This window comes from Triturus cristatus, chromosome 6 (assembly GCF_964204655.1).
Source record: "Triturus cristatus chromosome 6, aTriCri1.1, whole genome shotgun sequence".
In the NCBI taxonomy this organism is placed as follows: Eukaryota; Metazoa; Chordata; class Amphibia; order Caudata; family Salamandridae; genus Triturus; species Triturus cristatus.
The window spans coordinates 1,658,569,707-1,658,713,885 of record NC_140589.1 but is presented as its reverse complement, the minus strand read 5'-3'; positions in this window follow the sequence as shown (position 1 = coordinate 1,658,713,885).

The window sequence follows — 144,179 nt, the reverse complement described above, 5'->3', positions numbered from 1 at the left end:
ACCCACCCATGGACCAATAAAAAGGGCCCACACACACAAACCATGAGCCTTTGCAACAGACTCACTGCTGCCAGACACCACAGAACCAGACTACAAGCTACACCACACCTTACACTTGCACACCTTCACACGACCACCCTCACAAACACCCTCTCATCACATTCACACACACACACAGCCATCCACACCCCCCCCAACATCCACACACCCCCCACACCCACACCATCCCCACCCACACCCCTCACCATGCCCACTACCAAGAATCCAAAGTTCAGTCACCGAGAGTTGGAGGTCCTTGTTGATCAAATCCTCAGAGTCGAGCCACAGATCTTTGGAACATTGGTCAGAAGCACCAGCCAGGCAGCCAAAACAGCCATGTGGCAGACCATCGTCGATGCTGTGAATGCTGTTGCGGACACCAGGAGGACCAAGCAGGATTGCCAGAACAGGTGGTACGATCTGCGGAGGAGGGTCAGAGCCAAGAGGCAGGAGGAACACGACCAGGCCAACGCCACCGGAGGAGGGCCCTCCCGCAGAGCCGTACAGTACCATCCCTGGGAGGAGAGGGTGATGGCCATACTGCCGGTGGAGGCAGTTGAAGGAGTAGAAGGACTCCGAGACCCGGGTGAGTACACAAACAACGCACCTCAAATGGGGGGAACTGCTACCACAACCAAAATTACTAACAGGCACGCAACCACCACAAGCCATCGCATGACTCAACCACACTCCATGAGCAGGCACATGCCACTGCTGCCACCATGCCCCATGCACCCAGCTGGACAATGTCAAGTCACAGGCCACAGAAGACAACAACACATGACACGGTAACCCGGATGGCGGGAGGCTGGGCACCAAAAATCACATAGTGCGACTCCAAAGCAGACAACAATGCCCTCTGCCCATATGGCCTAGGTCACAGCCAGACAAACACTGTGTCCCAACACAGGAATGACTTGCCAGCAAATGGCAGACGCCTTGCATCAACACATGGGGGTGAAGGCACTGTTTTGCACATGACAGCAGCTAATGAACAGCCAACATTGTGAAAGAGTGGCAGCACACACCACCACAGCAGCAGCGCACAGACACACAGCAGACAAAATGGGTGCCTGGAGATCAGAAACAAACTCACATCAACAGGCCAAGGGCCACTCAAAGATCTGCTAACAGTGTGTGCCCAGGAAGCTGGGCCAAGGTGACAGAGGGTGACACATGGAGGGAGGGAGAGGGGGACACAGAGGGAGGGAGAGGGGGACTGAGAGGGAGGGAGACGGACAGAGGGAGGAGGCTGACACACGGAGGGAGGGAGGAGGCTGACACACAGAGGGAGGGAGAGGGGGACAGAGAGGGAGGGAGAGGGGGACAGAGAGGGAGGGAGAGGGGGACAGAGAAGGAGGGAGACACAGGGATAGCAAATCAGTCCTTTGGTGTGTGGGAATGTCTGCTCGTCAGCAGGTGGACTGCGTGCATGTAGACAAGGGTGGCCAGTGCCAGAACCCCCCCTCTTCATCATGGCAAAACGCAGGGCCATGTCACAACCTATACACGAGCACAAGGACAGCCACCTGCATCATATAAGTGTGTGGATCCACTCCATGTGCACATGTACAGTGCTACAAGGAAGGCGCAAATGCATGGCTCGCCACACCTGCACACTCCACTGCTGACTGCAGTCACACTTGACGCAGCAAGTAAGACTGTGCCACACATAGTTAAAGGGGCCAAATTGGTGCCCAAGGGACACACCCATGCACAAGTGCACTGTGAGTGGAATGCAAGACAGATCCTAATTCCAAGAGGAAATGTGCCAACTTTGAAACGGATGAAACATGGATGTTGCATGGACCAAAATTAACATTTTCTCTCTCACACACAGGTCAACGTCGTGCTGCACCCCCCAACACTGGGGGGGAACACTCACAGGACCCGGATCTGCAGGAGACCGATCCCACCGGCAGCGACCACTCTCACCACTCTGCGGACGACCCCGACCGACCTGGCCCCTCTGTTGTCCAACCACCTGCAGCACCTGCGTCAGGTACAACCGTGCCAACCACCACCCCCACTCCTGCCACATCCCAGGAGACACCCAGGATCCCTGCCCCAACACCACAATGCAGCCAGGCTCGCCAGGAGGGACACGGTGTCCCGGGCACCCAGGAGGAGGCAGGCGACAACGCCAATGCCACCCCTCAGGGGTCCCGGAGACCCGATGTGCCCACAAGTGCAGGCCAGACGCAAGTGGGCAGGGGTGGTGGGAGTGGAGGACGGCGGAGGCGCGAGCCTGACCAGTTGGCTGGGGATCCGGTATTTTCCCATGTCCGTAACATCCTGGACTCATACCGGCAGGACACCACGGGCATGGCCCAGGTTGTGTCCGTCCTCGAGGGGATCAAGGTCCAGCAGGCCCAGCAACATGCGGAGCTAATAGCCTGTCTACAGGTACACCAACGGAGGATGGAGGACAGACAGGCTGAGCAAGTGACGGCGTGCCAGGGGATTCACGCTACACTCCGTCGGATGGCCGACACCATGGCCGACCCTCCCTGTGCCAGAAGGCGGAGAACATCACCACCCACAGGGAGGGATCAGGAGGAGGAGGAGGAAACATCCGACGGAGCATCCCAGACGTCGTCATGGCCTGCTGCTGAGGTTCCCCGCAGGAAGCCGGGTCGTCCACGGAAAGGACCGTGAGGGTGGCTGCTACATCACCATCTCCCAGGACACCTGGCCTGGCACCTGGCCCACTGGAGCAACAGCATCACAGCATCAAGAGACATTCTCTGCCACATGTCCCTGCTGGTCACTGGCTGACCAATGTTGACAAAGACTGTCGCATGGACTCTGAGGATTTCCAATGGCAAGGACACCAACTCCCCTTCTGAACTTTGGATTCCCTAATCCCGGAAAGCCCCTCACTTTGTCCCCCCCCCCCCCAATAATAAATCACACTATTAAGAGTAGATGCCTGCTGGTAGCATTATTACCTAACATGTGTCTTGTACAGTCTAAACATGCCTGAGTCATCTGTTCACTTCAACCATCCACACCCTGGGGCCTGAGTCTGGCACAGGACACATGGGTCACAGTTTATTAGGCAAGACAGACATGGAGCACCATACACACCCGTGATGGGCAGAACCAGCTGAGGGGGTGGCCGAACAACCGTGCTGACAGACACATTGAGTACAGCAACAGTCATGCGCAGAGGTCAGGGATCCTGGCCAGTGTCCTGGGGGGCACCCAGGTATGTGTAGACAGGTGGCAGAACCATGTCCTGCAAGCTTGAGTCCGGTGGATGCAGAGAATGGGGTCATGGACAACGTTGGATGCATGGGGATGGCACATGTCACAATACCCACACAGTCATGGACATCATGCCCAATACACAGTCTCAGCACACACACACAGCTTGCATCTTGCCACTCGACACATTGACACATAGCCACAATCAGGGAATACCATGCCAGACATGCAGGATGCACCGTGCCAACACACCAGCATTGACTGAGAAGAGGCACCTTGGAGGCATAGGGACACCTTTATTAGTCATGTTTTTGGGATTGCAGAGGCAACTTGAAGTACACATGAACACATCATGTGGAGTAACATGTGGGTCCAACACTGGCACCCCCCTTCTGCAGCACAAATGCGTGATAGCCATGGAACTGGCACACAAGTGTCGGCTAACAGCTAAAACCCACAGCTGCACACGGAGAACCTGACATACACCATAGATCCGCTGATGTGGAAGTCCCACGCCATGTCAAGACAATGTCAACCGTATGTGTCCGAGGGCAGTGTCACACACATTGATGCCATCATCACAATCCACTATCCCATCACTGATGACTGACAACCAGGCAGCCCATCTATTCAGGTGTACCCAGCTGCATGTCGTGTCCCATGGGGATGCCACATGACTGCAGAGGAACCAAACCCCGACCGGGGCAGTGTGCACACATCGTGAACAACTGCCACACCCAATACACCCCAGATGCATCCCTTACCCCATGGAGACTTCCAAACGTGTCCGTGCCTGTAACGCTGAGTCAGCCCACGATGTCATGTCCATGAGGAATAGCAGTGCCACAACAATGCAACCAGCAAACGGCATGCGCAGGTACCTGGGGAAGAGAGACACACAAGAAGTCAGCCACAAAAAGCACAGCCACTTGCATGTGCATTTACTCGACACATGTATGGATGACAACATGCTAGGTCACAATTATGACTGGGGAAATACTACCATCACTGCCACCATCACTCCAGTGACACACCCACACACACCTCTGACGGATGTATGACGTTACAACGCACACTTTTACAACGCATGCACTTACAACGCATTTTTTACAACGCATAATCCATTACAACGCATGACATTACAACGCATACTACCTTTACAACGCATACCATTACAACGCATAATATTAAATTACATTTAAGGTAAGTATTTGATAGTATAGGGGTAAAAATTACTATTCTAACTCCAGGGGGTGCAACAGTAGGGTAAGTGTTGGATAGTACAGGGGTAAAAATTACTATTCTAACTCCAGGGGGTGCAACAGTAGGGTAAGTGTTGGATAGTATAGGGGTAAAAATTACTATTCTAACTCCAGGGGGTGCATCAGTAGGGTAAGTGTTGGATAGTATAGGGGTAAAAATTACTATTCTAACTCCAGGGGGTGCATCAGTAGGGTAAGTGTTGGATAGTATAGGGGTAAAAATTACTATTCTAACTCCAGGGGGTGCATCAGTAGGGTAAGTGTTGGATAGTATAGGGGTAAAAATTACTATTCTAACTCCAGGGGGTGCATCAGTAGGGTAAGTGTTGGATAGTATAGGGGTAAAAATTACTATTCTAACTCCAGGGGGTGCATCAGTAGGGTAAGTGTTGGATAGTATAGGGGTAAAAATTACTATTCTAACTCCAGGGGGTGCATCAGTAGGGTAAGTGTTGGATAGTATAGGGGTAAAAATTACTATTCTAACTCCAGGGGGTGCATCAGTAGGGTAAGTGTTGGATAGTATAGGGGTAAAAATTACTATTCTAACTCCAGGGGGTGCATCAGTAGGGTAAGTGTTGGATAGTATAGGGGTAAAAATTACTATTCTAACTCCAGGGGGTGCATCAGTAGGGTAAGTGTTGGATAGTATAGGGGTAAAAATTACTATTCTAACTCCAGGGGGTGCATCAGTAGGGTAAGTGTTGGATAGTATAGGGGTAAAAATTACTATTCTAACTCCAGGGGGTGCAACAGTAGGGTAAGTGTTGGATAGTGTAGTGTAATATTATGCGTTGTAATGGTATGCGTTGTAATGGTAGTATGCGTTGTAATGGAATGCGTTGTAAAGGTAGTTTTTAAAAATGCGTTGTAATGGTATGCGTTGTAATGTCATGCGTTGTAATTAATTATGCGTTGTAAAAAATGCGTTGTAAAGGTAGTGCGTTGTAAAAGTTGCGTTGTAAAGGTTGTTCCCCACCTCTGACCCACGTGCCATACATGCAGGTGGAGACACACATCACAACGCATGCCACACGGGGACCAATGCGTGCACACTCAGACCCTGGTACTCACCACTAAGCAAAGAAGTCGCGCATGAGCCGAGTCCGGATGTCCTCTTGCGGCTCCACATCCTCCACATCACTAGCCCCATTGCCAAGCCCTTCGTCCTCCACGGGTGGATGGTCCTCGTCATGTTGATTCAGGATGAGTGGCACAGCTCTTTCAACTGCCATGTTGTGCAGCATGCAGCAGACCATGAAGATCTTGCAGACCTTCGCCGGGGCATAAGGGAGTGCACCGCCGGTCTTGTGGAGGCACCGGAATCGGCTCTTCAGCATGCCAAACGTCCTCTCTATCACTCGCCTTGTCCGGCCATGGGCGGTGTTATAGCGGAGCTGGGCCGGCGTGATGGGGTTGCGGAGAGGTGTCAGCAGCCAAGGCATGTTGGGATAGCCAGCGTCCCCTACATGGGAAGCACATGGACATCGTTAGAACTGGTGAAGCGGTCGTGCTGGTCGGCTATACAGAATACAGGACAGACAGACTGTACCCACCAACAACACATGCCCGTTCGTTGCGCAGCTGCATCATCATATCAGGCATCCCGCTACGCCTCATGATGTAGGCATCGTGTGCTGACCCTGGGAAACGAGCACAGACATGTGAAATCACCATATTGGACAGACACACCACAAGGGCATTGATGGAGTGGTAGTGCTTCCGATTGCGGTACGCCACCTCCCGTGCGTGTGGTGGTACCAAACCTACATGTGTCCCATCTATGGACCCAATGACATGGGGCATCCCTCCCAGGGCATAGAATCCACGCTTGACCTCAGTCATCTGTTCAGGGGTTGGGAACTTGATGAAGTCATCCAGGTGAATCAACATGGCCTCCAAGAAATCATGCAGCACACCGCTGAACATGCTCTGGGACATGCCACCAACATGAGCTATGGTATTTTGGAAGGTACCCGTGGCAAGAAAATGTAGGGCAGCCATTACCTTCAGCTGGGGTGTCAGTGCCGTAGGATACCTGTGCTTCGGTTGCAGGTGTGGTGCCAGTCTCGCCGTCAGCTCAAGAATCAACGGTTGGGTGAAGCGGTAGAGCCGGATCCTGTCATTCTCCTGCATGGTAGCCAAGTCTGGAATTCTTCGGGCAAGAGGCGGCGCTCTGCAGTAATTTGGAAGTGACAACGAAGAGTGAGTGCACTACGAGAACAACTCATGTCTACTGAGCACATGTAAATCTGGCAATACACACATGCTACATAGGGAGTCAGGTATGTGCTACATGCCCAGGACACGTATGGATGCAAGGTGACACTCCTTCCAAGACCCAGCTACACACGGTGATTGAGAACCTCCCCATGCCACGCCATGGAAATAGCTGTGTCCCAGTGCAAGTGCACAGCCCGACGCAAGACAGGAGTGACATACACCCACACATCAGCAGAAGTGGGATGCCGATTGCAGAGACTGGTAGCGGAACACTGGAGCCACAGGTCACATGACATTACACTAGTCCAGCCCACACACCTTGCCATGAAGGTGCACATGTCATGACTCACCACACATTCCTTGTGAGGATGCTGACATGGCCTTGTCACGCTACTCCGTGTCCCATGCATACATGTGCACCTCACATCCGATAACACATGTGGCATGGTGTGCGGAACAGTGTGCAATGACAATCTACACACAGCCACATGTTGGTTGCTGCAACGGCTGCAGCTTTTGAGGGTGCTACAACATCGACCTGATGTAAATCCCGGACACATATATGACATAGTCACATTGTGCACTGTGGGTAGTGACAAGTCATGTGTCATGACCCCTGTACCGGGCATCATGGGACACTTCCGTGTGTTGGTGTCCGTGCCATGCCAGTGACGCTCACCCCAAGTGCGCAGTCCCACATGCACACATGTCAAAGGAGTCAAGGGCATGCCTGGCACACATTGCACCCTCACACAGTACACCTGTACACATCTCATCATACATCTGGTGCCTTCTCCACTCAGGAGGCATGTTCCACATCACAGCCTGTGACACCTGTGCCCCACACATGTAGTAATGCACAGACGATGCCTTGATGTCCATTCCTGGACAAGTATGTCCATTCCTGGACAAGTATGTCCATCCATGGACAAGTATGTCCATCCATGGACAAGTATGTCCGCCCTATTCCTACCTGTGTGTCGCCTATCACCACAGTGATGTGTAAAAACCGCCGTACTGCTGCTGAGAGGGCCTGTGCATGTTCCCAAATCACTGTGGGAGTGCTGCCGTATGTGTACCCATCGTGATGGCGAGCGTACAGGCATTTGTACGGTCCGTAGCACTACGAGTACGCATACGCGTGCAGACCCATAGTGATAGGGCCGTACACACGCATGTACGCTCACTATCACTATGGGTCTGCACGCGTATGCGTACCCGTAGTGGTACTGACCGTACACTCGCATGTACGCTCACTATCACTATGGGTCGGCACGCGTATGCGTACTCGTAGTGATAGTGAGCGTAGATGCGAGTGTACGGTCCGTACCACTACGGGTACGCATACGCGTGCAGACCCATAGTGATAGGGCCGTACACACGCATGTACGCTCACTATCACTATGGGTCTGCACGCGTATGCGTACCCGTAGTGGTACGGACCGTACACACGCATCTATGCTCACTATCACTATGGGTCGGCACGCGTATGCGTACTCGTAGTGATAGTGAGCGTAGATGCGAGTGTACGGTCCGTACCACTACGGGTACGCATACGCGTGCAGACCCATAGTGATAGTGAGCGTAGATGCGTGTGTACGGTCCGTACCACTACGAGTATGCATACGCGTGCAGACCCATAGTGATAGTGAGCGTACATGCGTGTGTACGGTCCGTACCACTACGGGTACGCATACGCGTGCAGACCCATAGTGATAGTGAGCGTACATGCGTGTGTACGGTCCGTACCACTACGAGTACGCATACGCGTGCATACCCATTGTGATAGTGAGCGTACATGCGTGTGTACGGTCCGTACCACTACGAGTACGCATACGCGTGCAGACCCATAGTGATAGTGAACGTAGGCATGCATGTACGGGCCGTTGCCATGCATTTGGGGTGCCCTAGGGCCCCGAAACGCACCGTACCTGTGTGTGATGCTCCAAATTACATAGGGGACAAGTATTAAGGCCTACATGCATGCTGGTTGTCATGGAGACCAAGTTCAAATTTCGAAATTGTTCTGGAAGGTGCACAGCAGAAGTCAGTTGGAATTCTTCTACTTTGTTGCAATGTGTTTGTGGGGCTGACATCATGCAGGAGAATGAAACCGATAGAGAACCCACAGACTGCTAGGTTTGAAGGGATTGGTGGAAACATAGGATGCAAATGTGAGTGACCAATCACTCTGTACTCCTGTGCATGAGACTGGGCAGAAGGGCACATATAAGGCAGCCAGGTCCCATGAGGGAGCACTTGCCTGCACATCTTTGCATTCGTCGACCCAGCTGCTGCTACTGATTCCCTGGAACCATGTCAAGGGCTGTGGAGAGGACACAGCCATTCACCCTGGAGGAGAACACGGCTCTGCTGGATGTGATCCTCCCACAGTACTCCATGCTGTATGGGCGACCAGGGTATCAGGCGAGTGCATAGGCCACTGCCACAGACTGTCCCTATGTTGTGACTGTGACTTCTGCCATTGCGTCCAGGTGTAACACACATGCCATGTACTGTCGGGGGGGTCCCGGGGGGGGTGCCTGATGTCTCCCAGCAGTGCCCTGAGACAGGAGGGGTGGGTGCAGAGTCCTCCCAGCAGTGCCCTGAGACAGGAGGGGTGGGGGCCTATCACTCACAGCAGTGCCCTGAGACAGGAGGGGTGGGGGCCTATCACTCACAGCAGTGCCCTGAGACAGGAGGGGTGGGGGCCTATCACTCACAGCAGTGCCCTGAGACAGGAGGGGTGGGGGCCTATCACTCACAGCAGTGCCCTGAGACAGGAGGGGTGTGTGCAGAGTCCTCCCAGCAGTGCCCTGAGACAGGAGGGGTGGGGGCCTATCACTCACAGCAGTGCCCTGAGACAGGAGGGGTGGGTGTGATGCACAGTGTGAGCCTTGATCATTGATTGTGACATTGCCATCATTCCACCTGTGTACCCACTGTGGCACGTACTGCTTTTGCCCTCACCAGGGGATGATGTCCCTATGACAAAGGTGCAATGCGTTGGCTGCATGACATGCCTTGTTGTAACCAGCTAATTTGTACCCATATGTCTCTCTGTGACATGTGGCTGGTGTATTGATGTGGTGTCACTTGTTCCTCCTCACAGGTAGGCGCCACTGCCAAGGAGCAGATCTGGCTGACCGCCGTCAGTGCCGTGAGGGGTGTGGATGGTCGAAGGCGGAGCCTGCCCCAGGTGAGGAAACGCTGGCAGGATATCCGGTGCTGGACGCGGAGGATTGCACGGCTCCTGCTGGGGGACTCACCTGAGAGCCACAAGAACCGCGGCCGCCGCCGTCTGAGCCACCTCCACAGGCGTGTGCTGCCGGTGGTCTTTCCAGACCTGGAGAGGCGCTTACAGGCGATGCAGCAGCCGGAAGGGGGTAGGTACATGTGCGTTTGTTGTGTGTCACCGGCATTTATAAGGGCACAGTAGCATGAATTCACTGGCAGGGTTTAAAGGTGCTGTGCAGATCCTGTTTGCCCCAGTATAGCGCTGTGCCCCTGCCACCCTTCCCCTCCTTGCAATGTGTTCCCTGGTCTGTGTGTAGTCACTCCTTCACAAGGTAATGTAGGCTGGCGCTTTGTCCACGAGAACAATGACTGTAGCATCATGTGTGGGGGTGGTGTGTAACAGGTTGTGGGACCTTGCCTGTGCACTGTCAAGTTCACTGCATGTGGGTTCCATGTCAGTTGCCACTGATGCTGACTCCAGACATGGGAGTTGGTCTCTCATGTGTCATGCCTTACAGCGCGCATGTCCTATGTAGTGGCCTGTGACATGATGTGCATGAGTGTGTGATACACATAGTGCAGGGATGGTGACGTGTGTTGCAGTCATTACCATTCAGTAGCATGTAGTTGCGTGCCCACTACTGTCCCCTGGGGCACCTTTTCCTCAGTGGTGTATGTGTCATCATAAACGTGGCCAATCTCAGTGTCTACAGCGTAGGTTGTGCTCTGTGCCATTGTCCCCTGTCACCATGTATATAGACGTGCTATTTTGTACAGGTGTCCACTGTGCAGCCTGACCTGATTGTCCTTCTTCATACTCACAGTTGCCAGTGCCTGTGTGTCTTTTTCTACTCATCTGAGGATGGACACTGGTACCTCATTATTTGTACAGGCGCACCTTGGCTGTTTGGCGTCCAATCTTGCTTTTTGCCTGCCCCTGTGTGTATCACCCAGACTATGAGATGTTGGTGCCACCTGTGTCTCAACAATTTGCCTCGTGTAGGGTCTTGTTGGGGCGGGCAATGCCTATGTGTTAACTCCTGATTTCCACTTGCTGGGTCTGGGCAGTGTGTGATGTGTCTGGACACACACGCAAGGTGCAGTGACCGAGTCATGTTGTGCATGTTTTCAGCATTACCTATGCAGCATGTGTCTCAAGTTCATGGATATGCTCCCTGGTCATCGGTATTTTCGCCAACGCTGTGTGGTGCAGATGCAGTGCTGGATTGTCCCCAGGGCCTGGGTGCTATGTCAGACTCCGTTTCCTGTGTTTAGCTATTGTCTCATGCTCTCCATGGTATTTCAGTGGCATGGTGGCTCAACCAACTGTGTGTTTCATGCCCTACATCGGTACCCTGTTCAGTAGATGTTAGGGATCTTCCTTTTCAGGCCATGCAATGTTACCTATGTAGATTGGACTCATGTGACAGATGTGTACAGGTGTCTGATTAATTTCTGTCTCTCCACTCTTCCCACAGCATCGTCGGGGGACACAGAGGGAGACATGGACACAGACCAGGCGGAGGGACCGAGCACCAGTGCCAGCCGTGACATCGGGTCTGGCACATCGAGTGGGACAGAGGCGGAGGAGAGTGTGGCCGAGGACCTGTCGACTGGCACATCAGACTACGAAGCTGACAGGTCCGAGGAGGATGTCTCCGAGTGGGCGGAGGCTGCACCAGCAGCTGACAGCGGAACAACACCTTGCACCGCCCCCTCAGTTTCCACCAGCCGCCTCCCACTTGCTCGTGTCCCTTCCCAGCGTGCCCGGTCACAGCATGTCTCCTTCCTGCCAGGCACCGCACCCCCTGCCCCTGTCTCCACTGCTGCCGCCAATGCAGAGTCTGTGGACATCCAGCGGCAACTGCAGGTTGGTCAGGCTGCGATCCTTAATGTCCTCCATGCCCACGGCAAAACCCTCACCAACATCGAGGCTTTCTTGGAGGGCATTCATTCATCGCAGGCTGACCAACGCAACTTGCTGAGGTCCATAGACTCCACACTGACTGCAGCAGTGGGTCTCCTGCAGCGCGACCTCCCCCCACCTACCCCTGCCCCATCCACACTTCCCACTCCCAAGCCTGTCCCACGTACACCCAGACGTCGGCATGCACCCACATCAACGGACACGGGCACCACACCAGCAGGGAAGGTCCACCGCACTCCTCCTGACACGCACACACAGGGTGAGGTAGGCACACCCACTGGGTCGGGGGGCAAACGTGTGACACGCAGCCATAGTGGGAGTCCGCATTCCACCCAGTCCACTCCCTCCAAATCCCCTCCCCTCAGCTCTCCTGGCCACATCTCCCCCAAGGACTCCTTCATGGCCGCTCTGTCCCTGAGCCCCACAGTTACACCACCACGCAAGCGGTCAAGGAGGTCCCCGGTCAGGGTGGTTGAGTCTCCCCCCCTGTCTCCACCCTCCCCCGGTGGCGCTGCGACCCATCCCTCTGACCCCCCCCCTCCTTGGGGCCTGAGGTCCCTTCGGGTGCAGGGGACTCCCTGGAGGACCTTGCAAAGGTGTGTAGTGCCATCCTGGCCTCCGCCTTTGGCACTGACCCACCCCCTGTGGTGGAGTCCTCCATCCCTGCACCCACAACGCCGCCCCTTTGCCCTGATGTCCCTGCGGTGCCTGTTGCTTCCCCCCCCCCCCTGATGCCCTCACCAGTGTGGAAGCCGATGCCATTTGACTGTGCAGGCAAGGTAGGGGACACGCATCCCACTGTGTCCCCCATCCAGCTGAGAATCATTGACTGCCCTATGGGCTTTGTGAAGATTGTACTGCCTGCGATCCACGGACATTGTGCTCATGCTGAATAAAGCTTAATTTTGTTTTCATTATCACACTACTGCTATGCTGGTATTGGTGTTGGTGGGGCTGCTACATGGTTTTGGGTGGTGTGTAAGGGTTTGGGTGTGTGGGATATGTAGTAGTGTACTGCTCATTGGTGGGACCCTGTGATCTGTGTGCCATCACAAGGTGTTGGCTAACTTTCTTTGTTCATGTAAGCAGTTACTGCATGGTGCACTTGTCCCAGGGTGTATTCCTTCCTCTGTGTACCCAGCTTTCTTCCCTGCAGGGTGTTCCCAATGTTTAGCGCAGAGCTGTGTCTACATGAGCTGTGTGTGTGACGGAGCCCTTCTACTTTGGCCATGCATGCAGGGCCATGTCTCCACCTGCAACAATCGTGGCATCCTTGGTGATCACTGTACTTGTGTGTGGAGTCTGTTGACATGAGTTCATGGGGACATGTTCCCTTGTAGCCAGTATGCATGTGGATAATTCTGGCCTCACACACATGTGTTACACCCCTCCTGTCTCAGGGCACTGCTGGGAGGACTCTGCACACACCCCTCCTGTCTCAGGGCACTGCTGGGAGTGATAGGCACCCACCCCTCCTGTCTCAGGGCACTGCTGGGAGGACTCTGCACCCACCCCTCCTGTCTCAGGGCACTGCTGGGAGGACTCCACACCCACCCCTCCTGTCTCAGGGCACTGCTGTGAGTGATAGGCCCCCACCCCTCCTGTCTCAGGGCACTGCTGGCAGGACTCTGCACCCACCCCTCCTGTCTCAGGGCACTGCTGGGAGGACTCTGCACACACCCCTCCTGTCTCAGGGCACTGCTGGGAGTGATAGGCACCCACCCCTCCTGTCTCAGGGCACTGCTGGGAGGACTCCACACCCACCCCTCCTGTCTCAGGGCACTGCTGTGAGTGATAGGCCCCCACCCCTCCTGTCTCAGGGCACTGCTGGGAGGACTCTGCACCCACCCCTCCTGTCTCAGGGCACTGCTGGGAGGACTCTGCACCCACCCCTCCTGTCTCAGGGCACTGCTGGGAGGACTCTGCACACACCCCTCCTGTCTCAGGGCACTGCTGGGAGTGATAGGCACCCACCCCTCCTGTCTCAGGGCACTGCTGGGAGTGATAGGCCCCCACCCCTCCTGTCTCAGGGCACTGCTGGGAGGACTCCACACCCACCCCTCCTGTCTCAGGGCACTGCTGTGAGTGATAGGCCCCCACCCCTCCTGTCTCAGGGCACTGCTGGGAGGACTCTGCACCCACCCCTCCTGTCTCAGGGCACTGCTGGGAGGACTCTGCACCCACCCCTCCTGTCTCAGGGCACTGCTGGGAGGACTCTGCACACACCCCTCCTGTCTCAGGGCACTGCTGGGAGTGATAGGCACCCACCCCTCCTGTCTCAGGGCACTGCTGGGAGGACTCTGCACACACCCCTCCTGTCTCAGGGCAATGCTGGGAGTAATAGGCACCCACCCCTCCTGTCTCAGGGCACTGCTGGGTGGACTCTGCACACACACCTCCGATTTCAGGATATGTACGCTTGGAACATACACGGTGGGGGTACGCTCAATGCATTCGAGGTGAGGGTACGAGTCTACTTACACTGGTGTGGTGGGGGTACGCTCCATGCATACGCGGGTGAGGGTACGGGTCGAACTTACACTGTTGGGCCGGGGGGTACGCTCCTTGCATACGCGGGTGGGGGTACGGGTCGTACTTACACTGTTGGGCTGGGGGGTACGCTCCTTGCATACGCGGGTGGGGATACGGGTCGTACTTACACTGTTGGGCTGGGGGGTACGCTCCATGCATACGCGGGTGGGGGTATGGGTCGTACTTACACTGTTGGGCTGGGGGGTACGCTCCTTGCATACGCGGGTGGGGGTACGGGTCGTACTTACACTGTTGGGGTGGGGGGTACGCTCCATGCATACGCGGGTGGGGGTACGGGTCGTACTTACACTGTTGGGCTGGGGGGTACGCTCCTTGCATACGCGGGTGGGGGTACGGGTCGTACTTACACTGTTGGGGTGGGGGGTACGCTCCATGCATACGCGGGTGGGGGTACGGGTCGTACTTACACTGTTGGGCTGGGGGGTACGCTCCTTGCATACGCGGGTGAGGGTTCGAGTCGTACTTACACTGTTGGGGTGGGGGGTACGCTCCATGCATACGCGGGTGGGGGTACGGCTCGTACTTACACTGTTGGCATGGGGGGTGCGCTCCATGCATACGCGGGTGGGGGTACGGGTCGTACTTTCACTGTTGGGGTGGGGGGTACGCTCCTTGCATACGCGGGTGAGGGTTCGAGTCGTACTTACACTGTTGGCATGCGGGGTGCGCTCCATGCATACGCGGGTGGGGGTACGGGTCGTACTTTCACTGTTGGGGTGGGGGGTACGCTCCTTGCATACGGGGTGGGGGTAGGGTCCGTACATATCCGTCCCCACGCTATGTGATGTTTGTGCGACCCGTACCCAGGCCTTTGCCACGTGGGTGCGATCCGTCCCGCCATTGTTGGGGTGACGTGTGTGGGCGTGGTCCGACTCGTACCCACGCTCTTCAGGCGTGGGTACGGGACGTACCTGTCTGGTTGTGTTGGCGGTTCGCGTGGTGACGGACTTCCGTTGTGGCGGTCGCTGGCTTATCAGGACACGCCCCCACCCCCTCGTGGTGACCAGGGCATGGGAGTCAGGTATGTCCAGGCCATGTGTGGTGTGTGACTTATGTGGTTGTTTTGTGGCCTGCCCTGGTCCTGCCACCCCCACCCCACCCCACTTTCCCCCCTCCCTTAGTTATTCTGACCTTCTGCGGCGTCTGCGTCGTAACCTGTAGAGGAGGTGGACTGCTATGAGGGCAGGGATGACTCGTAGGTTCGGGTCCATGTCTGTCCGTCGCGTACTGGTACTCCTTGCTCGCGTCGTCCTGTCGCGTACGGGTCCTCCTTGATCGCGTCGTCCTGTCGCGTACGGGTCCTCCTTGGTGGCGTCGTCCTGTGTGTCCGTCACGTACTGGTCCTCCTTGTTCGCGTCGTCGTCTGTCCGTCGCGTACTGGTGGTCCTTGTTCGCGTCGTCCTGATTTCCCGGCAGTTTTTGGCTGCCGCAAAATATTCACCGTGCGGGGTGACGTCGGTGCGAATCGTGATTCCTGGGTCGTGAATGGCTGGCTGCGAGCGTCCCGACGTCAGGTCGGCGCTTTCCCGGATCGCATTGGTAGGTGTTTTTTTGTTCGGTCGGGCTTTTTTACGATTCGTACGGTAATGGTGTACCCGTGCGAATCGTGATTCCTTGTTTGTAAAAATTGACGACCGGGTACGCGTCGGACGGAGATTATGCTCCGTCCGACGGTTCGTACCCGGTGTTTACCGGATCGTGATCGGCACCTTAGTGAAGATTTTTGTAAATGTCTCCATATACATTGGTTTAGATGGAAGTAACATCCTTGGATAGCTGTATGGGGGTACAGTTTTAGAATGCAATTTATCATGGCTTGCTCAAAGTCTATGATAATTCTTTGAGGGTAAAAATCATTTGATTCTTGTTTTAGTTTTCCTAGCATTTCATTATATGTTGTGTTTTGTTTGTTAGGTAACAGTGCATAAATTAAAGGTATGGAAGTGTTGTGATATTGACCGTGTATTGTGTAAAGCTGGTAGAATGGTTTTGGGCATATTGTAAAGGTGCCATCCATCATCCATGTTTGGCATTATTGGAGTTTAGTTATATTGTTTGCAGTAGCAAACATTATGATTCTTTTTTCTGTGCATTTGTTATAAAAAAAAATAAAAGGTTCATTATTGTGGGTGATAGTTAATTCTAGTGGAATGATGATATCTTGAAAAGTTTTAGGGGATGGTATAGTTGTCGTGGTTGCTTTTTTGGTCCTAGCAATAGTTCTTTTTATAGAAGCAATTGATGGTAATTGGCCTCTTGCTTCTTTGGGCACTCTAGGTAATAGTTCTTTTAGAATTACACTTGTAGCAGTTTGTGAACCAGTGCTTAATTCTTTGATATTTTCGAGGGTTGATCTGACTTCTATTTCAGAGAGATTGGGTGGATGGTTATGCTCTCTTGTATATAGTACAGTTGTTTCTCTTGTTGTTGCTCGTCCGTAGCATTTGTTCGAATAATATTTAGAACACTTCCAGTTCACTTTTCGGTCCGTCTGCTTTTCTTGTATGTATGTGTAACCCATGTAACACAATAGGAATTTTCCTTTCTGCGAAGTTATAAATTGGGCTTCTTCTGTCATCGTGATGTGTTAGAAATCTGGAAAAAATGTATATGAAAATATATGCAATAGTACTTTATATATTTCTATAAAAATAGGAAACAAACTACTTTTTTATATATACTTACCAAGTGTTTTTGGATGTATTTGAATGAAGATGTTGTTTGTAGACAAAATGCTGTTTAGTTGATGTAGTCTCTGATGTAGTCTCTGAAAGTTAAAGAACATATATTGTTTTGGTTGGTTTAGTTTTTGTGGGGTGGTATTGCTGTTTGGTATAGACTATATTTTTTTTGTTGAAACGTATTTTATTGTTTTACAAATCAACAACGTAACAAACATTCCCCCGCCTTCACCTGTCCCGGAAGTACCACACATTTATCATCAAGACCAATTATTCAGGAGAAGGAACAACCTTCCCACCCAGTTCTCTACCCCCCCCCCCTCCCCCACCACATGTCAATGTACCCCTGTCCCCTACCCCTCTTACTATGTGCCCCTCCTCCCTAATAAATAAGATGCAGTAGCCCAACCTCTCCCTAAGCAAACAGAGCCTTCCCTCATGCCCAGTGGTATAGACTATAGGTGTTAATTTATACAGGTTTTTTAAAACTTAAAAAAGAGAACATGGATTTGTTTAGGGGTTTAGGATGTTTTGGGGTTTGAGTAGGATTTCATTTATATTTTATAAAGTATTTTGATAGTATACTTACTTTTTAGTGAGTCTTTTCTGGCAATCTTCAATATTTTCTTTAGCTGTTTGGAGTAATATCTGTAGTGGAAACATAAAGAGATGGAATATATAAGTTAGTTATTTATTTGAGTAAAGATAAATTAGTGTTTTAGTTTAATTTGGCAGTTTAGTTAGAAAAGAATATTTACTTACGTTTTTAGAATAGTAGTAGGATGTAGGTTTCTTCTGTTTAGCAGAGTTTCTTCTTCGTTCAATGCTTTGGTTTAAGGCACAGTAGAAGACTTGTTTTAATTGGTTTATATAGTGGTTTTAAATTGTTTCTTGAATGTTATTGGTTGTTTTCTGTATGTGGCCTTTCTATTGGATGGTTTGAATTTTTTTTAGTTAATTGGTTTCCTTTTATGGAAAATGCTAAGTAAGAGTATATTTAGTTTTAAAGGAGGAGAGTTTTAAATAATTATATATAAAAAGATTGTTTATAATGTGTTGTAATTTTTTTTAAATGTGTTCGAAATGCCAATGTGATAATTATTTCAGTTTTTTTTTATTATCTTGTTAAATATTGAGATCGTTATAAATGTTATGTTTATGTTTAAGTAGAATCTCATTTGAAAATGTATGTTTTCCGAAAATATTGTCTTTATGTTGTTTAAAGTATTGGTTTTATTAGTATTAGAATTGTCGATATATTTAAAAAAAACAATATTATTGATGTCTATATTTTGGTTATCGATATTTGTGACATGTGTCATATTTATTTACTCATGTCGATATTTAGTATTGCGATATTTATGTGTGCGATTTTTGTGTGATCGATATAATTGTATTACGATATTGTAGTGTCGATATTAGTGTAGTTTTTTAAATAAGTATACAATGTCGATATTTTTGATGTCGATATATTTGATGCGATATTTGTGTAGTTCGATAATGTGTCTGTCGATAATATGTCAGAGATCCCCCTAAGCCATTACTCAATGTCATTAATCAGGTCCAATTGATAAAGCAATGAAGGACATGCCAGGGAGACTTACAGTAATTTCTCACAATGTGAATTTCCATGCTATTGATGTGGGAGTATTCCATTATGTGAATTGCACATGTGGATTTGTCAAGCTTCATTCACTGACTGGTCACATGCATCAGGGAGTGACGTGAAGAAATGCAGGGATCATATGTAAGCATCTACACTCAGTAATACAATGGAATTTGTGTTTGTGAGACAAAAAGGTACTGTGATGTGCCTTGAATGAATGAATGAAAGAAAATTTGTAATCGCGCAACTAAGCCCGAAGGCATCAAGGCGCCTAACCAAAGAAAATTCATAAAAAAAGACTGATCAAAACTAAGGGTAGGCCATGGCAAATAGCCAAGTCTTAAGGGCCTTCCTGAAGGCTTGCATGGAGGGAAGAGATTTAATTTCCACTGGCAGAGTGTTCCACAGCTTAGGGGCCAAAGTTGAGAAAGCTCTGCCACCCCACTTAGCTTTACGAACTCGGGGGACTGATAACAAAGATTTGTTGGCCGAACGAAGGGTTCTGGAGGGTGTATAGGGGGCCAACAAATCCCTTAGGCCTCCGGACCTATTAGTGGCCAGAGCCCCGTAGATCAGACTCAAAGACTTAAAGAAATCCTGGCCTCAATTGGGAGCCAGTGCAACAACCTTCTGGCAGCCTGAGCAGAGGCCCGTTTGGGCAAGTCCAGTACAAACTTAGCCGCAGCATTCTGCACCATTTGTAATTGTGTTAACAGGCCCTTGTTAATGCCTAAATAGAGGGCATTACAGTAATCCAGTCTGGAGCCTATCAGTGCCAAGACGATTTGTTTTCTGGCTTGAAGAGACAAATAATGTCTAATCCTCCGGAAGATGTTTATTAGGCCCCAACAGGTGGAAATAGTCCTCTTTACCTGTTGGTCCATCCCCAGGGTAGGGTCAATCATAACTCCTAAATTTCTAGCCAGGGTCGTAGGAGTCGGACACGCACCCAACGAAGTAGGCCACCAGTCCACCGACCAAAAATCCTCCTTTCCTCCAAACACAAGAATCTCTGTCTTTTCGCCATTAAGCTTTAATGAATTGCAGATCATCCATTGAGCAACTGCTTCCATACAATTTCTTTTTAAGTTTAAAGATGATTTTATTGAAGAATGAAAAAAAAAAAATAAAGTTGCAGTAGAATAATAATATACATATATGATAAAAAATACATTATAAATCAGATCAGAGCAATGGAAGAGGTAGAGATAGAAAGGGAAAGAAGAAAAGAGGGAAAGAAAAGGGGATATCATCAAAGACATATTACAGCAATATATTAAATAAGTGGTAGTATAAGGAACAAATATGATTTCATAATACAGGCAATATTATGTAACAAGAAATAGAGCAAATTGGTAAAGTTACCTATAGTAGTACTATCAGAATTATTAACAAGAACAAAAGCATCAAGGAGGTTTAGATACTTCTTCTCTGCAGGGGTTGTGTAAGGGAATGGATTGGGCAGACACACTTAGAAAAGAGGTAACGGGTAGCCATAATAGGTCTCTTTTAATCGCAAGGGAGATGGGATAGACATATGCTCTATCTAGCCTATGGTTATAACAAACCCCATACCACCATGCTTGATAGGAAATAAGGGAAGTATCTTTCCAAGCTTTCGTGATTTGTTGAAATGCCACAGCAAGAAGGAGGTCAACAATGGAGGTATCAGTGTTGGAGGGGGACCATATTTGTGAGAGACTCCCAAGAAAAATATGAGAAAAAGAAAGGGGGAAATTGGTAGAGAGAATGGAATTAATTTGTCGCCAAACTTTGCCCCAAAAAAGGTGAACAGCAGGGCAAGTAAACAACATGTGGTTAAGATCAGCCACTAAAGCCGAACAAGACCAACAGCTGGACGGGATAGAGGGATCAATGTGGTGTAGTTTGGATGGGGTAATTAAAAGTCGATTGTATATAAAAAATAGCGTTTGGGTTGTGTTCGCCGCTCTAGATGATTTCCTTATTTTGATCCAAATGTTATCCCAAGTAGTAAGAGGAAAAGAATCCCCTAAATCTGATTCCCAGGCACATTCCACAGAAGACTTCAATCGATTAGCAGACGTATCTCGTAATTTTTTATAGATTTGAGAAGCCGACGGAGAAGAGTGCAAAGATGATAAGGAAATGAGAGAGGAATTGTGTTGAATGGAAGTGTCCGTAAGGGCATCCAAAGTAGCCTGAGCCGCTGATTTCAATAGAATATATTTAGGGTGAGAAGAAAGAGGGAGAGAGAAACGATCCTGAAGAACAGAAAAGGGGACAAAAGAACCAACATGAAAGAGTTGATGAGTCCATTTGAGACCTAAGGAGAGCCAATCGCTCCAAAAGATAGATCTATTTTTAATCTTGATAAGCGAGTTATACCAAATAGGGGACTGTAAAAAACGAGCACGGTCGTCTAGGTTATGTAAAATAATGGGTTGAAAGGTCTTACAAACATGTTGGAGAATAGGAAGAGAAAATTTCTTTGGAGCTTGTGACAATGAAACAAATTCTTCAAACGTAAAAGGTTGAAAAAAGGAAGACTCAACCTCTACCCATAGAGGACAAGAAGAGGGGTCGGAAGTATGATCAGAAATGAAAAAGGCAGAATGAGCAAGGAAAAAGGAAGTATGATACGACGAAAAATCAGGAAAGTTAACACCACCTAAGTGTTTAGGAGATTTGAGTCTAGAGAAGGACATTCTGGCCGTTTTGTTTTGCCATAAAAATTTAGATAAAATGGAGTAGATATTCTTGTAGTAGAACTTAGGAATGTGAACCGGAAGATTTGACAAAAGAAATAGAACTAAAGGAACCAACATCATCTTAATAGAATCTAGTCTACCCCACCAAGATAAGAACAAAGGATGCCATTGACTCGTAGAGGTAGAGAGAGCAGTAAGTAAATTTTTAAAGTTCAAAGCCACTGTGTCCTTAATAGAAGGTGTAAACCAAAGACCAAGATATTTGATTTTGTTCGGGCTCCAGTTAAAAGAAGATGTTAAAAAATCGGCATGAAAACAAAACTTATTGAGAGGAAGAATTTCGCACTTGTCTACATTAAGCTTATATCCAGACACTGATGCATAATTCGAGACTTCTGATAAAAATGCTGGAAGAGATGTATGGGGATTCGAGAGAAATAATAAAATATCATCTGCGTATGCGGAAATCTTTAACTGTGTAGAGCCATAAGGGAAACCAGAAATATCAGCGTTCATACGAATTTTAGTTAAGAAGGGTTCTAATGCTAATATAAATAAGAGTGGGGACAGCGGGCATCCCTGTCGAACTCCACGGAGAAGCGGAAAGGAAGAGGAAACAAGGCCATTAGCTAGAATGAAGGATGTAGGAGAAGAATAAAGCATTGAGACATAAGAAAGAAATTTAGGACCGAAACCAAACCAGGAAAGGGAGGAAAAAATAAATTGCCAATTGACTCTATCAAAAGCTTTCTCAGCGTCCAATGCAATAGCTGCCAAGGACGACTTATGAGAGTGCGATTTACTTAAAACATTAAAGAAGAGACGGGTATTATCAGATAAGTGACGTCCTTTGATAAATCCACATTGTTCTTTGGCAATTAATTTTGGGAGAATTTTTTCTAAACGAAGGGCAAGGATCTTGGCAAAAATTTTGTAATCTAAATTAATTAAGGAAATGGGCCTATAGTTCTTACAAAAGGAGTGATCTTTACCATCCTTGGGGAGAAGACAAATAAGGGCCTCCTGAAAGGTACCTTCTGATCTTTGGGAGGTTATAAAGGATGAGAAAAGTTGGTGAATCCTAGGAAGAAGTAAGGAGGAGAAATGGGAATAGAATTCTATAGTGAACCCATCAGGGCCAGGGGCTTTACCCCTCTTCAAAGTTTGGATAGCCTCCAAAATGTCAATACGAGTAATGTCAGCCTCTAAAGGGGAAAAATCAACTTCTGAGGAGGAAGGTGGGGCAATGGACGATAAATAACGAGTAATTTCGGATGCAGTTGGAGAGGCTTCCGGAGTATATAAACGCTGATAGAAATCCGTAAATTCGGCCAAAATATCTTCATCCTTATGGACCTTAACATTAGCGGAGGTAACAATAGATTCAATTTTAGTGCGTTCCTTCCTGACTTTGAGGTATCTAGCAAGAAGATTACCGGCTTTATTTTGGGCAGTATAATACTTAGCACTAGACTTAAGTACAAATAGATTGGCAGAATCAGTGGAAATTTTGTTAAAGGAGAGCTTAGCCTTAATAAGGTTATCTAAGTCGGATTGCTTCTTAGAAAGGTAAAAGGAGTGTTCTAATTGTTTAATTTGTGCGTTAAGTGATTGGGCTGATTGAGAGGCTTTACGACGCTTGCGGGCAACAAATGTAATAATGAAGTCTCTAGAGGCGGCTTTAAAAGTGTCCCAAATAAGGGAGGGAGTTAACTGAGGTGAGTCATTTTCTACAAAAAATGAAGAGGCAAAATCCATAAAAGCTGGTGGAAATTGTGGGTCCAATAAAAGAGAATTATTAAACCTCCATCTCCTAGTGCCTTTCACGGGGGGGAGTAAGTCCAGGCTTAAGGAGACTGGAGCATGATCAGAAATTAGGATAGAACCTATGTCTGAATGAGTAATTAGCTGAGTGAGGGCTTTGGAAATGAAAATATAATCTAACCGGGACTGGGAAGAGTGAGGGGGTGAGTAAAAGGTATACTCTCTAAGAGTAGGATGGCAGAGCCTCCACGAATCAACAAGGGCTCTTTGGAAAATAGTGGATGTAAACAGAGAATGCATGTGGGAAGGGGAGAATCTAGAATCAGATCTTCTATCCAAAAAGGGATCTACAACCATATTACAGTCCCCACCCAAAATTAGATAATCATCGGTGACTTGCATAAGTAAGGAGAGAATATGGGGCCAAAAGGTTTTGTCAGGAACAGTGGGAGCATAAATATTAATAATAGTCAAAGGAATTTTATTAATCAGCAAAGAAACTGCTACCCACCTACCATCTGTATCGTTATCTTGATTAACAAGCTGAACATCTAACTTCTTATGGCATAGAATGGCAACACCATTGCGCTTCCCAGAACCAGGAGAGGCAAACACATGACCAACCCAATTGCGACGTAGTTTAGGAATTTCAGTATCTTTAACATGAATTTCTTGTAGTAAAACAATATCCCCTTTTAAATTTGCTACATGAGATAAAACTCTTTGGCGTTTAATAGGAGACCCAAGACCTTTAACATTCCAGGATAAAATATTCAAAGTCATTCACCTAGAAGGAGAAAAATGTAAATAAAAGGATAACGGAAAAGTATAAATAGGGAAAAATTAGATAGTAACCTTACATTAGTAAAGGAAGGAAAAACAAAGCATTGCAGAGAGAAGAGATAGTATCAAACACAAGAGAGAAAGGTAGATACATAATATAATGAATACGACCAAGGAACTACCATAAAACACATTATATTGAAAAGGGAAGAAAATCAAAGAATATAGAGATAAAATGAGAATGAAAGAGGTATGAACAAATAAGGAGAAAAGATAAAAGATAGATTGAAGAAATTGGACCCCGAGAAAGAGGGAAGAAGAAAGAGAAAAGCAATAGGTAAGAGTAAAAGAAAGAAGAATGAAACAATGATACGGAGAAAAGAAAGAAGAAGTAAGAGAGGAAAATAGAAAAAGGAGAAGAAAGCGAGAAAGCATACAAAACCAGTTCCATAAACATAAGAACACAATGACAAAAGACATACCACAGGAGAACAAGAAAGGATGAGGGTGTTGGAACCACATCAGGGAAATGAAACGCCGAACGGGAAACCACAGGGCAACGACGGCAGGGAGGGCGGCATCCAGGAAAATTGAAGAGGATAACAGACAGGGGCCCACGTATCCAAAACTAAGGGGAAAAAAGACCAAATACAAATGTTAACGAAGTGGAACAATAAACCATATACAGTAAAACAACTAACATTCTACACGAGAGAAGAAAATTAATCATAGTCTGGAGACATCCATAGACTCATGACGACAGTTATTCAAAAATTGTTGGAGAACAGCCGGATCTTCATAAGAGACAGTCTTGTTATTATATGTCACTTTAAAAAGGCATGGATGGAAAAGGCCATATCTCGCATTCAGACTTCGAAGAGCAGGTCTCATTTCCAGGAATTTTTTCCGACGATCCGCAGTCACTTTGGCATAATCTTGAGTGAAAAATAGATTGGAGCCTTGCCAAGAGATCTTTCCTTTTTGTTTGGCAGCTTGAAGAACTTTGAGGAGGTCCGTATATTCCAAAAAATATAGAATAGTACCTCGAGGTCTCGCTGAGGAGGAGGAAGAAGCAGACAACCGGCCCAAACGATGAGCGCGTTGAATGTTCAAAGGAGGAGACTCAGGAAGACCAAGAAGAGACGGTAAAAATGACTGAAAAAATGAAATTGGATTGGAACCTTCAAGGCCTTCAGCTAAACCATAAATACGTAAGTTGTTGCGCCTGTTGCGGTTTTCCAATTGTTCGACTTGTTGTTTGAGTCGATCAACTTCTGTATGTAAGAGGGGTACTTGCTGTAGGGTATCTTCGGACGCGTCAACTCTTTGTTCAAGGACCACAACTCTCTGGACGGTGTGAGACCAGTTGTCTTCAAGGCTTTGTAGGCGCGAATTAGTTTCTTCCATATACGGCTTCAAAGCACGAATTTCCTCAAGGAGAAGATCCATAGAGACTAAGGAGGATGGATTAGTAGGAGAAGGAGGGTTAATTTTAGCCCGTTTGCCAGAGGGCGGAGCTGTGGGTAATTTGGAGAGTTGTTTGGGGCGAGTATCCGCCAAAGAGGAGGATTTATGATCGGAGGACTCTGGAGAAGCTTCATCCATAGTGTCCCGTAGGACATTAAAAGGATTGTTGTCAGCCAGTGGCGAGGAGATAACTTGGTGAGCCCCAGCGCGGGCGCCACTGCGAGCACCGCGCGGCATTGCCATGTAGAAACAGAAGACAAAGTCTCTTTTGATGACGGAAGAGACGGTCCCAAGTAGAGATTATTCGGACAACAATATCTGTCAAAAATTGGAAAGAGACCGCCACAGAGCGTTGATGAAAGGAGAACAAAAAACTGAAGAAAAAAGATTTTGCGGGAAGTACTCCAATAATTGTCACAAAGAAAACCCGAAAGCTACACCATACACGAAGAAAAAACCTTTGTGCATATATTATAATGTCAGTCTCGTAGTGAATGGTACTGATAAAAGGGTGACGAACGCATCAGTAAACTATCGTCACAAAAAACAAAATGGCGGCCGTTGTTCTGACTGACTGCATTTCTGGAAATAAAATCACCTTAACGGCATGGAAACTCTCCGTTATTCCTCACACCGATAGCTGAGGTATTCCGACGAAGGACATGTCGATTTTGAGACCCAGAACAGAAGAAAAGAAGCCTGGAAGCCCTCTACTGTCTACGTCGCCGCGGAGCTCCCGAAATCAGCGGCCATCACCAACGGCTCCAAAGCCACGCCCCTGCTTCCATACAATTTCTGAAGTTGGAAGCAGCAGAGATGGCAGGTTGGGCGAAAGACAGCAGTATCAGCAGTATCTGTGTGTCGTCGGCATAGGAGATTACCTCCATCCCATAAGATCTAATAAGCCTGGCAAGTGGGGTCACATAGATGTTAAAAAGGGTCGGACTTAATGCCGACCCCTGAGGGACCCCACAAAGCACAGGAAGGGATGGAGACAAAAACTCCCCCAGCTTTACTCTCTGTTCCCTCTGGTTAAGGAAGGAGGCCAGCAAACTAAGTGCGGGCCCCTCCACCCCTATCTCTCTCAGCCTGGATGTTAAAACTGAGGGAGACAGGGTATCAAATGCAGCCGAAAGATCCAACAGGATAAGGAGAGTGGTCTGACCCTTATCTACTCTGGTGCGAATGTTGTCAAGCACAATAGTAAGGGCGGACTCCATACTGTGTTCTCTCCTAAATCCATGCTGCGAGTGATCTAACCGGCCAGAGGTTTCCAGAAAGACTGCAAGATGATGGTTAAGATGAGTTTCCAACATCTTTGCAGGGGCTGGGAGCAACGAAATAGGACGGAAGTTTTTAAGAACCCCAGGGTCTAATGTAGCTTTCTTTAACAGAGGTTTTACCACCGCTTTCTTCCATTGAGAGGGGAAAATCCCATCCCTCATTGCCCTATTCATAATATCCAATAAGGGAGGCAGAAAGCACTCCTTACATTGTTTGAGAAGTTTCAGAGGGCATGGGTCTAATGGAGACCCCGACCTAATCTTAGTCAGGAGAACTTTGAGTTCCTGTAAGGAGAGAGGAGGAAAACTAGACAGACCCCCTACAAGCCCCTCCTCAGGTAATGTTAACAGAGTGACAGGAGTGCATAGGGAGGTAGATAAGGTTAGCTTTTGAAGCGTTAATGCTGAATGTATATCCATGATCTTAGAGTTAAAAAATTGTGCAACATCGTTGCAGAACTGCTGGGAACTGACCACAGGATCAGGCGTCTTCAATGGAATAAGCGTGTCAACAATCTTGAAAAGATCTTTCGGTGAGGAGAGAGAGGTAGTAAGAGAAGTGAAATACTCTTGTTTAGTTCTTATTACCTCCGTCTTATATTTCTTTAGGAGGATTTTATGACCATCCCTCTCACGCAAGTCCCAACTGGTTCTCCAGAGACGTTCCTGTCTCCGTAGTCCCTGCCTGAGAAGTCTTAGTGATTCAGAGAACCACGGGGCCGAGGGACGTTTTCTAGCAGAGTAACGCGAGGTGGCCGGTGCCAATTCCTCAAGAGCTGCTTTAATAACATTCTCCATCCTCTCAACTGCAGAACTTACATCCTCCTCTGGAGAAATCGTTAAACTCGACAGTCTAGGAGCGAGCACATTGTTAGTTAGATTTTTTAGGTTACGTCTCGATTCCATCTTGCTAGGCCCATTTCCCTTACTGCTGATCAGAACAGATGTTAAGACCAAAGGGATCGCATAATGGTCAGACCAGGAGAGAGGGAGGGGAGTCTCCGTAACCGACCGAATGTCATTGGAGAATACCCCATCAAGCGTATGTCCGGCCTGATGGGTAGGGCCTTTAACTAGCTGTTTCAGCCCACAACCGGAAAAAATATCCAATAAAGATGAAGTTTCGGTTGACTCCAAGTTCTCCAAATGGAAATGTACATCCCCAAGAACCGTAAGGTGCTCGCATCCGAAGTGTGACTCTAGAATATTGAGCACTTGATCACCAAAATTAGTTTTGGTCCCCGGGGGTCTGTAGATGAGAAAGCCCATAAACGGCACTACATAAGGTCCATTAATGGAGAACTGAAGGGCCTCAAATGAGTCTTGAAAGTCCTCCAGGGGAGTGATATGGCAGGAGAGGTGGTCCCTATAAAGGATACCAAGCCCTCCTCCCTTACGACCCACTCTGTCCATCCTTACTAAGGTGTAACCATCTGGTACTGCCTCAACCAGGTCAGGGCCCGAGGAATCCTTTGCCCAGGTTTCAGTTATGAAAACCCAGGCGGGTTCTCTGGCCAATACAAAATCCTTGAAAGCAAGATTATTCCTAATTAATAACGCATTTACGAGGAACCCCTTATCGCTCCTCAGGCTAGTTCCTGGCTTGGGACTCAAAGCTGTGGATGAAGTTACAGCAACAGGAGTCAACTCCGAGGTAGAAGACTGGAGACAATGGCAGCTAGGAAAGGTCAAAAACCCTTCCGGAGCATACCCATGGTGACAGGGGAGCATAGGCGGCTTCAGAGTAATAAAATCCTGCCTCGTGTAACCGGTCCCAGTGGTCGCATGCTCACTATATATTGTCTCCCCGCCATCCAGCCCGTCCTTAGCGCGGACGGGCGCAGACGGGCTGGACTCTGGCGTGACTCCGGCGTTACTACGGCACACACGCCGCGCGCACACGCTGCGCGCCTGCATGTGAGAACTAAATAGGGCTCTAGCCAATCCACCTGACCCCTGACAGCTGAAGCGCTACGTCGCCTGGCGTCCTAACAGCGTCCACCACCCAAGATGGCACCGAGAAATCACGAAAAGGGCGCAAAACGCGCTATGGAGGGATCCGCTAAAAGCAGCGGTGAGGGCACGATTTACAATGCGGGTAAGGGTGACCTATAAAAACAGGGGAGAATATCTAAAATAATTTTAACACAAATACAGAAAAAGGGTAATATTTAAAATGAGTACCGCACCTAAATGACACAGCGCAGCGCTTAGAAATGAGCAGCCTTAACCATTAGAACATAGGTTAAAACACCTCTTCATGCAATGGAGATTCCCTGAGTCTCAACAACCTTCAATGGTCTATTGACTTTTAGGGGTGCAATGTAAGAATGGTGTTCTCACCAGTACCAATCTGGACTGGGAATGTCTCTAGGCCAGATTGTCTCCAGTCTACTTTTCTGTGCTACATGTGATACATAGTGAAGCTACAGCTCTCATGAGACTATTCTGACTGGACATTTGAGAAAGTTTTTTTTAGGAAGTATCAACAATGTGAAATGAGCATTTCCATGTCACCTTCTTCCTGCTGCTGTACATATTGCGGCAATATAGCTGTATTAGTTGACCATCATTTCATCATGCTGTAGCAATAGGTATATGGCCATTTGTTGACATCAGTGCCTTGTGTGGAATCTGTAGGAATTAATTTGTCATTGTGTGTGGTTGAAAAATCAACGCATTGCCTCGGTGCTGCGGAAAAGTTTGATGCAGCGCCTGCTCGCGGCCCGAACAAGCACCGCAGCCCAATTCCTGAGACCCCCACTCTGGTTCTGATGCAGGCCCTGCTGTTCAGCTGAAAGAGTCAAAGCATCACTTGTCCATGGCTGAAAGAATCAAACCAGAGCCTGTTTTGCAGCTGCCGCACTGACCTCCAGCGCGTCTGGATTTCTGCGCATCACACCTGTGCGCCAGAAATGAGTCATCTCTGAAAATCGACGTATTGCTTCTCCACGCAGTGTGGAATCCATGCAACACTTCTCCTGCATGCAGCAGAACTGACACACCCATTCCCCAAGGACTCAAGAATCGAAGCATTGCTGTGTTTTCTGACTCACCCTCCTTTGCAGCTGTTTTTCGTCTTTGATTTGGTCGCATCACAGGTACTTTGTGCTAAAATCAACGCATCCATAGAGTTCTATGGACAGAATTGTTTAAACCTTTTAAAGGTATATTTTGAGTTATGTATGTTGGATGTTTGTTGTTGTTGTCTTGTTGGTTTGGCTAATGATTGGTTTATTTTCTAAACTGGTGTGGTGTCCATTTGTAGTGATTTCAGTGTGTTACTGTGAGTTTACGTACCAATGCTTTGCTCGTTGTCTCTGAGATAGACCTAACTGCTCATGCCAAGGTACCAAGGGGGTGAGCAGGGGTGATCTTGGTGTGTAACACCCTTACCCTGACTAGGAGGAAGGGTCCTGACTTGGACAGGAGGCATACCACTGCCAACTAGAGACCCCCATTTCCAATAGTGTGTTTCAATTTTATGACACTTCCATACAGATGTATCTTTGATATCACAACAGGACCTAGCATGTGAGCAATGTGAAGTGGTCAAGATATCAATAGGTGTGATATTGATGAGGAGGTGCTGTTATGTGACACAATTTAATGCATACATCACTATCCCTGATTATGACATGTGAACACGTCGACTTTTGTAGAGTGTGCCCCTGCAGTGTCAGTGACCTGGCCAAAGAGGGCCTCATAGAGCTGAAATTAGATCATACATTGAGAACAATTCCTAATATGGGCCCGCAAAGTATGTTTGACCCAGGGATCCCAAACCCTTTGCCGGGTCCATGGCAGGGCAACTTTCTGCTGAGGAGTTGATGGAAATAATTAAGAGTATAGCTTACTGTTAGTTGCATCCACAACGGTGTCAGTTTTGGACGTCATCAAACAGGAACAGCACTGGTAGGATGTGTATGATCAGCTTCTTGGCAGCACAGGATGTTTGATGCTGAGTACAGGCGAGTTTCAGCCTTTTATCCCTCCCTTTCCACAAGCTCAGATGTGGTGGTTGGACCACTACAGTCATGTGGCGGGAAGGCACATCGTAATTGGGCTGGCGATAACACTGGTGGTCTGCCCTCCAACAGACTCATTGGCCTTTACCGGCGCTGTTGAGATTTCCTGGCTGAGGCAGGGGGTCCGCAGCGGACATCGTATTTGGCCGAACGGACTGCCAACAGTGTGGCAGTGCTTACGACGCAGTTTCAATTGCGGTACCATGACTGCCAAACTTGTAATCAGGCCCTTAAACATACCAACTACTATTGCTCATGACAATCATGAAATATTAGTTTTGTGGTGGGAGTATTACTGCGATATTGGCTGTCCCATAGCCATAAAATGAGCATATCTTGCCTCTGTATGCCTAGTGTAAATCCTGGAACAAGTTCCTGGAGACAAAACATTCATTTGAAAGCTGTTTTATACACAAAACAGCTTCCTCTAAACACACATCCTCTATTTCTATAAATGGTTCGAAGTGGAATGCTATGATGTAAATAGACATTATTTTATTCAGGTGAAATGAAAGAAACATTAAGGACCTAATCATGAGTCTGGCTGTCTGAGGACCACCAGACTCATGATTCCATTTATTGAAATTATACAACTCCCCCACTTTTCGAAGTTGATCACAGAGTGGAGCCATGAGTCACTCCATTGTCTTCAATGGAGCTTACAATGTTCTAATAAATGTTCCTGTTTCTAATAATAATAATGAAATGATACATCACATATAAAATCGTGACTTTCTATCAAAGATTGACATATTTCATGCTGTGTACATATTTCTATTATTTTTAAATGCTTAAATAAGTAAAATGCATGTGCGATATTCTAGAAAGAGTCAAAAACAAGAAGTATAAACGCATGCATTCATTTTTTATAGTGTTTTGAAAGCACCTATAACAGAAACATGTTTAGTGCAGACTGGATGGGGTATACTTTTACTACTTGTGGATTTCTTGTTCAGCGCTCTGATGCCCCGGATGGTCTTGTCTATACTACATACGACTGTAAAATTAATAAATACATGAATGCATGAATGCATGTGCTTGTGTACATTGTCAGGTTTTTGCTTCACCACACATCACCAAGTCTCTCCAGGTCCAGCAACTTCCATTTATTGAAGTTATACAACTCCCCCACTTTTCGAAGTTGATCACAGAGTGGGGTCATCCTCGTTAATTTCTTCTCCCAACCCAGACAATATTACCACTGTTTGTGTGTGAATCAAGAGCCCCTGGTACAATCCCTTGTCGTATATGAGGGAGAGGTATCCCCCGCTCCCATAGCCTCTCTATCGACACTCCATGGTGGATCTGCTTGATCCCCTAATGCCCAATCGTTTACCCCAACTAACTGGGAGGCCCAGTAATAAGTTCTAATTCAGGAATTGCTAGACCCCCTTCATAAACCACTATCTGTAACTTACGTAGAGCTATACGCGGGGCTCTTCAGCTCCACAACAAGAAACGTAATTAGGCTTCCACTATCGGCAAAAAAGGGGGGCAGGATCTCATAAGGTGGATTTTGCAGCACATACAGCAGACGCGGAAGCGTCAACATCTTAAATAGGGCTGCTCAACCCAGTAGTGTAAGTGGCAGTGTCTGCCAGTACTATAAATCCCCTATGAATCTATCTAGTTGTGTCCCTAGGTTTTGCTGGTAAAACTCCTGGGGGTCCCTTGTCACGTATATGCCTAGGTATTTGAAACCATGCATCTCAACCCAAACCCTGCATCTATATGTCAAACCAGGAACTCCTCCTACCAGCAGGGACAGCTGAGACTTATCCCAATTAATCCGATATCCTAAATAATCCCCAGAAATATGGAAAATCTGCAATATCCTATTGATGGACTGTCTTGCTCGTCTGACGTACAGTAGAATGTCATCCGCATATAGGGAGATGCGTTCCTCCCATTCCCTTCAAACTGGTTTAATACCATGTCAAGGGGTCCTGTCGTGTCCAGGCTACCAGTGGCTCCAGTGCCAGGGCAAACAGTCTAGGGGACAAAGGACATCCCTGCCTCATCACTTTCGGGAGGGAAAATACCCTAGACATTGTGTCGTTCACTCATAACCTTGCCAGTGGCTGTTGATGAAGAAGTTCACGCAACTGATAACATTTGGTTAGAAGCCAACTGACCCAACATGGCGAAGAGATAATTCAACTCCACACTGTTGAAAGCCATCCTGGCACTAAAGACAAAACAGCTGTCGGGTCAGGCAGATTCACGTTTGTCATTTGGAGGACCCGACCAGTCGTAACAAGTTCAGTCTGGTGCCTATATGGGGCATAAATCCGGATTGATCCAGATGTATGAGAGAGGTAATTACTTTGCATATCCATATGAATAGAGACTTAGCTAACACTTTGACTTCATAATTCGGTAGGTAAATTGGTTTGTAGGACCTAAAATCTAAAGGGACTTACCTTCCTTGGGGATTACCACAGTTACAGCCGTCCTTTCCTGGGGCAGGCACCCATCGCTTTAGCTTCAGTGTACATACTCAGGAGGTGTTCTGCCGTTTTATCCAGCAAACACTTAAATAGCTCTAGTGGTAAGCCATTTGGTCCTACCGCTTTTCCTGATTGAAGGAAATGTGTTGCGATTTTAATTTCCACCACTGTCAAGTCACGCTCTAGCATTTCCCTATCCTCAGTGGACAATTGTGGTAGGTGTATGTCCAGTAGAAAGTCTCTACAGTCCACTTCCATCTACCTGCATGAGGAGGGGTACAGTGATTCGTAGTATGTGGCAAGCACCTCTGCTATCTCTTTCCCAATTTGATAGCTTCACCCTACACTTTCTACTATCTCTGGAACCCATTTGCCACTCACACTCTTCTTATCTGGCCTTACCCCCCACTTCATATCATCTGTGCTGGGTGGCCAATGCCTGCGCTTTGGCACTGTCCTCCAGCAACTCTCTTAACTCCAGTTGTTGCAATTTTAGCTGACGCTTCTCTTCCGATGACCTCGTACCTCCCTCTACAACCCGGGTCTCTAAGTTGGATATCTTGGACTCCAGGGTTAGACACTGTAGCCTCTTCTCTTTCTTCGATGTCCCCACTAGGGCCTGGGCATGGCCCCTGATCACTGTTTTGAATGCCTTTTGAGTCCCCAGAACCTACATTGTCCAAAGTGCTCAGCTCCCTTTCTAATATCGAATTAACATGTATTATCCTTAAGTTACCATGGGTCTATCCTTGGGCAAGGTGTAATCCCACTGGGGGCCCTCCAGGGTAACCTCCACAGGAGAGTGATCAGACACTCCTGCGCTATGTGTGAGGCCTTTTTAAAACCCCTCAGGCCCATGGCCTGAGTAATGAGGTAGTCTAGCCTAGAGAGAGTCCCTTGATCAAATGAAATATGAGTGTACTGTGTAGTGGTGGGATATTGATGCCTCCATATGTCGCATAGACCCAAGGCTAAGAGAAAGTCGACAAGAGGGCCCACCCTGCTCCCCAATGCTACTCCCCCCAAAACATCCATCTCAACGGAGATCATTCATATCTCCCCACACAATCAGTTGACCCTCTGGGAATTCAAGGAGCCCGTAACCCAGCATGTCCAACATAGACATCTGTAACCCTGGTGGGTCGTACAAAGAACATAGATTACGCTTTTGTCCCTCCCATTGGTGACTCACTGCAATGAACCTCCCCAAGGGGTCAGTCCACATCTTCCTCAGAATAAATGGAAGTGCAGTCCTACACAGTAGTCCCACCCCCCTGGGCCCAGTTGTATAGCCTGAGTGTGCCAACAATGTATAGCCGAATCTATCCAGTGGCCTACAGCTGTTACCTCAGTGATGGGTTTCCTGTAGCAAAATAACACCTGGACCCTGTCTCTTAATAAATTGCAGTACCACTGTTCATTTAATCCTAACATTATGGACATTAAGGTTCCAAGACCATGTTTTTATCATGTTTACTTGGGCATCAGGTGTCGCCATGAAAAAAGCCCCCCCCTTTGACACCATCTGAGCCTGTGGTAGCATCTCCTCTGCTGAACTTTCTGTGTATTGTGTGATAACTATTCCCACAAGCCTTCCCCTGAGCATTCAACTTTGTACGTGTAATATCACAATAGCAACTCAAACTACCCCAACAGGGTTCCCTCTCCCCCATTATTGTACTACGGCTACAGGAGAAGATTCCTTCACCTGAGCCATAAGGGTAGAGAGGTATTCCTAGAGGAGATACATCCTCCCAATTCAAATATTAACCCACAATGGTATCCCACCTAGTATAGAAACGGTCGGGTACTATTCTCAACTCACAGGGCACCAACCGCTCGTGCGCGGGGAAGGAAGCAATTCCTTTTTGTTAAATAACCCTCACACACTCTAGTAGTGACATGCTTCATCATCGGGTTCACCCTGACTCCTAAAGGTCAGGGTGGGCTCAACCATATTTCAGGGAGCACCTAAGAGAAATAGGCCAGTGGGTTTAAAGATTAAAACCCCTCCTCCGACCCCAGGTATCCCTTTATTAGCGGAGTCGTAGTGGGGATTAAAAATAGAAAGAGGGGGTCCTAAGGAGCTAATGGTCTTTTGACCCTAATGCCAACATGCTTCAGCCCAATTAAGTGGCCGAAACAGGTCCTGTACTTTTTTCAGGGCAAATGGATTACCCTCCTCCTTTTTTAACTAGGCACTTTCCTATACTTCAGTATAGAGTGCAGCAAGCTGCACTCATAAGGACCGGTAAGTAGAATACTTATCTGTCATTTGGTACAGTATGGTTTCATGTCTGCCTGTAAAAGAAACAATGATTGTATAAACATATGTATCCAACTCGCGCCGAGCCTATATCACCCAAAAATTCAATCAGGATGGGTGCTGTAGTGTGCATTCACCCATCATGCTTTGTGGGGTTGTGATCAAACATGAGATTTCTGGGATGCTGTCCCAGGAAATTACAAATATCGAGTGGTAATGCCATTGACATCTCACCACCCATATCTTGGAGCAAGGTAAAAAGGTATAGTTTTTAAACCTCATATCACATTCATCCGGCACCTTTACACTCTTATTCATACTTCCGGGTTAGGTATTGTCCGTGATTTATCACTTTCCACTCGATAATATTCACTGCATTTAAATAACTTACCCTTTTGCAGAGGTTCTAGAATGTCTCAAGGGACTGCGGGTAGAGGAGGTAGCCTTGTAGTCAGACTCTGTACATGTAAATAAATTGTGTGGTGATGGATGAATGATGAAGGTCCAAGTAGTTGCTTGAAGAAGTAGTTTTTTTAAGTAGAAAGGTACATTTAAGTATAGGTAATAGTACAAGAATTGGGAAGTAGAGCAGATATTAAGCTCAGTATAGAGGCGTGGCTAGGTTATAGTCTGCGCAGGACCAATATCAAAGTAGAACTTAAAAATTATGGTTTTGCTCTAGGGAACAAAGGGAAACAGCCACCCTGTACCAATAATCCCAAGAGACTGAAAAGTACACATTGGATAAACACTAAACACAATATTGTTCCCGAGCAAATAGACAAGTTAAATGTGCCAAGTCATATCACATCAGATTGTTAGTCCAAAGACATTTTCTGGATTCCAGTATTTCTTAAGTTATTTTCTTCTTTATTTCCTTGTAATCACATCTGTTGATATATAGATCACCACTTCTTGATGATGAAAAATAAACGGCATCACCAAATGTAGCCAATAGCTATTGGGAACAATATTGGGGCCGATTCCGATCCGGGTTGGAAGGACACCGAATGCGATCCGGCCGGAAAAAACTATGAGCCGTACGCGTGTTTTCTGCCTGACTCGTACAGCTGTACGAGCGAGCTACGTGAAATTCACCGACCGAGTCGTTTCTGGGTCCAAACCGCTCCATACGTCTCGGCCGTAAGCTAACCGTGGCATGCAATGGATGCGATTTACGACCGAGCCAGTACGATGCACGCATCGGACAGCCGGTGCGAGCCAGAGTGTCCGGCTCGCAAAACATCCGGGAAGTTGCCTTTGGGGGGTCCGCGTTGAACCCTCTGTCACCCGCAGCCCTACGACTCGCACACAGCACACAGGGAGAGACCCAAGGGTCCCCCTAACACAGGCATGTATGGTGCGGATTGCACTGACACGTACCCACTGTAGGGGGAGCCCTTGTGCGAGACGTACCCATTCAGTCAATGGGAGCCCATGTACGCGTCGTACGACCGGCTCCCATTGACTTCTATGGGAGTCCGACCGAACCGAGTCTGGCAGCATACGGCCGCATCGTACTCGCTCGGTCGGACTACAGGACTCAGGCTCGGTCAGAAAACGCTCCGGATCCGGCTCGGTTGGAGAGCTTTCTGACCCGGATCGGAATCGGCCCATAGTGTTTTGGTTAGTTGGTTACTTCTTCACTCTGGTCCGGCCAACTGGAATGCCTCGACGTATCTGTGAACTTTTCACTTACCTTCCTCCTTTTCTTATTCTCTCATCTGAATTATTTCCTTCTCTGCATTCTTTGTATTCGTTGTGCTCTTCTCAATTTCTTTTCGGCATTTAAGGAGAAGATGTCTTGTAGTCTTTTTATTTATTGATCCTCTTTTGCTTCCTAGCATTGTTCTTGCTTATTTTCTAGTTCTGTCGTGTGTTACTTACTTGCTTCATCCTATGCTTATTCTAGCCTTCCTATTCTTATTCTTACTGTTGGTATTTGTATTTTTATTTTCATTATAAAAGGAGAAGTAGTGTAGTGTCTTTGCTTCTCTCTTTTCTTAACCTAACTTCTTCCTTAGCTCATTGGAATTCTACCATGCTTATGATGTAAGAGAGTGCTCCCTCACTGAGAGAGTCAGTTGAGACTTGGGGCTGAGCTGAAGTGATCCTGCTCCTGGTGGGGTTCATTACTGACTAACTTACTGAACACAATGGTGCCGATTCCGATCCTGTAAAGCCCGGGTACGAATGGTCATATGGAGCGTTTTTTCCGTCCGACTCGTACCTGGGAAAAACAGCTTACAAACTCGCAAGTACGATTCGCACAGAAATACCATTTCCGTACAAGTCGTAAAAAACACCGACTGGTAAACAAATACATAGAAATCTGAATCTGGACGGTGCATACGCGACGTCCGGACGGAGTCAGGCAGCGTTCTACGGACCAGCAAGTACGATTCGTGCCGACGTCACTCCGCACGCAGCATTTTTTACGTGAGCCAAAAACTGCCGGGAAATTGAGGACGACGCGAAGAAGGAGCACCGGTACGTGACGGACAGCGATGGACCCCAACCTACGCGTCATCCCGGCCCTCATAGCCTACCACCTCGTGTTCAGAAACCGACGCAGACGCCGCAGAAGGACAGAACAACCCCCAGGGGCAAAAGGGGGGGGTGTGCAAGGGGCAGGAAACATAACCCACACCCCACAAATTACTAATATATCCTGCACATTAATTACCTCCATGGTCTGGTCACTTCGGGGGCGTGTCCACCAATCCAACGTCCCGCCACAATGGAAGTGGACGTGGACGCGTACCCGTCACCACCACAATGGTGGTACGGGACGTACCCACGCCCCCCAGAGCGTGGGTACGGCCCGTACCACCATTGTAGTGGTGATCTAGGGGTACGCATGTATGGACCGTACCCACGCTCCCAGAGCGTGGGTACGGGCTGTACCACGCGTACCCCTACGTCACCGCCACAATGGTGGTACGGGCCGTACCCACGCCCCCAGAGCGTGGGTACGGGCCGTACCACGCGTGCCCCTACATCACCACTACAATGGTGGTACGGGCCGTACCCATGCTTCCCAGAGCGTGGGTACAGGCCGTACTACGCGTACCCCTACGTCACCGCCACAATGGTGACACGGCCCGTACCCACGCCCCCAGAGCATGGGTACGGGCCGTACCACCATTGCAGTGGTGATGTAGGGGTACACATGTACGGACCGTACCCACGCCCTCAGAGCGTGGGTATGGGCCGTACACGCGTACCCCTACATCACCACTACAATGGTGGTATGGCCCGTACCCATGCTCCCCAGAGTGTGGGTACGGCCGTACCATGTGTACCCCTATGTCACCGCTACAATGGTGGTACGGCCCGTTCCCACGCCCCCAGAGCATGGGTACGGGTTGTACCACCATTGCAGTGGTGATGTAGGGGTACGCGTGTACGGACCGTACCCACGCCCCCAGAGCGTGGGTACGGGCTGTACACGCGTACCCCTACATCACCACTACAATGGTGTTACGGCCCGTGCCCACGCTCCCCAAAGCGTGGGTACGGGCCGTACTACGCGTACCCCTACGTCACCGCCACATTGGTGGTACGGCCCGTACCCACGCCCCCAGAGCATGGGTACGGCCCGTACCACCATTGCAGTGGTGATGTAGGGGTATGCATGTATGGACCGTACCCACGCTCCCAAAGCGTGGGTACGGGCCGTACCACGCGTGCCCCTACATCATCACTACAATGGTGGTACGGGCCGTACCCACGCTCCCCAGAGCGTGGGTACAGGCCGTACCACGCGTACCCCTACGTCACCGCCACAATGGTGACACGGCCCGTACCCATGCCCCCAGAGCATGGGTACGGGCTGTACCACCATTGCAGTGGTGATGTAGGGGTACACATGTATGGACCGTACCCACACCCTCAGAGCGTGGGTATGGGCCGTACACGCGTACCCCTACATCACCACTACAATGGTGGTATGGCCCGTACCCATGCTCCCCAGAGTGTGGGTACGGCCGTACCATGCGTACCCCTATGTCACCGCTACAATGGTGGTACGGCCCGTACCCACGCCCCCAGAGCATGGGTACGGGTTGTACCACCATTGCAGTGGTGATGAAGGGGTACGCGTGTACGGACCGTACCCACGCCCCCAGAGCGTGGGTACGGGCTGTACACGCGTACCCCTACATCACCACTACAATGGTGTTACGGCCCGTGCCCACGCTCCCCAAAGCATGGGTACGGGCCGTACTACGCGTACCCCTACGTCACCGCCACATTGGTGGTACGGCCCGTACCCACGCCCCCAGAGCATGGGTACGGCCCGTACCACCATTGCAGTGGTGATGTAGGGGTACGCGTGTACGGACCATACCCACGCCCCCAGAGCGGGGGTACGGGCCGTACACGCGTACCCCTACAGCCCCAATACATGATGGATACAAGGCGTACACACGCCACGGATGTAGGTGTACAGCTTGGTGCAGCACATCAGCTGTAAATTGGGGGTGGTGTATGGCCAGGACAGCAGTATACCACAGCAAGGGCGCAGGTGGGTGGGTGGGTGCAGAGGACCCCCAGCAGTGCCCAGACATATGAGGGGTGGGTGCCTATCACTCCCAGCAGTGCCCAGACATATGAGGGGTGGGCGCAGAGGACCCCCAGCAGTGCCCAGACATATGAGGGGTGGGTGCAGAGGACCCCCAGCAGTGCCCAGACATATGAGGGGTGGGTGCAGAGGACCCCCAGCAGTGCCCAGACATATGAGGGGTGGGTGCCTATCATTCCCAGCAGTGCCCAGACATATGAGGGGTGTGTGCCTATCACTCCCAGCAGTGTCCAGACATATGAGGGGTGGGTGCAGAGGACTCCCAGCAGTGCCCAGACATATGAGGGGTGGGTGCAGAGGACCCCCAGAAGTGCCCAGACATATGAGGGGTGGGTGCCTATCACTCCCAGCAGTGCCCAGACATATGAGGGGAGGGTGCAGAGGACTCCCAGCAGTGCCCAGACATATGAGGGGTGGGTGCAGAGGACCCCCAGCAGTGCCCAGACATATGAGGGGTGGGTGCAGACGACCCCCAGCAGTGCCGAGACATATGAGGGGTGTGTGCCTATCACTCCCAGCAGTGCCCAGACATATGAGGGGTGGGTGCCTATCACTCCCAGCAGTGCCCAGACATATGAGGGGTGTGTGCCTATCACTCCCAGCAGTGCCCAGACATATGAGGGGTGTGCGCCTATCACTCCCAGCAGTGCCCAGACATATAAGGGGTGGGTGCAGAGGACTCCCAGCAGTGCCCAGACATATGAGGGGTGGGTGCAGAGGACCCCCAGCAGTGCCCAGACATATGAGGGGTGTGTGCCTATCACTCCCAGCAGTGCCCAGACATATGAGGGGTGGGTGCCTATCACTCCCAGCAGTGCCCAGACATATGAGGGGTGGGTGCAGAGGACCCCCAGCAGTGCCCAGACATATGAGGGGTGGGTGCAGAGGACCCCCAGCAGTGCCCATACATATGAGGGGTGTGTGCCTATCACTCCCAGCAGTGCCCAGACATATGAAGGGTGGATGCCTATCACTCCCAGCAGTGCCCAGACATATGAGGGGTGTGTGCCTATCACTCCCAGCAGTGCCCAGACATATGAGGGGTGGGTGCAGAGGACTCCCAGCAGTGCCCAGACATATGAGGGGTGGGTACAGGGGACCCCCAGCAGTGCCCAGACATATGAAGGTTGGGTGCCTATCACTCCCAGCAGTGCCCAGACATATGAGGGGTGAGTGCCTATCACTCCCAGCAGTGCCCAGACATATGAGGGGTGGGTGCAGAGGACCCCCAGCAGTGCCCAGACATATGAGGGGTGGGTGCCTATCACTTCGAGCAGTGCCCAGACATATCAGGGGTGGGTGCAGAGGACTCCCAGCAGTGCCCAGACATATGAGGGGTGGGTGCAGAGGACCCCCAGCAGTGCCCAGACATATGAGGGGTGGGTGCAGAGGACCCCCAGCAGTGCCCAGACATATGAGGGGTGTGTGCCTATCACTCCCAGCAGTGCCCAGACATATGAGGGGAGGGTGCCTATCACTCCCAGCAGTGCCCAGACATATGAGGGGTGTGTGCCTATCACTCCCAGCAGTGCCCAGACATATGAGGGGTGTGTGCCTATCACTCCCAGCAGTGCCCAGACATATGAGGGGTGGGTGCAGAGGACCCCCAGCAGTGCCCAGACATATGAGGGGTGTGTGCCTATCACTCCCAGTAGTGCCCAGACATATGAGGGGTGGGTGCCTATCACTCCCAGCAGTGCCCAGACATATGAGGGGTGGGTGCAGAGGACTCCCAGCAGTGCCCAGACATATGAGGGGTGGGTGCAGAGGACCCCCAGCAGTGCCCAGACATATAAAGGGTGGGTGCCTATCACTCCCAGCAGTGCCCAGACATATGAGGGGTGAGTGCCTATCACTCCCAGCAGTGCCCAGACATATGAGGGGTGGATGCAGAGGACCCCCAGCAGTGCCCAGACATATGAGGGGTGGGTGCCTATCACTCCCTGCAGTGCCCAGACATATGAGGGGTGGGTGCAGAGGACTTCCAGCACTGCCCAGACATGTGAGGGGTGGGTGCAGAGGACCCCCAGCAGTGCCCAGGCATATGAGGGGTGGGTGCCTATCACTCCCAGCAGTGCCCAGACATATGAGTGGTGGGTGCAGAGGACTCCCTGCAGTGGACAGAGACATGGGGGGGGGGGTGTACATCATTATCAGATGACCACAGCTCCATGGGTGAATGTACGTATCCCTAACTTAGGACAATGAGGATAGTGCCATAACAACACATCACTGACAGCATTGTCCCACTCCCAGGAGGAAGGAGGTCTTACCCCCACTGCATGACACACCACATGTGGATGTGAGGACAAATAACACATGCATACCCACCCCTGGCAGATGCAGCACAATACACAAACTGAGATCATGCCACAAGACTGTATAGTCATGTCACTGCCTAACAAACTAAGAGAGCCAAAGAGAGCACACACTGTCACGCACATCCCAGGACTGATAGGAATGTTCAGGTGCTGGTCTAGCCACCAAGATGTTGTCTGTCATGGAAGGAATAGTGTGGAGTTCCCACAGATACAATGCCCACAACTGTGAGTCAGATGTTCAAATACCCAGCAGAACAAGTACCATATGTGTACTAGGCTGAGATTACACACATGCATTGTGTGGAAAAGGGACTATTTATCCATGAAGGCATGGCAAAATACTGTATACACAAGTACAGTGAGTACCAAGGATGGCACAGACGATGCAGCCGGACACATTGCTGAGCAGGCATGCCCAGAGTTGAAGGAATCCATCACCAACAAAGGACATGTAGACACAGGGCAACACAACAATTGTGCTACTCTCTGCAGGGGAGATGTCAGGTGCCACAGAGGAAGGAACACCCCTTGGGACAATGTCTCCAAACACAAAGAGCATACACGACAAAGAATCTTTGAAGAGATCACGTGATGGCACGCAGATACCAGGTTCCACCCCATGAGCAGCAGACCACAACATTTTCCTGAAACATAACACATGCCCACAACCCCAACTCCTGTAGCATCAGCATCAACATCAATACCTGAAATGCCAGACTTTTCCAAAGAAAAAGAAAACGCTTTATTCAGCATGAAAATAATAATGTGTAAACGAGACTATTCACAAAGGCCAATGGCCAGTCCATATCAGCAGTCCTTGGGGGGGACACATGGCCATGCGTCTCCCCTAGCTTCCCTGCACATCACTAGAGTGTTTCGTCGACTGGGGGGAGTGGGGGGGGGGGGCATCATGTGGGGAAGGACCAGGCACTGCAGGGACAGGAGGGGGAAGGGTAGGTGTGGTGGGTGCAGGGACGGACGACTCCACCACAGGGGGTGGGGCAGCGCCAAAGGTGGAGGTGAGCTCGGCGCTGCACACTTCTGCCAGTTCTTCAAGCATCTCCCCTGCACCCGGAGAAACAACAGGCCCCAAGGAGGGGGGGGGTTGGAGGGATGGGTTGCAGCGCTACTGGGGGAGGTGGTGGACGGGCTGAAGGACTTAACTCCCCTACCCGTGGAGTGCCTTGACCGTTTCCGGCCAGGTGAACTAGTGGGGCTGAGGCCAAGCCCAGCAAAGTAGGCCTCCTTCTCCGAATCTGGGGCAGGGTAGTCAAGGGGAGTGACCTCGGAGGGACTGGGGAGTGAGTCATGTGGATGAGGACTGTGGCTGCATGCCTGCGTGCCCCAGACCCAGTGGGTGTGCCTGCTACCCCCTGAGTGTGCGTGTCAGGAGGTGTGCGCTTGCCCTTACGTGGTGGTGTGCTGCTTGTGTCTGGTGGGGTGCGTGTGTGTGGATGTCTGGGTGTGCTTGGGACAGGCATGGGTGTTGGACTTGTGGATGGGCCAGGGTTAGGGGGGGAGGCAGCGCTGCAGGTGACTCGCTACTGCCATCAGTGACGAGTTCAGGGACCTCAGCAACATCCGTTGGTCAGACATCGCTGATGACATGCCCTCCATGTACGACACCATCTGGGTCAGCAGTCTGGTGTGGCCATGGAGGACAGTCAGGATCGATGTCTGCCCAATTTGCAACTGCCGCTGAATGTCCACAGACTCGGCAGTGAGGGCAGCAGGGGGGACAGGGGCAGGGGGTGCGGTGCCTGGCACGAAGGAGACACGGTGTGGCCTAGCATGGACAGAAGGGACCCGAGCAAGTGGGAGGGCGGTGATGGGAATGGAGGGGGCGGCGAGAGATGTACTGCTGCTTTCAGCTCTGGGAGCAGTCTCTGCCCCCTCTGGGAGCTCAGCCTCGAACCCGTCTGCCTCGTAGTCTGTGTTGGTACTTGGCAAGTCCTCCGCCTCACTCCCCTCGCCCTCCGTGCCACTAGATTCCACCGACTCCACAGCAGTGGTGGCACCACTGCTCGATCCCTCCTCCACGTCCGTGCCAGTGTCTCCCTCGGTGTCCTCCGATGATGCTGTGGGCAAGGTGAAGAGACAGGAAAAATCAGTCACCTGTATACATCTGACACACGAGTCCAAACAAAATAGGCAACAGTGCATATCAGGAAAAGCATCAGGAGTAACATCTAGGATACTCCCCACATATGTAAGCCCTGCACCCCCCAGTTGGTTGACGCACCAGGCCACTTGCAAACAATGAAAATTAGGACACAACAGCAAATAACTTGAAATCCAAAGATCCTGAGAAGCTAGTGTCTGGGATCAGTTGAGCACAGCAAGACTATGAAGGCATGCCACCTCTTGTTCACTGGGAAACAAACAGTATTGTCGCACCCAAGGCCAAATACCACATGCCAATGCAGAAGGTGTCCCCACACTCAGAGACCTGTGAGTACTTTTGGCACCCCAAAGAAATACATTGTGACTCCTGGAGAATCACAACCCTTTACAAAATGGACATGTCTAGCATGTGTGAATGTGGCACTCTGTGAACACAACACACATGTGTCTGTATAGCAGAAGTCACACAAGGAGGTGCACACCAAACTACATGTACACAGTCATTGTCTGAGCTGCCAGACTCATTCAAATCAGCCACTGTTAGGCAGAAATGGCGTAGCAGTAAGTACATATACATGTCACCAGGGTGGCTGGATGACTGGACACTCGTAAGTTGGTGTCAGCAACAACCAAGGACTAACCCAAATGCTAGCACACTGTGGGAACATGTATATGTATGAACTCCAAACAAGTGTTGTCCAAACTGTGCATTACTTTAAAATGTGCCAGCGTGTCCCTGGAAAGTGTAAAGGTGGTGTCTTGTGCACTTCCTTGGGAGACATCTGTCATGCAGGCACATCATTGTTCTTCACAACCAAACAACAAGGTCAAGCATATGAAACATTGAGACATGTTGACAGGTGTAGTGAGTGCCAATGGACATTTTCCCAGAGTAGCAACTTGAATAATGTCTTTTGTCACATGGCTATCCGTCACCTGATCACACAGTTGGCTACGCATATGACCTACTGACTGTCATCTGGAGTGGCAGACAAGTCCACACCCAGGACAATGCATAAGCTAATGGGCCTGCAATTGTTTAGCAAAAAAGCCTAGCTGTACTGTGGGTTCCCCCTCATGGCAAGCCAGAATGTACCCACAGATGTCAGCACACAAAGTCACAACTGTGTAGCATCTGAACCACACACAGGTGCCAAAAATGTCCAAGCAGGATACATGATTGCCAAGAACTGACACAGGCAACGAAGCACCAACAGCAAGCACTGGCCAACATCACGGGGGCACTTCACGATGACTTTCTGTACTGCGAATCATCACACACAAGTCAGAACTGGCAATGAAACATCAGGGTTGATTATGTACGCCCCTCCCACGTACACCCACCCATACCTGAGTCAATGTGACTGATACCAATCAAGAAGTGAGAGCTCTTATTCAGGGTTACAATAACTGTGCTTGAAAACTAGCTTCATTAACACGACATCACCTTGTAGGGCTGGCAAAACATATTGGTCACAAACAAACATCAACAGACTGTTGTGAATAGCCACACAGGCACTGCCCAGTGTGAGTATGCACAAGCAAACTGCTGTATCCCTGTCCAGTGGGCAAATGTATCACACATGTGAAAACTACTACCTAGGCCAGGGAACAATGCCACAGAGGCAGAGCCTTTATGAACCCACAGTGAATGTGCACAGTGTTGGATAACACACATGAGTAGGAGGACAGGCTGTGACAGGGGACTGTAGTATGCACACTGCTCCATGGACCTGGAATGAGCTGACTGTTACAGGAGCAACCGTCCCGGCACTATGCATATATCCCACTCATGCACATCATGTCTGAGGCCACAACATTGGTTATGCATGCAGCAAGTCTGTTCATTTGAAACCTCACACTCCTATGTTGGGACTCAGCATCAGTGGCAACACATATGCACCCCCTAATGACTGTACAGGACAGGGCACAGGCAGACCACCCCCACACATGATGCTGAAAGCAGTGTGCACCTTGATAAACTGGCAGCCTAGATGACCATGTGCAATAGTGATCGCACACAGACCAGGTAACACATGTCAAGGAGGGGAAGGGAGGAAGAACAGCACAGGTTGACTGTGGGGAACAGGATATGCACTGCACATATATACCCTGGCAGTGTCTCCAGGCGACTGAGCAGCAACAAAAGCTGGCGACACACAACAAACACACATGTACCTACCCCCTTCCTGCTGCTGTAACTCCTGTATCCGCCTATCCAGGTCAGGGAAGACCACCACCAGGACACGCCGCATCTGGTGGGTCAGGCGCCGGCGCCCGCCATGCTTGCGAGGAGCCTCCTCCTTCAGCATGACCCGGGTGATCCGCCGGGTCCAGCACCGGATATCCTGCCATCTCTTCCTCACTTGTGGCAGGTGCCGACTGCGACCCTCCACCGATTGCACGGCCTTGACGGCATCCTTCCAGATCTTCCCCTTGTGGTAGGGGGATACCTGTGTGGATGACAAAGTGGGACAACATCACTACACCTGCACCATGACACAGAGACACACAGTTGACCATCTTAGATTTGTAGAACAGGGCATAGTATGCTGGCAAGTAATAGCACCTTAGTCATAGGGACTTTTTCCACTGGGGACGCAGCAATGCACTACATGGCATAGTAAGTACACAGGTGGCATGAGGGGTGCGAACCAATCCCTGATCATGGCACACACTGTGCATCCCAAGCAACACAAGGCTGATGGACAGCAACGCAAAACAGTCACATGCGCCAGGCCACTGACCAAACCTCAGCAGAGTATGCAAACCTCACTCTGCACATGTGCCACTTGCCAGGGGGGGGGGGTCACAGGTGTGGGGCTAGCTCAGCAAGTCAGACACACAGCACGGCTTACTTCACACATCAGATTGATTGAGCAGTTGCCTCCTCCATGCAGCTGTGGTGCAACACTCCACATAGACACTCATCCACATGACAAGAAACATTCACACACATCAATGTCCAGGGGGCGTACACATCATTTGGACACTCTCACCACTCTCACCACAGCTCCACTCAACTCTCACACACATCTGTGGGTGCAGTCACCTGTCACACCGGGGTGACCACTGAATCACCGCAGGACTATAGGACAAGAATGCCCAAGAGGATTTGACTGGCGGAATGTGCCATGCACTATGCAGTGAATGTCACAGTAAGCACAATGCAAGTGAGGAGTGCACACATGAACTACATCAAGCCCTGCATGAGAGACATAAGCCATCCCCCCCCCGGGACCCACTCCACCCAACATTGCATGTCTGTCACACCTGGCCACAATGCCAGAAGTGACAGACACAAAAACGGTGCACAGGCAAAGGTACTGGAGTCAGCACTCACCTGCTCCCCTGGTCGACCATACAGCATGGGGTACTGTGGGAGGATCACATCCAGCAGGGCCTCGTTCTCCTCCTGGGTGAAAGGCTGGGCCCTCTCCACAGTCCTTGACATGGTGCCAGAGGGAGACAATACAGCAGCAGTGGTATCGACTGACATGTTGTGCAGGCAAGTGGGTTCTGCCTGCCTTATATTTGCCTTGCTGGCCTATTTCATATACAGGAGTACAGAGTTATTGGTCAGAGTCATTTGCATCCTACGTTTCCACCAATCCCTTTAAACATACACCAGTGACCGCCTTTGCATCTTTCGATTTTGCAGCATCATGTCAAGTCAACAACCACTTTGCAACAATGTTAAATGTGGCCAACTGATTTTTCCAGATCACATGGTGTAAAATTTTGAACTTGAAACTCGGTATCCATGACAACCAGCATGCATTTAGGCCCTAATACTTGTCCCTCATGTGTCCCCATTGTAATTCTTAAATCCCCACACAGGTACGGCGCTTTTCACACGTACCCCTAGGGCACCATCACTACAGTGATACGGGCCGTACTCACGCATGTACGGCCCGTATCACTAGGCCCTACGGTACCCCCAACGATAGTGATAGGCACGTACTCACGTGTGTACGGGCCGTACACGCGTGAGTACGTGCCTATCACTATCGTTGGGGGTACCGTAGGGCCTAGTGATACGGCACGTACTCACGCGTGAGTACGGCCCGTATCACTGTAGTGATGGTGCCCTAGGGGTACGTACTCACGCGTGCACGGGCCGTACTCACGCGTGTACGGCCCGTATCACTAGGCCCTACGGTACCCCCAACGATAGTGATAGGCACGTACACACGCGTGTACGGCCCGTACACGCGTGAGTACGTGCCTAACACTATCGTTGGGGGTACCGTAGGGCCTAGTGATACGGCACGTACTCACGCGTGTACGGGCTGTACACGCGTGAGTACGTGCCTATCACTATCGTTGGGGGTACCGTAGGGTCTAGTGATACGGCACGTACTCACGCGTGTACGGCCCGTACACGCGTGAGTACGTGCCTATCACTATCGTTGGGGGTACCGTAGGGCCTAGTGATACGGCACGTACTCACGCGTGTACGGGCCGTATCACGCGTGAGTATGTGCCTATCACTATCGTTGGGGGTACCGTAGGGCCTAGTGATACGGCACGTACTCACGCGTGTACGGGACGTACACGCGTGAGTACGTGCCTATCACTATCGTTGGGGGTACCGTAGGGCCTAGTGATACGGCACGTACTCACGCGTGCACGGCCCGTACACGCGTGAGTACGTGCCTATCACTATCGTTGGGGGTACGGTAGGGCCTAGTGATAGGCACTACTCACGCGTGTACGGGCCGTACACACGTGAGTACGTGCCTATCACTATCGTTGGGGGTACCGTAGGGCCTAGTGATACGGCACGTACTCACGCGTGTACGGCCCGTACACGTGTGAGTACGTGCCTATGACTATCGTTGGGGGTACCATAGGGCCTAGTGATACGGCACGTACTCACGCGTGCACGGCCCGTACATGCGTGAGTACGTGCCTATCACTATCGTTGGGGCTACCGTAGGGCCTAGTGATAGGCACTACTCTCGCGTGTACAGGCTGTACACGCGTGAGTACGTGCCGTATCACTAGGCCCTACGGTACCCCCAACGATGGTGATAGGCACGTACTCACGCGTGAGTACATGCCGTATCACTAGGCCCTATGGTACCCCCAACGATAGTGATAGGCACATACTCACGCGTGTACGGGCCGTACACGCATGAGTATGGGCCCTACACACGCCCTCAGAGCGTGTGTACTGCGTTTCACTGCTTACACTGGTGATAGGAGGCGCAAACGAAAGGAATGGAGGTGTCAGACTCGCACAAAGCTGTACATCAAGTCATTGTCAGTGCAGTTCTTCATGTGCAGGGCCTAGGTGTGTCAGGCAGTGATGTGGCACATGTCTCCTCATGTTGTGGCACAATAGATGTGTGATGAGATGTTTACACATGTCATGTGTGATGGGGCACTACGTGGCACACTTCCCCTTCACACTTTGCACATGTGTGCATGTGCGACACACGTGTCAAGCACTGCTTCACTGGTATGGCACAGTCAGCAACACCCGCAACTGTCCCCTGATGGCAGGTACATGGATAATTACACCTCACATGTGACTCCCAGTGTGCCAAGATGTGACTATGTCATGTGTGTGTCATGTGTTCCCATGAACTTTCCGCTGGTGTTCCGTCAACTCCATCTGCTGTTGCAGCATCCAACATGTGTAAGTTTGCATTTGTGCATGACACACATATACGCACACCATGCCACATGTGGACTCACACGTTACATGTGTCATGATGGTTCGAAGATGACTTCCTGACATGAGGCAATATCTGCGTTGTCTCAATATCTGTGACATCAGTTTTTGACATGGACCCCTTAATGGAAATGTGTGTCATCTGTCCATTTCCAGATAACATGTGACCTGTGCGTCTAGACTCCCGCCAGCTGTCTGTATGAGATGACATCCTTCTAATGCTGATATGTGGATGTCTGTCACTCATGTAATGTGTCTGGCTTGTCACTTAAACTGGCCAACAGCTATTTCATGGCATGTCACGTCAACATTGCCATGCAACTATTGTGGCTGGCTCTTCGTAGGAGTATCACCTGGCTGGCCCACGTGTCCTGGATGTATTGCACAGCACAGACTCTGTATTAAGCAGATGTGTATTAGCTGTTGAACATGTGCTCACCTCAGTAAAAATGGTGTGGTAACGTGCTCACTCTTCGTTATTCCTTCCAAATCTCTGCAGGGCACCGCCTCTCCCCAGACGAATGCCAGACATGGATGCCATGCATGAACATGACTGCATACGCAGATACCGATTCTCGCAAGAGTTGATAGAGGACTTGACCCGCCAGCTTGCACCACACCTCCAACCACAACACAGGTATCCTACAGCTCTGACCCCCAAGGTGAAGGTGATGGCAGCCCTACATTTTTTTGCCACTGGCACGTTTCAATTGACCATAGCTGATGTCGGTGGCATGCCCCAGACTATGTTCAGCCGTGTCCTGCATGATGTTATAGAAGCCATGTTGTTGCACCTGGATGAATTCATCCATTTTCCCACTCGTGAGCAGTTGACAGGTGTCAAGGGTGAGTTCTATGCCCTGGGAGGGATGCCACATGTAATTGGGGCCATTGATGGGACACATGTGGCTTTGGTACCACCACAGGCACAGGAGGTAGCCTTCCGTAACCGTAAACATTACCACTCCATTAATGCCCTTGTGGTGTGTCTTGCTAACATGCTGATTTCCCATGTCTGTGCACGTTTTCCAGGGTCCGCACATGATGCATACATCATGAGGCATAGCAGGGTGCCAGAAATGATGCTGCAGCTGCACGCGGAACGAGCATGTCTTGTTGGTGGGTATACTCTGTTAGTCCTGTGTTCAGCGCTATCTTTGTATCTTACAGCATCTCCTGACCCACTTCTTCACATGATGTTTCCATGTAGGGGACTCTGGCTATCCCAACATGCCATGGCTGATGACGCCTCTCCGCAACCCCAGAAAAGCCGCAGAACACAGGTACAACGACACCCATGGGCAGACGAGGCGCGTGATTGAGAGGACGTTTGGACTCCTGAAGAGCAAATTCCGGTGCCTCCACAAGACCGGCGGCGCACTCCCATATGCCCCGGTGAAGGTCTGCAAAATCTTCGTTGTGTGCTGCATGCTGCAGAACATGGCAGTGGAGAAGGCCGTGCCACTCATCCTTGATCCGGATGAGCAGGATCATCCACCCGTGGAGGATGAAGGGCTCGGGCACGGGGCAAGTGAGGATGAGGATAAGGATGAGGATGAGGACATCTGGAGTCAGCTTATCCGCAACTTCTTCTCATGATGGTGAGTCCCTGTGTCTGAGTGTGCACGCTTTGAGCCATGTGTGGCATGTGTTGCAATGCATACATTCTCCCCCAGTCAAGAGATCTGGGTTAAATCCACCCATAAACTTGGGTGGTGTAGTGGGCAAAAGAACGATGGATTTAACCCAGATCTCTTGACTGGGGGAGAATGTCTGCATTGTCAGCATTCCGTCCATCATTTGTTTGTTGTAACGCTTTTCGCCCTAAGTGGGATGGGTATTCCCAGACGTGGGACCCGTGCTCACTACGCCACTGGAGTCAAGCTATCCTGGCTGATGACGGCTGATAGCCAGAAACCGGTCCTAGGATGCTTGATTCCGGTCCAGGGAAGACATGGCTTGGCAGTTCGGGCTGGACTGTTCCCATGAGGCACAGGGTCAAGACTGATTTGCATATGGCCATGTCTAAACTTGGGTGGTGTAGTGGGCAAAAGAACGATGGATTTAACCCAGATCTCTTGACTGGGGGAGAATGTCTGCATTGTCAGCATTCCGTCCATCATTTGTTTGTTGTAACGCTTTTCGCCCTAAGTGGGATGGGTATTCCCAGACGTGGGACCCGTGCTCACTACGCCACTGGAGTCAAGCTATCCTGGCTGATGACGGCTGATAGCCAGAAACCGGTCCTAGGATGCTTGATTCCGGTCCAGGGAAGACATGGCTTGGCAGTTCGGGCTGGACTGTTCCCATGAGGCACAGGGTCAAGACTGATTTGCATATGGCCATGTCTAAACTTGGGTGGTGTAGTGGGCAAAAGAACGATGGATTTAACCCAGATCTCTTGACTGGGGGAGAATGTCTGCATTGTCAGCATTCCGTCCATCATTTGTTTGTTGTAACGCTTTTCGCCCTAAGTGGGATGGGTATTCCCAGACGTGGGACCCGTGCTCACTACGCCACTGGAGTCAAGCTATCCTGGCTGATGACGGCTGATAGCCAGAAACCGGTCCTAGGATGCTTGATTCCGGTCCAGGGAAGACATGGCTTGGCAGTTCGGGCTGGACTGTTCCCATGAGGCACAGGGTCAAGACTGATTTGCATATGGCCATGTCTAAACTTGGGTGGTGTAGTGGGCAAAAGAACGATGGATTTAACCCAGATCTCTTGACTGGGGGAGAATGTCTGCATTGTCAGCATTCCGTCCATCATTTGTTTGTTGTAACGCTTTTCGCCCTAAGTGGGTATTCCCAGACGTGGGACCCGTGCTCACTACGCCACTGGAGTCAAGCTATCCTGGCTGATGACGGCTGATAGCCAGAAACCGGTCCTAGGATGCTTGATTCCGGTCCAGGGAAGACATGGCTTGGCAGTTCGGGCTGGACTGTTCCCATGAGGCACAGGGTCAAGACTGATTTGCATATGGCCATGTCTAAACTTGGGTGGTGTAGTGGGCAAAAGAACGATGGATTTAACCCAGATCTCTTGACTGGGGGAGAATGTCTGCATTGTCAGCATTCCGTCCATCATTTGTTTGTTGTAACGCTTTTCGCCCTAAGTGGGATGGGTATTCCCAGACGTGGGACCCGTGCTCACTACGCCACTGGAGTCAAGCTATCCTGGCTGATGACGGCTGATAGCCAGAAACCGGTCCTAGGATGCTTGATTCCGGTCCAGGGAAGGCATGGCTTGGCAGTTCGGGCTGGACTGTTCCCATGAGGCACAGGGTCAAGACTGATTTGCATATGGCCATGTCTAAACTTGGGTGGTGTAGTGGGCAAAAGAACGATGGATTTAACCCAGATCTCTTGACTGGGGGAGAATGTCTGCATTGTCAGCATTCCGTCCATCATTTGTTTGTTGTAACGCTTTTCGCCCTAAGTGGGATGGGTATTCCCAGACGTGGGACCCGTGCTCACTACGCCACTGGAGTCAAGCTATCCTGGCTGATGACGGCTGATAGCCAGAAACCGGTCCTAGGATGCTTGATTCCGGTCCAGGGAAGACATGGCTTGGCAGTTCGGGCTGGACTGTTCCCATGAGGCACAGGGTCAAGACTGATTTGCATATGGCCATGTCTAAACTTGGGTGGTGTAGTGGGCAAAAGAACGATGGATTTAACCCAGATCTCTTGACTGGGGGAGAATGTCTGCATTGTCAGCATTCCGTCCATCATTTGTTTGTTGTAACGCTTATCGTCTCGGACATGGCACAGGTATCATCTCTCAGCATGTCAATCTACAGAGTGTCCAGGACCCCCCTCTCCACCATCACATGCGCACAGCACCTCATCATCAGCTCGTATGCCATTGACAGCCAGGTGCTCCTCACCCTCAACAAAGACACAGATATTGGCAGTTCCATCATTCAAGTATGCATGAGATCTATTGATGAATGGCTGCACACGAGCCACCTGAGGCTGGACTTGTACAGGACTGAGGTGAACATCTGAGGATTGTCCCCTTCCAGCTGGGTCAAGTGCCTGTGTCCCACCCGCAGGAGACCTGCACAAGCACCCAGTACCACACACAAGATGGTGTGCATCATGTTTGGCTCGCTCACATATGCCATGCTAATCCACAGCATCTGTACCTCATGCTGCAACGCCCTCTGCATTATGCACATGATCCACAGATAGATCCACTCCAAGAAAAGACAGACCATCCCCCAGGTCCATGACAACATGCGTGTCAAATACTGCCCTGCCCTCTATGGAGCAAGTACATCCAAACTCCCAGGAAACTGGTCCACTTCCAGGGGGCATCTGCGCACCTCAGATTCAATCCTCTGCACCCCAGCCACCTCACCGTCCACCATGGATAGCTACAATGGATCACTGTCTGCTGCAGGGTGACCTCCACACTCCCCACCCACACTCAGGAGGCAGTCCACAACCCCAACCCCAACCGACCTTGTACGTCTGTCATCCTAGATCCCGTTGGGCCATCTCCGTGCATCCAACCTTGCCCTGACCACCGTTCTTCACATCCACCGTACTCCAGCATACAGGACATTGTTCTCCCACCTGGCCACACATACTGGGACTCCCTCCCCAGGAACCTCCACATGAGCCATGACCTCTACACCTTGATGATGATCTCCCAAATAGGTCTCTCAGCACAGTTTAGCAAGCCCCCCCTCAGCAGCCAGAGGCCATCACAGGTGAGTGTTGTGCTCCATGCCTACATTGAATGATACCTTGTGACCCATGTGTGTCCTGTACCAGACTCTGATCGCAGGGTATGGATGGCTGGAGTTGGTTCAACACTCAGCCATAGTTTGACATTTCCACACACATATGTCGTTGAATGATGCAAAATGACAGGAACGTCTCATGTCCAAAGTAAAATATTTATTTACGGTGGGGTAAGTGGTTTGGTAGATGCAATTGGGTGCTTTACCGGGGGAATAGAATCCAAAGTTCACCGGGGGAGATGGTATCCTTGGCATTGGAAGTCAACAGAGTCCAGACCACAGTGTTGGTCATCATTGGTCAGACTGTGACCAGCAAGTCCATGTGGCAGAGAATGTCATTGGATGAGGTGCTGCTGTTGCGCCAGAGGGCCAGGTGCCAGGCCAGGTGACCTGGGAGATGGGGATGGTCCGCTGACTCTCACGGTCTTTTCCGTGGACGACCCACCTTCCTCCGGGGACCCTCAGATGCAGGCCTTGACGATGCTGGGGACGCTCCGTCAGATGAATCCTCCTCCTCCTCCCTCCCTGGTGGCACAGGGAGGGTTTGCCAGGCTTTGGGCGATCTGACGGAGTGATTGGCTCACGTCCCTGTGCACCGCCAGGAGCTCAGCCAGTCTTGCCTCCATCCGTCCTTGGTGTTGTTGATGACTGGCATGATGCTCGACCTGCAGGTTCTTAATGTCATCGAGGGTCCCCTGCATCTCGGAGAGTCTTGACACGACCTGGTTGACGCCTCTGGTGTCAAGCTGGTATGAGTCCAGGATGTTGCGTATGTGTGACATACCGGGGTCCTGAGCTGGCTGGTCAGGTTCGCGCCTCCGCCTGCCTCCACTCCCATCACCCCTGCCCACTTGAGCCTGGCCTGCCCTTGTGGGCACATCGGGTCTACGGGACCACTGAGGGATGGCATTTGCAGGGTTGCCTGCCTCCTCCTGGGTGCCCGGAGAACCTTGTCCCTCCTGGTCAGACTGGCTCTGTTGTTCAGTGTGAGCAGGGCTCCTGGGTGTGTCCTGGGATGTGGCAGGAATGGGGGGGGTGGTTGGCACAGATGTAACTGACGCAGGTGCTGCAGGGGCTTGGGCACCAGAGGGTCCAGGTTGGTCGGGTCATCCACGGAGTGGTGAGAGTCGTCGCTGCCGGTGGGATCGTCTTCACGCGGTGCCTGGGACTGTGATTCTCCCCCCCCCCAGTGTTGGGGGAAGATCGACGACGTTGCCCTGTGTGTGAGAGAGAGACAATGTTAATGGTATTTCATGCGACATCTAAGTTTCATACATATTCAAGTTGACACATTTCCTCCAGGTAGTTGAATGTGCCTAGCATTCCTCTCAATGTCCACTTCGGGATGGGTATGTTGCGGGGGACAGATTGGGATGTTCTCCTGAGTGTTTGACCTGTAGATTGTTTGCTCTTATGGTTATTTGGCTCTGGATCGGTCTTGTTGTGTCACATGTCCATTGTGGGAGTGTGTAAATCCGTTGCCTGCCCCGGGGGTGTGTGCTTGTGTTAGGGGGGGGGGGTTGTGACCGGGCCTGCTGTTGTGTGCAGTGTGAGTTTTCATTGGGTCTCCCAGGTGATGTGTCTGTCCCCTCATGGTTCATGCTGGCATGACAGTGAGTGTGAGTTTCTGTGCTAGATACCTGTGCTTGTGGAGTTGGTGTTTGAGTGTACAGTGGTCCCAGGAGGGCCTTGTGCTGCATACAGCAGGGCCAAGTGTCATCTACCTTGTCAGTACTTTGCCAGTCCCTGTGCATTGTGCATGGTTATGTACCTATGCCATATGGGCTGAGGGCATTGGTGTCTGCGGCTCATTTTCACAATGTGTTGTGTGGGGCCCACACTCCCAGCCTCCCGGACATCCAGTCTTGTGTTTGTGGTTGTTGTAGGTTTGGACATGGCCTTGCCTTGATTTGTGAAGGGTGCATGGTGACGTTAGTGGCATGAGCATGGTTTTTGAGTGTGGTTGTTTGCGGTGAGTGCTTGTGGGAAGTTGCGTGCATTTGGTGTATATGTGGTGTGGACCCCATTGCCCCCATGTTACGTAAGTTGTTTGTGTACTCACCAGGCTCTGCGACTCCTTCGACTCCGCGTACTCCCACCGGCGGTAGCAGGGCCATCACCTTCTCCTCCCAGGGATGGTAGTGTACGGGTCTGCGGGGCTGCCCACCTCCGGTGATGTTAGTCTGGGCATATTCTTCATTCATTTTCCTCTTGACCGCCCTGCGCAGATCGTACCACCTGGCTTGGCATTCATGCCTGGTCCTTCGGATGGGCGCAACAGCATTCACCTTGTCGACAATCCTCTGCCACATGGCAGATTTTTTAGCTATGCTGGTCTGTCTGACCAATGTTCCAAACAGCTGTGGCTCGACTCTGATGACTTCGTTGACAAGGAGGTCCAGCTCCGCCGTTGTGAACTTTGGATTCTTGTCTGTGAGCATGGTGTGGGGTGTGGGTGTGGATGGTTGTGTGTGTGTGGGTGTGAATGTGACGGTGTGTGTGTGAATGTGAAGAGGGGCATGTTTGTGGAGGAGGTTGTGTGAAGGTGTGTGAGTGAAGGTGTAGTGGAGGTATGAGTGATGTGGAGTAGTTTCTATGTGGAGTTGTTTCTCAGTGGGGTCTGGCAGCAGTGGGTCTGTTGCAAAGGCTCATGGGTTGTGTGTGTGGGCCCTTTTTATTGGTCCATTTTTGGGTGTGGCTGTGTTTGAATTTTGGTGGGTGTGTTATAAGTGGTGGTTGTTATTTGGGGCCTCTGTTTGCCTGTTTGGATGTGCCAGGTCAGTCATTGAGATGTATTTTGTCATGTAGACGTGTTTTGTGGTGTTGTGCGAATCAAATTGACCCTCCTTGTGCTGTTTTACAGTGTTCTGGTTCTGTAACAGTCATTTTCGCGTAGGAACGATCCGTACATACGCGTTGCTGGGTGAGGGTGCTGGGGTACGGTGTTGGAGTGCGGTGCATACATGCGGTGAGGGTTCGGTGCGTACACGTGCGGCCCTGGGGTACGGCACGTACATGCGGAGGTACGGCACGTACATGGGGGAAGGCGCGTACATGGGGGGAGGGGGCGTGTACATGGGGGGGAGGGCGCATACATGTGGTGGGGGTGCGCTGCGTACAGGTGTGGCCCTGGGGTATGGCGCGTACATGCGGAGGTTCGGCGCGTACATGGGGGGTAAGGCGCGTACATGCGGTGGGGGTACGGTGCATACACGTGCGGCCCTGGGGTAAGGCGCATACATGCGGAGGTACGGCGTGTACATGGGGGTAAGGCGCGTACATGCGGTGGAGGTACGGTGCGTACACGTGCGGCCCTGGGGTATGGGGCGTACATGCGGAGGTACAACGCGTACATGCGGGGGTGATGCGCCTACAGGGGGGGTGTACGGCGCGTACATGAGGGGGGTATGGCGCGTACAGGTGCGGGGCTGGGGTACAGTGTGGACAGGGGGGTAAGGCACGTACATGGGGGGGTACAGCGCATACATGGGGGTACGGCGCCTACAGTTGCGGGGCTGGGGTGCAGTGCGGACAGGGTGGTGTACGGTGCTGACATATTTGGGGGTGGGGGGGCTGTACGGCTCATACACGGGCATGAGTTTACCCGTGTACATGTGTGCTCCTGCTTCGGCTCTGTACAGGCCTTTTTACGTGCGATTGTGTATTCGGACGGACGGTCGGGATCGTACTTGCGCGCTCGGACTTGTGTTTTCCGATTTACACGTAAAAATGTCCGGCTCACTCTCGTACACTTTTCCCGACGATATTCGTAGTTATTTTTCACGGACGAATCGTACTTGGCCGCTTGTACGGTGCTTCTACGACTCGTACGTAAAAAAATACGGACACGGGTCGTACGCAAATTATTGTTAACGGATCGGAATCGGCACCTAAATGTAATTTAAGAATAAAAATAAGCATTGAAACATACGATTTTCATAAATAGCTTACTGAAAGTAACATAAGAATCACAAGTAAGCATTTGAAACATAACACTTTCATGAACAGCTTAGTAAAAGTAAATTAAGATAAAAATAAGCTTTTAAAACATAACATATTCAACGAGTTGTATAATATATATAGTTAAACATGAATTCATAGTAATTAATTGCACTAAGGTAACTCAAGCAAAACATATAAAAACTTTTGCATAACATTAAATAAATACATTTTTTCGAATCAGACTCCGGTGAACTTATATATAGTTGAGAGGAACCATGCAAGAACATAAATGCCAAATATAATAATGAACATGTCCCATAAAATAATAAAATAAAATAAATAAGGTCATCACCATTGTCATCAATTTAAAAATGTGGAAAGAAATCAGCAAAAGCTGTGCGAATCAGCGGAGACGATTCGCAGCAGGAACACAGCAAAGCAGAAGCGGAGGAATGAAAGTATAATTATTGTTGAAATGTGTTAGAACGTAAAAGTGAAGATAAAGTACTCACACCAGCCGCGGCCCGTGGAGGGAGTTCCGTGGGGCGGTAAGGCGGGGCGGGGGAGGGGCAGGGTGGGAGTTCTAAAAACCGGAATATAGATAATTGCAGGTAAGTAAACAATTAAATACCGCCCCACGGAACTCCCTCCACGGGCCGCGGCTGACTCACACTTTTCATGAAAATGGTAATTTCACCAACCGTTGAAAGCAATCCAATGATGTGCCAATCTGAAGAAAGACTGTATAAATAAAGCACCTTAGGATAAAAAAAAACCTGGTTGGCAACACAAGGAGCTTGCTGTGCGCTGTGCGCAGTACCTGATGAAGGATTTTGGCCCCTGCCAATCAAAAGATGGCGGCACGTTTTTACACGCAGTGCCGGATGGTTCACGGCGGAAGTGTGCTCCAAAGCCCTGAAAGCAGCACAATGCCAAAGATGCCATGAGAAGAGATGGAGGGTTTCCTACGAAGCAGGAGATTAAACGCTGCCAAGTCAGAAGAAGGTAAGCGCGCGCTGAAGGTAGCTCGTGTGGTATTTGAATATAGCAAAGCTGAGCACTCGTGACATATTTGAACAATGCAATGCAGTTTAACTTCCATAAAGGGAAAACCAGCAAAATATAATAAAACGGAGCATTTAAAAATGAAATTAAAGTATCCATTGTTATGAAAGGTACATAAGGCTGGCCCCAGGTTACAGTTATTCTCATCTGTAAACCGCTTTAAACAAATATAAGTACCAAAGTTCAAACACTTGAATGGTGTTACTTGGGTGGTGGTAATTTAACAGAGTGAAGTAGGACCAGTAGTGCTCAAAAAGGTTAAAGTTCTCAAGAGTAATGCTGTAGATAGTAAATGGAGCATCTTGTAAGAAGGAAAGAGACAAAAAAACACTAGGCAGACAGGCATGGTTCATTGCTGTAGAAAACTGTGCTTTGAATAAATGCAAATTGAAGGAATAAGGTGTTCTTCTTAAAAGGAATTTCATTCAGGAAATCTTTCAATTAAGCAGTCAGGAATTGTTATGATGAAGGTAACAGCAGGGACTGGCAGTTGAAAGTAATAAGAAGAGGGCGACCGGTGGATTGGTCACTGGTGGGGCTCGCCAGTATGCTTGAAAGTCAGTTGAAGGAAGAAATCAAAGTTGATTACCTTGTTGAAGCTAGGTTATTTAAGGTCCGTTTCAGAAGGAGGCTGAAGTTCGCTCAAATCATCGCCATAAATTGTGTAGTGAATGAAGGATGATCAAGGTCCGAGTAGTTGCTTGAAGAAGTAATTTATTTGAAGTATAACGGTACGAGGTACATTTAAGTATAGGTAATAGTACAAGAATCGGGAAGTAGAGCAGATATTAAGCTCAGTAAGTTAGTCAGTAATGAACCCCACCAGGAGCAGGATCACCTCAGCTCAGCCCCAAGTCTCAACTGACTCTCTCAGTGAGGGAGCATTCTATTACATCATAAGTATGGTAGAAGTCCATTGAGCTAAGGAAGAAGTTAGGTTAAGAAAAGAGAGAAGCAAAGACACTACTTAAATGAGGGGAGACAAAGCAGAAGAGACATTCGCTTTGTTAATAAACTGCGGCTGGAGGACTTACACATGCATCTCTCGGTTGTTCACAATGCATTCTTACTAATCCTCACCTCTCACTTACTTTATCAAAGGTCCTGCCCCATGCCCTCTCCTACTTATGTCCATGTCTCCCAGTATTTGCAAGTCTCAAAGCTGGGCCCGTGTCTTATAAACAGTTCTTGCCTGAACATTTACAGATCGCCTTGCGCTTTCCGGTGACATCATTCCGCAGGTCCCGGATCGGGCCTACGAAATAGAGTTGCTTCATCACAGGCTACACCCCTCTACGGCAAAAAATCAACGTTCTGTCCGCCCCCGTCAATGATGCTTCCTGAGGTCATTGCTTTCGAGGAAGCAGTCACCAAGGAGGTAGAATCACTTCATCCAAAAAGAATCTTCTACAACAACCTCAGCAGAAAGAAACAGAAAGTACTTAAATCATTAAGCAATAGGAATAACTTTGTGATAAAATCTGCCAACATCCTGTATTGTGATACAGAACATTAGCAACTACAGGAATGCATGTCTCACCCTTCTCTCCGGTGAGATAAATCAAGAGAGAATACCTAAACCCGGAAGCATGAATATGAGTGTAAAGGTGCAGGATGAATATGATGTGAGGTTTAAAAACTGCACCTTTTTAACTGGCTTTACAAAATGGGTGGTGAGATGTGAATGGCATCACCACTCGCTATTTGTAATTTCCTGGGACAGCGTCCTAGAAAGCCTGTGTTTGATCACAACCACACAAAGCATGATGGATGAAAGCACACTATAGCTCCCATCCTGAATGAAATTGTGTGTGATATAGGCACAGCGTGAGTTGGATGCATATGATTATACAATCATTGTTGCTTTTACAGCCGGACATGAAACCATACGTTACCGGATGAGAGATAAGTATTCTACTTACTGGTCCTTATGAGTGCAGCTTTCTGCACTCTGTATTGAAGTATAGGAAATTACCTAGTTAAAAACCAGGGAGCGAAATCCATTTGCCCTGAAGAAAGTCCAGGACCCGTTTGGGCCACTTAATAGGGCTGAAACATGATGGCATTAGGGTCAAAGGACCATTACCTCCTTACGACTCCCTCTTTCTATTTTTAATATCCCCTACAACTCGGCTAATAAAGGGATACCTGGAGTCAGAGGAGGAGTTTTAATCTTTAAACCCCCTGGCCTATTTCACTTTAGTGCTTCCTGAAATACAGTCGAGCCCACCCTGACCTTTAGGAGTCAGGGTTAACCTGATGTTCCCTCTCCCCCACCCTGCAACCCTGCTAAATAGGCTATGCATTCCCAAACTTCCCAACCTGCAGAGTGTCTGTCACCCAAACAAGTACCTATTTCAATTGCAATGAGGGGTGTCTTGCTGCACCGAAAATTAACATAAACAATTGAACAAGTCGTAGCCCTGCCAAATCAATCATAATTTTACTGTCCCCCCGTTCAGGGTGCAAAATCTGCTCACCGTCCCAGTGTCCCTGTTATTGCCGGATCACGCCACTCTGGCTGCCGCCAATATTTTGCTTCAACCCCAGGACTTAAATAGTCTTACCTGCCAGGCCGGCTTGTTAGTCAGTTTTCAGCCCCCCCACCTGTATGCTGATGAGTCTCGGGAGCCTCCTCTGCCTCCAGCTGCTCTGACTGTGCCCCGATCTTCCTGCCTAAATCTAGTTCTCCTCTGACGCATCTTGGTCCCTTATCTCTGTATCGGCTAGCTGTGTGCCATCCCTCCAGCCACTCCCATGCCTTTTCCGGGGAAATGAAGTGCCAGGTCTTACCCTCTGCCATTATTTGGAGCCTCACCAAAAAGAGCACCATGAATTTGATTTCCCGTTCTCTGAGTTCTTCTTTACTGCTTCCAAACTTCTCCGCTGTCATTGCACCTGTAAGGTGAAGCCCGGAATAAAACAGATCTGAGTGTTCTCAAAGTGTTTGTCTCTTCTAGCCCTGGGTGCTTGGAGGATGGCATCACAATCACGATAATTGTAGACCTTCATGATTATTTTTTGAGGGGAAGCCACTGGTTTGGGCGGGGGCATTGGGGCCCTATGTGGCTTCTCAACTGAGAAGAATATGGACAGTCTCTTAGGTTGCAGTGTGTTCCTTAAGAAGATCTCCAGAAAGATGTCTACTCGCAGGCCCTCCACCCCCTCCAGAACCCCCACCACCCTGATATTGTTCCATGTAGCCCTCCCTTCCTGATCTTCAAGCTTGGCTGCCATGGTTTTAGTCTGTTGTGTCAGGGCTTGTACTTGCATTTCTAGGCATTTTATTGTAGACTGGAGCTGGATTATTTGGGTCTCAGCCATCGTGACCTTCTCATTTAGTTTCTGAAGATATGCTCTCATCTTTTTTGACCTCTATGGTCACTGTCATAACTGCTCAGTTTCCGCGGCCACACATAGAGGGGGCGGGGCTCCGCCCACTCAAAAGTCCTGTCATTGCTTGGAAGGTCGCTTCACGTTCTAGCCTTCCAGTCACAGTTCCCTTACTTCTCGGGCGGTTGCGGCACTTCGGGGTCACATTTCTCTGCTCCCTGTTGACCGATCTCAGCTTCCTCCATGGCGAGCTCTTGCCCTGCTTCAGAACTTTGCCAGTCTGTATCGGTGGGGAAGGGACTGCATCTCCTTCTCATTCCTGTTACGCTGCAGTTATCCTTAAGGGCCACGTTTGCTACACCGCTCCGTCCCTGAAATACGGCGGTAACGCTCTTGTGCCAGATTGTAAACTGCTAGCCAGCTATAGCGGCTTGTGTGTTTATTTGAAGGGTATTGTGGCACGCATATGGGCATCTGCATTTCTTCTTGCTGCTGATTACATTATGATTGCTTTATGAGAGTTTGATGGTCACGAGCTCCTGAGGTTAAGGAGACACACAACATCACAGTATTCTTGTTTTGTTCACCCCATAGTTATAAGCCTTGCAAAACTCCTGAAGTAAGAAGTATCCTGGCATTATCCTTTCCGTGGCTGCACTTTGCTATAGATTCACTAATTCCCTCATGAGTGATTAAGCTACCCTGACATGGTAGCCCATTGTTCCTACATATTTTGTTTAACGTTCTGTGACTGCACTGAGTAGTCAGTCCTGATTCTGTTGGGCTACAATTTACTCTGGCAATTAACCTACACTGGTAAGCACCTACATCTACACATTCATAATAGAGATACAGTAGTACTTCCCACTGTTGATTTGTTTATCTGTTCTATATTTATCTAGGTAGATTGAGTGTTGATTCCTGTGACTCATTGTTTTTTATTGGACACAAGTGGAAGAGGGGAGTAAGACAGGTAGATCCTTGCAATTTTCATATGATATGGTATTATCTTGTTTCTCTATTTTTGGAAGAGTAGTGTATTGACAAAGCTTTTGTCTACAGGATCGCAGAAGTCTCCAGTGACGTAAACCTAGCTGCCAGGCCGTGCAGAGGGACTGTCTTCAGTTTTCTCTTCTCCTTCTCTACCCTCTTCCCCCCACTCTCTGATACCGCTTTGACTCTGTTGAGCGGATTGGCGGTGGGAGGAAGTTGGGAACTCTCTTCAGTCTCCTGTCTCTCGTTCCTTCGGAAACCTCAGGTGAGCTCCGATAGTCACTGAGTCTATCGTGGGCTCTAGTGTGCCTTTCAGGTCAACTATGGATGCCATGAGAGCTCCTAGAGAAGGTTCTGCTGCTACATCCCCCTCTACTTCGTGGTGGGGCCTTGGCATAGCATAGTTGTCTGTTTTATTTGTTTGTTAGGCTCCCAGCCCTTTAAGTTTCACCATCTCTTCACCTATATCTTCTCGAATAACTTTTCATACACTTGCCTCGTCGGGCCCGTAGTTGCGGATTTCTGTTTTTATCCCACTGTGGACTATCTCTGCTGGTGGGCCACCCAAACTGTATGGGGGGGACCGATGTCAGTAACCTAGCAGACTGTCTTCACATGCCTCGAAGGCCCCCCACATCTCCTCCTTCTTTATGGTGGCTTTTGACTTGTCCGGACCCTCCTCTGGCATCCAATCCACTTACCCGCCAGGCCCAGCCCCTCTGCTCTCCCTTCTGGGCTTTTCCGGGATCCCTCTGTGACCAAGGGGCCATCAGCACGAGTCTGGGTCTCAATCTCTGTCTGGTCTACCACAGGGGGTTTGGGAGACACCTCCTGCATGAGGCCACCGGGCCTGCCAAATGCTGAGGTTCCCCCTAGTGGTCCAAGGCCCGGTCGAGATCACCTATGGGAAAGGGGGTTGGGGGTAGAAGTCCACTTCCAATGGATCCAAGGGGGTAAGCAGTCCTGTGCGTGGCCCCACTGGCCCGCTTTTCAGTAGGGTCAGTGGCTCTCCTGGCCCACCTTGTTTCTTGTTTCTCCACTCCAGGCTGTGACCCGGCAGTCAGCCACTTGTCCCGGCCCAGAGCCAGTGCTATGGCCGGGCCACATCCACCGCAGCCTTGAGTCAGTAATTTGGAGGGTGGGCTAGCCCTCCTGCACCCGTCTCCGCCATGTTCATTGTGGCCTGCGGGGGCCTCCGCCTCCTCACATCTTTCCATGCTCCCTCATTGCGGCCACTTACACCGTGCCCAATCCACACAGGCTGGCCCAGCCTAGCAATATTTCCCCTCAGCAAATTCTGGATTTTACTGGAGCTGGGACAGGCGCTGGGGCTCCCATGATCTCTCGCCCCCTCATCCCAGCTGAATCACCACCTGGTACTTTGCCGCTGCCTCCAATGGCTGCTGCGGCCCTCGAGTTTCCTGTATGTTGTCTTGGGGCTGATCAGGCGCTCGGGATTGTGTCAGCCGGGCCCCCACCACTCTGTAGCTCATTCTCTTCTCTGGGCGCAGGAGGGTTCTTCTGACTCCGGATGGAAGGACGGACTACGGGGTCTGCTCCGTAAGGATCAGAGTTCTGCTAGTGTGCGGCCATTTCGATCGCGGTCAAGCCACGCCCCTCACATTACCAGGATCTAATTGACAGGTTACAAGACATATATGCCGAAAATCATTAACAAGTGAAACCATCTGCATCGCTAAAGGGATGTGCTATAGGCACAGGCACCATTTGCTTCAAAATGGCTTCCACAAGACAAAAGGCATGTTCTAGGTCAAATGGCCCAAAAATGTGTTATTTTGAAAAGCAGAGTGTATCATTTAAAAAGGCACAAATGTATCCATTAAGGCACACTAAGGGCCACAAACATGTTACGTGGTCATTCAACATCTGAGTACCACACAATGACTTTCACTTGTCTGGCTAACTTTAAATCTAAATGTACAATTAACATGAATATCTTAATAGCAATTTTGCTGCTTTCTAGTATTCCGTTGACAGTTGTAGAAAATGTAATGTATTGATATGCTCAGTTTTTACAAGATGTGCAAGCAGTGTGAAACACACAATGTGTTAAAGTGTGAACCGTGTGCACATACAGTCTGCCCTACCCACACTTTTATTTTATTTATGAATTTAAACTAGACTGGCAGGTAGAGGTGTGCACATTTTTTTATTTGCTTTTGTGAAATTATGTGAAATTTCGAACAATTACCAAAGTTATGCGTAATTGTGTGAAATACAAAAACAGTATTTGAGGACATTTTTAGTGCAAAATGTGCCCATTCATCCATTTGGAATGCGAGGATGCATTAAGTCCTCCAAAAGTAGCACAAAATCTCAAGTGCCATGGACAGCAGCTGCTCACGTTCTAATTGTTTACGTTATTCTTGGGCGTTTGTTCTAACTTTTTACAGTGAAGGGTACATATTCACCCAATAAGGCACAACATTGTAATTTTGGTAACAGGAAAGTACTGAAATTATATGCCTAATGGAAATTTCACCCCAACCTACTTGCTGGTCTGCCCAGGGAACTGTGAGAGAGGTCAACAAAAACCAATTCAAATGAAGTGAACATCCACTATTTAGTACGCCCTAAATTCTCACAAACATTTTTCAAAGCATTCCCCTCACTTTTCTCTAATCTAGGTTGGACCAAAATTGTCTAACTGTGACTAGTCCAGGCAGTCTGGAAACACACACTAAAGGAAACAGACTTGTTCACTGTAAAAATAACAATAAAATAGACAAAGTACATTCGTAACGGAAAGACCACAACTTTTCATACAACCTTATACATAGCTAGTGCTAAAAAACATAATTGGTCATCATTCTTTATGATGACTATACATATTTATACATACATATCCACACATACAATAGGATACACGTTTAGCTTCCCCAATGATTTGATTATAATGTATCTGACTAAGTAAAATATTTGTAAATTGTGGGCATGCGTATGCACAGATTCCACATAATAGACTTTTCTGAGTTTGTTGTATGCTTATAGTACATGAATTCGAAAGAATTCAAAAGTAAATCCTCTATTGGTTTGAAGAAAAGTGACGCCAAACAACTATGCAGAAATGTAAAATTCTCGGCCCTGGTCACAAAGAGTACACTCAGCTGTAAACACGCATTTACAATCAAATTTACCTTTTTTATGTTGGGAATTCATCAAGGGATCCCAGTATTCGTAAACCCATTTACAGAGGTGGTAATCTCTTCAATGACGGTGGAATTCTCTACAGTTGTAAATGCCACTCAATGGATGGGAAGTGAAATTTTAAAGGCCTAATTTCCTTGGAAGGTTGACAATACCTACAATCATGTATATTTGTGGGTCTTCCCAAACCCCAATCCTTGACTCCCTGAAAATGGATCCCTTAAAACCCTGAACATTGTCTAAGATTTACTCTGGCACAGGGCTAAAGGAAATTCCCTTCCAAAAGTGGGAAGTGATCCGACCGCCATGTAATGGCAGAAGGACTAGGACTTTGGGGTGGGGGGGGCCCTAGCAGAGCCCCGGCCTCCCTTGGCCCTCTGCTATGCACCCAGGGGAGCATGTGGTGCATGTGGTGCACCCAAAACATCCATGCACTGTGTGTCAGGCTCCACATTCTGCTGGCACACGGTGCATGGATGTTTGAAAACTGCTCTTTTGCATTGTGGCTTGTGCTGCAGCCCTTTTCCAGGGCCGCAGCACATGCCAAAATGCAAAAGATCAGTTTTCTGACCGCCTGCATGGTGGTTGCATTGTTTTTGGGCAGGTGTAACCACCGACATGTAGTAGGTCGGACACCTGCCTGATACGATGGTGGTCGTCCAGCGCCATCGTAATGAGGGTTACAGCATTTAGATGTCAAAAAAATATATTACCAAAGAATCATCATAAACAAATATAACACAATTAAAGATTATCTACAACCACAATATTGAGTACAATAATATAGACGTTTAAATTACCGGATACAAAAAGTATAATGTACCAGAATATTGCTAAAATATTTGCATAAAAGAATGTCGATATGAAATTAATACAATACAAATGTATTATTTATTATAAATTAATTAACATATACTTCAGACATCCAAAACTACTTTGTACTCAAACAGAAGAAAAATGTATATATTTAATTATTTTAATAATTAGAATACATCATTTTTAAAAACGGAATAAAAAATATATACATCAATTATACATTTAGTAGATGTAAGTATAACAAATTCAATAATCTAACAATGTAAATAAAATTGAATGTCTTTAAAAATCTAGCACATTTTTTATTTAAAAAATAATATAAATAAAATAAATATATTACCATTTCCCAAAAATTTAAATTTAACAAATACATTCTGAGAGAAAAAAATACACATATCTCAAAACACATACTCAAAATTCATTCAACCAAGATAAAAAAGGAAAACAGTCTTTTGTTAAATATCAACTTTTTTTTAAACGTGTAATAAATGACAAACTTGAAAAGTAATTTAAAAAGTCAAGAAAAAAACCTAAAATAAACTATAAACCATTATCTAGTAATAAACTGTTAATTACAGTCATAAAAATATGAATACAAAAAATATATTTTAATGTAGAGGTGATATTTGCTATTTTACCTTCAGTTAAACAAGCTTTGGGAAAAGTCAATGTATTCAACTATGGAGAAAGCAAATATATTTAAGGGGTTCTGATTTACTGTTCGAACTCCAGTTCTGCAACCATTGGGAAAAGCGAACATAATTGGGAGCGGGGTATATAATCTATTCTAGTCGCTATTCTACAAACATTAGGGTGTCAGATTTACTATTCTAATTCCACTCTGACTAACATTGGGAAATGGGCATATAATGGAGTGTGGGCATAATTACTATTCTAAATTTAGTCTGTCCTCCAAACATTGGGGAAAGTGCATATAATTTCGGTGAACGTATTTACTATTGTGACTCCAGTGCTGTGAACATAAAGGAAAGAGCATATATTTGAGGAAGTTAGAATTACTATTCTAACTCCAATCCTACTAACAATGGGGGAAAAGTTTCAATTTCCTAATTTAGCACCAGTCTAACAAACATTGGAATAAGTACATTTATATGAAGTGATATGAATTACTTTTAAAATTACTCTGAAATAAATACTGTAGAAAACATGTATATTTTCAAATGTTTAAGTTATTAAAAATTATCTATTTATTGCAATCAATATTTTTGCCTAACATTCTGGGGGTGTTACAATTATTATGAAAACATTATATTTTTAAAAATGTTTTGAAACATTAATTTTAAATTTTAAATCCAACAATAAATATATAGACAAGTGATAATAACTTTTGAAATAGAACACAGTTTTACATAAAAATATAAACGTGATGACAATACATGTTAAAGATTTTAAATATATTTACATTTAAAATATGCTTTTCATTTCATTCAAATTATTTACTTAAATTATTTTATATTAAAACTAATATTTCAAATTAAATTAAATTAATATTACCTCTAATGCTAGAAATCAGAAGCATAATTCTTTTTTACATTAATATTTACGTTTTCATCACAGCATTAGAAAAATAAATAAAATATTTATTTATAATATATGTTGATTATTAACCATTTAAATTGTTTATTTCAAAATACTACCCAAACTATTCCTCCAATAAAACCCATCAAAATTGTTTTATAAAATACTGCCCGCTCAATACCCCAAAATCCTCAGAACCAGAAAAAGACACTATAAATATTTTTAAAACATATTCATATAAAATATTTGATATTATTCACATTATAAATGTAATTACACATATTACTAAATACTACAAAAAATTAACTACTGCAATTTTTACTTAAACAATATTTAAAGCCTTAACCCCTTCGCTGCCAGGCCTTTGCCCCCTCCTGTGCCACGCCCTTTTTTGGCTATTTGGGGTAGTGCGCGCTGAGGCCCCTGTAACTTTTTGACCACATAAGGTATCCACGCCAAATTTGCGTCCTTTTCTTCAAACATCATGGGGCTTCTGAAGGTACTCAGGGTTTGTGGATTCCCCTGGAGGGGTCACAGAAATGAGCAAAAATACAGCAAAATTAGGTTTTTGGGGGGAAAATGGGAAAAACGGGCTGCAAATGAAAGCTTCTGAGTTTTTCCCTGCAAGTGTTATCAAAAAAGGGTTTGTGGGGCTGAAATCACCATTTTCCCAGCTTTTAGGGGATATCAGACTTTTGTCAGAAACCCAACATTTTTTACACAATTTTGACATTTTTCTGGGACGTAGCCTATTTTTGCTATTTTTTGTGCTTTCGACCTCCTTCCAGTTAATGGTAGAAATGGGTACAAAAGCAATAATGAATCCTGGAAAGCTATACATTTTAGAGAAGTAGACAAAATTCTGAATTCATCAAGGGGTCATTTGTGTAGATCCATCAAGGTTTTTTTATAGAAACTAACAGTTAAATATAGGATAAATTGAAAAATTGTTGAATAAAAAAGCCTTTTGTGTCAACGTTTTCACCTGTAACTTCTTATAATTATGACAGCTCTTTGAAAGCAATATACCGTTACATCCGCTGGACATTACTGGTTGTGGGGATATATAGGACTTGTAGGTTCACCAAGAACACGACAAACCCAGAGCCAAAAACTGAGCAGCAACTTGCAATGGTTTTTTATTATGTACCGGGTATATAGTAATTATTCTGTAAAAATGTGTACATGGAAAAATCGGTATGAAAGACACCTGTGTATTTCTGAAATGGGAACAAAATATAGAGTTTAGAAACAGTAGATATTTACACATTTCCGAAATTGGGAATACTCATACTAGCATGAGAATTATCAGTCATTTTTTAGAATGACTTCTTTTTTACACAATGTCTTTCATTTGGAAGGCAGAAATGCATCGAAAGTCAATAGGTAATAACAGTTCCTTTACAAATCTGAATTACCCTAAGTCTCCCGATAAAAACTGTACCTCACTTGTAGGGGTAGGCATAGTGCCCACGACAGGAAATGGCTCAAAACGCAACGTGAACACACCACATTTTCACAATGCAAAATTACCCTTTTTTAGCAAAGTGCCTAGCTGTAGTTTTTTAACCCTAGCTCTGCCGGCACCTAGGGAAACCTAACAAACCTATACATTTTTGAAAACTAGACACCCAGGGGAATCCAGGATGGGGTGACTTGACTGCCTCCCACCAGGTTCTGTTACCCAGAATCCCTTCCAAACCAAAAAAATTGCCACAAAAACACTTTTCCCCCACATTTATCTGGTGGAAAGTTCTGGAATCTGCGTGGATCCACAAATTTCCACCCACCCCGCGTTCCCCAAAGTCTTCCGTGAAAAATGGTACCTCACTTGTGTGGGTCAGCCTAGTGCCCGCGACAGGAAACGGCGCAAAACGTAACATGGACACACCTCAATTTCGTAGCGAAAAATGACCCTTTTTTGGCAAAGTGCCTAGCTGTAGTTTTTGAACCATAGCTCTGCCGGCACCTAGGGAAACCTAGCAAACCTATACATTTTTGAAAACTAGACACCCAGGAGAATCCAGGATGGGGTGACTTGACTGCCTCCCACCAGGTTCTGTTACCCAGACTCCCTTGCAAACCTCAAAAATTGCCAAAAAAACGCATTTTCCCTACATTTCTCTGGTGGAAAGTTCTGGAATCTGCGTGGATCCACAAATTTCCACCCACCCCGCGTTCCCCAAAGTCTTCCGAGAAAAATGGTACCTCACTTGTGTGGGTCAGCCTAGTGCCCGCGACAGGAAACGGTGCAAAACGTAACGTGGACACACCTCAATTTTGTAGCGAAAAATGACCCTTTTTTGCAAAGTGCCTAGCTGTAGTTTTTGAACCATATCTCTGCCAGCACCTAGGGAAACCTAGCAAACCTATACATTTTTGAAAACTAGACACCCAGGGAAATCCAGGATGGGGTGACTTGACTGCCTCCCACCAGGTTCTGTTACCCAGAATCCCTTGCAGACCTAAAAAATTGCCAAAAAAAACACATTTTCCCCACATTTCTCTGGCGGAAAGTTCTGAAATCTGCGTGGATCCACAAATTTCCAACCACCCCGCATTCCCCAAAGTCTTCAGAGAAAAATGGTAGCTCACTTGTGTGGGTCGGCCTAGTGCACGCGACAGGTAACGGCGCAAAACGCATTGTGGACACACCTCAATTTCGCAGTGAAAAATGAACTTTTTTTGGCAAAGGGCCTAGCTGTAGGTTTTGAACCCTAGCTCTGCCGGCACATAGGGAAACCGACTAAACCCACACATTTCTGAAAACTAGACACCCAGGGGATTCCAGGGAGGTATGGCTTGCATGGATCCCCCAACGTTTCCTTACCAAGAATGCCCTGCAAACCTCAAATTTAGCTGAAAAAATCACCTTTTTTAAACATTTTTGTGTGGGAAAGTTGTGGCATCACCAGGCTGACACAAGTTTCCAACCACCCAGCATTCCCCCGGGTCTCCCGATAAAAACGGAGCCTCACTCGTGTGGGAGGCCCAAGTACCCGCGACAGGCAAGGGCCCAAAACGTAGTGAGGCGACATGAAAATTGCCTATCTCAAAACGACCTGGTTTTGCAAGGGGGGTCACTTGGGTTTTTGGCCCGGTGCTCGGCGGCCACCTAGGGAAACCTACCAAACCTACACATTTCTGAAAACTAGACACCCGGGGGATTCCAGGGAGGTATGGCTTGCATGGATCCCCCAACGTTTCCTTACCCAGAATGCCCTGCAAACTTCAAATTTAGCTGAACAAATCACCTTTTTCACACATTTTTGTGTGGGAAAGTTGTGGCATCACCGGGCTGACACAAATTTCCTACCACCCAGTGTTCCCCCGGGTCTCCCGATAAAAACGGTGCCTCACTCGTGTGGGAGGCCCAAGGACCCGCGACAGGCAAGGGTCCAAAACGTAGTGCGCCTCAACAGGCAAGGGTCCTATACGTAGTGCACCTCACTACGTTTTAGACCCTTGCCCGTGGCGGGTCCTTAGGCCTCCCACACGAGTGAGGCACTGTTTTTATCAGGAGACCCGGGGGAACGCTGGGTGGTAGGAAATTTGTGTCAGCCCGGTGATGCCACAACTTTCCCACACAAAAAGGTGTGAAAAAGGTGAAAAGACTAAATTGCACCAAAATAACCAGGGGGAGCAAAGGCCCTTGCCCAAGGGGCCGCTCCCCCCTCCCTGGTGTCTAGTGGGTGGATCCCTGCTTGGGGATCGCCCTCCTGTGGCGATCCCCAAGCAGGGATCAACTGGGGAGGGGTACCATTGGAAAGGGGAGATTCTCCTCTTTCCAACGATACCTTTCCCGTCTTTCTACGTGCTCAGGGGGCTGAGATAGCCCCCTGAGCACATAGAAAGTGAAACTGAAATGAGTCTCTTGGCTCATTTCAGTTTCCCTTTCACTGTAATGACGTCGGCGCGACGTGCGTGCCGATCGTCATTACAGTGAAAGGGAGGGGGGGCCTCGGGAGCTGGGGAAGCTCTTCCCCAGCTCCCGAGGCTATTTTTAATTAAAGGGAATGCCTCATGACAAGCTGGACTCGTCATGGGCACAGTGCGACTGTGCTCCATGATGCGTCCAGCTCGTCATGGGCACTGGAGGGGTTAATTTCAGAGTACAAAGAACTATGGGGCTGATTATGATGGTGGGCAGACCGCCACTGACAGGCCGTTGGTGGAGGTCCAACTACCGACAGCCCCTCAGTCTACAATACCGGTGGTCAGACCCACAGGGGTCGGGATGAAGAACGCTGCCTCTGCTATGATCAGTGATCCCGATGGGGGGGCGGTCGGATTGGTAGTCCTGAATGGCAGCAGTGCCGAGGCAGGCACCACCGTCAGGATCACGATATCCCTTTCTGACAGTCTTTTCATGGTGGGAAGACTGCCATGAAAAAGCTGTTGAAAACAGAACTTGAGGCCAACAAACAGGGCCCCTGCCACTGTAAAGTGGCCCTGGGGGCACATGTAATGCCCCCATGCATCTCCATGCACTGTGTGTCATGCACCATATATACACACTCCATGGACATGCAGGAAGTGCACCTTTTCAGTTGCAGCACATGGTGCAGCCCGCTTCCTGGGCCGCAGCACAAGTCGATGTGAAATGGAGTACTTTGCAACTGCCAGACCGGAGGTCCTATTGTAATGCAGCAGTCACACCGCCGCCTGCTTTTGGGTGCTCTACTGAATACCCTTAATATTCTTCCCTCAGCATTTACGTACTTTTTTCACAACTGGGTGAAAATAAATAAGGACACTAGAAAAAAGAAGACAATCAAACATGACAATTTACAAATCAAATCCACCATGAAAACTCAGCTCATCAATAACATCCGCCCCTTCGTCATGGAGCGTACCATTAAGATGGTACCACTACACAATACATCAACTCAGATAGGCAACTGCAACTCACCCTGTTGTATTTAGCCAAGACAACCTGCTCTTCAATTTCGAACATTTTTCTTGTATTAATATATGCCAAATCTACCTCATTTCCTGGACTACCTTTGGTTTGTTCCCGGGGTCAACAACTATGGGGCCGATTCTGATTCCGGCCGCAAAACGAACCGAACGACACGGACCCGGACCGAATACCGACCGACACGGACCAGCGCAGTACGACCCGTGCAGTACGATGCAACGCGTGTGAATTACAACCGACACGTACGGAATACAAGCCGTACGACCGAGCCGTAGGGAAAATAGTGATCCGGCCGGAAAACCAACGTGATTTTCACCGACCGACATGAACCTGGAATGAACCCGACCGACCCGTACCTGCGATGTACGATTAGCGCAGTACGATGCAATGCGTGTAAAACCGGACCGACTCGCACGGAGACCAAGCCGCATGACTGACATGCACAGGCAACCCGGCACACAAGCAATAGAGACCGCTGTGAATGACGCGTACCAAACACAGAAGACAGGCAGCGTGAACGAGGCGGAGAAGCCCACACGAGACAACAGCAGCGTCCGTTTCCGTCACATGAACGTCTCCTTCATGCCTACAAAACACAAAGGAAAAAAGACAAAAAAAGGACCAAACAAGCAATGACAAAGCCAATAAATACCACAAAAAACAACATGGGACAAAGACACACCCACAACTCCAACTATATAAAGGACTACAATCATTACCATCATCCCTTGCAAACAGGAGACACAGCCAGCAGCAAACACCAGTACACAGCAACCACAGACAAACTCAAAACTCACCCATCACACAACTAACACACCATCAGCACCTCATACAAAAGCACACACACATACACACAGCAAAACCAACACCAACCCACCATCACTTGCACCCTCACACACACATCCCTCACCACCACCACCCATCACCATGCCTCCAAAGAAGAATCCAAAGTTCACAGATAGTGAGTTAGAAGTGCTGGTAGACGAGATCATCAGAGTAGAGCCACATTTGTTTGGTACATTGGTTCAAAGGGCCCCCATCTCACAGAAAACCAAGATGTGGGTGAGGATTGTGGACAAGGTGAACGCACAAGCACCAGCAAGGCGCACAAAGGATGACATCCAGAACAGGTGGTATGACGTGCGCAGGAGGCTCAAGAAACTCATCGAAAAAGATCATGCCCTGAGTCAGTGCACCGGCAGTGGCCCTCCTGCCAAACCAGTCTACTTCAGGACCTGGGAGGAGAAGGTGCGGGACATCCTACCACCAGAGAGCATCCATGGCCTAACACACATCCAAGAGCCTGGTGAGTACACAAACAACATACCCAAGATTGTGTGGCAAGGGGACAGTGAAACCATGCACCGCAAGCAAAGCTACACTAATCAATAGATAATCAGCCCAAGATGTGTATGCCAGTCAGACACACACAATACCTGCCATCTCATAGTGACTGGGGACTGTGTCATGACATGCACTAACCTACAAACAAATAGAGCAAGCCAGTGGCACTAAGCCAAATACACCCTGCCAGACAGTTTGACACCACAATCACACCACCTCACAGTGCAGCTGACTGTCAGGAAGGAATAGTGGGGATGCAGGTGAAGTGAGTGTAGCCAAAAGCATGATGGGGCCTGTAGTCACAGATAATGCTCCCCCTCCTAATTGGCACATCAAGACCTCTCTGAAACATGCCCACATCACAGGGAGTGGAAAATGACTGACAAGATGGCTGACACTGGGTCCTGCTGTGGGGAGCACAAGGCCCTGCTAGGGCTTTTGTGCAAATCAGAAGCAGGACACCACTGACTGACATCCTGAAAGACAACTTGCACACCCTACAATGGAAGCACGTTACATGATGGGAAGAAGGACTGACAGCCCTGACCATACAACTCAGCGTGGGGAGACACCCCCCAACACAAACTCCACACAAATCACCGAGTACAATGCATTGACACACACCTCATTGAAATATCAGCAAAAGATACCCCGTACTGGGTGCTGCTGTGTGAAGCACAGGGGCTCACTTGGGACTTGTAGCCAAACAAAACCAGGATTTCACAGTCAGCCATCTTGCCATTGCTGTCACACCCCCCCACAGGGAAGCAGAGTCAAGAGGGAAGAAGCATGGGCATGCTGGGAAGAGGGGTGTAGCCAAGAGTATGATGGGAGTCGCAGTCACAGACAACCTACACCCACCCACATGGCCCAGCGAGACCAAACTGAACCATACTCGCCTCACAGGGAGTGGGAAGGGGCTGACAAGATGTCTGACATTGGGCTTTGTTGTGGGGAGCACAAGGCCATGCTGGGACTTGTAGCCAAACAAACACCAGGATTTCACAGTCAGCCATCTTGCCATTGCTTTCACACCCCCTCAGAGGGAAGCAGAGTCAAGAGGGAGGAAGCATGGGCATGCTGGGAAGGGGGGTGTAGCCAAGAGTATGATGGGAGTCGCAGTCACAGACAACCTACACCCACCCACATGGCCCAGCAAGACCAAACTGAATCATACTCGCCTCACAGGGAGTGGGAAGGGGCTGACAAGATGTCTGACACTGGGCTCTGTTGTGGGGAGCACAAGGCCATGCTGGGACTTGTAGCCAAACAAACACCAGGATTTCACAGTCAGACATCTTGCCATTGATGTCACACCCCCTCACAGGGAAGCAGAGTCAAGAGGGAGGAAGCATGGGCATGCTGGGAAGGGGGTGTAGCCAAGAGTATGATGGGAGTCGTAGTCACAGACAACCTACACTCACCCACATGGCCCAGCAAGACCAAACTGAACCATACTCGCCTCACAGGGAGTGGGAAGGGGCTGACAAGATGTCTGACACTGGGCTCTATTGTGGGGAGCACAAGGCCATGCTGGGACTTGTAGCCAAACAAACACCATGATTTTACAGTCAGCCATCTTGCCATTGCTGCCACACCCCCTCACAGGGAAGCAGAGTCAAGAGGGAGGAAGCATGGGCCTGCTGGGAAGGGGGTGTAGCCAAGAGTATGATGGGAGTCACAGTCACAGACAACCTACACCCACCCACATGGCCCAGCAAGATCAAACTGAACCATACTCACTTCACAGGGAGTGGGAAGGGACTGACAAGATGTCTGACACTGGGCTCTGTTGTGGGGAGCACAAGGCCATGCTGGGAAATGGCTAACAACAATATCAAACTCTGTCTGTGACAAGCTGGGAAAAAGCAGTATACAGGCAGGCATCTGTTTGAAAAGTAGAAAATGTCATGTTTGTAAACCAACGATGCATGTAGAAACATAAATCACATTGTGTGCCTCTTCCAAACACAGGTGGTGCTGGGCACCCAGCACCAAATGACGAGGATACCCAGTCCCAGACTCTGGTGGACACTGAGCTCTCTGGTCTGACTCTCTCACTGTCCTCATCAGATGACGACGACCAACCTGGCCCCTCCGGTGTGAGCCATCATGCAGCACCAGCAGCATCAACATCTGCCCCCCCTGTACCCACGCCTCCAGCATCTGGACACTGACAGGGCACCCCCGCCAACACGGAGTGACCAAGGACAATCAATACCCACAGCACAGGGACACAGGACCCCCAGGAAGCTACAGCCAACACCACCAGCAACACCACCCAAGGGGTCCCAGTGTCACCTGTGCATACCGCCACTGGTCCTGCCCGTGTGGAGAGGGGTGCTGGGAGGGGTGGGAGGCGCCTTGCAGAGGGGTCTGGACTGCATGATGACCCCCAACTGGCACGCATCTTAGATGCGTACCAGGATAGCACTGGAGGATTTGGCCAGGACATGCAACATGAGCAGGTCGCCCACCATGCCCGCATAGAGGCCAAGTGGGATGACATCACTGCGGTGCATCGGGACATATTACAATGCCTCTGCCAGATCAACACCAACCTGTCCACACCCCCCTTTGTGCCCACAACATCTGTCGCAACACCATCTGCCAGCGCCACAGGTAGGGAGGAGGACTCTGACGGAAAGTCCCCTGCACCGCAGAGACCTGCACATGAGGATCTTCCCCCCGGAAGAAGAGGGGTCATCCGAAGAAGGACATGTGAGAGGCAGATGTCCTAGCACATCCCCCAGGGCCTCCAAACCTGTTCTGGACAATGTTCTTTGTGCGCAACCCGTTCACCTTGTCCAATCGCACATAACTCGCACACATGACATGGAGGGTTCATGTTGGGCCAATGTATCATATGACTGTGGACTTTACTCTGCACATTTCATTTACCAGCACTTCCAACTCCAATGTGAACTTTGGATTCCAAAACCACTGTACAGCACCCACCATCCTGTGCACTTCCCTCACACATGTTTGTAAATAAACTCACCAGTACACCATACTTGCCTCTGTTGTGATTCCAACTTGTCATGTTCAGGGAGAAGTCGATCTGCTACACAACACAGTGCATGCCAAATACTGCAACAATGTGACCAAAGTAAGGTGCGTCATGGGGATGTGACACATGTGAGGGACACACACCACTATGGTAACACAAAACATACTCACCATGGCCATGTTACTCATCACACACAATGATGTTGACCTGAAACACATTGGCATGCACAGACACAACACCAAGCCCAGTCAGTGGTAACAAGTCCACAGGTGAGGTAAGCAGATGTCACTCAGATGTGGGAAGACAGACAACGCACATAACAAAGAGTAGCACAGGTTCATTACACATCAGCAACACGTTTATTCCACACTAGTTGCACGGTAATTCTACGTAACAGTGGACACACGCTCCCAATGTGTTGGAGAATGGAAATCCAGGGATGTGTGGTACATCAGTTGATGGGAATTGTCAACTTCCACACTGGTGTTGGCTTCTGGGTGTTGGGGGTCTGTGTTGACCACACAAGAGGCAAAGTACCCTGGGAAGGACAGACAAGATACAGACAAAAGCACAGAAGAACAGGAGAGAAATGCAATACACATGCACATAACATGTTGCAAAACACCTACACAAGCACTAGTTAGCAGTACTACCCTATTGTGGAGTACACACCAGCTGAATGGACACATCACAGCACGCATCCAGTCAAGTGGCACACAGACACACTCAGAGAGCAACAGAGCTGGCTCAACACATTCCAGGCTACCTCCATACATTCACATAACAACCCTGGAAACTCACATTCAGGTGAAGAAGTTGTTGATGAGCTGGGAGTGGACGTCACCATCATCTTCATCATCACTGGCATCTTGGTCCAGGTCGGGATCCTCCACAGGTGCCGGAGGTTGGTCGTCGTCATCCTGGATAAGAGGCACCTCCTTCCGCACAGCCATGTTGTGTAGCATGCAGCAGACAAGGATTATTTGGCACACCTTTGCAGGCTCATATGGGAGGGCCCCTCCGGTCTTGTCCAGGCAGCGAAAGCGAGTTTTCAGGAGGCCGAATGTCCGCTCAATCACCCTCCTGCTCCGACCATGTGCCTCATTGTAGCGCATCTCGGCTGCTGTGAAAGGGTTCCTGAGGGGTGTCAGCAACCACGGCATGTTGGGGTATCCTGAGTCACCTACACACACAAAAATGAACAAGTAGCTGAGTTTTGTAGGAGTGCGGAATACAACAGTGACAAACACACACAATGAGAAACAGTCAGTACACACCGATAAGCCAGGCATGCTGAGCTGGCATCTGTGACATCAGCGTTGCAATGCGACTACTCCTCATAATGTAGGCATTGTGCGCAGAACCAGGGAACCGTGCACATAAATGTGTGATCAACATGTCAGCAAGACAGACCACCAGAGCATTGATCGAATGGTAGTGCTTCCTGTTCTGGTATGCCTGCTCATGTGCCTGTGGTGGTATCAGGGCAACATGTGTCCCATCAATAGATCCGATGACGTTCGGCATCCTCCCCAGTGTATAAAAGGCATCCTTAATTTCAGGGAGTTCATCTGGGCTCGGGAACTTTATATACAGGTCGAGGAATTGCAACATCCCCTCCAAGACATCGCGTAGCACCCGACTAAACATCGTTTGCGACATACCACCAGCAGTAGCCACTGTGTACTGGAAGGTACCAGTAGCAAAGAAGTGCAGGGCTGCCATCACCTTCACCTCTGGGGTCAGTGCTGTAGGGTATGTCCGGCCAGGTAGCAGATGTGGTGCCAACTGCTCCGCCAACTCCGCAATCCGTGGCCTGGTGAAGCGGTACCATTCTGATGCAGTCGCGTTCCTGCATGGTTGCAAGGTCTGGGAACTGACGATGGACAGCTGGTGCCCTGCAGTACAGAGATGCACAAAGGAAGATTGTCAGTACATCCACCCATGTGGCCATGACCACGATCACTATCACATGCTAGTTCATGACATTACACAATGTACTGAGGTGTGTGCTGTTGGGCATGGACACATATGTCACCTACAAGACCACTACTTCACATCTCAATTCCACATGTCCAAATGAGTCCCATGTAGTGCAATGGCCAATCATCTGGCTGTGTCACCCAACCTATGTGCTGCTGCTACGTTAAAAAAACACACCCCAGTGACAATTGAGGCCTCATGTCTCCCAGGCATCACAGATCTTTGCCATGCAGAAACCCAGGCTCCAAGAAATTGCCACATCAACACAGCAATGGACATGGCATAGCACATACACACCACAAGGCAAGCGTTAAGTCCCACAGGTAGTGGCCACTGTTGTTCCTGCCGGCCCTACATGTACGTCTCTTAGACACACACCCCATCAAGGGTGATGCATATACCACATGGATGTTGAGACTGTCACCCATTGGTAACATGTGATCAGACACATCTGAGACACAACATGCACACAGACTGTGGGTGCACATCAGTATTGTGGCTACAGGTCTCACTGTGACGTACATGCCATCACCCCCAGGACTCAGGGTGTATGTGACATGTCCTAAACATATCCAACCTGACACTGTGGCCTTGACTCATGCCCATTACTATCCAATTGCACATCACAGTGGTAATGTGCACAACACACAAAGGATTCTGCCCCCATGTACACGTGCACTGCCTGGGAGTGGCTACACAAAGTGCCAGCCAAAAAAACAGCTGTGGCCCCCCAAACACCCAGGGAATGCAGCCTTACATGCCATGGGACACTGTGTGGCCAATGCTATAGTGTCAGTGCTGATAGGTTAGTCTAAATAATTAGAAGACCGTGGAAGAGGGAATGAAACGACCACGATAGTACTAGTTAATAGTATTTATTTCAAAATATTTTCTTGAAGTTTTTTTTCCCCTTGTATGACAATTCTTTATATACAAGAATGAAAAGCCGTCAATACATAAACATACAAAAACCTATACACACATAATAGAAAGAAACCTATTTTACACTTTTCTGCCGGAAAAACAGACGTGCTAGATTCTATAAACATACAGACACCACTCCTCATCCATCCACACAAACAGTCACACAAAAATATCCTTCGGACAATTATTCCTTGCTAGTCAAAAACAGCCAAAGGACTAAACAAACCTGGTGAACTTTAAACTACAATGAATTTAAAGGTGCATATCAATCTATTTAGAACAACCCTACACATTTAAGGAAGTTTTTTGTTTTTTTTTGTTTTTGGAGAATGCACCTATTTGTGCTATTTACACCAGTGATTGACAAAACAGAAAAACAAAAAGGTCGACGCGTTTCGAACCCCTGATCTTAGTGTGTCAATAGAGGGGTTCTCTTCAGGACCAAGACACAGAATGCATTCAGCTGCAATTCGAGTGCTGCTTGCCGACGAACCAGATTTGGCGCTGCCGTCCCCCCCTTTTCGAGTGAACACGCTGCGGGCAGTGTAATGGATAATTAAGAGTTCCCCCGCTCCACTATTTGTATGTGAGCTGACAACCTTGCATAGAAGATAATTCCAAATTGAACACGTTCACCATGGAATTGGCCAGTCTTTTCTAGGCTTACATTGCTGCCACTCTGTGTCTTGGTCCTGAAGAGAACCCCTCTTTTGACACACTAAGATCAGGGGTTCGAAACGCGTCGACCTTTTTGTTTTTCTGTTTTGTCAATCACTGGTGTAAATAGCACAAATAGGTGCATTCTAAAAAATAAAAAAATAAAAAACTTCCTTAAATGTGTAGGTTTGTTCTAAATATATTGATATGCACCTTTAAATTCATTGTAGTTTAAAGTTCACCAGGTTTGTTTAGTCCTTTGGCTATTTTTGACTAGCAAGGAATAATTGTCCGAAGGATATTTTTGTGTGACTGTTTGTGTGGATGGATGAGGAGTGGTGTCTGTATGTTTATAGAATCTAGCACGTCGGTTTTTCCGGCAGAAAAGTGTAAAATAGGTTTCTTTCTATTATGTGTGTATAGGTTTTTGTATGTTTATGTATTGACGGCTTTTCATTCTTGTATATAAAGAATTGTCATACAAGGGGGAAAAAAACTTCAAGAAAATATTTTGAAATAAATACTATTAACTAGTACTATCGTGGTCGTTTCATTCCCTCTTCCACGGTCTTCTAATTATTTAGACTAACCTATCAGCACTGGCATCTCTTTTTTCTCATAGTTACTGGGCTCAGCCTTGCTGATTAGAGCCACACCCACTATTGTTCGCAGACAATGCTATAGTGTGGCAGGTGTGCGCAGGTGTCCATGGCCAGTATATGTGTGTTGCATCCGTATAATAGTCACACTAATGAGGTCCGACGCGGGTGACAATGCGTATGCATGACACGGGTCATGTCCAAGCCGTGCGTACGCTTTGTCATTGAATGGAATGAGGTCCGACACGGGTGACAATGCGTACGCATTGCACGGGTCATGTCCGAGCCATGCGTATGCTTTGTCATTGAATGCAGTGAGGTCCGACGCGGGTGACAATGCGTAGGCATTGCACGGGTCATGTCCGAGCCATGCGTACGCTTTGTCATTGAATGCAATGAGGTCCGACGCGTGTGACTATCATGCATACGCGTCGGACAGGCATGGTCCGAGACAGGCGTACACCTTTGCCATTGAATCATATGGAGACGGGTGCATGTGTACATTCAAAATACGATTTGTACAGTCAGTTGAACGAGCCGTGCACACCCATTGGCTCTAGACTGTCATGGAGATGGATGCGGATTCAAAAGTTGTTGAGTTGTGTACTGGAAATTCAGTTGGATGCCTACAACAATGTTGCAATTTCAAGTGTTCCATGAAGGTGAAGATTTGAACGATGCGGAAGGTATGTACGAGTCGTACTTTTAAATGGATTGGCCAGATTCATAGAATGCAACCGTGTTGGACCTATCACTTTAGACACATGACCCAGATTCTGCCTCTGCAGCACAGATATAAGGCTGGCTGGCCCCCAGGGAGCACACTTGCCTGCACTACATGCTACTGGACCACATCCCTGCTACCACTGCTGCTGTCTCTGCATCCACTGGTTCCTGCTATGGCACGTACTCTGGAGAGGGCCCCAGCCTTCACTGAGTAGGAGAACCAGGCCCTGCTGGATGGGCTCCTTCCAGAGTACAGAAAACTCTATGGGAAACCAGGGGAGCAGGTGAGTGTGCAGTCCACTGCATTCCTAATTATGGATGTTGTCTGACTAGCAGTACTAGCAGTGTGTACACCAGTGGCAAGCAGTGTCAATGACTGCTTTTATCCACCAAAGTGTGTAGGTACATGCAATGAATAGTTTCCCTGCTGCTAAAGTGCATTATTGCAAGCTCAAACTATCCAGGCATTGTTAACATGTCAGACATGCATGTGCTTTTGCAATCCCCATGGTTGCACTACCTGTGTAATTTATTGCCCTGTGTGATGATGACATATATATCCAAATGTGTGCTGCAGCAATCTGAGGAATGTGTGATAATGTACTTTTCACTTTGTCCTCCTCACAGGTTGATGCCCACCAGAAGCAGGAGATCTGGCTGACCATCACCCGGGCTGTTCGTTCTGTGGGGGTCTACAAGCGCCGGATCTGCAACTGCCAGAAGAGGTGGCAGGACCTTCGGGGCTGGATCCGGAGGATAGCTAGAGTCCAGCTGAAGCTGTCACCTCCACGCAGGAGGGGTGGACACCGGACCCTGACTCCCCACATGCTCCGGATCGTGGCGGTGGTCTTCCCGGACCTGGATAGGCAGCTGAAGGCCAGACAGCAGCAGGAAGGGGGTGAGTCCATGTCTGATCTGTGTACTATGTCTGACATGCAAATAGCAGTCTTTTGTCCTGCTCACACTTCCACGTTACGTAGCTCTTGTAGTCCCAAACTCAGATCCCTCATTTGTGTGATGCACCCCCCTCATCTGTTCCACAGGTGTGGCCCTCAAATCTGTTGCTTGTGTCACTAGGGCACTGTGTCCCTGAAGTCAACTATGCTTCATGTACCGGTCAGCATCAGTTCCCGTGAATCAGTTGTGTGTTTCATGGGTGGGTCAATGTTTACACAATGCCTGAGATCTGACATGTGATCTGTGTGTGCTCTTGAGATGTGTACCAATTGCTGGTCTGACTCGCAACATGTGGCTGGGGTATTCCAAACAAACCCATGCAGCAGGGGACTCCAATTTAGGGGCCTCAAGAGTATGTATAGCAAGTATGTCTCACTTGCTTAGCCACCTGACTACTGTCCAAGGCCAAACACTGTTCCACTTAGTCCTGGCCAGTCATGCCCCGTCAAGGGCATTTACAAACACTCTGTAATCCCACTCCTGATTATGAAATTGCAGGTTGTGCTCAGTGACATGTGCCCTCAGGAGTCTGCCTCTGTGTCACCAGGGTGTGGCTTGTTGCTACGTACAACTGGGGTGTCCATGATTCAGAGGGTCAGCATGACATCTGCGATGTGACTGTGAGAGACAAGACCTGTGTGACATATAGGTGTGTGATCATCTGACACAGCACAATGGTGTATGCAACTGTGTCCTTCATGCAGCTGGGTTACATGCATGGCAGACTGTGATGTGTTAATGTACAGGGATTAGTGTTTGCTGCCACTCATATGTCTGATTTGTATGATGTGGGGTCTTCTGGGTCCTGGATATGTTGTTTGCAAGGGATGGGCAAGTGCGCCGGTCATCTGCTGAGTTTGCTTTACCCCAGAGCTAAGATTGTGAGTCAGTGCATATTGTTGTTGTCTGGATGCCCTGCCCCTGTGACAGGAGACAGTGTTGACTGACTTTCAGGGCATACCAGTGCCATGGCATTTAACTTGCTATGAGTGAGCCTGCATTGTGTTCAAGTGTGCACCATGCACCACATTGTGGCATTGACCATCAGGTCAGGAGTACATCATAGTGTGTGTTGTTGGCATGCATCATAAGCATGTGGAATGAGTCTCTCCCCATTCCTTCACCCGGACACCTGTACTGAGTCAGTAGCAAGAGATGTGCTGTGTGTATAGTGACATACTCCTACATGTTCACTTGCATGTACAACTGATGTGTGGGTGGTGAATGTTGGCACCTTGGGGTGTTAGCATCCAACATGCAATGGCCATATGTGTGAAAGTCAAGGAGGGATATGTGTACCATGGTTGATGTTGAGAATGACAATTGTCTTATCCTAAACAGTGTTGGCACTTTGAGCTGTGTTCAGCTGATGATGCCAGGGCTTGCCCTGTGTTGTGATGTACTCACTGTGGTGTGTGCAGTCAGTGCAGGTGACTGATGTTGTTCTGTTACTTCCTATTCCTATCCAGATACATCCACAGCCACCGGAGGGGACAGCTCCATGGACCAGGAGGAGCCACAGAGCCTTACAGGGACAGAAGGAGAGGAGTCGGGTGGACCCAGTGGCACGGAGGGTGAGTTGAGCCACACAGAGGAGTCGTCAGCACCTTCCCCCCCAGCTGAGGGCCACAGCAGCTCTGAGGATGACTCCCTTGTGGAGGCGGGTGTCAGCAGCCACCAAACCCCAGCTAGTGAGGCTGTCCCCGCCCCCGCCACTGCCACCACCACCACCACCACCCTCCTCCCATCGGCTCCCATCCCAGAGGTCCCTGTGGGCTCTCATGTTTGTGAGCATGTCTCCTTCGTGCCAGGCAGCGCACACCCTGCCACTGTGTCCCCTGCTGCCCTGAGTGAGGAGTCAGTGGACTTACTTCAACAGATCCATGTAGGGCAGACGTCGATGCTAAAGGTCCTCCATGCACACACAGGTCTGTTGACACAACTGGTGTCATTCATGAAGGGCATTTCCTCGGGCATGTCTGTCCTACAGAGGACCAATCAGTCCGTGGCCTCCTCCCTGATGGCAGCAGTGTCCCTCCTCCAACAGTCCCGCACCCCTCCTACCCCTGCACCACCCACGATTCCTAGCACCCTACCTGTCCCAAGCACAGAAACCCCAAAACCAAGGTCTAGACGTGCACACAAGCAAGCGCAGGGGACTGATCCCACACTCACAGGGGCTGGTTTGCTGACACACACACAGTCATCCACAACCACTCCGCAGTCCTCCGAGACCTCTCCCTCCCTGCCCCCCTCCCTTGCCTCACCTGCAACCCCATCCCCCAGAAGCTCTTCCTCTGTGACCTTGGCCTCTTCCCCACCGACCCTGCAGATCCTGATTACAAGGGGAAGGGGAAGTCCCCACACACAGAAGAGAGTGCCACTCACACCCGGACACCCTCCCCCAGGCGCAGTCAGACCGAGACGCCCACCCGCAAGTCCCCCCGGCACCAGAAGAGCAAGAACTCCCGCCACCATGCAGCTCCAAGGCAAAGTCTCTGTCCTCCATCTCCCAGGCCACCACTCCAGAGGTTCCCCCGCCACTCCCTGCCCCGGGTTCCCCCACACACACATACACCATCCCCAAAATGCTAAGGCCATCCCCCCAGCACTTGCTCCTCCACACCTGGTGAGACAGTTGGTGCCACTGATGTGGGGACTGTGTTCCCCCCCGCCCTGCCGACCTCACCTGTCCCCCATTCCGCTCCCATGGATGTAGGCACTGCTTTGGAGTCCACAATCACCCCGTCTGACTTGGGCACTGCAGTGGTGAGCCAATCCACTCTATCTGACCTGATCACTGGAGTTGTGCCAGCACCCACCTCATCTGACTTGTACCCCACAGTTGTGACAGCACCCACCACTTCAGTCAGCTCCACTGCAGTTGCAAGTGTCTCGCCTGCATCCCCCACCTCTTCCCTGCCTCCTTCTGCAGCACCCTGATCCTGTCCCTGCGGTGCCTGGCCTGCCCCCATGTATGCCACTCCGAGGGGATAACCCCAGTCCTTAGCAGTGCAGGCAAGCAAGGTGTGACAGTTGTCACTCTAGTTCACTCCTTGGCATTTGGACATGGACTGGCCATTGGCCTTTTGTTTGCACAGACGTTTAGATTTTCATATACTGAATTTGTCACTCTAGTTCACTCCTTTGCATTTGGACATGGACTGGCCATTGGCCTTTTGTTAGAACAGACGTTTCACTTTTAATAAGCTGAATAAAGCTTTTTTCTTTATCCCTGTGAACTTGATTTAGCTGTGCATTATGTTGATGTTGTTTTACATGCCCTTGCACCTGTAATGCTTGGTTTACAATGTTGAATACTGATGTGTTGCTGTGAGGTACTCCCTGCAGTCCATGAGATATGTCTCCTATTCTGGTGTGTATCCATGTAATCCTTTGCAGCTACCTGGGTGTGTCAGGATCAACTATTTGTGTACATCTCTCTGTGAGCATTTCATTGGCATGGTCACATCTGTGGCTTGCACCCCTGCACATGTGGTGTGCTTCCCATTGTCCAATTTGTCACTTCCACTTACTTTGTGCTCATTAACACTGGACCTACAGGTGTGGGCATCATTGTAATAGGAGCAACTGGGGCCTCTGTGCAACTTGCTAGACATATGTTTTGGGCATGTGCAGATGATGTAGGGGAGACTCACGTACCCAGGCTGTTGCGACCAGAGCATTCATTGTGTGGTAACTGATGGCTGACTGACCAAGTGTCCTGCAGACATGAGTGGGACTTGCGGTGAATATGTTTGGCACAGCTGGGCTCCCACAGGAGTTGTGTCCCCTCAAGTAAGTGTGTTGTCCAGTGACATGGCCTGGGCCCATGGTGTGTGTTGTATGAGCATGTGTGTGTCCACATCCCTGTTCATACACAGACAGTGTTCCCTTGATATGTTCCTGTAGTTGATGCTTGCTGAGTGGTACTGGGTTCATCCCACTACTTTTCCAATGTACTACCAGATGTGTGGGTGCATGACACACTACTGTTAATTGGTGTATCATCATTGGGATTTGTCAGTTCTGAGTGGTGATGATGTTGTCAGACACAGATGGGACACAGTCAGGGTTCCTCAATGCACTTGTTTGTTCGCAATATCATGTAGTTGTCCATAGGTGGTAGTTTTCAGTGATTGAGACATTTGTATGTGTGTTTGACTGCTCCCACTTGTCGGGTTCACGGCTGTGATGCTGGCAGGTGTCAGCATGTGTGCCTAGTGTTTCTCCTTGGCATCTGCATTGTCCTGGAACTGTGGCAGGGATTGTGAAGGTTACATGAGCTATGAGGTCATGGCCATGTCCCGCATACTGTGCAGTATGTCTGTCATTCCCCAGGGTTGTAAACTGTCCTTGTGTGATGTGTCTGTGCACCTTAGTTCATCCCAACATTCCTGTGTTTGTCATGGGTGCATGTGCTATGTCACCTGTCCATGTGGGCTTCACAGATACACATTGTTGTAGTTCAGGATGTGTGGTTTTGAGGGTGGACTGATGTGAATTTTTGCATGGATGGTCCCCTAGCTCCCGTTTGTCCATGGATGAGGGGCCATGCTGAGTGATTTGTGTTTGTGTATGTGTGATGTACGTTTGTGGCACAGGACACATGTCTGGGTTTCCCAGTTTGTACGACATCTGCCTTTATCATCACAGTGGAGGTGTCATGCATGCTTGTGTCAACCCCACTGTCTGGTCCCTGGGGGTAGTGGTGTTGTGTGTCAGTCTCTTGCTGTGTTAGTTGGTGTTCATTCCAGCTTGTGTCACATGTGTCTGTTGTGCTCCCTCATATCTCCCAATGTCTGATTGCCCACTGAGGGAGTCCCAATGATGGTTTACTTTTGTTTGGCACTGTGTCTGCATCTGTGTCACTGTAGTTCAGCCCCCCTCATGTGTTTTGTAGTTGCCTGGGGATACTGTGACACACACACACATGTTGTGTCCGATGTGCAGTGTGAGTTTGCCTGTTTGTGTTTGTGCATCTGCACCAGTGCATTGGTATTGCTGTTGTGGGCCTTTGTCTGGATGCTGTTTCTGTGATTTTGCATGCTGTCCCTGTGAGTCATTTCACATCATTGTGCACAACTGCACATTCATCCTGGTTGTTGGGTGCCAGTGCTGGCATGAAATGTGAGTTTGTGAGCTGACACCTACAGTCTACACATGTTGTTTTGATTGCTGTGTCTATTTTCGAGATGTGTGCATGCTCGGTGATGGTCACTTCTGCTGTTGTGTCATTGTACGCTGTATGCATTGTCAGCCCCCATGTGTGGTGCATGTCTGCACATGGCCAAGAGTGCGTTATGTTTTCACAGCACTGTTAGCCTCACCACATCTCTCTGTGTATGGGACACAATCACTAGTTTGCCCCAGCAGTGTTTGATGTGTTGGGAGCACGGATCATACATGCTGTTTGTTATTTGCAGCTTTGACCATGATGACACTTACCTTTTGGTCACTGTGATGAGGGGGGTTTGGTCCCCAGCACCACAATGCTCCACATCTGCTGCATTTTGTGAGCCCCCACTTAACTTCTATTCTACACAGTGAGGGGGTGTTCTTTTTACATTGCCACTGTGCTATGCTGATGCTTGCCTTGTGTATGTCACACTCATGTGTTGGTCACACATGTGCTGTTACGTACATTGTATGCTTGTAGCCATAATTACTATTGTGGGCATTTGTCACAGACTACACACTGTTGTCATGATGTTATGGGGGATGTATTTTGCGGACATACCTGATGTTGGAGTATGCTGGATGTGTTGCGCATCACCCATCCTATGGCTGGGGGTGGCAGGGGTGCTGGGCAACAGGTCCCCTGTGAGTGGGGGTGGCAGGGGTGATGGGCAACAGGTCCCCTGTGAGTGGGGGTGGCAGGGGTGATGGGCAACATAAGCCCTATGGCTGGGGGTGGCAGGGGTGTTGGGCAACATAAGCCCTATGGCTGGGGGTGGCAGGGGTGATGGGCAACAGGTCCCCTGTGAGTGGGGGTGGCAGGGGTGATGGGCAACATAAGCCCTATGGCTGGGGTGGCAGGGGTAATGGGCAACAGGTCCCCTGTGAGTGGGGGTGGCAGGGATGATGGGCTATATAAGCCCTATGGCTGGGGGTGGCAGTGGTGATGGGCAACATAAGCCCTTTGGCTGGGAGTGGTAGGGGTGATGGGCAACAGGTCCCCTGTGAGTGGGGGTTGCAGGGGTGATGGACAACATAAGCCCTATGGCTGGGGGTGGCAGGGCTGGTAGGCAACAGGTCCCCTGTGAGTGGGGGTGGCAGGGGTGATGGGCAACATAAGCCCTATGGCTGGGGTGGCAGGGGTGATGGGCAACAGGTCCCCTGTGAGTGGGGGTGGCAGGGATGATGGGCTATATAAGCCCTATGGCTGGGGGTGGCAGTGGTGATGGGCAACATAAGCCCTTTGGCTGGGGGTGGTATGGGTGATGGGCAACAGGTCCCCTGTGAGTGGGGGTTGCAGGGGTGAAGGACAACATAAGCCCTATGGCTGGGGGTGGCAGGGGTGATAGGCAACAGGTCCCCTGTGAGTGGGGGTGGCAGGGGGGATGGGCAACATAAGCCCTATGGCTGGGGGTGGCAGGGGTGATGGGCAACAGGTCCCCTGTGAGTGGGGGTGGCAGGGTTGATGGACAATATAAGCCCTATGACTGGGGGTGGCAGGGGTGATGGGCATCAGGTCCCCTGTGAGTGGGGGTGGCAGGGGTGATGGGCTATATAAGCCCTATGGCTGGGGGTGGCAGGGGTGATGGGCAACAGGTCCCCTGTGAGTGGGGGTAGCAGGGGTGATGGGCAACATCAGCCCTATGGCTGGGGGTGGCAGGGGTGATGGGCAACAGGTCCCCTGTGAGTGGGGGTGGCAGGGGTGATGGGCAACAGGTCTCCTGTGAGTGGGGGTGGCAGGGGTGATGGGCAACATAAGCCCTATGGTTGCAGGTGGCAGGGGTGATGGGCAACAGGTCCCCTGTGAGTGGGGGTGGCAGGGGTGATGGGCAATATAAGCCCTATGGCTGGGGGTGGCAGGGGGGATGGGCAACATCAGCCCTATGGCTGGGGGTGGCAGGGGTGATGGGCAACAGGTCCTCTGTGAGTGGGGGTGGCAGGGGTGATGGGCAACATCAGCCCTATGGCTGGGGGTGGCAGGGGTGATGGGCAACAGGTCCCCTGTGAGTGGGGGTGGCAGGGGTGATGGGCAACAGGTCCCCTCCCCTATGAGTGGGGGTGGCAGGGGTGATGGGCAACATAAGCCCTATGGCGTGGGGTGGCAGGGGTGATGGGAATCAGGTCCCCTGTGAGTGGGGGTGGCAGTAGTGATGGGCAACAGATCCACTATGGGTGGGGGTGTTTGTGGTGCTGGCCATGCAACCCCTATGGTGGGCTGTTGTTAGTGGCCAGGATGTGGATCCCCTGTGTGTGTGTGCCAGTTTGCGTGTACCTGTCGTTTGCTTGTGTTGTAGGTGTCTGACTTACCGCCTGCGCCGTCGGCGTCGGTCCCTGAGCCGGTCATAGATGTAGAGTACTGGTTTGACCTGCGCGATGGGATTGATGATGTGTTTGTGTCGTACACGCTGCTTGTTGCTCTGTCTCGTACCCGCTGCAAGCTGGTCCGTCTCGTAGCCATGTATTGAGTTGTGGCGTGAATCGTAGCTGATATGCTTGCTTTCTGGATGCTGTGACGTCCCGTGCGTGACGACCCGTCCGGCGCGTAGGAAGTACGCATCGTACTTGTCATGCCTGAAACTGCTATGGATACTTCTTCCGGGCGACTCGGTTCATCTTTAGGAGTTACGGCTCGGACGGAGAATGGGGCTTGATTCACAGCCGATGTGTAGGTCGTGTTTTTGGCAGTTATGCGCATCGTACTTCCTCTACAGGACAGACCGGCTCCAGGTATGTGTCGGTTGCATGGTAAGGCTACGGACAGCTGTCCGACCGGCCATCGGAATCGGCCCCTATATGTGAGAGTCCGCAGTTCAACATTTCCTTTCTGTGGGTTCCAAATACTTCAGTGTGCCATCAGTACTCTGATTTGGGCATATACAGAGGTAGTCATCACTCCATGTCATACTTCAGTGGCTGACCACATTCTGTAGGGGAAGTTTTGCCTGCAGAAGCAATATAAGGAGCTCTGGACTCAGGTGTTCCAGTACCATATCCTTATTTTTCAATTATTTGTGCTTGCATGCTTATATCCCTGTGGAATTCTTGGGTGTTTCCAAATTGGCTTTTGGATCTGCTAATGCTGTACTTCAGACAGGTGGTACTAAAGAGATAAAGAAATCTGAGTTTTAACTAGTAAAGAAGAAAGATATGAAAAGGAGAATACTCTATGGTGCAATGCCATATTGGAAAACCAATAGACGCAAATTGATTCTGCCATGTATAATATGGTAGGAAACTTGCCAAGGGGATACATCTGGAACTACGTGGCCAGAGCCACGAATTGCGGGAGCCCGCAAGCATAACCACATTTGCCCGAACAACGCATTTGCCTTACCCACGCATATGCATGTTTAAGGCACATGCACTCTAGTGTTCCGAATGCGCAGGAACTTGAAAGAGGCGCATTGTTATGTTATGTTATGTTATTTAATACTTGTAGAGCGCACAGCTACTCAACAGAGTGTCCCGGCGCTAAAGGCAGTACGTGAGTGAAACGGCTTCCAGGGCAGACTCGGCCCGTAAATTATTGCTGGAACAGCCAAGCCTTAAGTTGTTTCCTAAAGATCAATAGGTCAGAAGTCTGTCTGAGTGTTAATGGCAGCTCATTCCAAATACGGTCCACCTCCACCTGAAAGGTGCGGCCCCCTCTGTGGGAACGAGCGAATTTGGGCACAGTGATCAGATGTTGGTGTGACGATCTTAGGTTTCTGTCAGGGGTATAATAAGTCACCCGTTTCCTTATGTAATGGGTCCCTGTGCAATGTAGCGTTGTAAAAGCCAACACAAGAGCCTTGAAATGAATTCTGCTGCGGATGGGTAACCAATGTAGGTTCTTCAGATGTGAAGAAATCCATACTCTGGGGCCCAGCATAAGAGTGTCCCTAGCTGGCACAATTTGGATAACCTGGAGTTTATTTAATAAACATTCTGGGAGGCCCAGATATAAGTCATTTGCATAATCCAGTCTCGAAGTGATAAGGGCCTGGACCACTGTTTTACTGTGGGGGAGCGACAGGAGGGGGAGAAATTTCCAGAGCGTTTTCAAAATGCCGTAGCAGGTACCTGCTACTGACTGGACCTGGGTTTTCATAGCAAGAGAATCATCCATCTTTACCCCCAGATTTTTCGCAACTTCAGCTGAGGCCTGAGGCATTGGAATGGGAAGCGGACACTGACAGGTAAGTGGGGGGTTGGTCTGGAGCCCTTTTTTGCGGGGGAGGAGGCAGTAGGGATTGCTTTAAAGGCTGGATTTTCAGGGATTGTGGTTCGGGTAGGTTTCAGGGGTGGAGGGGTTCATGGTAGTTTTCAGGGGTGGGGGAGTTCGGGGTAGTGTTCTGTGTTGAGGGGTGTGGGGTAGTTTTTAGGGGTGAGGGTTTTGGTAGTTTTCATGGGTGGGGGAGTTTGGGGTTCTTTTCAGGGACAGGTGGGTTTGGGTCGTTTTCAGGGGTGTTTGGGGTTCAGGGTAGTTTTCAGGGGTGGTTGGGGTTCAGGGTAGTTATCAGGGATGGGGGTTCATGGTAGTTTTCAGGGCTGGGGGTTTAGGGTTGCTTTCAGGGTTGGGGGCTTGGGTAGTTTTCAGGGGTGGGGGTTCGTGGTAGTTTTTAGGGGGGTTCGGGTAGTTTTCAGGGGTAGTTTTTAGGGCTCAGGGGGGTTGGGGTAGTTTTAAGGGATTAGGGGAGGGCAGCTCATTTTTAGGGCTCTGGGGGAGGTTGGGGTAATTTTTAGGGATTAGGGGAGTGTGGGTAGTATTTAGGACTGGAGGCAGGGAAGTTTTTAGGATTCGGGGGAGGGGGTTTGTTTCCAGAAGGGAGGGTGTGTAGTTTTAGGACTCAGGGCAGGGGTCAAGTCTTAACCATGGTAATATGTTTACCATACATGCTTTGACAACATATAAAACATTGTAAAGGCATGCATGGTAAAGGCATATTTGTGGTTAAGACATACTTTGTACAGACTGAGTGGAACCAGCATGCGTGGTAAATACATGCATGGTTCCATCACATAACCCTTGCCAACAGCAAGGCTTTTGATTATCTAGCAAGACTCAAATTGTTTTCCACTTTCGCTATTACAATTGGCTAAACTTTAAAACAATCATTCCTTTTTTACCGATTATACTAGACCCAAAAAAATAAAGAGCTGAAAGTGTAAAGAATTGGGAATTGTTTGAAGTGCCACAAAGATAATGTGAATGACCTTAATATATATTTGAATCATGACTACCAATCCAATATGTAACACTGTTTAGAATCCAGATATACTTGAAATATTGACAAGATAGCGCACCAATGGGCACTCTACATTATTTCAATAATAGAACAGAGTTTGCTATCCATCAGATCAAAGAAGATGTAATCAAAGCATGGTGTAGAGTGGAGCATGTTAGGAGCTTTACTGCTCGAAAACTGAAAATGGTGTTACAGCTGGTCCTGGATCAGAAAAAGTGACCATGACATAAGTGAAGCTTATGAAGAATTTTATATAGAGGACTAAATAGCATCATCACCCCATTGCCCTGAGAGCATCAGAGACTGCTGGCAAGAGTCGCTTTGAGTTTGGGTAAAACCAGTCCTGACCTTCATAAGAATGTGGTAGTTACTTTTGAAATTGATGGTGACATTGATAACTGTTCAAAGACATTCGCGCTCACTAACAGCATGCATATAATAGAAAAAGAACATTGAAGGTGGTTGCATAGGAATTTAATTGAAATCATTTTGCCCCTAGTGTCTGAACACTCATTATTTACACATTTAGAGAGATCTGCTTGAGCTATTTAGACTGGCCACTGGAAAGTGCCTAAGAAGGTTAATTAAGCAAACACAAGGAGTTGATGGACGGAGAGTTGAAACTTTTCAGACACTCACCCCCAGTCACAGATCTGGGTTGAATCCATCATCATTCTTTAGCTCACTTCCCCACCCCAGTTCTGCATTCCATCTATCACTTGTGCATCTTTTGCTTTCTTTTCCTAAGTGCACAGGTATGCCCAGATGTGGGTCTGGAGCTCACTGTGTCACTGGATTCAAGAGGGGTGAAACCCATAAACTGGTCCTAGGATGCTTTTTCCGGTCCAGGGAGGACCTGACCTGGCATTTCGTGCTGGACTGTTCCCATGAGGCGCAGGGTCAAGACTGATTTCCATATGGTGGGTTTAAACTGGGGTGGCATGGTGAGCAAAAGAACAATGGATTTAACCCAGATCTCTTGACTGGGGGTGAATGTTTTGATTTTTTCTGCATTCCGTCCATCACTTGTGTGTCTTTTGCTTAAGAAGGTTCATTGCAATGCCAAGTGGTCCAAAGCTACATTGAAAGCTTTGGTCAACATAGCTTTAATGCCACTTAACCCCTTCGATGCTCATGACGGAACGGTTCCGTCATGAGCATCGGTTGGGCTGTGCTCATGACGGAACCGTTCCGTCATGAGGACAGCCCCCGGGGGAAGCGCTGGCGCTCCCCCCCTTGTGCAGCGATCTTGCCCCCCTTTACGGGGGTGGCAGCGGAAGAGCTTCCGCTGCCACCCCCGAGCCCCCCGAGCCCCCCCACGCTTTCTGATGACGTCAGCTCACACAGCGCGCGCCGGCGTCATCAGGAAGCGTTGGACGCGCTGGAATCCATTTCTTCCAGCGCGTCCAAGGGAGCAGAGGTAGGTTTTGTTGTCCGGTGGGGGCCGCGGCGGTGAAATTTGTAGTATTGAGGCATCGGGGGAGAGGAAAGAGTATTTCCTCTCCCCCGATGTCTCAATACAGGGCATTCCTGCTCCACGATCGCGCACAGCGTCGCGATCGTGGAGTAGGGATGCCCCACTAGACACCAGGGATTTGTTATTTCGAATTTGGGAAGCGACCCCTTAGGCAAGGGTCGCTTCCTTGGGGGTAAAAATTTGTCGAAGTCTTTTCTGCCCCCCCTGGGGGCAGATCGGTCCGCTTTCTGCGCGTTTCTGCCCCCAGGGGGGGCAGAAAAGCCCACTAGACACCAGGGATGTCGTTTATACTATGTAGGAAGCGACCCCTTAGGCAAGGGTCGCTTCCTTGGGGGCAAAATTTTTGGAAGTCTTTTCTGCCCCCCCTGGGGGCAGATCGGTCCGCTTTCTGCGTGTTTCTGCCCCCAGGGGGGGCAGAAAAGCCCACTAGACACCAGGGATGTCGTTTATGCTATGTAGGAAGCGACCCCTTAGGCAAGGGTCGCTTCCTTGGGGGGCCCAATAATTTGAAGACTTTTCTGCCCCCCCTGGGGGCAGATCGGTCTTCTTTCTGCCCGTTTCTGCCCCCAGGGGGGGGCAGAAAAGCCCACTAGACACCAGGGATGTCTATTTCGTTATGTAGGAAGCGACCCCTTGGGCAAGGGTCACTTCCTAGGGTGGTAAAGTGATTAGAAGACTTTTCTGCCCCCCCTGGGGGCAGATCGGTCGTCTTTCTGCCCGTTTCTGCCCCCAGGGGGGGCAGAAAAGCCCACTAGACACCAGGGATGTCTTTTTCTTTATGTAGGAAGCGACCCCTTGGGCAAGGGTCGCTTCCTTTGCGGCCTAATTATTTAGAATACTTTTCTGCCCCCCTGGGGGCAGATTGGTCGTCTTTCTGTCCGTTTCTGCTCCTAGGGGGGGGGGCAGAAAAGCCCACTAGACACCAGGGATATAAATATTATTGTAGGAAGCGACCCCTTGGGCAAGGGTCGCTTCCTTGGGCCCCTAAATTTTTTGAAGACTTTTCTGCCCCCTCTGGGGGCAGATCGGTTTTATTTTTTTGCCGTTTCTGCTCCCATTGGGGGCAGAAAAGCCCACTAGACACCAGGGAATTAGTTCAATTAGAAATAGAAGTGACCCCTCGCTTCCAGGGTGCAATTTGTTATATGTATTTGGCTCACCCGCCCCGGGACTGAATAGCCTTTTTTTTCCTGCTGTTTTCTGCCTGACCTGGCACACAAACCGATTGACCATTTGGGTAGTGACATGGCATGTTATAATGTTTATTGTTATATTTTTTGTGATTTCCAATTGTAATTTTTTTTTGTTTACTTTTTTGTTCTAGGTGAAGGCTTTTCTTCTGTTCACGTTGACGTTTTGGTTCTGGTGGTTTTGCTGTTTGTGTAGTTTGGTAAGAGACTGTTTTTTTGTACAATGCAAATGTGTTTGATTTCTCTGCCTGTTTTTTTTTGCAAATGGTGTAATAATAGCAGTATGTTTGGTTTTTGAGTGTCAAAAACTTTTTGCATTGGTGCTCGATGTGTATTTTGTTGTCTTGTGAGTAATTTGTTTTTTTTTCTTCTTTCTAGTTTGATATCGTTGGTCTTTGCTGTGTCACTGCAGAGTTTGTTTCTGGTGAGTGCAGCTGTCTCTTTTGATTTTGGATTGTATAGTTTTTGAGTACATTGATCTTATTGATATAAGGTACACATTTCTTTACTTACTTGGTTTGCACATTGTTGGTTGTTGTTGACTTGTTTGTGCAGTCTTCTATCTTAGTAGGTATAATGGCTAGCCGCAGGATGACTGCTCAGCAGGTTGTTGGTTTGCTGTTTGAGTCTTCCTCTGATATTGGGTCAGAGACTGACTCTGCTTCTGAGGGAGAGGGGGCAGGGGACGATTCTGGCAGTGAGTTTTCTCTCCGTATGGGGTCATCGGATGATGAAGATACTCTTAGTGCGGATGAAGTGCCTGTGTTAGAGGAGGAGACTGATGTGCCGATAGTGCGGCAAGAGGCATCTGGGCTGCAGCCTGCGGCTGCAAGGCTTCCCGTTGGTGTAGTGCGGCAAGAGACATCTGGGCTGCAGGCTGGGACTGCAAGGCTTCCCGTTGGTGTAGTGCGGCAAGAGGCATCTGGGCTGCAGGCTGGGGCTGCAAGCCTTTCCGTTGGTGTAGTGCGGCAAGAGACATCTGGGCTGCAGGCTGGGGCTGCAAGTCTTCCCGTTGAAAGTGATGACCTCTGGGTTGCCCCTGGCATGGTGCAGCCGGAATTTCCAGAGTTTACTGGTGTTCCAGGGTCTAGAGTGAATACTGAGAACTTTTTGCCTGTAAATTTTTTTCAGTTGTTTATGGACGATGTGTTTTTGGCAGAGATTGTTGAGCAGACTAATTTGTATGCCGAACAGTTTTTGAGGGACAACAGTGCCAGTCTTAAGCCACACTCTAGAGCTACCCGGTGGACTCCCACAAATGTTGAAGAGATGAAGAAGTTCTTGGGTTTAACTTTTTTGATGGGCTTGCTAAGGAAGCCATCATTGGCTTCATATTGGTCTAGCAGTCCCTTGATGGCAACGTCTATTTTTCCGGCAGTCATGAGTCGTGACAGGTATTTGCTTCTGCTTCGGATGATGCACTTTGTTGATAATGGTTTAGCGTTGCCACGAGATCACCCTGATTGTGACCGTCTTTTTAAGATTAGGCCTGTCCTTGATCACTTTGTTGATCGATTTTCTGAGATTTATGCCCCTGGTAGAGAAATTGCAGTGGATGAGTCTTTGGTGTTGTTCAAGGGCCGCTTGGTTTTTAGGCAATACATTCCTAGTAAGAGGGCACGCTATGGAATAAAGCTGTATATGCTGTATGACAGTAGGACTGGATATGTCTCTAATTTCAGGGTGTACACCGGTAAGGAATCTAGGTTTAACCTCCCTGGTTGTCCGTCCACTTTTGGAGTGACTGAGAAAATTGTTTGGGAACTTGGTAGAGGATTTTTTAACAAAGGCCACCATTTATATGTAGATAACTTCTACACTGGTGTGCGGTTGTTCAGGGAATTGGCCAAAGTGGACACTTTTGCTTGTGGCACAGTCCGCTGTAACCGTAAAGGTTTTCCGAAAGAACTTGTTTGTCAAAAGCTTGTGCGGGGACAGTGCAGTGCGTTGCGTTGCCAGGAGCTTCTTGCTGTGAAGTTTACAGACAGGAGAGATGTCTACATGCTGACTTCCATCCATGATGAAAGCACTGCACCTGTGACTGTTTGGGGTCAGGTCGCTGAAGCGCGCAAACCTGTATGCGTTTTAGACTATAATAGGCACATGGGTGGTGTTGACAGAGTAGATCAGAGGTTGGAACCTTACACTGCTCTTCGTAAGGCTTACATTTGGTACAAGAAGTTGGCTATCCATCTTTTCCACTTGGCAATGTTTAATGCTTTTGTTGTGTTCCAGGATTCTTGCCCTGAGTCAAAGATGACTTTTGCTAAGTTTCAGGAGTCTGTAATAGGCAGCCTTGTTGTAGTGGAACAGGCAAGTGTTCCTAGAGTTGGACTGGTGGAGGATGTTGCTAGATTGAAAGAACGCCACTTTCCAGATCACATTCCTCCCACACCCGCAAAAGATTTTCCCAGTAGGAGATGTAGAGTCTGTTGGCGAAGAGGTTTGCGGAAGGAGAGTCGTATGTACTGCCCCGATTGTCCCTCTCATCCTGCACTGTGTCTCTCTGCTTGTTTCCGAGCGTACCACACGCGTAAAAATTTCTGGGAAGATTCATGAGTGGTAAAGTGAACTGCCTGGTCTGTATTCTTTGGAAAATATGATTCTGTTTCAAGGTTGGTGTTAGTGCAATGTATTTAGTTGCTGATTTTCTGTTAGAAGATATGTATCTATTTGCAATTTGTTTGTGTTTTTATTTTTTTCTAAAAAAATCCAAAATGTGATGGCGGTGTGTGTAGGCTTGCGCTTGGCTGTTGGTGTGTGTGGACTGGCACTTGGTTGGTGGTGTGCGTGGAATGGTGCTTGGCTGACGGTGTGCGTGGACTGGCGGTGTGCATGGACTGGCGGTGTGCGTGGACTGGTGCGTGGCTGGTGGTGTGCGTGGAATGGTGCTTGGCTGGCGGTGTGCGTGGACTGGTACTTGGCTGGCGGTGTGTGTGGACTGGTGGTGTGTGCGGACTGGTGTTTGGCTGGTGGTGTCCGTGGACTGGAGCTTGGCTGGTGGTGTCCGTGGACTGGAGCTTGTCTGGTGGTGTGTGTGGACTGGAGCTTGGCTGGCGGTGTGCGTGGAATGGTGCTTGTCTGGTGGTGTCCGTGGACTGGAGCTTGGCTGGCGGTGTAGGTGGATTGGCGATTGGCTGCCGGTGTGCCTGGACTGGCGATTGGATGGCGGTGTGCCTGGACTGGCGCTTGGCTAGCGGTGTGCGTGGACTGGCGTTTGGCTAGCGGTGTGTGTCGACTGGTGCTTGGCTGGCTGTGTGTGAGTAGTGACTTTCTGCTGGTCACTACACACACTGCTAGCTGAGTGCCACTCCACGCAATCCTTCAGCCTGTGTAGTTGCTGTGTCTGGATTGTGGGCGTGTGAAAGTGATGGGCCCTTGAATGGCGCTGTGTGCTGGTGTGAGTTTTGTTATGTGATGGGCCCGCGGCTGGCGGTGTGAATGGTTTTGTATGTCTCACACGTATGAAAGGTGTATGAATGGCCTGTAAAGAGGTTGGTGCCTTGTCGTGGCTTTACAGCTCACGAGCTGTGAGTCAATGGTTCAGTTTCTTGCCCTTTCAATTATTACCAGTGCATTTCATGTTTTGTGAAATCACTTGGTAATACAATTTTATCTACTGAACCATCACTCACCCTCGTGCCAAATCCAACCAGTATGTGTGTGTGCTTGCGGGTTAGATGACTGTGCAGTAATATTTGTCTTTCTGAAGCAGGGTGTACCTTGTCCCTTTTTGGTGATTTTTGTACTGTGTTGCTTTTGTACCTGGTGGTGCGAATGGTCTTGTTTGTATCACGTATGAAAGGTGTGTGAATGGCCTGTAAAGTGGTTGGTGCCTTGACGTGGCTTTACAGCTCACGAGCTGCAAGTCATTGGTTTGGTTTTTTGTGAATTTAATTATTGACAGTGCATTTCATTTTTGTGAAATCTCTTGTTAATAAAATTTAATACACTGAACCATGACTTGCCCTCGTGCCAAATCCAACCAGTATGTGTGTGTGTTTGAGGAATAGATGGTTGTGCAGGAATCTTTGTCTTTTGTTTCTCTGCCAAGGTACACTTTCCATGTAAGAATAACCCACCAACTGTAGATATTGTCGAAAACCCTTGGGAGTTCATGGTGATGTCTCTCTAGTGATTTGAAAAATTATTTTTTATCCCCATTGTCCTGTAAACCTCAAATTGTCTGCCACATTTTCTTTGCAGTATTATTCCTAAATTCTCACGCTGTAGTAACAATAGTTAATCTGGTTTTGCAAGGGGGGTTACTTTGGTTTTTTGCCCAGGGCTCGGCGGCCATCTAGGGAAACCTTTCAAACCCACGCATTTCTGAAAACTAGACACCCGGCGGCTTCCAGGGAGGTATGGCTTGCGTGGATCCCCCAACGTTTCCTTACCCAGAATCCCCTGCAAACCTAAATTTTTGCCCAAAAAATCACTTTTTTCACACATTTTGGGGTGGGAAAGTAGTGGCATCACCGGGCTCACACAAATTTACCACCACCCAGCGTTCCCCCAGGTCTCCCGGTAAAAATGGTGCCTCACTTGTGTGGGAGGCCCAAGGACCCGCGGCAGGCAAGGGCCCCAAACGTAGTGAGGCGACATCAAGATGGCCTATCGCCAAACCACCTGGTTTTTCAAGGGGGGTCACTTTGGTTTTTGGCCCGGTGCGCGGCGGCCATCTAGGGAAACCTACCAAACCCAGGCATTTTTGAAAACTAGACACCCGGCGGCTTCCAGGGAGGTATGGCTTGCGTGGATCCCCCAACGTTTCCTTACCCAGAATCCCCTGCAAACCTCATTTTTTGCTCAAAAAATCACTTTTTTCACACATTTTGGGGTGGGAAAGTAGTGGCATCACCGGGCTCACACAAATTTACCACCACCCAGCGTTCCCCCAGGTCTCCCGGTAAAAATGGTGCCTCACTTGTGTGGGAGGCCCAAGTACCCGCGGCAGGCAAGGGCCCCAAACGTAGTGAGGCGACATCAAAATGGCCTATCGCCAAACCACCTGGTTTTGCAAGGGGGGTCACTTTGGTTTTTGGCCCGGTGCGCGGCGGCCATCTAGGGAAACCTACCAAACCCAGGCATTTTTGAAAACTAGACACCTGGCGGCTTCCAGGGAGGTATGGCTTGCGTGGATCCCCCAACGTTTCCTTACCCAGAATCCCCTGCAAACCTCATTTTTTGCTCAAAAAATCACTTTTTTCACACATTTTGGGGTGGGAAAGTAGTGGCATCACCGGGCTCACACAAATTTACCACCACCCAGCGTTCCCCCAGGTCTCCCGGTAAAAATGGTGCCTCACTTGTGTGGGAGGCCCAAGTACCCGCGGCAGGCAAGGGCCCCAAACGTAGTGAGGCGACATCAAAATGGCCTATCGCCAAACCACCTGGTTTTGCAAGGGGGGTCACTTTGGTTTTTGGCCCGGTGCGCGGCGGCCATCTAGGGAAACCTACCAAACCCAGGCATTTTTGAAAACTAGACACCCGGCGGCTTCCAGGGAGGTATGGCTTGCATGGATCCCCCAACGTTTCCTTACCCAGAATCCCCTGCAAACCTCATTTTTTGCTCAAAAAATCACTTTTTTCACACATTTTGGGGTGGGAAAGTAGTGGCATCACCGGGCTCACACAAATTTACCACCACCCAGCGTTCCCCCAGGTCTCCCGGTAAAAATGGTGCCTCACTTGTGTGGGAGGCCCAAGTACCCGCGGCAGGCAAGGGCCCCAAACGTAGTGAGGCGACATCAACATTGCCTATCCCAAATGTCGCCTCACTACGTTTGTTGTCCTTGCCTGCCGCGGGTACTTGGGCCTCCCACACAAGTGAGGCACCATTTTTACCGGGAGACCTGGGGGAACGCTGGGTGGTGGTAAATTTGTGTGAGCCCGGTGATGCCACTACTTTCCCACCCCAAAATGTGTGAAAAAAGTGATTTTTTGAGCAAAAAATGAGGTTTGCAGGGGATTCTGGGTAAGGAAACGTTGGGGGATCCACGCAAGCCATACCTCCCTGGAAGCCGCCGGGTGTCTAGTTTTCAAAAATGCCTGGGTTTGGTAGGTTTCCCTAGATGGCCGCCGCGCACCGGGCCAAAAACCAAAGTGACCCCCCTTGAAAAACCAGGTGGTTTGGCGATAGGCCATCTTGATGTCGCCTCACTACGTTTGGGGCCCTTGCCTGCCGCGGGTCCTTGGGCCTCCCACACAAGTGAGGCACCATTTTTACCGGGAGACCTGGGGGAACGCTGGGTGGTGGTAAATTTGTGTGAGCCCGGTGATGCCACTACTTTCCCACCCCAAAATGTGTGAAAAAAGTGATTTTTTGAGCAAAAAATGAGGTTTGCTGGGGATTCTGGGTAAGGAAACGTTGGGGGATCCACGCAAGCCATACCTCCCTGGAAGCCGCCGGGTGTCTAGTTTTAAAAAATGCCTGGGTTTGGTAGGTTTCCCTAGATGGCCGCCGCGCACCGGGCCAAAAACCAAAGTGACCCCCCTTGCAAAACCAGGTGGTTTGGCGATAGGCCATCTTGATGTCGCCTCACTACGTTTGGGGCCCTTGCCTGCCGCGGGTACTTGGGCCTCCCACACAAGTGAGGCACCATTTTTACCGGGAGACCTGGGGGAACGCTGGGTGGTGGTAAATTTGTGTGAGCCCGGTGATGCCACTACTTTCCCACCACAAAATGTGTGAAAAAAGTGATTTTTTGAGCAAAAAATGAGGTTTGCAGGGGATTCTGGGTAAGGAAACGTTGGGGGATCCACGCAAGCCATACCTCCCTGGAAGCCGCCGGGTGTCTAGTTATCAAAAATGCCTGGGTTTGGTAGGTTTCCCTAGATGGCCGCCGCGCACCGGGCCAAAAACCAAAGTGACCCCCCTTGCAAAACCAGGTGGTTTGGCGATAGGCCATCTTGATGTCGCCTCACTACGTTTGGGGCCCTTGCCTGCCGCGGGTACTTGGCCCTCCCACACAAGTGAGGCACCATTTTTACCGGGAGACCTGGGGGAACGCTGGGTGGTGGTATATTTGTGTGAGCCCGGTGATGCCACTACTTTCCCACCCCAAAATGTGTGAAAAAAGTGATTTTTTGAGCAAAAATTGAGGTTTGCAGGGGATTCTGGGTAAGGAAACGTTGGGGGATCCACGCAAGCCATACCTCCCTGGAAGCCGCCGGGTGTCTAGTTTTCAAAAATGCCTGGGTTTGGTAGGTTTCCCTAGATGGCCGCCGCGCACCGGGCCAAAAACCAAAGTGACCCCCCTTGCAAAACCAGGTGGTTTGGCGATAGGCCATTTTGATGTCGCCTCACTACGTTTGGGGCCCTTGCCTGCCGCGGGTACTTGGCCCTCCCACACAAGTGAGGCACCATTTTTACCGGGAGACCTGGGGGAACGCTGGGTGGTGGTAAATTTGTGTGAGCCCGGTGATGCCACTACTTTCCCACCCCAAAATGTGTGAAAAAAGTGATTTTTTGAGCACAAATTGAGGTTTGCAGGGGATTCTGGGTAAGGAAACGTTGGGGGATCCACGCAAGCCATACCTCCCTGGAAGCCGCCGGGTGTATAGTTTTCAAAAATGCCTGGGTTTGGTAGGTTTCCCTAGATGGCCGCCGCGCACCGGGCCAAAAACCAAAGTGACCCCCCTTGCAAAACCAGGTGGTTTGGCGATAGGCCATTTTGATGTCGCCTCACTACGTTTGGGGCCCTTGCCTGCCGCGGGTACTTGGCCCTCCCACACAAGTGAGGCACCATTTTTACCGGGAGACCTGGGGGAACGCTGGGTGGTGGTAAATTTGTGTGAGCCCGGTGATGCCACTACTTTCCCACCCTAAAATGTGTGAAAAAAGTGATTTTTTGAGCAAAAAATGAGGTTTGCAGGGGATTCTGGGTAAGGAAACGTTGGGGGATCCACGCAAGCCATACCTCCCTGGAAGCCGCCGGGTGTCTAGTTTTCAAAAATGCCTGGGTTTGGTAGGTTTCCCTAGATGGCCGCCGCGCACCGGGCCAAAAACCAAAGTGACCCCCCTTGCAAAACCAGGTGGTTTGGCGATAGGCCATCTTGATGTCGCCTCACTACGTTTGGGGCCCTTGCCTGCCGCGGGTACTTGGGCCTCCCACACAAGTGAGGCAACATTTTTACCGGGAGACCTGGGGGAACGCTGGGTGGTGGTAAATTTGTGTGAGCCCGGTGATGCCACTACTTTCCCACCCCAAAATGTGTGAAAAAAGTGATTTTTTGAGCAAAAAATGAGGTTTGCAGGGGATTCTGGGTAAGGAAACGTTGGGGGATCCACGCAAGCCATACCTCCCTGGAAGCCGCCGGGTGTCTAGTTTTCAAAAATGCCTGGGTTTGGTAGGTTTCCCTAGATGGCCGCCGCGCACCGGGCCAAAAACCAAAGTGACCCCCCTTGCAAAACCAGGTGGTTTGGCGATAGGCCATCTTGATGTCGCCTCACTACGTTTGGGGCCCTTGCCTGCCGCGGGTACTTGGCCCTCCCACACAAGTGAGGCACCATTTTTACCGGGAGACCTGGGGGAACGCTGGGTGGTGGTAAATTTGTGTGAGCCCGGTGATGCCACTACTTTCCCACCCCAAAATGTGTCAAAAAAGTGATTTTTTGAGCAAAAATTGAGGTTTGCAGGGGATTCTGGGTAAGGAAACGTTGGGGGATCCACGCAAGCCATACCTCCCTGGAAGCCGCCGGGTGTCTAGTTTTCAAAAATGCCTGGGTTTGGTAGGTTTCCCTAGATGGCCGCCGCGCACCGGGCCAAAAACCAAAGTGACCCCCCTTGCAAAACCAGGTGGTTTGGCGATAGGCCATTTTGATGTCGCCTCACTACGTTTGGGGCCCTTGCCTGCCGCGGGTACTTGGCCCTCCCACACAAGTGAGGCACCATTTTTACCGGGAGACCTGGGGGAACGCTGGGTGGTGGTAAATTTGTGTGAGCCCGGTGATGCCACTACTTTCCCACCCCAAAATGTGTGAAAAAAGTGATTTTTTGAGCAAAAAAAGAGGTTTGCAGGGGATTCTGGGTAAGGAAACGTTGGGGGATCCACGCAAGCTATACCTCCCTGGAAGCCGCCGGGTGTCTAGTTTTCAAAAATGCCTGGGTTTGGTAGGTTTCCCTAGATGGCCGCCGCGCACCGGGCCAAAAACCAAAGTGACCCCCCTTGCAAAACCAGGTGGTTTGGCGATAGGCCATTTTGATGTCGCCTCACTACGTTTGGGGCCCTTGCCTGCCGCGGGTACTTGGGCCTCCCACACAAGTGAGGCACCATTTTTACCGGGAGACCTGGGGGAACGCTGGGTGGTGGTAAATTTGTGTGAGCCCGGTGATGCCACTACTTTCCCACCCCAAAATGTGTGAAAATAGTGATTTTTTGAGCAAAAAATGAGGTTTGCAGGGGATTCTGGGTAAGGAAACGTTGGGGGATCCACGCAAGCCATACCTCCCTGGAAGCCGCCGGGTGTCTAGTTTTCAGAAATGTGTGGGTTTGCTAGGTTTCCCTAGGTGCCGGCAGGGCTAGAGTACAAAATCTACAGCTAGTCACTTTGCCAAAAAAAGGGTCATTTTTCGCTGCAAAACCACGTTGCGTTTTGCGCCGTTTCCTGTCGCGGGCACTAGGCCGACCCGCACAAGTGAGGTACCATTTTTCTCGTAGGACTTTGGGGAACGCGGGGTGGGTGGAAATTTGTGGATCCACGCAGATTCCAGAACTTTCCATCACAGAAATGTGGGGAAAATGTGTTTTTTTTGTCAATTTTTTACGTTTGCAAGGGATTCTGGGTAACAGACCATGGTGGGAGGCAGTCAAGTCACCCCATCCTGGATTCCCCTGGGTGTCTAGTTTTAAAAAATGTAGAGGTTTGCTAGGTTTCCATAGGTGCCGGCAGGGCTAGGGTACAAAATCTACAGCTAGTCACTTTGCCAAAAAAAGGGTCATTTTTCGCTGCAAAACCACGTTGCGTTTTGCGCCGTTTCCTGTCGCGGGCACTAGGCCGACCCGCACAAGTGAGGTACCATTTTTCTCATAGGACTTTGGGGAACGCGGGGTGGGTGGAAATTTGTGGATCCACGCAGATTCCAGAACTTTCCATCACAGAAATGTGGGGAAAATGTGTTTTTTTTGTCAATTTTCTACGTTTGCAAGGGATTCTGGGTAACAGACCATGGTGGGAGGCAGTCAAGTCACCCCATCCTGGATTCCCCTGGGTGTCTAGTTTTCAGAAATGTATAGGTTTGCTAGGTTTCCCTAGGTGCCGGCAGGGCTAGGGTACAAAATCTACAGCTAGTCACTTTGCCAAAAAAAGGGTCATTTTTCACTGCAAAACCACGTTGCGTTTTGCGCCGTTTCCTGTCGCGGGCCCTAGGCCGACCCGCACAAGTGAGGTACCATTTTTCTCGTAGGACTTTGGGGAACGCGGGGTGGGTGGAAATTTGTGGATCCACGCAGATTCCAGAACTTTCCATCACAGAAATGTGGGGAAAATGTGTTTTTTTTGTCAATTTTTTACGTTTGCAAGGGATTCTGGGTAACAGACCATGGTGGGAGGCAGTCAAGTCACCCCATTCTGGATTCCCCTGGGTGTCTAGTTTTCAAAAATGTATAGGTTTGCTAGGTTTCCCTAGGTGCCGGCAGGGCTAGGGTACAAAATCTACAGCTAGTCACTTTGCCAAAAAAAGGGTCATTTTTCACTGCAAAACCACGTTGCGTTTTGCGCCGTTTCCTGTCGCGGGCACTAGGCCGACCCGCACAAGTGAGGTACCATCTTTCTCGTAGGACTTTGGGGAACGCGGGGTGGGTGGAAATTTGTGGATCCACGCAGATTCCAGAACTTTCCATCACAGAAATGTGGGGAAAATGTGTTTTTTTTTTCAATTTTTTACGTTTGCAAGGGATTCTGGGTAACAGACCATGGTGGGAGGCAGTCAAGTCACCCCATCCTGGATTCCCCTGGGTGTCTAGTTTTCAAAAATGTATAGGTTTGCTAGGTTTCCCTAGGTGCCGGCAGGGCTAGGGTACAAAATCTACAGCTAGTCACTTTGCCAAAAAAAGGGTCATTTTTCACTCCAAAACCACGTTGCGTTTTGCGCCGTTTCCTGTCGCGGGCACTAGGCCGACCCGCACAAGTGAGGTACCATTTTTCTCGTAGGACTTTGGGGAACGCGGGGTGGGTAGAAATTTGTGGATCCACGCAGATTCCAGAACTTTCCATCACAGAAATGTGGGGAAAATGTGTTTTTTTTGTCAATTTTTTACGTTTGCAAGGGATTCTGGGTAACAGACCATGGTGGGAGGCAGTCAAGTCACCCCATCCTGGATTCCCCTGGGTGTCTAGTTTTCAGAAATGTATAGGTTTGCTAGGTTTCCCCAGGTGCCGGCAGGGCTAGGGTACAAAATCTACAGCTAGTCACTTTGCCAAAAAAAGGGTCATTTTTCACTGCAAAACCACGTTGCGTTTTGCGCCGTTTCCTGTCGCGGGCACTAGGCCGACTCGCACAAGTGAGGTACCATTTTTCTCGTAGGACTTTGGGGAACGCGGGGTGGGTGGAAATTTGTGGATCCACGCAGGTTCCAGAACTTTCCATCACAGAAATGTGGGGAAAATGTGTTTTTTTTGTCAATTTTTTACGTTTGCAAGGGATTCTGGGTAACAGACCATGGTGGGAGGCAGTCAAGTCACCCCATCCTGGATTCCCCTGGGTGTCTAGTTTTCAAAAATGTATAGGTTTGCTAGGTTTCCCTAGGTGCCGGCAGGGCTAGGGTACAAAATCTACAGCTAGTCACTTTGCCAAAAAAAGGGTCATTTTTCACTGCAAAACCACGTTGCGTTTTGCGCCGTTTCCTGTCGCGGGCACTAGGCCGACCCGCACAAGTGAGGTACCATTTTTCTCGTAGGACTTTGGGGAACGCGGGGTGGGTGGAAATTTGTGGATCCACGCAGGTTCCAGAATTTTCCATCACAGAAATGTGGGGAAAATGTGTTTTTTTTGTCAATTTTTTACGTTTGCAAGGGATTCTGGGTAACAGACCATGGTGGGAGGCAGTCAAGTCACCCCATCCTGGATTCCCCTGGGTGTCTAGTTTTAAAAAATGTATAGGTTTGCTAGGTTTCCCTAGGTGCCGGCAGGGCTAGGGTACAAAATCTACAGCTAGTCACTTTGCCAAAAAAAGGGTCATTTTTCACTGCAAAACCACGTTGCGTTTTGCGCCGTTTCCTGTCGCGGGCACTAGGCCGACCCGCACAAGTGAGGTACCATTTTTCTCGTAGGACTTTGGGGAATGCGGGGTGGGTGGAAATTTGTGGATCCACGCAGATTCCAGAACTTTCCATCACAGAAATGTGGGGAAAATGTGTTTTTTTTGTCAATTTTTTACGTTTGCAAGGGATTCTGGGTAACAGACCATGGTGGGAGGCAGTCAAGTCACCCCATCCTGGATTCCCCTGGGTGTCTAGTTTTCAAAAATGTATAGGTTTGCTAGGTTTCCCTAGGTGCCGGCAGGGCTAGGGTACAAAATCTACAGCTAGTCACTTTGCCAAAAAAAGGGTCATTTTTCACTCCAAAACCACGTTGCGTTTTGCACTGTTTCCTGTCGCGGGCACTAGGCCGACCCGCACAAGTGAGGTACCATTTTTCTCGTAGGACTTTGGGGAACGCGGGGTGGGTGGAAATTTGTGGATCCACGCAGATTCCAGAACTTTCCATCACAGAAATGTGGGGAAAATGTGTTTTTTTTGTCAATTTTTTACGTTTGCAAGGGATTCTGGGTAACAGACCATGGTGGGAGGCAGTCAAGTCACCCCATCCTGGATTCCCCTGGGTGTCTAGTTTTCAGAAATGTATAGGTTTGCTAGGTTTCCCTAGGTGCCGGCAGGGCTAGGGTACAAAATCTACAGCTAGTCACTTTGCCAAAAAAAGGGTCATTTTTCACTGCAAAACCACGTTGCGTTTTGCGCCGTTTCCTGTCGCGGGCACTAGGCCGACCCGCACCAGTGAGGTACCATTTTTCTCGTAGGACTTTGGGGAACGCGGGGTGGGTGGAAATTTGTGGATCCACGCAGATTCCAGAACTTTCCATCACAGAAATGTGGGGAAAATGTGTTTTTTTTGTCAATTTTTTACGTTTGCAAGGGATTCTGGGTAACAGACCATGGTGGGAGGCAGTCAAGTCACCCCATCCTGGATTCCCCTGGGTGTCTAGTTTTTAAAAATGTATAGGTTTGCTAGGTTTCCCTAGGTGCCGGCAGGGCTAGGGTACAAAATCTACAGCTAGTCACTTTGCCAAAAAAAGGGTCATTTTTCACTGCAAAACCACGTTGCGTTTTGCGCCGTTTCCTGTCGCGGGCACTAGGCCGACCCGCACAAGTGAGGTACCATTTTTCTCGTAGGACTTTGGGGAACGCGGGGTGGGTGGAAATTTGTGGATCCACGCAGATTCCAGAACTTTCCATCACAGAAATGTGGGGAAAATGTGTTTTTTTTGTCAATTTTTTACGTTTGCAAGGGATTCTGGGTAACAGACCATGGTGGGAGGCAGTCAAGTCACCCCATCCTGGATTCCCCTGGGTGTCTAGTTTTCAAAAATGTATAGGTTTGCTAGGTTTCCCTAGGTGCCGGCAGGGCTAGGGTTCAAAAACTACAGCTAGACTCTTTGCAAAAAAAGTGTAAATTTTCAGTGTGAAAATGTGGTGTGTTCACCTTAGGTTTTGAGCCACTTCCTGTCGTGGGCACTATGCCTACCCACACAAGTGAGGTACCATTTTTCTCGGGAGACTTAGGGTAGTTCAAATTTGTAAAGCAACTGTTATTACCTATTGATTTTTGATGCATTTCTCCCTTCCAAATGAAAGACATTGTGTAAAAAAAAAGTCATTTTGAAAAATGACCAATAATTGTCATGCAAATATGAGTATTCCCAATTTCGAAAATGTGCAAATATGCACTGTTTCTGAACTCTGCAATTTGTTACCATTTCAGAAATACATAGGTGACTTTCATACCGATTTTTCCATGTATACATTTTCCCACAATAATTGCTATATACCCGGACCAAAAAAAAAAAACATTACAAAATGCTGCTCATTTTTCTACTCTGGGTTCGTTGGGCTCTTGGTGAACCTACAAGTCCTATATGTCCCCACAACCAGGAAGGTCTACCGGATGTAACGGTACATTGCTTTCAAAGAGATGTCATAATTCGAAGAAGTTACAGGTAAAAACGTTGACTCAAAAGGCTGCTTTTTTCAACAAATTTTTAATTTTTCCCATATTTGCCTGTAAATTTCTATAAAGAAACCTTGATGGATCTACACAAATGACCCCTTGCTGAATTCAGAATTTTGTCTACTTTTCAAAAATGTATAGCTTTCCAGGATCCATTATTGTTTTTGTACCCTTTTCTACCGTTAACTGGAAGGAGGTTGAAAGCACAAAAAATATCAAAAATAGGGTATGACCCAGAAAAATGCCAAAACTGTGTAAAAAATGTTGGTTTTCTAACAAAATTCTGTCATTCCCTAAAAGCTGGAGAAATTGTGATTTCAGCCCCACAAACCCTTTTTTGATACCATTTGCAGAGAAAAACCCAGAAGCTTTCATTTGCAGCCCGTTTTTCACATTTTTCACAAAAAAAAAAGAAAATTGCTGTATTTTGACTAATTTCTGGGAACCCTCTAGGAGAATCCACAAACCCTGGGTACCTTTAAAATCCCCAAGATGTTGGAAGAAAAGGACGCAAATTTGGCGTGGATACCTAATGTGGTCAAAAAGTTACAGGGGCCTAAGCGCGCACTACCTCAAATAGCCCAAAAAGGGCTTAGCACAGGAGGGGAAAAGGCCTAGCAGCGAAGGGGTTAATGGCAACATCAAAGGCAGGAATGTCAAACTGATGAGGAATTTTATAACTTTGTACAAGGTTACACATAGTGAATGGTGCTTTTCAAATTTTAATCCCAAAATATCCAAAGGCGGATCACATGAAGAGCATATCTGGTTCTCTCAACTTTAACGTGGATGAGGGTAAAAATAAGGACTGTAACATCAGTATGAAAGAATTTTCCCAAGGCACCCTAAAGAATTTAAAAGAGTGGGTCATCAAAAACCCTGGAGAATGAGGAGGAGGATTGTCAGAATTAGGTAATATGTTCTAAGTCAGTGTTTTTTTTATAGGACTTTTTATGAATAGGAATATTTGTATTTATATTCTTAAGTGGAAGGGTTTTCTTGGGCACCCCTCCCCCTTTGCAAATGGGTTACCACCAGTTTAAACTGGTGGTGAAATATTACTGTTTTGCTACTGGAATTTGGACGCAAAACATTAATACATACCATACCAATTCAGTATTTGGAAGGGACACCCTCAACACGCCCCTTCCAAATGCCGATTTGCATTTTGTACATGTGAGATAGCAGATTTCTGGTGGAAAACAGCACAATTCTGTGGATCGGGTTGTTTGTGATAAGAAAGATAGCAGAAGTGATGTTAAACTCCACTTCCCCCAACTTTGTAGTAGGTTGCTTGTATTCCAGTTCAGGGAGGCCGTGCCCCTGCAGTTGGAGCAGGGTCAAGGCTGATGTGCATATGCCTGGGTACAAACTGAGGTGGCTTGGTGTGCAAAATAACAATGGATTCTGAGGTGGCCCAAGTAATTACCAGTGGCTGGGAATAATTCAAGCATTCCATCCATCACTTTTTGTATACTTCTGAGTGACTGATATAGTCCCCTCTGCATTTTCAGCAGAATGATTACTGACCTCAGAAGAACAAGATACATCACCAATACAGTAGACAAAAATGCCTGTGAGTTTTTCAAAGCAGTTTTCTGGAGAATGTTTCAGGATTTTCTTTTCAGTGGTGTCTTGCAATATTTTAGTCATCCTGCATTATGAGAATAAAGGTAGACACATTTGTGTTATTGTCAGCATTGGAAGTTCTGAGGTTGGCCAAACTGGGGCTGACATCGGCATTGACTGGGTCACAGATTGGTTAAACTGGGCATATGTAACCCTACAAGGAAAATGACTAACAGTTCAGACTTCAGTGAGACCTATTTAGTATCCGTGACCTTACAAGGATATACAGACAAGAACTGTGCTTATTTGTCTTTGGTCTCAGTGGTGTTGATGGAAGATGCTACCTGGAAGTGCTCTTGGAGGTGCTACCTGAAGATGCTGCTAGTAATTAGATGCTGTGTCTGAGAAACCAGAGCTGGTACCTCGAGCACTTTCTCGCTCGACCAACAACACAGGCATTGAGGGCTGTTGGGGCATGATAGCTTAAATAATGTGGTCGTAATTAACTTTCCACAAGATCTGCAAAAAACTTCACATGACCCTGCAAAATCCCTGTGAGATTTGGTGTTGTCTTGGGATTCTTATCAGGACCCCTGAAAGACCCTGTGTTCTTTTCTTTGGAGGCTTCCTCAGCCCTACCGCCAACTGAGGGGAAAAGATGAGGGGTTATGGCAGAAAATTAAGCAGCCAAGGAGACTGTAAAGATGGGTTTTTGGGGCAGGTATCACAGCGTCCATCTATTGCATGCTTTCTTCCATAATTTTTGCTTGTATAAATACTGTTTGTTCCTATCTGCTCCTGAATTAACTTTATCCATTTTGATTGAATATTTATTTTAAACTATTGCCAATCTTGATATGAGCTTTAGCCCGGGTGTACAAAAAAAATATAGATTTGAAAATCAGTTGCAAACCGGTTTGCAAATTATATTAAAGGGCTGTATGATGTACTAAAGTGAATACATTATGGAATTGGTAAAATACATACCTAACACAAAAACATGGAGATGACAAAAAAGTGATTTCCAAAATGCTGTTCGGAAATAGAGAATCTGTATTAAAATATATGAAAGAGTTGCAAGGTAGAAAGGGACACCTAAAAGGCAGCACAAACATTACAGTGTCTGTATTCCATGCAATGGTGGTGGTGAGGAGGCACGATCAATGAACTCTATAATGCAGAAAGAGAAAACAGAAGTAGATTTCTGGGTGAGGGTCACCTGTTTGATCAGAGAAGAAGAGGTATAGGCCGGATGAAGGCTGGTTAGGGCTGTCATACAAGCCTTAATTACAAGGTACAGCCTACGCTGCAGACGTAGTGTCTATTTCTCGGATGATCGGCAAATTCCACCTATTTGCACGTTTTAAGAATATTAACCTTTTCTCTTTTTATGATATCAAAAACAACCAAAGGTGATGGACTTAAATAGTAGCACCTCACTTTTAATAATGCTGCTGCCTTATCTGGCTGTTAGTGCACAATAACTCCAGCACCATTCACCTAGTGGTGCCTCAGAAGAGAATCTCTGACAATTTATTCACAACAAATGGAGGTGCACTGAACATAAAATAGAGAGTCCAAAGTGTTTTTCTGTTTCTTTGTTTGACTTTTATTTCATAGCTGATAAAAACACAACAACAGCCAACGCGTTTCGTTCCTTTAAAGACAAATTTTAACGGAACTTCTTCAGGGCTGTAACAGAATAGAAAAGACATTTTTATAACACTCATTAAAACTGACGGACGTACACATATTTACAAACGTTAAAAAAGTTTTTTGTTTTAGATTATACAATTATATAAAGATACAAAAATGGAGTCATTATGTACATAAGATGCCCTAAAAACAAATTTATTTGTTGGCGTTCTTTTACATATTTTATAGTACCCTATTTATATATGTTTCTTCAAATAGACAAATTAATCACTGTACTATGTTCAAAGATCATATTGACAAATTCTTTAAAAAATACAAAAGAATATTTCATTTCTAAATTTATATATTCCAAAACTAAGACTCGAAAGGTAAAAACTATTATCTCACCTGAAAATGACAGCAAGTCAAGTATAGGCTTTTTATTTGATGATTGGTAAATAAGAAATAGACAGTAAATCCCACATCAGGACATCCAAAATATCAGAATTAATCTAAAAAATTAAGACAAAGGAAACCAAATTAGAACAACCTGAGCTTAATAACAAGAGATTTCAAAGAGAGGGGGTTGAATAGCACCATTTATCTCACCTTCGTCGGTCGCAGAAGGTATAAATGTGTCTAGAGAGCCAGTGATTCAATATTAAAGATGAGGAGGTCCAATATAATGATGGCTATCAGATTTCTTAATAAAAATCTAAAGCAAAAACAAAAACCAGTATTGAATCAAATAAAATGGAGAGACAAAATAGAAAATCATTGCTTCATGAAATAGGAATCTGTCATTTATAAAAGTCACGAGACTCCACAGTGTTCACCATCACTAGAAGAGGAGTAGACCAAGACCAGAGATTTCGATTTAAAAAAATCAGAACAGAAGACAAAACCGTGGCCATAAACAATTCAGTAGTTTGTAGATCGAACCTCTTTCTAGTAATGGCTATGTTCTCGCCAGTACAATAACTTCAAAAGGTTGTGAGAATCATTACTTAATGACATAAAAATCTGGCGTTTATAAAAGACACGAGACTCCACAATATTCACCGTTATTGGAAGAGGAATAGACCAAGACCAGAGATTTCGATTTTGAAAATCAGAACAGAAGACAAACCGTAACCATAAACAATTTAGTAGTTGATAGATCGAACTTCTTACTAGTAATGACTCGGTTCTCACCTGTACGATAGCTTCAAATGGTTGTGTAAGGCGGAAAGTCTTAATTTACAAAAGTAGAAGCTCAATTTTTGAACAGCAAAATATCGATCAAACACCTAATAAAAAATATATATTTATATAAATAAATACATTTTTGGTGAACAGATTGATATTTACCAACAAAATTGTATATCTGTATATACGTTCAAACTAGGACATATGAAACTAGAAGAATAACTCGTGTCTTAAAAAAAATTTTTTTTGATGAATAAGGTTTAAAGCTTTTCACAGACATATTCAACCTGTGTTTCTGAAAAAATGGAATCGATACTTTATATAATTGCTGGATACTTCAAAAAAGTAATCAATACTTAGAATCCAAATGAACAATAGTTCCACCAGATAATCATAGGAATCACAAAACGCAATTTATTTTATATACATATATTAGGCATTCACAGCTATACTAAATTTTATCTGTGGCTTCAATGCATGACATATATATGAGTATACACTAAGAACCATAGTCTCTGATTCCTAATATTTATTATAAACTATTGGCAATCTTGATATGAGCTTTAGCCCGGGTGTACAAAAAAAATATAGATTTGAAAATCAGTTGCAAACCGGTTTGCAAATTATATTAAAGGGCTGTATGATGTACTAAAGTGAATACATAATGGAAATGGTAAAATACATACCTAACACAAAAACATGGAGATGACAAAAAAGTGATTTCCAAAATGCTGTTCGGAAATAGAGAATCTGTATTAAAATATATGAAAGAGTTGCAAGGTAGAAAGGGACACCTAAAAGGCAGCACAAACATTACAGTGTCTGTATTCCATGCAATGGTGGTGGTGAGAAGGCACGATCAATGAACTCTATAATGCAGAAAGAGAAAACAGAAGTAGATTTCTGGGTGAGGGTCACCTGTTTGATCAGAGAAGAAGAGGTATAGGCCGGATGAAGGCTGGTCAGGGCTGTCATACAAGCCTTAACAACAAGGTACAGCCTACGCTGCAGACGTAGCGTCTATTTCTCGGATGATCGGCAAATTCCACCTATTTGCACGTTTTAAGAATATTAACCTTTTCTCTTTTTATATTGTATAATATTTTCCGATTTTTAGAAAAGTGTTCCTTTTATTTTAAATGTATAGATGTTATATGAACAAGAAATTGTGCTTTCTTTGTATGATCACCATATGCAATGATTTTAATTAATTATGCATAATACATTTACTTACTTACTTACTACGCTGCAGACGCAGACTGAACGCAGACAACCCATTCCTGCACATGCTCAGGTTTTATGCTCACTACATTTTCTAGCATCAGGGAATCAATTCTCCATGCTAACGCAATTGTCAGGAGTGAGCTAAAATGGGTGATGCAGATCAGAGACAGATTAAGAAGATCACTTTAGCCTTAAAAATTGAGAAATTTAAGTGGACTGAGGCCTCTCACCTTTCGAAAGGTGAATTAAAAGAGGCTTGTAGAAGAGCATCAAGGTTGTGTGATGTAGGGTATCTAAGAAGTACACCCTCAGCAAATTATATGATAGAATCCTGGGAAAATCAGAGGGTGTTCCTGTACATATCTGCACTTCCAGATACTCAGTTACAGCTATTATTAATATAATTTCAGGTCGCTTTGAATATTGGATACCTAAGGCTTAAGAAATTAAATGCACTTTTGGATTTTGAGATTAACTGCGTGGGTGGATTAAGGTTTAAAAATGTTAATGTTCATTTTCTAATAGTCTGTCTTTAGTTTTAGGTTGAGCATTCAAGACCTTTTGTATATACTTTAGTATATACTTATTATATACTTATATGTGCATATAGTTTGTGGGCTCTGGATATCAGCCCTAGGACTTGTCTACTTCCACTTAGGGACTTTCTTTCTGTTCAACTGCCTCTATTTAACTCGATAGAAAACGACCAGCAGAGGTCAGTAAAATACTAGAATTGCTTTCTGCTGAGAGACTTTCTTCTTTTTTCTTTTTCTGGTAACTGCCTCTATTTAACTTTCTTGATAGAAAACGACCAGCCGAGGTCAGTAAAATACCAGAATCGCTTTAGCATCCTCTAGATTCCAGTCCTAAAAATTGTCTTCCATGAGCACCGGTAGACAATAATATTTTTTCAAATCTTGCATTTTCAGTGATATGACCACCGAAGGCCCTGATTTTATATTAAAAACAGAGCTTTGGACTATACCATTTCCCACTGAAAGGCAATATTTCGCTCCACGTGTTCCCATACCTGACGTGTCATGCAGTTTGGTGTTTACTTTCCCTCCACGTTAAAGAACAGTAGATGTTTCAGCACCCAGCATAATGTGCTGAATAGCTAAATACATATAAGGTCCCAAAGGCGAGACCGATTGCATTGCAAATGCTTGTTAAAGGACTGGTCTGATTTTAAACCACTTTTTATAAAATCTAATATAAATCATAGTAACAAAGCACTCACAATTTTGGTGAATATGGAATTTTTAGATGTCACATGTGCCCTAGCAACATTTTTAAAAATAAGTTTGGGCTAGGATTGCGATGATTTTAGATTTAAGACCCTTTAGACGATCTGATGTCGCATCCTAGGGTCTGAGTGCAAGAATGGATATTTAACGATACCTGTGCACTTTAGTCTTGCTATTCATAGCAGACTATGTGGGGTCTTGTCAGTAGGCTGTACTTGAACCTTGGAATCTTTGGGAGGGCAGTAGGGTTGGGGTCAATTTTAATGTGTAATTTTAGTGTTTATTAATGTAATTATTATTTTAAAGACAAGTGTCTATACAATGATAAACTTGAATTGAACTATCATCAGGAAGTTATCAAGGCACTGTTGCAGTAACAAGGGCAACATCCCAAAGAGCACTTCTATGGTATTTTATACATTTTAAGCCTGGAATGCTGACGACAATAAATGTGCATTTTCATTTTACCTATACCGCAGGTGATTTATAAAATATAACATTATAATTTTATCAAATTGTAGGTTCTCCTAATGTCATAGGATTTGAAGATGGGAAAGATATACCTAAATGCCTTTTCTCTTCTTATGTGCACAGTATATTTCCAGGAATAGGAAAAGCCACCATTTTGTTAACTTCCAAGTGGTGTAATGCTGAATATATCATAACCAACACTTTTGCCCTTTACTCAGAGTTCAATTTCCATCACTGTGGGATTGACAGTTGTCTGGCAAGGGGAGATAAGGGAGCTGAATATTTGCTTGGTGAGTGTCATATTGCATGGGGTTATATCATCATTTCCCAAAAATAAAAACTCTACATTCACACCTATGTTTGTATGCTACAGGTGACAGTACATATCTCACTCCACACCTAAAAACATCAAAAAGTGCCAATTTCACTGTCTACATAAAAGTGGTGGTGCTTTAGGGCCTGATTATGTGTTTGACGGTGCAGGAGTGGGAACACCCTGCTCTCACACTGCCAAACCTGTGGTTGAACCACCCACCAGATTAGGAGTTTTCTCCTGTCTGGCGGGTGGTTCTATGGTGTCCCCATGGCGGTGCCTATAAAACAGGCCCCGCAGTCAGAACGTCAAAATTTGTACCTACATGGCATGGACTGCTGCAGTCCATGCCACGCAGGTACTGGGACGCATGAAGACAGAGGGGCACAACATTTGCCCCCCTGCATGCAGCCCATGGCCCAGAGGCACAAGGGGGCCTTGTAGAGCCCCCTCTGTTTCCTCGCTGCCACTCTTATCATGGCGGTCGCACCACCATGAAATGTGTGGCTTTGAGGAAACTCGTAATATGCTTGGCAGTGCTGCAGCGGCTTCGACAAGCAAATTGCAGACTCAAGACCACCCGTGCCACTGCCAGGGATATCTTATCCCTGGAATTTGCGGGGGTTCCAGGGCAGCCCAACTTCCCTAGTCGTAGACAGCCACCACCTCGTCCCATGAATCTGGGGGTCCATGGACTGCCAGACTTGTAATGAGGCTCTAAGACTACAGCCCGAAAACATGCTGTAAAATTACCACAATATGCACAATACTCCATACATTTCTTTGCACATTGGTTCGCCCCAGAAAACAAAGGTCAATAATCGCGATGATTATGAGGATCCACACCCAACTCATCCTACATATGGACTACACAATGCTGAGGTCTGCTGAGGGAAGAGCATGGAGAACAAAAATCAGATTTTTTTGTGATGTGAACCTTTTTTATGTTATAATAAAGACATTTTCGATACCAGTAACTACTCCTGTTTCTTTGCAGTTACCTTTCAAAATCTTTAGTAATTCCAAAGTAATGTTTTTAGATGAAAACAAAAATAAACTGATCATTTTCACAATTGTTAAACATACGTAATGAAGAATCCAACATTTTCTACTTCTTCTGTCTACCGGAAGTTGACCTGGTCATGGCCTCATGGCCACCGCCTTGAAGGACCTTGACATTCACCACTTCTGCATCTGTTCCATACACCAATACTAGCAGCTTCCACTGATACACCACTCAAGCAAGAGCCTTCCTTTCTCCTAGGTAGGGAAAGGCTAGCCTTAAGTCCAGCTTTAGTGGTTTTAAGTTTTTCCAAGTCACTAGCGACCTAAACTAAAAACCTTGTTATACCCCCATATTGGTGTGTCAACTCATCTACATGCTCTGCAGAGTGGAAGAAAACGTGCTCTAATCTGTGTTGCATTGTCATCTCAAAAGTGCTTAGTTCCGCTGCTATTCCCCTACATAGTGATTCAGCATCATGAGAAATCTAATTTGTGCTGCAGGTCATAGTTTAAAATTCATTATGGGCAGGTTTTTTTTGTAACTCTATACTCCACTCTAGAGGTTAATTCACAGATTGTTTTATGTTGCTTTTTCTTCATACAATACATTGCATTTTCTAGCTCCCCGAAGTACTGTGCCAATGCTATTGCATCTTCTCGTTCACTTGACATACAACTAACTTACTTCTTAATTAAATGGCCTTAGAGTGGGTTTTACTGGGTGAAAGAATGAGCGTTGCCTATTTAATCTTACACTGACAGTTGGGTTTGTGTTTATTCAGAAGAAGGTATTGGATCTGTCTTATCGTCAGCTCCCTCTATATCCATATGTTAATGTTAATGGGAATTTGTAAAGCGCACGTACGCCGATTGGCTTCATGGCGCTAGGGTTCAAAGATAACATTGAGGCAGAGACTAACCCTGGGTAAACAGCCAGGTTTTCAGGAATTTTCTAAATTGGAGGAGGTTAGTGCAGGATCGAATTTCAAGTGGAAAAGTGTTCCACAATTTAGGGGCAAGAATGGTAAATCTGCGTCCTCCTAAGCGTACCCTTTTGAAGTCTGGGATGGTAAGGAGACATTGATGGGCGGACCTCAGGGCACGTAAAGGGGAATACCTGAGTATCAGAATATTGATGAACTCAGGGCTAGTGCCATGCAAGGATTTGAAGATAAGGCAACCCGTCTTGAAAGCGCACCGCTGAGCAATTGGAAACCAATGTAGTTTCCTCAGCAGTGGGGAGGCAGAGTGCCATTTTGGTTGATGGAAAATCAATCGCGCTGCCTGGTTCTGAACCAGCTGGAGACGCTTGAACAGGTAGTGAGGCATTCCCAGGTAGACGGAGTTGGAATAGTCTAGATGAGAGAGAGCCGTAGAAATCATAGCTTGGATCAAGGCGTCATGGGTAAGGAAACAATGGATTTTCCTAATTTTCCGCATCTGAAAAAAGCATTTAGACACCACGGCTCCAACCTGGGTTTTTAGTGACAAATCACTATCCAGCGTTACTCCTAGAGTTTTAGCTGAGATGGAAGGGGTAGGTGGAGGGCCGAGTTCTAGAGGCCAATAGTGAGGGCCCCAGTGCTTATGGCTGTCCCCAGTAAGCACTATTTCCGTTTTCCCAGAATTTAGCTTCAGATGATTAAGGTCCATCCAGGTTTGGATAAGTAGCATAGTATCCTGGAATCCCGTAGCAGCGTTGTTGGAACTATCAACCCTAAGGAGGAGCTGAAGGTCGTCAGCATAGTTAAGGACCATCACGTTCCTGTCTTTAAGTAATTTGATCAAGGGGGCCATATAGACATTGAAAAGGTGAGGGGAAAGGGCAGAGCCCTGGGGTACACCACAGGTAGTAGTATGAGGATGTGAAGAAAACTGACCCAGGCGAACAGCTTGTGAGCGGTCCTCCAAAAAGGAGGTGAGCCAGTGGGCCGCAGTCCCCCGAACTCCCGCACTCCTCACACGGTCGACCATAATACTATGGTCGACTGTGTCGAAGGCCGCAGACAAATCCAGCAGGACCAAGGCTCGAGGGCAGCCTATATCAGCAAAATCCCGCAGGCTATCCACCGCCGATAGAATCACTGATTCGGTGGAATGGGCGGGTCAGAAGCCGGCCTGATGTGGGTCCAGATATTTGGACGACTCTAAAAAATTAGAGAGACATTTTGCTATATAGCCTTCCAAGATTTTAGACAAGAAGGGTAGCAAAGAAATTGGATGGTAATTGGACAAAAGCGCCGGGTCAGCTCCCGTTTTTTTCAAAAGGGGAACAACTGTAGCTTTTTTAAAGGCCAGGGGGACTGATCCCGATGTAATAGATTCGTTCAGCAGTGTAAGAGCAGGACCAGAATGAATTGCAAGGCATTCTTTAAGAATGCGAGGGGGGCAACAGTCAGAGGGAGCACCTGATTTAATTTATACCAATAGGTCTTGGAAGGCCTTGTCACTAATGATAGGAAAGCTGCTTAAGGTTTTATCATTACAATGTGAACTAAGGGGACCCAGAGGAGGCAGATGAGTTGGGATACTAGCTTTTATTAAAGAGATTTTGTCGATAAAATAGTCATTCAGTGAGTTGCACAAATCTTGGGAGGGGGCAGCCTTCAAGAGGGTGCGCTCAGGGTTAGAAAGTTCCTCTATCACAGAAAAGATGACCTTAGAGTTTTTGTTGGATCGCAGAATGCGATCAGAGAAAAAAGCTGCTTTGGCAGTCAGAATACTTTTCTTGTACTCTTTCTGGGCAGCGGTATATTGTAATCTTTTTTCTGGAGCATATTGCTGGCGCAATTGTCTCTTTAGTTGGCGCAAGACCAATTTCTGGGACTTGAGCTCAGCTGAGAACCATCTATTAGCTTCCGCCCGACGTACTAATTTAATTTTTTTAATGGGGCGTGTTTCTTACTGGCATCAAGAAGCCATTTGGATACTTTTGTTTCCAGAATGTTGACATCATGGTCAGGAAGTGGGGCAGTAATAGCTAGAGTATTAAGGAAATCTTCTTTATTAATGAGATTCCATCTTCTAGCCAACCCTCCTTCCGTGGCATTAATTTTAGGAGGCAATGGTCGTGTAAGTGAAAATTTAAGGAGATAGTGGTCGGACCAGATGCAGGGCAAGGCAATAGGGATAGAAATGGTCGCGCCAGTAACCCAGATTTGATCCAAGATTCGTCCCTTAGAGTGGGTCGGAGAAGAAACCATCTGGGAGAAGTTTAGACTCTTGAGCAGATCAGACATTTCTGCGGATTGAGGCCCTTCATTGGGGTCACCATACCAGTGGTTAAAGTCTCCCACGAGAAGGACCTTAGCGTACTCCGTCACCAGTTTGGCCATCTGTTCACTAAGAGCCAGCGGGAAGAGAGGCATCTGCTTAGGTGGTCTATACAATAAGACACAGACCAAGGAATCGTTGGTGGATTCTAATTTTATCACTAGATTCTCGGTGTCAGTAAGAGAGAGACAAGTCAAAGAGCAGAATCTTACGTCATTGTGGATAACAGCGGCCACTCCCCCCCCCGGCCTGCCCGTGCACCTATTAGCAGACATGATATAATAGTCAGAGGGAAGTGCTGCAAGTATATCTGGGGCGGAGTCGTCGGTGAGCCAGGTCTCAGTCAAGAGTAAAATATCTGGTTTGTCAGTTGCCAAGAGTAGAAAAATCTCCAGCTGATGCTTAGCCAGGGATCGGGTGTTTAGATAATATATTGAAATAGAAGCAGTTCTGTGTGGAATCTGGATCGATCCATAGCCATGTTTGTGTGGCTTTCAAACGCAGTCTGCTATCTGGACTGGTAAATGTTTCTGGCTTCTCCTCATGTGCGTCATCAACCATACTTTTAGTAAAATATTTTTATGTGGACAAAAAAATACTCCTGAGAAACAATGTTATGGATTCTGATTCTACCTATGGTATATGTTGGGTTGTTGGCTGACGGGGGTGAAAGCATGCTCAAGCAATAGCCGCAATCCTTATCACCACAAAAAGTCACTAAATTATCCTGTGCCTAACCCTCTGGTAGCTTGGCACAAAAGCAGTCAGGTTTAGCTTAGAGGCAATGTGTTAAGTATTGATGGAGAACTTAAACAGTAATAAAGTGAAAACACAACACAAGAAAAATCCCACATCAATTAAGAAAAATAGAGTACATTTAAAAAAATTATTTGACACCAAAATGACAAATACTCAAACAGTAGAACCTGAGTTATGAATTTTTAAAATATAAATAAAAAAATAGCGCCTAAAAGATCAAAGAGCCAAACCCTGGATATCTAGTCTAGCAAGACCGGTGCGCGGTTGAAGACTATGTCCTTCCACAATGGAGAGCGGTCTGATATGCACAAAGTGGATTTAATCCCGTATCTGCTTACCTTTGGACTAGGATTTCTTTTTGAAGAACAATGTTTGAGAAGGTAAAGTTTAATGGGGCAAGCCTGCCGGCAGTGTCCGAGGTGGAGGCGTCATTGTCAGGGAGCCGCAGGACAAACTCGAGCTGAAGATTCTAACGTGTGATGTTAGTGTCTTTTATGGGATTTGAAAATCTTTAGTGGGACGAAGCTGCAGGCTGTAGCTGACAAGGGCTCCAGGAGGCTGGATACCCCTATTCGAGGAGCAGCTGAACAGGATTTGCTGCTGCATAGAGGAACATTGCGGGAGCTACCGCAAAGTCAGGCTGTCTCGTGAAGCTCCTTTGTCAGATCCCCAAGCATGCAGGTCCCAGTCTCCTCTTGGTTCTCAGAGCACCTTTTAGCCGAAAAAACATTTAGTCCAAAAGTTTGGATTTGGGCTACCTGGGCGCATGTAGAACTAATTCCAAGATTCCTGGATTGGAGGGTCAGCACTTGGAGGGTCAAGAATCACTCAGGCTGGGTCCAGGTGTGGGTTCTAGCCCCTGGAGTTGCTCTCAAAGTCTTGGGTTCAAGCAGGAAAGCAAGTCTCGGGCAGAAGGACAGTCCCCCGAGGGCACAGGCAAGGCTTCAGACAGAAATTAAACTCTCTTGGTGCAGCACGGCCATTCTCAAAAGTAGACAGCAAGGCACAGACAGCAGGGATGTCCTCTAAGAGTCCTTCTGCAGGTGCAGAAGAAAACAGAAGAGCGGGTCTGTACGTCCAAGTTTTATTCCTGGTGGCAGCTTTGAAGTGGAAGAAACCTCTGGAGGTTTATTTTTCCAAGTCAAATTGGTAATTTATTTCTGCATACAGGCTGCAATGGCAGTCCTCAGACATGATTTAGGGAGTTGTATAAGTGGGTGGATAATAAGTACTGCAGGTCCACTAATAACATTAAATCTACCATCCCTGGGTATATGGTTGACCACTTTACTAGGGACTTTAAAGTAAATTAAATGTGCCAATCAGGTGGGAGCCAAAGTTATCATGTTTCAGGGAGTGAGCACGAAGACTTTAGGACTGGTTAGCAGTGGCAAAGAGCAGAGTCCTAAGGCCAGCAAAAGCGAATACAGCAAAATAAGAGTGGAGAAAACAAATGATTTGGGGGAAGATCACCCTAAAGTTGACAGGTCTAACAGCATAATATCAATATCAGTAATAGTACAGAAGTTTGTAATGCTGATTTGTTGTTTGTTTTTTTGAGAGGTATAAGTGTGATGATGAAATGAAGTAATGAAAATTGAACACTACTTGTTATTTTGGTTGTTTTTATTTTTTAATCATATGTATTGTGCTACTAGAACTGGAAGTCCCATAATGCACATTTGTATATAGTGTTTCAATATTATAAGCATTTTTTTATTATTTATTGATTATATATACTTTAAAGCATGCTTTAGTGTGTATGTTTTTATTTAATACACTACTATAATCAATATTTTCTACTTTGCCTGATGTGAAGGCCACCTTTTCCTGATCTATTTGGTTCTCCTTTTGGTGACATCCATGGAATTGATGTGGTCGCGATTTCTGGCAAAGATAAATGTTTTGTGACTTCAGACACATTGAAAGAGGATTGGCCAAAAAGTTTTGCATTCTCTATCACACATTTCTCTACCAATATTTCTAATTCAGCATCACTGGATTTTGACTTCCACTTTCTTGACACATCCTCATGAGACTCCTGGCTTGCCCCTTTCAAACTGGATACAAGTGAACTCAGAAGCATGCTGAACAAAGAACTCAGCCCTCTTCACTGCTTCCACCACGACACCTGGCTTACTGTCTCATTCGCCCATGTCATCACTGACTGCCAGTGCAATGTTCACAGTTTGTGAATATTACTGAATCATAATTTGTGATTTAGAAATTATTATATTCCTGAATCATAAATTGTGATTTAGAAATGATTAATTGAGAATCATAATAAATCATGTTATTTTTGTATAACCAATAATGAGTCATAATTTGTCGAAAATTACGATTTGTTACTTGAGCATTTCGTACATCAGATTATTTATTTCTTTGAGTGAAGTGTGATTGCCATTGTTGATTGCTTTTATTATATTACTAATGAAACCATACATTTTAACTAGCAGTTGTGCGTTAAAGTTTCATTGTGTGGTTTTATTTCTGTGTGCCCTTGCAGTGCTCTTCTGAGTTCTGAAACATTTCCTTTCTGTGAAGCTTTTTTCCTTTCAGTGAAGCAGTCATCAGCAATTGTCTAAGGCCCTTATTATGAGTGGTGGCTGTCCCTGGACTGCAGGTCTATGGGTCTGCCTGTCGCATTAGGATTGCGGTGGTTAAACCGCCATGGGACCGCAGCTGCCTCCAGGATTCCATGATCCCTGGCGGTGGTGCCTGAGGCCAGAATATGCTGGTGGTGCTGCTGCAGCACCGCCAAGCATACTAGGAGTTTCCTCACTGGCACACTTTCCATGTCGGTGCGACCTCCATGAAAAGTGTGGCGGTGAGGAAACAAAGGGGACCCTTCCCTCTGCACCATGGGGTGCATATAGGGGGGCACATATTGTGCCCCCCTGTGTGCATGCATCCCCAGTTTGTGCGGGGCATGGAGTTGGCAGTTCATGCCCTGCAGGAACTGCCTTTGATACTCCCATTACGGTGCCTTTATCAAAGGCATGGCAGTGGGTCTGCTAAAGAACAGCCCGCTACAGTAAAGATAAGTCGTACTCTGGTTGGCAGTCTTTAATGTCTTTGGTGGTCTCGGAGCAGAATGGCAGCGTTGTGGCCCTGCTCCAAGACAGCCAAAGTCATAATAAAGTCATAATAAGGCCCTAAGGCCCATATTACAGGTTCAGTGATCCAATGGACCACCGAACCCGTGGTTGCGGTCTGCCCGCTGCATTCGAAATGTGGTGGTTGGCCTGCCACTGGACCGCTGCTGCCACCAGGTAGATCCCTGGTTGTGGCATATGAGAGTTTCCTCACCTCCATACTTTTCATGGCGGTGCCTCTGACATTCCCATTGTGGTGCCTTTTTCAAAAGCACCGCAGTGGGACCACCAGAGAACCGCCCGCCAGAGTAAAAATATTTAATCTGGCGAGTGGTCTTGAATGTCTTTGGCGGTCTAAGAGCGGGGCGGCAGCATGGTGGGCTTCCTCCGAGACCGCCAAAGTCATAATAAAGCCCTAAATGTTGTTAGGAGCGGGTGTAGTCCACTCTGATTAATGAATGTGTTGTTGGCTTGTTTTTTTTGGCATTTCTCAGTATTGTAAGCAGACGTTTGTGACTTTTTATCGTCCGTTTTGTAGTATTTCCCAGGTGTTTCATCAGCTTTGAGCACCTTTTTAAAAAGAAATTCTGTGGTATTTGCATGCGGCACTTGTAAATAGCCCAGTACCTGCACTTAAATCCGCACCCTAAAAAAGAAGGTCAACGTGGATTCAGAAACTTTATTCTGGTTTGATTTTTAAGAATTCTGAAGGGTGCCTTAAAATGTTCTCAGTCTGGACCAATGGAGCAGAGGGATGCTCTCCTTGTGCTGAGGAAATTAATGTTTTCTGATGAACAGTTTGACATTAATAGGTGGACGACCTTTAATGGGCAGTTTATTATCACATAAACACACATATTTCCGTCTTTAACTAAACCAACGTCTCTACAGCTCTATCAATTGGTGTTTTCTTTTTTTTCTCTTTTTCTGACCCCAGAAAGGAAAATCTGACAAGGAGCAGGAGCTATATTTAGACATCATGACAGCTCAGGAAACAAATTATTACTTGTCAGACGATCAATTAGCTAATGATGCTATTAAACAGGGGCATTACTGGAAAACGAAATTGAATGATATTTGATGTTGAACATGTGCTTGTAATCAAGACTTCAGATGGATGAACATGGACCTAAAGTGACTTACTAAATCGGGGACGAAAAGCCACGTAAATATTAGAATAGTGCATGCCATTTTATGCATGGCTTCATTTTAAATATTTTGAAGCAGGGTGCAAGCACAGATGTGTTTTATTGATTTTAAACATTTAGCAAGCGTTGCATGTAAAACAAAACGACCTGAATAGTTTAGCAAAACGTGTTCAGCCAGCAACCTGCATCATGAAAGCAACTAATCGAGTTATGTTGTTATAGTGCGCGGTGAGAGCACAAAAAGTTGGCTAAAGCACAATGTTTTTGATTATCTAGGGTCACATTGTTGTTCAAACGTCTCTCAGCAGCAGCGGACAAAAGGGCAGATTAGTTTAGCCATGCACACTGACTAGATTGTGGGCATTCCAGAAATCTAGGGCCTGGACATTATTATGGATTAAATACTTAAACACCTTTCAGTCCGGACCTCAGAGATATGTAGGATATTGCTAATTACACATTAAATATTAACAGTGTCAAAATTGTAAAGTTATATACATTTCTCCCGAAATGAGTCATAAAACTATTTAAAGTTATGCACTTTTACACATACAAATTTACATTTAAGTTTTAATATTTAAAAATGTTATAACAGACATTCATGAATTTGGTTTCTATAAAGACTACAACGCTGCCTTTGCCATAAACATTTTATTCCTTAAAAATATTGTTCAAAATAATTTCCTCTAAACCTAAATCAATTTAGTACACACAAACAACACGTCAAGTGTATTGAGTGGACTTACCACACGGTTTGCACAGTCTAAAATTAACACATAAATGACAAAGGGGAATATGTATCGACCGATTTTGTATTCGCAAGCGCTGCGAATCGCAAAAAAACAGCGTTTGCGAATACAAAATCGCAAAAGGAGATGTATGAGGCATTTCAGCCTCGCAATCTTAAGGAATCGCTAAATTTGCGATTTCTTAAGTTTGCGTAAGCATTAAAGAAATCGCAAATTGGGATTTCTTAAATGCAATGTAACACGCACCCAAGTTGTGCGATTTCTCCTTAAGAAATCGCAAATTACCACCAACTTCAAGTTGGTGGTAAGTTGCGATTTCTTTCAAATATGCACTTTTTTGCATATTTCAAAGTGCCATGTGGTGCACATACATGCCCTTAGGGCATGTATGTGCGCCATATGTACACAGATGCTGATTTCAGGGGTGCATCAGGGTGTCATCATGACACCCTTGCACCTTTGAAATTATTCTCAATTTGCGATTAGCAAATAGCGAATCGCAAATTGAGAAGGACTTCCCATTCATTGGTATGGGCCTCCTGGCCCATAGGAATGAATGGGAAGGTATTCCTTAATTGCGATTTCGCAATTTGCTAATCGCAATTAAGGAATTTTAAGAAATCGCAAATGTTTTGCAATTTTTTAAGTACATCCCGTTTTGCAATTCTCAAATAGCGATTCCCAAAAAATCGCTATTTGAGAATCGCAAATGGAGATGTCGATACATATGCCCCTATATCTTTATAGATTGACTGACTTCAAATTTAGAATCAGGGTATATGATTAGATGACTTTCATTAAAAAAAATGTCAGTTTTAAAATGGTGGTTATTTTAGCTAAGACATCCAGCCTATTGGTTTTCTTGCAATGTGAACGAACCTCTTTTTTATCTTTAGGGTCTAGATTAATGATTTTTTGGTGCAACGCAATATAGAGCCATATTTAGTAATGCAAATGCTCTGCTGTCATCCTGTGCATGGCACTGTAACAAGACTGCCTGTGAGGTGCACAACCTCTAACCAGGGTGCACAGATGAATGTACAGTGTGTAGTTTAGGATTTATACTGGAAACATACCCTACCTGTCCAAGGGGCATATTTATGAGTTTTGTGGTGCAGGGCAGCGCAGCAAGTCCCTTTGCTGCACTGCACTGCGTCACAGGGAAAGGGCAGCAATGCACCCTATTTCACTAATATGGGGCATTCCTGTCCTTTTACCTCGTGCTGGCGCTGTTTTGGCAGCCTAGCACCATGGTTCAAGGGGGCCAGAGCTGTAGGCAGGATCGTTTTGTGCAGAAAGTGGCACCTTCCAGCACAAAAATAATCCTGAGAGGCAATTCCCCTTTTTAGGTCGAGGACTACCGGTCTGCCGAAGGCAGAACCGGAAGTCGGAGATTTAATGTTTCCTAGAGTGGCTATTTAGCCCGCCTCTCTTTTTGCTTCTCCTCCATTGGCTGGCTTCCTAAACGGAGGCCAGCCATTGGAGGAGAGAGCCGTCCCTCCAAATAGGCTCCGTCTTTTTCAGATTCGGGGGCGTGTTCCTTGCTGTTCTTTCCACTTTTTAGCCACGCCCTTTCTCGAACAGCAGGAACACGCCCCCGAATCCGAAAAAGTTTCGAAGCTTTCATCCGCCATTTGTTTAGGACTGCCTTCAGTGAGATGACGTTATTTGCCAGCGCCGCCGGTATTGTTCTGTTTTCACTCCCGTTGCTCTTTCTCTGCCCCCTGCCTTGCCTCTCCTTCCGTTACCCCTGTCTGCCTGTATTTCCATCCCTCTCGAGTATCGTAGTTTTGTTAAAGTGTATTTAATGTTACAGAAATATATTGGCGTTGTAAACTGAGCCTATGATTCTAAATGGTTTTTCTTTGCCTCAGTTGTGCCTACTACCCGCGAAACTCGCCCCTGTGTCAGGCAGTGTTTGAACGGAGTCTCACGGTTCCACTTATTGGACCGGGAAAAGTAAAGCGAAGAAAGTGAAAGGCAGAGCAGCCCTCGAGGGCCGGCAAACAAAACCGACCCCGCGCCCAAGTACTGCAATATTGTCAGGCGAAATATGCGCTACATCAACGGCAAAAGGATACACTTTCAGCGCAGAGAATGGGTTTCCGCTACAGTTTCATATGGCTGAAAGGAGCAGGCCAGGTTTCAATGGGGCCCAGTGGAGATTCGTGTTGCAGCTGCGGCTAGAGCGCATTAAGAAAGTAAGTGAGTCGGTAAGCAGACGGTAGCATAAAAGATAAAAATGTCAAGGCTTAGAGAAATTTGACCACAGCTCTCCAATTCATTTCTTCACGTCGTAGTTTTGTTAAGGGAGCTCCATAATTGCAGTTCCGGCGGGCGTGGTTCTCACATAAAGGGGGCTGGGGGCCCTCCCCACTCCCGGAGTGCGGCTCGTGGTGAGAGGCGCCCACGTGCAGATAGCCTCCGGGCTCGTGCGGTAACACAGCTGAGCAATAGGTGTGCAGCGTTTCTAAGGGACACAAGTTACAATCACAACAAAACAGCCTCAAATGGGTTTTCATTATATTGGTTAACATTTGTCAGTTACAGCACTTAGATGGGGAAATTCATATACGGAGCGTGGAATTAAAAACAAAAAAAAAGTTTGATTGCAAATCCCTCTCGTGTTTGTATGTCTTGACCTTCAAATACTTTGACAAAGTACTGAATGCGAATCGGCTAGATCCAAAAGGGCTGGAAAGCAAGAACACCTCGATTATTACCTTTGTAATAATGGTAAATGTGATCGAATGCTTCTGTTGTCAATACAGGATTGACTTCTCGTTTACAAATGCGAGGTATAGCGCGCTGAAGGGGGCGGATCTACTGAAGCTGTGTGTGGTCGCTCGCGGAGCGAACTGGATGCAAAATGTAGAGCCCATTTACTACACAATATAGCAACCCGCGAGAGCTGGTCAAAACAGTGTTGACTCTACACGAGCACAGCATTTTATTGTAATTTTACTAACGCCTGTGGTTCATTTGTACCGACAAAGTTTAAGACAACGCGAGTCGTTATTCAAAACAGATCCTTTTCTGCTGCACGCAACATCAGTCTTACCTGATAATCAATATCGATATTGCTTATCAACAACAGAAATGTCAGTGTACTATGTCTTCTGGATAAAAAAATTACATCGTCTATGGCTGGGAAGAAATACGAAACTAGTGTGGCATAACGTGCCTTATGTATATTTTGAACAATAATGTAGGTTAAAAGTAATACCATAAGAATCGCCCCGTTGTCTCTTGGCAGATTACATTTGTAAACTTGGCGTCCAGAATCCCCTACAGTCACGCTACAGGGTGTCTCATGCGCGTGCACGGTTTCTGCTGACCGGAAGTTGGTAGCGGCGCGCGGCATCCTCTTCCTGGACGGCTTGAGTAGGGAGAAAATGGCGGCCCCGCAGAGCGCCTCTATGTCCGCCGCCCATGCAGCGCCCCCGCTCTGCGCCTTACATTAATGAGGTGAGGGAGGGTGCACAGGCGGTGGATTTGCAGAGAGGGGATGCACAGCCTAGACCCCAAGACTGGGCGGTTGGAGGGCAGGTAGGCTGCACGGCCGGGGCACAATTTACGTTGTAGAGAGGGCTGAGAGCAAGGACAGGGATACCATGTCGGCTCAATGTTGCAGGACGAGGTTCGGGTGTGCGACAGGCTGCCCAGTTCAGTGTTTGCGCCGCGGAGGCGCAGGTCTCTGCGTTATGCTACTTCTATTTGGCATGTAGTTTTCAGTATGGATTCCCCATTGCCTCAAATATTTATCACCCCCGTTACAGCAATCCACTTCGCCCCCTTCACATGTACAGCCCCATTAATATGCACCGTCCCTTCTCACAAATCTGCAGTATTGCCTCACCCATACAGTAGTGCGTGCACTGAACCCCAAACATGGTTGCAGTACTTCTTGAATGTACAGGGACCTCATCCGCGGCGTCCCTTTTCCCCCTTAATAACCAATCCCTCGAAGACGTGCACAACCTTGCACTGTGCTTGACATTGCCCTTCCCTCCTGTGTATTTTGCCTGTCAAGTAGGCATGATTCCAGTTTTGGTTGCACTACCTCACTTTCTAGCTCACAACCTCACAACTTCACTCTCTCTCATTCACTACCTCAATCACTCTCTATCTCACTACCTCACTCTTTCTATCTCACTAACTCACTTTCACTCTCTTTCACTACCTCTCTATCTCACTACATCACAACATCACTCTATGCTTATATATCACTACCTCACAACATCCCGCTCCCTCACTACCTCACTCTTTCACTACCTCACTCTCTCTATCTCACTACCTCACTCTCTCTATCGCACTACCTCACTCTCTATTTCAATACCTCACTCTCTCTATCTCACTACCTCACTCTCTCTCTGCTAATGCAATAGGTATCACATATGCAAAAAAAAAGCTAATGCCAATAGAAATGCCAATGCCATTTATTTAGGGATACAAAAATGATTTTAAAAAAATAATGAGCAATACCAATAGCTCTACCTATAATATTGCCGAGACCATTGCATTGTAAATGCTTGTTCTATGTGTGCTGCAGAATGCAAAACACGTAGAAAGAGGAAGTAATGAGGAGAAATAAAGATATTTCTTCTGTGGACGCGTATCTTTTAGGGGCAATCCCAGATTTACAAGGTTTTGTAAATGTGGGAATGCGTCAAAAACATAGGAGTTGCATGAGAACACCCATGCAAAGTCCATGGAATGCCTAGCCAGAGCAGAGCAACACAACGCAGTGATTTGAGCTGCGTTGCATTACTCCAGATTTTTGAAGCAAAGCCACTCAAAGTGGATTCAAAATCCATGACTTGCGGTTTGCGCCACTCTTGCCCCATATTTCATGGTGCAAGATCAATGCAGACTGGGTCATAAATATGGCCCCTAATTTCTATGCCTAGATAAACTGACGCATTCCACAGATTGGATGTGGGCAACTTTGTGCCTGTGCAAATCTTATATCTGTGTCAAAATTTCCTACTGCGTTTTAAGATCAGCCTTCATTTTTGCTTTAGTCGACCAATACTCGATCTCTTTCTCAGTAGCATGCACCCTTTCATGAGCTCCCTGGGGTACAGTTTACCATGAGTATTAGAGATCACTTATGAAAAGACATAGGTTCCTTAGAGCTTTCGTTGGGACATTATGCAAGTTATATGAAGTTTGCATCAGCTGAACATCTAATTTGCAGCAAATGCCAAGTAAACCAAATTACAGACAGATTATTTAATAGAAACAGATGTTGGTATGTCATGATATAACACCATTGTTTTTCCAAAAGCCATCCATATTGTAAGTAGCCTTCCTCTCCTTTCCCAGTGAGCTGGACTACACGATAACCAAGCAAATGAGAAATCATACCATTAAATATCTGTTTGGCCACATTGATCCAATTGATGGAATACACTTAAAATTCGCTCATAGATTGGTGTTTCTTTCACTCTGCCAATTGAGCCTTGGATCTAAATGTAGCCAAAGTAACACTAATTGCACAATTTCCAAAACATTCCCGTTCACGTACCAGCCTCTAGTGTTTTTAAGCATAATTTTGTTTTATCTCTGTTACTCAACGCCTTCACTATTTGTATATGAACAGAATGGCATTTAGCTTTTCTGTAGAAAGATAATAGTTTGGTCTGATAAAATAATGTCATCAGCAATTAGTGAACAAGATACCCTACCACTGCCCATCTTTGAGGAGAAGGACTGCATGCCCTCAAGAGCTGCTTGTTGGTCCTCTATGTAGAGTGAAAATAGGAACATAGCCAGCACAAATGTCTTTGAGGCTATCTAAAGCTCAACACTCACTATAAGTTTTCAAATGATCATTGTGAAAGAGCACAGATCTATCACTGTATACTTTCACAATATGTTTAAGCAGAAAAGTAGGAATGCATAGGGTTTATAATTTCATCCCCAAAGTAAGGTGTTGTACCTTGGCAGACTCATTACTTAAATCAATGAAGACAACATAGCTATTATTATTTGTGTTAAAGGATTTTTGTTCACTATGACTTGTAGTGTCAGACAACTATCTGATGTGGAAGATGATTTCATAACCAGCTTGCCAAATGGGGTAAGGTGATAACAATGTACCTATTCTTGTAAGGAAGATAATGAGTGCTAAATGAAGGTCTTACCTATGCTGCCCAGGTCTATCTGCTGATAGTGTGGACAAATGCATTGTGGTTTTCGTACATGCTTTCGAAATTAAACTCCCCTACTAAGAATATGGGATCAGGGAGCAATTGACAATACATTCAAATACTTGTTCTAAAATGACAACCTAAAGAAATGGATTTCATTTCCAACATGTCATGTTGTCGCCGCCAATGAAGCACGCAGGAGACCAGGTACGCTTATTTGGTACTTCTTTATTATTGTTATGCTCGGCCCACAGGCACGTCCGTTCTCGTGCCTTGCTCTGCTGGTCTGCCCTTCCACTCCCTGACCGGAAGTGGTGTCCAGTTGCCTCCCTGCCCTTCTTGTCCAGTGCAGGGTCCTAGTGCCCCTCACTCAGTCCACTACATCTCCCCCTTTCGTCACAAAGAAATGAGGAGAGATAAAAGAGAAAAAAGAGAGAAAGAAAATGTAGATATGCTGAGAAAGAGAGAAAAGATAGCTCACAGTGAGGAAACGACACGTAGGTATTTCTCACTGCATTTCTTCAAGAAGTCTCTTTGGCCTTCTGCTCGCTCTCTTTGGACAAGTCTCTTCCTGCAGTTCTTCTGCTCGCTCTTCGTCCTTGTCTTTTCCTATCCCGTTGTGATCCATCGCTTCATCTCCTCCGGTTGCAGTATCTTGGCCACTTATGGTCTTCAGTCCTTTGAAGTGAGAACTGTTCCGTGTTATTCGGTGATGTTCTGACGCAGCCGTTATCATCGAGCCCTTCACTTTTATTATCGTGAGAGGTTCCTTTGAGAACACGCTGTCAGATTTCCTTTGCTGTCGCTGACGCACAACCACTGCGTCTCCTTCTTTGAGGTGTGAAGGCGTGGCATGCCACCTGCCATCTGCATACGCTTTCATCTTTTCTTTTGCCTCCTTGTCTTTTGCTGCGATGTTGCCGGGCTCTGGGGACTCTTTTGCTTCTATCTGTGGCAGCCTTGTCCTGCTGGTCATTCCCAGTAACAAATCAGCCGGGCATTTTCCCGTCGAGCTGTGTGGTGTGTTTCTATAGTCTCGTAGAATCTGACATAGTGCTTGTCCGATGGAGATCTGCACCAGCTTTGCTCGTTGCACAGCTTTCTTGATGTTCCCCATGAACCGCTCCACCATGCCGTTCGCTTGTGGCCACAGCGGCGTTACCTTCCGGTGATGAATGCCCAGGTAGGCCATAAACTTTCTGGACTCTTCTCCTGAAAATGGAGGACCATTGTCTGTTTTTAGTGTTTATGGGGAGCCCCAAGCCGCAAAGATGTCATCCATTATTGGCAGCGTCGCTGTTGCTGACGTTGATGACACTTGTTGCACTAGGGGACACCGGGAGTACTCATCGATGATCACGAGCAGGTAGTTGCCCGTGTCTAGTGGCCCAAAGAAGTCAGCCGCCAACGTTATCCACACCGCCTTTGGAAGTTCTGACATTTGTAACGGTTCAGGATTTGTTTGTTGTCCTGTTACTTGAAAGATGTGGCACGTCGCAATGGTGTCTTCCACCATTTTGTCCAGGCCAGGGAACCATACTTTTTCCCTTAACATCTTTTTTTTTTAAAAACTCTTTTTATTATAAGAACTTCGACAACACGGCATAAGTTCACAGAGATACAATATAGGCAGTGGCATACACAAGGAGGCATCAGTACACAATATACTTTTATCGTTGGACTCACGGGGAGGGGGAAATATCCGGGTCACTCTGTCGGGGGGGGGGGCACAAATTTCGCCTCGGTACATGTTCCAGGGGGTCCATACCTTAGACCACTTCTGGGGCCTTAACATCTTTTTCGTTGCCCCCATTCCGCGGTGTGACTCGTGTGCCACGTTGACAGTCTGTCTCCTTAGTGAACTTGGTATCACTATCCTTGTTCCCCGCATCACTATTCCTGTTTCTGTCTCCGATAGTTCTTCATGTACTTTCTTTAGTGCTTGTATTTTCTCCTTGTTTACGTTTTCTCTCCAGGTGCTTTTGCTGTTGATGTGTCTCTATCTCTGCATCCTTGTCGTTTCTTTGGCCAGCCACAGGGTGGCATCTTTTGCCGTTTCTTGCTCTAATTCCTCTATTGTTATTGGCGCGGGAGTGTTTTGTTTCAGTACGAAATTGAGGTATTCCTCAGCCATTGATGCGATCTCTGGTGATTGTGGTAGAGGGTGTCTCGACATGTAGTCAGCCGGGTTGTGTTCTTTTCCCGGCTTGTGCACAATTTTGAAGTCGTAGGCCATCAGCCCCAGCACTCAATGCGTGGTGGCATCTTCGCTGATGGATTGCCATAGATTGTCACCAGAGCCTGATGATCAGTGATGATGGTGAACGACTTCCCATAAATGTACATGTGATAGTGTTCACACGCCCATACCACTGTTAGGCTTTCCTTTTCTGGTTGCGAGTATGCCTTTCCAATGTCAGACAATCTTTTGCTTGCATATGCAACAATCCTCCTTGGTGAATCTCTCCCCGGCAGGTGCTGCACTAGTATCGCTCCTAGCCCCAGTGGGCTGGCGTCTACCGTCAGTTCCATGCACAGCAGCGGGTCAAAATAGGCAAGGTGATCTACGGTCATTACGGCCTCTGTGATCGCTTCAAATGCCCAGCTGCACTCCTGTGACCACAGGAACTTCTGCCCTTGTTTTGTTAGCTCTCGGAGCGGTGTGCTCACCGTGTCGAAGTCCTTGATGTAGCTGGCAAGCCCTAGAAATGACCTTACTTCTGCGACATCCTTGGGAGGATTCGTGTTTTTCAGTGTCTCTACTTTGCTGGGATCTGGCCTCATCCCTCTCTTGGAGAAGATGTGTCAGATGAACACCAGTTCACTTCTCCCCAGTTCACACTTGTCAGCGTTCAATGTTAGTCCAGCTTGTTCCAGCTGTAGGCATACTTGATGCAGTGCTTTATCATGTTCCTCATCTGACCGCCCAAATACTAGGATGTCATCACTGTAATTTAGGCTGTTCTTCACCGGCCTTATCAACTGCCTTATCGTTTCTTGAAATATTTCTGCAGCCGACAAGATGCCAAAACTCAGACTCTTGTAGCGAAACAGGCCCATGTGCGTCGAGAATGTGGTGATGTATCTTGACTGTTGGTCCAGCTCTAGTTGGTGGTACCCTTTGCACAGGTCTAGCTTGGAAAATTTACAGGCTCCCGTGAGACAGCTGATCATCTCATTTAGATGTCGCCCCGGGTGACGCTCTCACTCTATTGCTGTATTCGGTACCCTCATGTCCACACAGATGTGGAATTTTGAGGAGTTCTTTTTCAGGACTGCCACTATTGGAGACACCCATGGCGTCGGTCCTTCTGCCGGCTCAATGATGTCCTGGGCCAATAGGCTTTGAATTTCTTCTTCCACTTGCGGTTGTAGGTGTATCGGTACTCGCCGATGATGCTGTGCTGCTGGTTTGATTGTCTCATTGATGTGCAACGTGATCTGTTTCCCTTTTAACTTTCCTAGGCCCTTCAGGAGGGCCAGATGTTCTTGCAGAATGTTCCCTTTTTCCGACATGTGGTATGTCATCGCCAAAAGACCCATCACTTGCGCCGTGACGTTGCTTAGTAGGCACGGTGCTGGGACGTCACCTCTCAGCACGTGTACCTCTTCTTGGCATGATCTTTCTTTGTATGTTAGTGTCTCTGTGAACTTCCCCATGGTCTCTACTGGCTTCTTGGAGCCCCACGTGAATACATCAACTGTGGACGGTGCTAGCTGCGGCCTCACTTTCATTTTCATATACTCTGACATGCACATGATGTTGCACATCGCCCCGCTGTCAAGCACAAACTGAGTGCTATGCCGTCCTACTTCAATGCCCACGGTTGCAGTTTTCTTCTCCTGGCCTTTTTTCACTTTTCCTTTGCTCTTTGCTTTATTTCCTGACTTCAAAATGGCCTTCATTCCTTATTGGTTTATTTGCCTGTCTTTAAAATGGCCACCGGATCTCGCAAGACCGAGATTTCTGGTGCCTGACTTCAAGATGGCCGCCGGTGCTTCTTGCGCACTGATTCGTTGTTCCCGCCTGACCCCAAGATGGCCACCGTGTTCACGCGAGATTTCGCTTTGAATCTACTCACGAAGCGGGGCTCTTCCCACTGCAGCGGCGGCTGGACACGGTCGGGTGCACCGTGATGCCTTCGCTTTCCTCCGTTCTCCACTTCAAGGCAGGTGGGGGGGGAATTCTTACCGTGTTTCTTCTGTCCTTCGTGCTTGGACCAGGGTGGGCTCCTGGCTCGATGTCTCCTGCAACCAGGTGGGCTCCGGCCTTCGCAGCTGTTCGCTGTGAGCACTTTCCTGCGGCGGGCGGACCAGGGTGGGCTCCTGGTTCCATTTCATTGTTGTTTCAAGGGACCACGGTGCAAGCAGTTGGTGGTGCTTCGAACGTCCCACCACTCTCGTAACCAGATGTCCTGTTGTCTCCGTCAATGAAGCACGCAGGAGACCAGGTACACTTATTTGGTACTTCTTTATTATTGTTATGCTCGGCCTACAGGCACGTCCGTTCTCGTGCCTTGCTCTGCTGGACTGCCCTTCCACTCCCTGACCGGAAGTGGTGTCCAGTTGCCACCCTGCCCTTCTTGTCCAGTGCAGGGTCCTAGTGCCCCTCACTCAGTCCACTACACAACAGAACTGGCACTAGAGGTCTGGGCAGCCTTGATAAGCTTCTCAATATCCTTAGCCTTATACAGTTACTTCCAAATTGATTTTGGGATACTACAAAGTGACAAATGATATGAGTTGATGAAGAAAGGAAATATTATCAAGTGTGAAACGGGACATGCCCCTCGTCTGTGTAAGATCACCACGACAGCCACCACTAAAACAGCTTTTTTGAACAGGGAGGTAAAGTCATGCAATCCATTTAAAGAGGTGTGTTCCTCTGGAATCTGACATTGTATTATAAAGTTAGGGGGAGCTAAGGCCATAGATAGCATCATGACCTGATGTTAGAGAGTCTCTGTAGGCTTTCAAAGTAATTCTAGCATTACATGTAAAAGAGGCACTAAAGAAGAAACATTATTAAACAGAATCTTTCAACATTACCAAGAGATATTACCAAAAGGTGTCCATTCAAAGGCCTGAAGGAAAACAGCGATTTCAAATCAGCTCGGAATGATTGCCCCCCTGATACCGGAAATTGGGTGTGGGATTTTTATTGTGGTTTTTCTTGGCTTTTTAATAGTTTTAGCATTGCTAAATACATGACACATTTTCCTAGATGAAACCTGTTTGTCCGTGCCATAGCCATCATAGAGTTAGCCCAGGTTTAAACTATAAAAACTGGGTGTTTGACATGACAGGAGTTTGGGACTTCATATGTAGGTAAGACTCACATCGTTCCCAACTACCCAACTACTAACCCATTTTCTAACACTCATCACATAAAAAAAGGTAGCTCACCCAGCATTTGCATGTCCTTTGCTGCTCTACATTATTATGATGCAAGCACAAGGAGATGATGGATGGAGCGCTGAAATGTTTCAAACACTCACCCCCAGTCACAGATCTGGGTTGAATCCATCATCGTTCTTTAGCTCACTTCACCACCCCAGTTCAGACACAGCTATATGCTATATGCTATTGGCAGTTCCGGCTGGGCTGTTCCCATGTGGCACAGGGTCAAGACTGATTTGCATATAGCTGTGTTTTTACTGGGGTGGCGAAGTGAGCTAAAGAACGATGATGGATTCAACCCAGATCTGTGACTGGGGTGAGTGTCGAAAAGTTTCAGTGCTCTGTCCATCATCTCCTTGTGTTTGCTTTGTTCGCCTTAAGTTGGCAGGGTATGCCCAGACGTGGGTACCTTGCTCACTTTGCCACTGGATTCAAGCTAGCCTGGCTGATGAGGGATGTTAGCCCACAACCGGCCCCAGGATGCTTGTTTCTGGTCCAGGGAAGACATGGCTTGGCAGTTCAGGCTGGACAGTTCCCATGAGGCACAGGGTCAAGACTGATTTGCATATAGCTGTGTCTGAACTGGGGTGGCGAAGTGAGCTAAAGAATGATGATGGATTCAACCGAGGTCTGTGACTTGGGTGAGTGTCTTCAAAGTTTCAGCGCTCCATCCATCATCTCCTTGTGTTTGTATCATTATTATGTTGGCATGATTTCATGATTTGTGGTCTGCTCTCAGTTCTACATGGCTGCATTTAGAGGAAGGAAACCCTGGAAGTGTGCACAGATTGTTGGCATAGCATGGAGAGAAGTTTTGAATCTTTATACACAATGTGAAATGGTGGAATATAGTCAATAAAGCTACATTTCCCGTTAAGTCACTGGACTCTCACAAGGTTTGCAAGTGGTGTAGTTATATTGACATTGCTGATTATACGTTCCCTTAGGAGGAGCGTTCTTGCTAAGCAATCAAGAAACATTGTTGCGTCCAACAGGACATCGCTACCAGAGTTATGCAAAATTTGGAAACTGTTTTGATGATATTTGGAATTAACAGAAGTCTGATGTGAATACAGAGAAATGTCATTAGGAATTAACTTAAATTGCTAAACTACTGTTTCCAACCCATTCTTTAAGGATTATAAACGTGTATTTTCAGGCATAAATACCAATGTATAACTCAAAGGAAAGTGCATATGATTAACATCTGAATAAAATTCGTAAAACATAAAACAAATTGAACAAATCAAATGCAAAATATTAAATAAATGAGCGAATTAAAGAAATATAAATAAGACATTTAAAAAACAATATATATATATATATATATTCCAAAAAGATGCCCTGCATACAGAGACGCACTCCTCCAGCTGAACGGTATCATAACCATTTATTGACAAGAAACAGTATTACAGCTCCGACTTGCTATGTCCATTGCCTTATGCGTTTCAGAGCATTCATGCTCTTTCTTCAGAGACCATTTAAAATCACAGCAGGTCCACAAAATGATTTAAAATACGCACGACCACTGGAGGTAAAAAATCATTATGGAATTCAAACTACAAGTTCCGGCATGCACTGTAATTAATTCTATCTAGAAAGGCGCACCGGAAGCCTTAAAAGCATTCAAGCACGCAGGGAACTGTGGGTTTCCAAAGAACTGCTGTGATTTTATATGGCCTCTGAAGAAAGAGCATGAATGCTCTGAAACGCGTAAGGCAATGGACATAGCAAGTCGGAGCTGTAATCCTGTTTCTTGTCAATAAATGGTTATGAAACCGTTCAGCTGGAGGAGTGCGTCTCTGTATGCAGGACATCTTTTTGGAAGATATATATATATGTGATCAAGTCAGTTTCACTGACGAAACGCGTTACGAGTGTTAATTAAAACTTCATGTGTATCCTTCCGAGTGCGAGTCCTTCTATCAGAAGATTCCATGTGCATATATATATATATATATATATATATATATATATATATATATATATATATATATATTTTCAATCTTCCGAGTGGGTCATTCCGGGATTGAGCCCGAGGTCAGGTGGTGCGTTTGCCGGTATGCCCTCACCGGTAAATAATCTTTATCCTTCTTCAAAATAACACGCACTCTCGAAGTTTAATGCTTAGCAGGAAGCCAATTTATTATTTGCTACGCGTTTCGACAAATGAATGTTTTGTTCACACAAAATATAAGCAAAATAAAGACGTGTTTAAATACATATGCAAAACTGAGGAAGGACTTCAATACATTCATGCTATGTCCTATCATTAACAATAAACAACGAAGCCAGTGTATAATAAGGGGGCACTCAAATCAATGTGGTACATCAATCAATCGAGCCACAAGCCTCAGATTCCCTGTGAACCGTTATGTTCATTTGGAATATGCTTGGCAACAACAGAATAATACCCAGTGGGTATGAGAAGCCCTCACTCACCAACCTGGTCGGTGACATGCTTCATCATCGGGCTTCCACTGGGACGACCGAATGTCATCCCAGTGTGCTGCGACGCCAGGTTACTGCGGAGCTGGGTTGGTTGTGTGGGGAAAGTGAATTTAAAATAACCAATTAAGTCAAAAAGGAAACTTTATTAATTTTGCTTAAAAGGCAAGGAATAAAAAGGAGTGAGGGTCAAAAAAATAAAGGACCTGGTTCACTCCGTGGCGGTCAACATGTTTCTGCCTCAGAGATTGTTAATCGGGCATTCGTCAGGACCAGGGGGGGATGTGC